The sequence below is a fragment of the Pleurodeles waltl genome, chromosome 11, assembly GCF_031143425.1.
Source record: "Pleurodeles waltl isolate 20211129_DDA chromosome 11, aPleWal1.hap1.20221129, whole genome shotgun sequence".
Taxonomy (NCBI): Eukaryota; Metazoa; Chordata; class Amphibia; order Caudata; family Salamandridae; genus Pleurodeles; species Pleurodeles waltl.
Window position 1 is genome coordinate 956,073,921 of NC_090450.1, and position 144,179 is coordinate 956,218,099.

The following is a 144,179-nucleotide window of genomic DNA, read 5'->3' on the forward strand; positions in this document are numbered from 1 at the left end:
CGATGGGTGTTAAGCCTGTAAACCCAGCGCTGTTCAAGTTCAAAAAGTGGACGTGTACCTTCTGAGGTGCTGGTCTGTAAAACAACCCACCACATATCATCTGGTGTGTGGTTGGACTCAATGTAATGGATGCTAAGTTTAGTTGTGACTCTGCCGCAGCGGATGTTGCTGCGGTGTTCATTTATTCTTGTTTTCACTGCTCGTGTGGTCATACCTACATATCGAAGATTACATGGGCAGGTGATCAAATAGACACAATTGCGAGTATTGCAATTGGTATGTTTCATCAATCGCCAAGTTAGTATAGGTTCGAAATCTAGGGTGTCTGTCCGTTTAGTGAGGGAGCATACATTGCAAGACCCACATGGAAAATGACCCTTGACTGGTGGAAGATCCCATAGGGACCTTTGGCTGGACGAGACCGTATTGAGTCTCGGTCGAGTGTGTACTAACATATCTTTAACGTTGGAGGTCCTCTTAAAAGCAAAAACAGGTTTAGGAATACTCTCGCCTCCACTACAGAGAACAGACCATCTTTTATTGATGATCTTTTTGACTGTATTAGATAGTGGTGTGAAGGTGGAGACACACGTCAATTTGGTTTCTGTGGATCTGGGAGTCAGCTGCAATAGTGAATCTCTGTCACTATATTTGGCTTGTTTGTAGGCCGTCCTTATGACTTTATCAGGATAATGGCGGTCATGTAGTTTAGTCTGAAGGTCAGTAGCTTGGGTATTAAATAGTTTGAGGTCACTACAATTCCGTCGAAGACGTAGGAATTGCCGTACGGTAAATTGTCTCTCAGTGCCTTAGGGTGGTGGCTGTCATATAATAGCAAGCTATTCCGATCTGTCATTTTATGATAAGTTCTTGTCTTCAGTTTACCTCCCTCAATGCTGATCATTAGGTCTAAGAAGGGGATTTCAATGGTAGAGATAGAGGATGTGAAGTTCAGAAAGGGATCAAGACCATTAATCCAGGTCGTGAAAGAGTCAACTTCTGAGGCAGAGCCATGCCAGACAACTAAAATGTCGTCTATATATCGACGCCATAGTTTAATGTTGTCAAAAAAAGGATTTGTCTCTGGCAGAATGTAGCGCTTCTCAAAATCATACATATACATGCATGCTAGACTAGGGGCAAAAGTGCTCCCCATCGAGGTACCGCGAATCTGATGGAAAAGTTTATCCTCGAACTGAAAAAAATTCTTTGTCAAGGCGAGGCTAGCACAGTGCATGATGAAATGAACAGGGGTAGTTGACTCCAATCTGGCTGACAGAAGAGCTGCCTCAACTACCTCCAGTGTAGCTGCCTGTGGGATATTGGTATATAAAGCCTCAACATCAAGTGTGATGAGGGCATGAACATTGACTGTAAGGTTTATAGTTTCAATGAGATTAAGGACATCCTTTGTGTCCCTAAGGTAAGTTAGCGATTGTTGTACAAGAGGTCGTAGAAAATGGTCACAAAATATAGATAGTGGTTCAAGGACAGATCCAATCCCTGATACTATCGGGCGGCCCGGTGGGGGAGATCGGCCTTTGTGAATCTTGGGAAGACAGTAGAAATATGGGGTGCGAGGCTTCTCAGTATCCAAAAATTCTGCTTCTTTTTGTGATATCCATTTGTTGCCGCGGGCCTCTTCTATCATGCCCCGGATCTCAGTTTGTAAATTGGCCGTGGGATCCTGGGTGATCTGTGCATAATAGGTAGAATCACTGAGAAGGCGAAGACATTCCTGTCTATAGTCCTCTGTGTCCATCACAACGATGGCACCTCCCTTATCTGCTGGTTTTATGGTAATGTTAGTATCCACTGATAAGTCGTGGAGGGCCTCGTTCTCGGCTCTTGGAATGTTGTTAAATCTATGCCGTGGTTGCATTTTCGTAATGTCGGAGGTGACCGCTTTTTCAAAGGCCAAAACCTCACAGGGCATAGCGGACGTGGGTGGCATGAAGCTAGAGGGTTTCTTTAGCCCAGAATCCTGGGAAGAGTCGTCAGTAGGTTTATCTTTAAAAAAGAATTGTAGTCGAATCTTCCTAAAGAAGCGAGAGAGTTCGCATTGGAGGCGAAAAGGGTCGTCCTTGGGAGTAGGAACATAACCCAGGCCTCTATTGAGTGCCTTCTTTTCATAAAAAGAAAGAGGCCTTGAGGACAGATTGACCACTAGATCTTGATTGGTGGGGTTTTGCCCTGGCTCCTTGTGACCATCTGTGGTTCCTCCTGAGACCAATGGACTCTCCTGCCTCTTCCTCGCCTTCTGCCTCTGCCTCTGCCCCTGCCGCGGCCTAAAAAAGGCATGTAAGGTGGCATTGGACGGGGTTGATAGAAAGGAAAAGGTTGTTGCCATGCCATTGGGTGGCCAGGATGGTACTGTGGAAAGTTATAATAAGGTTGTGGTCTCTCATCTTCAGTGCTCCATCCATCAGAGGACGAGCTGTGGCTATATTTACGTTGTCTCCTGCCTGAAATGGAGGATTCATCTGATGATATAGATGGTGTATCCATCGTGTAATCCTCCTTGACATAAGGGTAAACCTTCTCTCTATTGAACTTAAGATCACTAAGTTACAGAAAGACATCAATAAGTTCAATAGAGAGAAGGTTTACCCTTATGTCAAGGAGGATTACACGATGGATACACCATCTATATCATCAGATGAATCCTCCATTTCAGGCAGGAGACAACGTAAATATAGCCACAGCTCGTCCTTTGATGGATGGAGCACTGAAGATGAGAGACCACAACCTTATTATAACTTTCCACAGTACCATCCTGGCCACCCAATGGCATGGCAACAACCTTTTCCTTTCTATCAACCCCGTCCAATGCCACCTTACATGCCTTTTTTAGGCCGCGGCAGGGGCAGAGGCAGAGGCAGAAGGCGAGGAAGAGGCAGGAGAGTCCATTGGTCTCAGGAGGAACCACAGATGGTCACAAGGAGCCAGGGCAAAACCCCACCAATCAAGATCTAGTGGTCAATCTGTCCTCAAGGCCTCTTTCTTTTTATGAAAAGAAGGCACTCAATAGAGGCCTGGGTTATGTTCCTACTCCCAAGGACGACCCTTTTCGCCTCAAATGCGAACTCTCTCGCTTCTTTAGGAAGATTCGACTACAATTCTTTTTTAAAGATAAACCTACTGACGACTCTTCCCAGGATTCTGGGCTAAAGAAACCCTCTAGCTTCATGCCACCCACGTCCGCTATGCCCTGTGAGGTTTTGGCCTTTGAAAAAGCGGTCACCTCCGACATTACGAAAATGCAACCACGGCATAGATTTAACAACATTCCAAGAGCCGAGAACGAGGCCCTCCACGACTTATCAGTGGATACTAACATTACCATAAAACCAGCAGATAAGGGAGGTGCCATCGTTGTGATGGACACAGAGGACTATAGACAGGAATGTCTTCGCCTTCTCAGTGATTCTACCTATTATGCACAGATCACCCAGGATCCCACGGCCAATTTACAAACTGAGATCCGGGGCATGATAGAAGAGGCCCGCGGCAACAAATGGATATCACAAAAAGAAGCAGAATTTTTGGATACTGAGAAGCCTCGCACCCCATATTTCTACTGTCTTCCCAAGATTCACAAAGGCCGATCTCCCCCACCGGGCCGCCCGATAGTATCAGGGATTGGATCTGTCCTTGAACAACTATCTATATTTTGTGACCATTTTCTACGACCTCTTGTACAACAATCGCTAACTTACCTTAGGGACACAAAGGATGTCCTTAATCTCATTGAAACTATAAACCTTACAGTCAATGTTCATGCCCTCATCACACTTGATGTTGAGGCTTTATATACCAATATCCCACAGGCAGCTACACTGGAGGTAGTTGAGGCAGCTCTTCTGTCAGCCAGATTGGAGTCAACTACCCCTGTTCATTTCATCATGCACTGTGCTAGCCTCGCCTTGACAAAGAATTTTTTTCAGTTCGAGGATAAACTTTTCCATCAGATTCGCGGTACCTCGATGGGGAGCACTTTTGCCCCTAGTCTAGCATGCATGTATATGTATGATTTTGAGAAGCGCTACATTCTGCCAGAGACAAATCCTTTTTTTGACAACATTAAACTATGGCGTCGATATATAGACGACATTTTAGTTGTCTGGCATGGCTCTGCCTCAGAAGTTGACTCTTTCACGACCTGGATTAATGGTCTTGATCCCTTTCTGAACTTCACATCCTCTATCTCTACCATTGAAATCCCCTTCTTAGACCTAATGATCAGCATTGAGGGAGGTAAACTGAAGACAAGAACTTATCATAAAATGACAGATCGGAATAGCTTGCTATTATATGACAGCCACCACCCTAAGGCACTGAGAGACAATTTACCGTACGGGCAATTCCTACGTCTTCGACGGAATTGTAGTGACCTCAAACTATTTAATACCCAAGCTACTGACCTTCAGACTAAACTACATGACCGCCATTATCCTGATAAAGTCATAAGGACGGCCTACAAACAAGCCAAATATAGTGACAGAGATTCACTATTGCAGCTGACTCCCAGATCCACAGAAACCAAATTGACGTGTGTCTCCACCTTCACACCACTATCTAATACAGTCAAAAAGATCATCAATAAAAGATGGTCTGTTCTCTGTAGTGGAGGCGAGAGTATTCCTAAACCTGTTTTTGCTTTTAAGAGGACCTCCAACGTTAAAGATATGTTAGTACACACTCGACCGAGACTCAATACGGTCTCGTCCAGCCAAAGGTCCCTATGGGATCTTCCACCAGTCAAGGGTCATTTTCCATGTGGGTCTTGCAATGTATGCTCCCTCACTAAACGGACAGACACCCTAGATTTCGAACCTATACTAACTTGGCGATTGATGAAACATACCAATTGCAATACTCGCAATTGTGTCTATTTGATCACCTGCCCATGTAATCTTCGATATGTAGGTATGACCACACGAGCAGTGAAAACAAGAATAAATGAACACCGCAGCAACATCCGCTGCGGCAGAGTCACAACTAAACTTAGCATCCATTACATTGAGTCCAACCACACACCAGATGATATGTGGTGGGTTGTTTTACAGACCAGCACCTCAGAAGGTACACGTCCACTTTTTGAACTTGAACAGCGCTGGGTTTACAGGCTTAACACCCATCGCCAAGGGTTGAATGATGATATTCCCTGGTTCAACCTGTCAATATAAACAATCATCAGCTGATTGATTATCTACTTATAATCTAAAAGATACAGACTATTGTACTCTCTTATGATTACACTTTGGGCTTCAGTGGTAACATCTCCTACGGTAGCTGGTCACTCCCCTTTACACTTTCTATAATTGAATTAAGTGCTCCCCTTGGGAGCGAGTTGGCTAATGAGCAAGTTACTGTATCAGATGGGGGCATTGTGAGTCGTTTATGCTGTCCCTGAGTGGTCTATACACTCATTTCTCTTACAATGCACACTAGCCTAAGATGGCCGCCATGTTATTCCCTCTCTATTGACGTTTTTTGATAGTCCCTTCTTTTATTTTTATCTGTTTCTTGTCCCTATCGCGCCTCGTGCGGAGGGAGAAGTTGCCAAGCAACCTATTGAGTAATTGACGCTTGCGCGCACTTCTCGCGTATTATTTATACCCTTGGAGCACTCGGCTTCCGCCTCATTCGGGAACGGAGCCTGAGGGTAGGTGCTGCGTCTGACACCGAAACGCACACAAGTGAGTACCTGCACGTCCTTATGGATATGTTTGACCATAATGCCATTTTATTGAATTGAGATACCGGTTCCTTTAGGGGAGGTCGAGTGTCTCCTCCACTAGTTACCTGTGTGTTTGTGTCTCTGTCACTAAAGAAAATGACCTGTTCAGAGACTGTTAATCTCGATCTTTTTAACTAATTACCCGGCCTTCTTCGACAACAAAGGAAAGGTATCCATAACCTGTTTAATATTCTAAGCCCCGCACGTGACCATTTCAATACTTATGAGCACTTGCTTACTTGTGACCATTAAACGGACTACATGCACAGACACCGAGAATCCGGTGCTGTTGTCTTTACCGTTGATGTTTTTCCATGAGGGAATGACTGATGTTTCATTGAGCATTTTAATATACAAGGGGGAGAGACCGATTATCTGTTCAAACTCCAATCCCTGCACATGTCTATTTCACTATTTATGAGCACGTGTTTAAATGCCACTATGAATTGAATTACATGTACAGACATCGCGAATCCAGTGCGTTTGTCTCTACCATTGATGTGTTCTATTATGAAATGAATGGTGTTTCATTGCACATATTAGTATGTACTATTTGGTTCTTTTTTGATCTGACTGCATTATTAAGTCTTTCTGACATACATTGTGGTACCGTTGAAGGTGCTTGATTGACTGTTGAGGATCAGACTCCTTGCTGTTTATTTTGTTACTCATTTTGAATGCTCTCCCTGTTACATGTCTTTGTTTTACCTTGACCAGATTGTTTGTGTATTGGGCATCAGGCCTACGTGATCCCATGAAGCCCTTTCTCTAGTGGAGATGGTAAGCCAAACCAATATACTACCAGCATGGGTTGCTACCTCCCACCCCATCACGATGTGTTGCACAGTTTGTCACTATTTTTCCACTGACTTGATTGGATTATTCTTTCATGTTCAATGAAGAGATTATATATTTTTAACCTCTGTTCCTTTTTGTATTTAGGGTGACTGATAGGAAAAAGCCAGTCCTGTTCTATCCTAGTAAGTGACTGACGACGTTTTGACTGTAAACGATAGATTGCAGGAGTCTATATATATTTTTTTTTCTTTTTTTTCACCTGGGTTTCGATTGAAGAAGTCCAATTATTTAATAGGTCCTGAAGAAGCGTCGTAGGATCCTGTTGAGACCATATCAAGACGCGAAACATGTCGACCACATATTAAGGAATTTCGGATAATTACCGACTTCCTGCATTGAATTGTCTTGTGTGAGTGTCTGAGCATTACCTCAATTTTCACTCCCTTGCCATTTTTTTAATCTTGGCCATTTCCCAACATCAAAGAATAAATCACTTAGTGAGGGTCCTGAGCCAATCTTATCCTTTATTCCTGTACTTTCCTTCCCCACGGACCCATACTTGGCTCCGCGGCATCATCGGCAAAAACAAAAGATCTCCGGCAAAGAGCCCCCCCTTTTTAGGGGGGAGCCCGTCAGACATTGCAGCGCCGGTCTGACGAGGAGCTGTCCGATGATGAAGCATGACACCAAGTACGGTGTGTGAGGACTCTTGCTCCTGATGATCAGGACTCCTTTACTTCCTCTCCCTATTCTTTTGGAACAGTGTATCATATTTTATTATCAGGTTCTTTGGAGGATATACACTGGACCATAAATCCTCCCATCCCCTCCTTTTTTTTGAAGAAAAGCCTGATTTGCCTGACGCCATTAGGAGTGCTAATAGCATCGAACACACTGCAATATGTACTAAACGAATGGGAGATTCAGATAAGTTAAACCAAATCGCCCAAATTAATAACAGTGAAAATCTCAGTGAAGACATTTTTTACATAAAAGGTGGGGATACTAACAGGAATGTGCAAAAACAAACGATCAAACCAGGGAAGTGTTTTCGATGTGGGTAAGCAAATCACATGGCCAACAACTTAAACTGTCCTGCACGTAATGTAAGGTGTAGGCAATGCAACAAAAGAGGCAATTTTGCTAAAGTTTGAAAACATTTGGAAACAGAATATGCATTTGGTCAAAACAGATGAAGCAGAAAAATGTAAATTCCTATTCTGTGTAGATGAGAGTGAAGGATAATGTTAGAAATGGGGTCTTTGGTTGACAGTCAGGTTACCCCCTGTTCAAGCAAGGACCCTCACTCTAGTCAGGGTAAAAGAGAATCACCCTCAGCTAACCCCTGCTTACCCCCTTGGTAGCTTGGCAGAGCAGTAGGATTAACTTCAGAGTGCTAGGTGTAAAGTATTTTTACCAACACACACAGTAACTTAATGAAAACACCATAAAATGGCACAACACCAGTTTAGAAAAATAGGAAATATTTATCTAAACAAAACAAGTCAAAAATGACAAAAATCCACAATACACAAGTCAAGTTATCAATTAAAAATCCAAAAAGAGTCTTTAAGTAGTTTCAAACACACACTAACGCTGTCAGCATGAAAAAGTACCTTGGGTGCGTCAAAAATAACCCTGCAAGGGCTTGCGATGCGTTGATTCCACTCACGAGCGGAACCTTGCGTCTTTTCTCCTTTCGCTGGGTCAGGGCGAGTCATTTCTTCTCTCCGTAGGACAGCGATGCGTCGATCCGGTCAGCACTCTCGGGTCCGGGCAGGCCTTGTGTTGTTTTTCCACACTCAGCAGTTCCTGAGTCTGAAATCCAGCCGCACAATGATCCGAAAACCCCGCAGCACGGGTTGTGATCTTCCAGCCTCCGTTGACGATGCTGCGCGACGTTTCTCCTGGGCCGCGCATCGATTCTTCCGTCGCGTTTCCTGCAAACGTCGATTCTCAGCTGCGGAACCGGAGGTGCATCGTTTCGTCAGCCGCAGATCGGAGTTACGTCGATCTTTTCCCCGCACAGCAGTCTGTGCGTGGATTTCCTTGATTTTAGGCTGCCAGCTTCTCCTTTCAGGGTCCCAGGAACTGGATGGGCACCACAGGGCAAAGTAGGAGTCTCTCCAGAGACTCCAGGTGCTGGCAGAGAGAAGTCTTTGCTGTCCCTGAGACTTCAAACAACAGGAGGCAAGCTCTAGATCAAGCCCTTGGAGATTTCTTCTCAAGATGGAAGGCACACAAAGTCCAATCTTTGCCCTCTTACTCTGGCAGAAGCGGCAACTGCAGGATAGCTCCACAAAGCAAAGTCACAGACAGGGCAGCTCTTCTTCCTCAGCTCTTCAGCTCTTCTCCAGGCAGAGGTTCCTCTTGTTTCCAGAAGTGTTTCTCAAGTCTGTGGTTTTGGGTGCCCTTCTTATACCCAATTCCTCCTTTGAAGTAGGCCTACTTCAAAGTAAAGTCTCTTTTGAATATGAAATCCTGCCTTGCCCAGGCCAGGCCCCAGACACTCACCAGGGGGTTGGAGACTGCATTGTGTGGGGCAGGCACAGCCCTTTCAGGTGTGAGTGACCACTCCTCTCCTCCCTCCTAGCACAGATGGCTCATCAGGAAATGGAGACTACACTCCAGCTCCCTTTGTGTCACTGTCTAGTATGAGATGCAACCAGCCCTACTGTCAAACTGACCCAGACAAGGAATCCACAAACAGGCAGGGTCACAGAAATGGTATAAGCAAGAAAATTGCCCACTTTCTAAAAGTGGCATTTTCAAACACACAATCTCAAAATCAACTTTACTAAAAGATGTATTTTTAAATTGTGAGCTCAGAGACCCCAAACTCCACATGTCCATCCGCTCCCAAAGGGAATCTACACTTCAATCAGATTTAAAGGTAGCCCCCATGTTAACCTATGAGAGGGACAGGCCTTGCAACAGTGAAAAATGAATTTAGCAATATTTCATTGTCAGGACATATAAAACACATTACTATATGTCCTACCTTAACCATACACTGCACCCTGCCCTGGGGCTACCTAGGGCCTACCTTAGGGGCGTCTGACATGTAAGACAAGGGAAGGTTTAGGCCAAGTGGGTACACTTGCCAAGTCAAATTTACAGTTAGAACTGCACACACAGACACTGCAGTGGCAGGTCTGAGACATGATTACAGAGCTACTTATGTGGATGGCACAACCAGTGCTGCAGGCCCACTAGTAGCATTTGATGTACATGCCTTGGCCACCTCTAGTGCACTGTACTAGGGACTTACTAAAAAATCAAATATGCCAATCATGGATAAGCCAATTACATACACATTTTGTAAAGGAGCACTTGCACTTTAGCACTGGTTAGCAGTGGTAAAGTACCCAGAGTAACAAAAACAGCAAAATCAGAGTCCAGCACATATCAACGACTTGGGGAACAGAGGCAAAAAGTTAAGGGAGACAACGCCAAGGATCAAAAGTCTAACAGATAAGATTTGAACTATCCCACTTGTGAGATAAGTTTGGATGTTATCATTTTTGAGGTATACACAGATTCCTGCTCTCCTTACACCTTAATAGATTTAGGGATATTTGAAGAGATGTTCAATGGGAAAAGATATGAGCTAGAGGAACCTGACATAGAACCTGAGGGCTACAACAAAGGTCGTATACCTCTGGTAGGCATGTTATGAATGCATATCACATTGAGAGGGAGAAAGGTTTATTTTAGCTAGGAAATGATCTAATCCCCTAGGATGGAAACATCAGAAAGATTTAGGAATCAAACTCAACCCCAATGAAGAGGAACAGATGATGTTAGTAAACAGATCATCCACACAGATGAAAATTTCTGTGGATTTCCCAGATGTGTCAATGCTAGATTTACTCAAAGATTTTATACGGAAAATCAAATTCAATTATGGGGCTGCCCTTGTGGTTCACAAATCTCGTATTGTCCCCTTGATGTTGCAAAAACCCCTAATAAAAGAATTAGATAAACTAGAGTCACAAGGAATCACAGAAAAGATGAAATATTCAGAATGGTTAGCCCCGATAGTGATAGCTGCTAACGATGGAGGCAAGAATATAAGTCTTTTGCGTAGATTTGAGAGACTTTAATGCTTGAATATGGGTAGATAGACATCCCCTACCCAAAATAAATGCAATGTTGAGCCTTACACATGATGCTAACTTGTTTGTTGTTCTTGATCCGTCTTCTGTCCATTATCAATTTGCACTACATCCTGATTCTAAACTACTAACATCCTTCATAACTCGTTTTGGAGCACACAAGTTTTGCGGCATGTCTTTTGGATAGTTTCTGCTGTAGCAGTTTTCCAGAGGATCATGAATAACATTTTATAAAATGTAAGGAATCGCTTATGTTTCCAGGAGGAAATTTTAACTTGCGCAGCTTTTGAGAATGAACACAGCAAAATCATAAGAGAAGTTTTATATATTCATTAACATACAGACCGCGTGATAAAAATGGACAAATGTAAGATTGGAGTTACGTCTGTAGAATAGTTAGCTCACACCAAATCAAGGGAAGGAATAAAACCTCAGTACTATCTGGTTGATGCAGTCAAGCGAACCCCGGCTCCCACAAATAAAGAATAATTTAAGTAATTCCTGGATTTAGCTGAATATATGTCAAAAGTTTTGCTGACCTGTTCGTTCTTTAAGGTCTCTACTTTAAAAAGGGGTTACATTTGAATGAGGTTGAAATTGTTGAGATAACAAAAGCAATCATAAATGCCAAGTTAGGAAATTTCAAGGTCAACTGTAAAACTATTCTCACTACCAACACCAGCAACACAGGCCTAGGTGCCACTTTATCCAAATTTCTATCAAGATGGAGAGCATTGTGGTATTTGCCTCAAGTACACTCCAGGAGACAGAGTGCCATTACTCTACAGTAGAGAATTAAGTGCTGGCTTGTTAATAGGCAACCGGTCATTTTAAATTTTATTTATGGGGTTTACCTTTCACAGTAAGAACAGACCATAAACCCTTGGTGTTCATATTTTCAAATAAAAGAGGGCCTTAGGGTTACAAGCTTATAAAAAAAAGTAAAGTTGAGTATTTTCTGGGAGCGAGGAACCACATAGCTGATTGCTTATCTCGTATGCCTGTGGAGAACAATGTAGTGTAAGAGAATATGTTGGAAGAATTTGTCCTAGTCTTCTCGGTTTTGGCCTTAGCCAAGGAGGAATAAGAGGAATGCATGGGAAAAGATAGCAAAGTCAAAAATATTAGATTGAAGGGGTGGCCCGAGAAGCACAAAGAAATACCTAATTAACTCCATCCATTTTGGCATGTGAGGAATGAGCTTTCCATAATACGAAACTTCATATGCAGATCTGACACAATAGTTCCCCCAGAGGGCATGTTCCAAGATATCATAGATTTAGCCCAAAAAGGTAATTTGGGCAAGAACATGACCAAAAGTAAAATCAGAGCTGAGTACCGGTTTACTGATATGGACGCTATGGTTGAGAGGAAAGTTAGAGATTGCTATGCCTGTAGTGCAAGTGACAAAACTAAAACTATTCGCAAGGCTCCCCGTTCACCTGTTGAACTTCCATCTAAACCATGGGACAAATGAGGGTTAGATATCTTTGGACCTCTCAACTTTTCCAGGCTGGCCAAAAATATCATGTTTGTCTTGGTAGACCATCACTCGCATTAGGTAGTTAGCCTGTAAATAACATCTTATTCTAAGTCTATAAGGATAAAACATGTAAAGAGGATCATGGTCATCATGGAAGATGGATGTACATGGAACATGGACAGAACTGTAAATTGCCTGGGAACTCTTAAATTCACCAAGGAACATGACACTTGTGATGACAAGACCATTACTGGAGAAATCGCTGCCAGAGCTACAAGAAAACATCGTCTTCCACTGTGGCAATCACATTATAGTATGAAATAATTTCTCCATATACTTGTACTGTGTACTGCTGTTCATTTCAGGAGGAAGAAGAAATTGTTGTAATAACATTGTTGTAACAATTTTTTCCTGTTTCATGTAAAGAAGGAGAAATGTTGTAGATAGCATAGCAATGTTTGTTTTCCAATTTCCCCTTCCTTTCCTATCCTGTTCCCCTTTCTTCTCCTTATTCCTTCCCCCCTTCTTTCCATAGGCTAGTAATTGGAACATTCCACCCTAAAGGCTGACATAGATCACTCTAGTCAGGGTAAGGGGAATTCCCAGCTCAGATAACTCCTGCTCACCCCCTTGGTAGCTTGGCACAAGCAGTCAGGCTTATCTCAAAGGCAATGTGTAAAGTATGTGCACTTAACACATAGTAATACAGTGAAAACACTACAAAAGGACACCACACCACACCAGTGACCTGTGGGCCCGGCACGCCGAATCACCTTGCTCACACCGCAGCCTTGGTATCCCAGACACCGCAGCTTTACTCTGACACCGACACCGCAGTTTGCAGACTGGCCTGAGGACAATGCTTGTGCGGTACATGAAGCACTGTCCCATACTGCACTGCCGTTCCGGTCCACCGACGTCAGCGCCATTGACTCCAGCAACGATGATGCCACTGCCTGCACCACGACCTGGAGACACCACACATCGCACCGCCCCACTTCACACTGGTCTCACCGTCACCGAGCCGCTGCCTACACCATGACCTTTGAGCGCCACACGTCGTTTCGTCCTGCTTCGAACCACAGCCCCGATGCCATCAACACAAGTGCTCCTGACTTCATCATCAGCCCAGAGTTAGATCTGCATGGCATGTGACTTCAAGGGCCTGACAACCTCTGCACCGACCTCCAGAACCCACGCCTGCCAATGCCTTCTAACGCTGCACTCCGGATCTCATTGCGAAGATCATAATGCCCTACATTTCCAAGGTACTGTTTGTGGGTCTTCCTGACACTGTAGCCAGCCCGTGACCCCGCGGTAATCAATTGTTGGATTTGTTGTTCACAATGCTGTGATAGCGCCAGAAGGTGCTATCAACTTCAATTAACTGTATTTTTAAGTAATTGTGGCAAAATTCATATCTTTATTACTGTTGGATTTTGTATCATTTTGGTCTTGTTTTACACAGATAAATATTGGCTAGTTTTCTAAAACTGGTGTGGTGTCTTTTTGTAGTGTTTTCACTGTATTACTGTATGTTATGTGCAAATGCTTTACACATTGCTTCTGAGATAAGCCTGACTGCTCGTGCCAAGCTACCAAGGGGGTGAGCAGGGGTTATCTGAGCAGGTATCTCCATTAGCCTGACTAGAGTGAGAGTCCCTACTTGGACAGGGTGCAAACCGACTGCCAACTAGAGACCCCATTTCTAACATTGGTTGTCAGCAGTGAGGATAGGACTTGCATTTGCACTTGACCTACAGTGATTGGTGTACACTACTGCCATATCGCAGACCACTACATACCGCATACAGATTTTTGTTTTTTCTCTTTCACCTATTTTTTATCTTGAGTTCAAGTGAATTCCAACAACGTCATATCTCAGTCAGGAGCATCGTCAGTTGCATCCCAGGATTTGTTTTTTGAGGAGTACAGGTTGGAAACCTATACCACAAAGGAACTGAAGGCAGCTTGTAAAAACCTCAAAGTCCAGATCAGAGGCCGCACCAAAAAGGAGGATCTACAAAAGGCGCTGAGGGCCTGAGTAGCAGCCAGAACTGCCAGTGGGCAGTCTGTGGATCCAACAGGGGAGTCTGTGGACCCATATCCAGGAAAAGATGTGCTGAGGGTGCAGGAGCTGCTAGGTGGGGAGGTACCCCCTGGGTCAAGCAGCAGTGGTGGATCAAAATGCCTTACTCCAGAGGAGCTGGTGTACAGGAGAGAAGCCGGGAAGCATCAGATAGCATTGGAGAGATTAAAAATGGAGGCTCAGATGGAGCAGTGAGCCATGGAGGAAAAGAAGTTGCTTTTGGACCATGAGCTCAAAATAAAAGAGCTGGATGTGAGGAGCAGGTCCAGCCAGGATGGTGGCAGCAATTCCTCAGTGCAGTCAGACAGAATTGTGCACATTTCTTAGAACATAGGGAGGGAGTACAAGAAGGGAGAAGACATACAGAGGTGGTTTCAGGGACACGAGGCATCTATCCATATGAATGGGGTCCCTGAGAAGAATTGGGGTGTGGGTGTATGGAACCATTTCACAGAGGAGGGAAGGGACACCTTGCTAGCTTTGGGTAAGGGGGTACAACCTCACCTATGCTGACATGAAGGAGGCCCTTCTCACTAGGTATGGTCTCACTCCTGACAAGTACAATAATTAGTTTAGGCAGAGTAAGAAAACTGATTCCCAGACCTGGTTGGAATGTGTAGATTCATTTTGTAGAGCACTAGATGGCTGGGTGAAGAGCAGTAACGTGACAGATTTTCAGGGGCTGTACAACTTTATTGTGTGGGAGCACTTGTCTAGTCTGTGTTTTGCAGAGCTCTTCCAGCACTTGACCTATAGTAAGCTTACTGACTCCAGAAAGCTTGCTATGGAGGCAGACCGCTGGGTGAGTATCAGGGTCCATAAGAAGGTGTATGTGGGAGACGCAGCCAAGGGTGGGCAGGGTCCCCAACGGAAAAAGGAGGGGGAGGTAGAGGGAGACACAGACAGGTCCCAGGATAATGGGGGAGAAAAAGGGTCCCATGTCCCTTCTGACAGGAAAGAGGGCCGTTCTGGTGGGCAGTGGCCCAGGGCACCCCATTTTCAACCCCTGTGCTTTGAGTGTCTACAGTTGGAACACATGCAAGGGGACTCTGTCTGTCCTAAGAGAACCCCCACTGGTGTCCCCTCTACCAAGGTGGCCAATGTGGCCTTATGGTGCGGTAGCCCCCAGGGGTAGGTCATAGATCATGCCCTGATATTCTTTAGTTGGGAGGTGGACTCAGAGGGTGAGTTGATGATCCCTGAGGGTGGGAGTCATCACTTCCACCAGGTGACAGTGAATGGGGTCCGAGTCACTGCTCTGAAGGACAGTGGGGCAAGCCACACCATGATAGTTGAAAGGCTTGTCTCCCCAGGGCAGTATGCTGGTCAGGTGTGTAGGGTGACACCAGCCCATGGGCAGGACTTCTTCCGCCCTATGGCCCGGGTATCCCTCCCTAGAGTGGGGTGGGGTGGGGAGGTGCCCCAGAGGTGGGTTATAGTCAGTCCCTAGATGCCCATAGACTGCCTTCTAGGGAATGAGTTGCCCCAGGAGTCAGGGGAACTGGGATGGGTGGCCCCCAGAGGCACCCTCACAGTTCAGTTGTCTGGGGGAACCACTCCAAGGCAGAAAGTACAGGACCCCAGCAAGAGGGACAGGAGGAGGGAGAGCCCACCCCTGTCACCTGCTCAGCCTGAGGGTACAGACCTAAGGTTGAGTGACCAGTCTCAGAACACCACTCCTCAACTGGTGGGAGGAGAAGTGGAAAAAGGGTGCAAGTCACCTGGGGTTACTGACCGGCACTTTTTAAAACCACAGAGGCTAGAGATCCTAGGATGGCCTGGGGCCTGGTTCATGACACTGACAGCTGTCAGTGGCCCATGTTGGTTGTTATCCTTGTGGTCAGAGTTTTCCCTGGGAGGGGAACTGAAGTTCCACCAAGGGGTGGAATGGGCCACATCACACTGTTGGCCCTGGTGGTACTGTCTGCCTACTGGGATGCATCTGTGAGCAAGGTAAGTTTAGGTGCTGTACAGATGGAGTCCTCAAATGAGGAGAAGAGTTCCCCTAAGGTTAGTTCAGTGGGCCCTGAGAGTGTTGACTGTGGGATCAACCTGGGTTCATAGAGGCGTAGAACTGGCAAGAGCCCCTGCAGTAGTGGGCCATTGTCCAGGTTCTGTCGCCCTGAGCAGGAAGTCCAGCAAGGTATTGATTGGCCTATCCTGGCTTTAGGCTGAAAAGGGGTTGTGTTGGAAATGGCCCTTTTTGCAGGGTTATCCCCAAACTTTTTGCCTTCTTCCTCCTAGTTCTTCAGGTCTGTTTTTGCTGGTTTATTGTCTCTGCACACTTTACTACTGCCAATCAGTGCTAAAGTGCAAGTGCTCCCTAGGTAAATTGTACTGTTGATTGGTTTATCCATGATTGGCACATTTGATTTACTGGTAAGTTCCTAGTAAAGTGCACTGGAGGTGCCCAGGGCCTGTCAATCAAATGCTAATAGTGGGCCTACAGCACTGGTTGTGTCAGCCACATTAGTAGCCTGTAAACATGGCTCAGACCTGCCACTGCAGTGTCTGTGTGAGCAGTTTTAAACTGGCAATTCGACCAAATCTTTCCTTTTTGTACATGTCGGGCACCCCTAAGGTAGGCCCTAGGTGGCCCCAGGGGCAGGGTGCAGTGTATTTAAAAGGTAGGACATGTACTGGTATGTTTTACATGTCCGAACAGTGAAATACTGCCAAATTCGGTTTTCACTGTTGCAAGGCCTATCTCTTTCATATGTTAACCTGGGGGTTGCCTTTAAATAACTGTAAGTGCAGATTCCCTTTGAGGGAAGATAGAAGTATGGAGTTTAGGGTCTCTGAACTCACAATTTTAAAATGCATATTTTAGTGAAGTTGGTTTTTAGATTGTGGGGGTCATTCTGACTCCCGCCGGGCGCGGTCACCGTGCGCCCGGCGGGAGCCGCCAAAATACCGTACCGCGGTCGGAAGACCGCGGTGGGTATTTTGAGGTTTCCCCTGGGCTGGCGGGCGGCCTCCAAAAGGCCGCCCGCCAGCCCAGGGGAAAACGTCCTTCTCACGATGAAGCCGGCTCGTAATCGAGCCGGCGGAGTAGGAAGGTGCGACGGGTGCTACTGCACCCGTCGCATATTTCACTGTCTGCTAAGCAGACAGTGAAATACAAGCGGGGCCCTCTTACAGGGGCCCCTGCAGTGCCCATGCCATTGGCATGGGCACTGCAGGGGCCCCCAGGGGCCCCGCGACACCACCTACCGCCATCCTGTTCCTGGCGGGCGAACCGCCAGGAACAGGATGGCGGTAGGGGGTGTCAGAATCCCCTCGGCGGCGCAGCAAGCTGCGCCGCCTTGGAGGATTCCAACGGGCAGCGGAAAACCGGCGGGAGACCGCCGGTTTTCCATTTCTGACCGCGGCCAAAGCGCCGCGGTCAGAATGCCCTGCGGGGCACCGCCAGGCTGTCGGCGGTGCTCCCGCCAACCGCGGGCCTGGCGGTCTAAGACCGCCAGGCTCGTAATGAGGGCCAGTGTGTTTAAAGATGCAGCTGTTAGGAAGTAGGCATTTTCTTGCTTAAACCATTCTGTGACTCCGCCTGTTTGTTAATTTCCCATCTAGGTCAGTTTGACAGTTGGACTGTTGTGAATTCTCTCCAGACAGTGACACAAAGGGGTCTGGGATATAGCCTGCATATCTTGATGGGCCATTTGAGCTAGAAGTGAGGGAAGAGTGGTCGCTTACACTTGAAAGGACTGTGCCTGCCCAATGCAGTCTCCGACCCCCTGGTGTGTATCTGGGGCCTGGCCTGGACAAGGAAGGATCTGGCAAACACTTGAGATTTTGCTTTGAAGTTTGCCAACTTCAAAGGCAGAAAGGGGTAGAAGCAGAAATCCCAAAACACCAGACTTTTAGAATCTTTCTGGAATCAAGAGGAACCTCTGCCAAGGAGAAGAGCTAAAAAGCTGGAGGAGGAGTATTGTCCCTTTGCTGTGCTGCTTTGCTGAACTGGCCTGCTGTTGCTGCTTATGCCTGAAAACAGTGCAAAGGGTGAACTTTGCTGTGGGTCCTGCTTGAATAAATTCTCCGAGGGCCTGGAGTAGACCTTGCGTCCTATTGGAAGTCTCAGGGACACCAAAGACTTCAGTGTCCTCGACTTGCAGCACTGGGAACTGTGTGTTTTGTGCTGTTTAAGAGGAGAAACCACTGCAATGCCACCAATGACGCCGCTGGCCTGTACCATAACCCGTGACACCGCACAGAGTCGCATTGCCCTTCTTCGCACTGCGACCGTGGTCTCATCAACGCCGTCATTGGACGACTTAACCAAGCCACTGCTCGCACTGCTATCTGTGGGTCCCGCACTCCAGCATCGTCTGCTCACACCGCAACCTGGGCATCCCCGATGACACTGCTCCTACTGACACCGGCGCCACTGCCTGCACCGTGGCCTGTGGACACCGCTCGTGAAGAGCATGAAGCACCATCCCCCACCGCAGCCCCGGTCCACTGACGCCAGCACCATGGACTCCAGTGTCGTCATCAGGCATCGCTGCCTGCCCCGTGGTCTGTGAACACTGCTTGTGAGGATCACGAAGCCCCGTCCTGCACCGCTGGCTTGGGCCTACCGATGACAGCGCTTCAGCAATGCCATCAGTGCCTGCACTGTGACTTGTGGACACCGTACGTCACAACGCCCCGCTTCACACCGCAGCCCTGGTCTCACTGACGCCGCTGGACGACCTTCACTGAGCCTCAGCCTGTACCGTGACCTGTGGGTAGTGTACATCGCACCATCCTGCTTCGCACCGCAGCCCGACACCATCCACGCCAGCACTCCCGACGTCATCAGTCTGGAGTTCGATCTGCAACGCGTGTGGACTTCAAGGGCCCCACGACTCCCGCACCGACTCCGGAACCGACACCACGACACCAGCAACGCCACTCTCCGGAGCTCACCGCGAGGATCATGATGCCCTGCAAATCCAAAGTACTTTTTGCAGGCCTTCCCGACACTGTAGCTGGCCTGTGATGCCGCGGCCGGCCTGAATTATTGGTTTTGTTGATCACAACGCTGTGATAGCCCCAGGTGGAGCAATCGACTTCAAGGAACAGTATTTTTCATATAAAACGTACAAAATTCACATCTTTAGCACTGTATGTTGGATTTTTATCGTTTTGGTCTTGTTTTACACAGATTAATATTGCCTATTTTTCTAAAACTGGTGTGAGGTCCTTTTGTAGTATTTTCACTGTATTACTGTGTGTTATGTGCAAGTGCTTTACACATTGCTTCTGAGATAAGCCTGCCTGCTCGTGCCAAGCTACCACGGGGTGAGCAGGGGTTATCTGAGCAGGTATCTCCCTTATCCTGACTAAAGTGAGGGTCCCTACTTGGACACAGTGCAAACCGACTGCCAACTAGAGACCCCATTTCTAACAATCCCCAAGTGGCCAGGCCCTGTAGCACCTCTGTAAGTACCTAGTAAATGGTACCCCTGGTACCTAGGCATGGGTACTAAAGAGGAGCCTGAGAGCTGCACAACTTGTGCCACTCTAAGGGACCCAGCAACAAACTCATGCAGACTGCCATTGAAGACTACGTGACAAGGTGCTCCCTACAAGTGAAAACAGTACATGGTACACACACTGTGTACCATGTCCCCTAGACACTGATTGATTGATTGAATTTGATTGATTGATTGATTGATTGAAGTCAGCCCTACAGCAAGCCTTACAACCCTAAGGTGCATTATATTACAGGTGAGGACATATCTGCATGAGCAGCTACGCCCCTGCTATGTCTTTGTCGATTCTTAATACATTGTAAGTGAACAGGGAAGTCATTTTAAATACATGTGCTGGACGCTGGCCAATACGAGTCCTCCAGCTACATGATGGTTTCACTGAAACTAGGGATGTTTGGTATCGAACATATCATATTAATACACCCTCACTGATGCCAGTGATTAATTTATTAATACATGCACCCAGAGGGCACCTTAGAGGTGCCCACTGTAAAACCTACCAACTGTTAGTGAGCTCACTGACCAGCTCTGGCCAGTCTGCCACCAACAGAGGAGATTATGACCTCCCAGGGTGAGAGCCTCTGCTCTCTAGAGGTCAAAAACAAAGCCTGCTCTGGCTGGGGTGTTAACACACCCCTCCCAACAGGATGTCCGGCGAATTTGCGTTCCAAGGCAGGGCTCTTCAAAGAAGCCTGCCTTTGGTATGCAGAACTGGCTTTCCTCAAAGAAGGATGCCGACTCTCTCTGCTCCAGGGCCCATATGGCACCAGGAGAGGCTGGAAATTAGCTATGCAGGAGGCGTTTTGCCCTTCCAGGCTGGACACACTCCTAGGCCGACTAACCTGAAGTGGACACGACTTAGGAAATTCTATCGTGTGTGGTGGAATTTAGGATCTCTAGACAGGGTGATGCCCACTCCCCACAGGAAGTGGTCATCCAGGGGGTGTAATGACCCCAAGGGTAAGTAACTCATTGGCTACTACCTTTCACTCCCCTTAACGCACCCTAAATTGAGCATTTAGGGAACTCCCTGATACCAGAACCTCAAATCTTCGCTGGACACAAAGGAAGGAGTGGACAAGAAACCTGCTGAACCCGAGAACCAAGGAGAATGACTGGCTTGGCACCAAGCCTGCCTGCTGCACCCATCCCTAAAGGAGCAACTGACCTGTCCTACTGCTGCAGCCTCCAAGAAACTGGGAGAGCTGTCATTACTTGGCAAATCACCAAGAACTCTCTTGAAGTAGAAGAGCTGCTCCCCTGCACCTGCAGGCACCCAAGAAAGAACTGAGAGGACCAGGACCACCGGAAACCCAAAGCCGGACATCACCACTGCACCCGAGCTGCTTACCCTGTGTTGAAGTGGCCCGACATTGTCAGCATGGTTCCCAGGCCCTCCAGAAATTCAGCTCACCTTGAGTCTGCTCACTGTGGACTTCAAAAAGGCATCTGCAGCCTGTTTCTGCAGACACCCCTGCAACAACGAGTGACCAGGAGACAAAGACCCAGCGCCTCTGGACACCTCTACACCTGTTCTTCCCGGACCAAGGTGAAGAGACCCAAGGTTGTCCCCACATCTACCAGCCTTGTGAGACCTGAGCCCACTTGTTGGCTTGGTCAGACTGAAGACCAGCTGTGGAGCCCAAGAGCTGAAGACAATTCCTTGGAGCGGTGCAGATGGTGTCCCACATCGGTTGCCAGGTTACAGATCGTCAGTGGTATAGGAGAACCACCAACAAGCCTTGGCAAATGCAAGAGGAGCAAAAGAAGAGTTGCAAGGCTGAAGAGGACCAGCAAGGTTCACAGGTCTCGACCCTTAGAGGAGAGTCCAGGGTGACCCTCAGCACTTGGGAGAGTCAGCCAAAGCAGTTGCAGCCCTCACAGGCAACCCACTGGCAGCAGACACAGTAAGTCGCAGTGAGGTCCACTCAGCACACCTGGAGAGAAGTCCCACGTCACTGGAGCAGCAGAGAGGAGACTGTTCTTGGCAGGATGAAGTACTGGAGGCCTGAGCTACTCGGAGCCTGAGGATCGCTTGGAGCAGGAGACAACAAGCCTGGGTAGATGCAAGAGTCGGGTGCACAGGGGTACAGTCCTGCAATGACAAGTAAGGGCACACCATCTCCCAAGTTGGACAGCTGCCAGAGAGGACCAAGGGGACCACTTCAGATCACCACCTGTGATGCAGGGGCCATGCGGCACCAGAGGAGAGCAGATCAGCGCAGCCAGACATCGTTGCTGTACCACACAGCTGGACATTGTTGCTGAAGGTTGCTGCAGATGCAGGAGAGTGACTCCTTCACTCCAAGGGAGATTCCTTCTTCCTTGTTGGTGCAGGCTGAAGTCTCGCTGACTCCAGAGGATGCACATCCGGGGAAATGTTGCAGCTACTGAGAGCAGCCGGAGAAACAATGTTGCAAGGTGAGTTCGTCTTGCAAGTTGCAGTGTTGTCAGTTCCTGAAGAGTCCAGTTGCGGTTCCAGTGGCTAGAAGTAGAAGTAAACGATCCAGAGGAGTCCTGGTGGAATCTTGCTCGTCGTATCTGGGGACCCACCTGCAAGGGAATCCCTAAATAGCCCTAAGAGTGGGTTTGGTCACCTAGCACAGTGACCACCTATCAGGAGGGGGCTCTGATGTCACCTGCCTGACCCAGCCACTCAGATGCTCCCAGGGGAGAATCCCGTGGCCACTGGAGGAGCTCTGGGCACCACCTCAGGGATGGTGATGGACAGGAGAGTGGTCATTCCCCTTTCCTTTGTCCAGTTTCGTTCCAGAACAGGGACAGGGGGTCCCTGTGCTGGTGCAAACAGGTTTTTGTTAGGAGGGCACCAAATGTGCCCTTCAAAGCAAACCGGTGGATTGGGGAGGCTAGCCCTCCTAAGCCTTGTAACATCTATTTGCAAGGGGGAGGGTGTTGCCTCTCTCTTCCACAGGAAATCCTTTGTTCTGCCTGCTCCTGCTTGAGCTGGTCAAGTAGCAGGAGGGCATAAACCTGCCTGAGTGGTGGCAGCAGCGCAGACTACCTGGAAAACCCTAGAAGACTGATAGAAGCAATACTTGGGGGTCCTCTAAGTAGTCCCCAGAGTGCATGGAATCATGCAACCAATACTGGCAACACTGGGATGAGTCCTCCTTGGCCTCTCTGGTCCTCGGCAGGTCCACTTTCTATAAACCGCAACATTTGCCTTTGCCAAGGCTTGTTGGTGGAATTCCTGCACCAACATTCAACTGCAATTCTTCTTCCAGTTTGGGACGTCATCTGCATCCCTCAGGAACTCTTCACCAACTCCAGGGCTGGAGTGCTGACCTTCTTTGCATCACCGCCGACCAACTCCTGCATCCACAGCTGGATGGGTAGTAGCTCCTGCTCCTCCTGGACTCTTCTGTGACCTCTGGACTTGGTCCCCTTCTTACACAGGTCTTCCTCTTCAGGAATCCACCACTGGTTTCTTGCAGTCTTGTCTGGGTGTTGCATTTTCTTCATTTTATTCCTTTTTCTGTGGTTTGATGAAAATCAAGTAATTTACTCCTTTCCTCCTGGCCGCTAGGGGGCACTGTGGTACTTACATTTGGTGCTTCCTAGTACCCCCAGCTCCCCTCTACGCATTCCACTTACCTATGTGCCGGTCCTGAGTTTGCATTCCAATTTTTTAGTATATGGTTTGGGCTCCCCCTAGGGTCACTATTGTCTAACTGCATTTGCACTGTTTTCTAATGCTTTCTATGCCTATTTCTGGTAACTAGTGTATATATTTGGTGTGTTACTTACCTCCTATTGGAGGGTTGCCTCTCTAGTACGTTTTGGTATGGTGTCACTAAAATAAAGTACTGTTATTTTTGTAAAACTGAATACTTTCATGTGTGTAAGTGCTGTGTGACTACAATAATATTGCATGGGGGTGGCACTGCAATGAAGGCAACATTCACCCAGCCTCCTCTATCACATTGAGTCACGTCAGTTTCGTCCTCTGGCAACCAGTCAAGCCACTGTTTGTGGCTGAGCTTAACCTTCCCGCAGGCTGCTGAGAAATTATCTTGATGTGGAATGCTCCGTAGATTGTCTGTGGGCTCTGGGTAACTCCAGGAGGGACCAGCCTAGCAATCACTCGGATCTCCTCAGAACCAAGGAGGAGAACAATCATCAACCAGGCATCGGTTTCTACCAACTAAGTGTAGAGCTGGGCTGTCTGACAGGAATGGTTGCTATTAGAGTCCACATGGATCAGATGGAGCACCAACAATGATGGGGGGAGAGGCGAATGCCATTAAAACATTCAGAAAGTGCTCATGAGTAGAAATCTTGTTGCGTGATATCTGGTACAGGGTTGGATTGCAGGGTATATGCAAGGATATTCATGTGTATGTGATTCCAAACCAAGAGCTTCCTTATGGAGCTCCTATTTCAGCAGCCATTTTAAGAGCAAAAAAGGTAGGCATATGCTTTAATTTTAGAGCCATTTTATTTTATATCATGAAATGCAATACAAGCATTGTAAAATAGAGTATAACGGAGCAACTCAGATGTGAAGACCCAAGTTCTACAGTTTAAGGTGCAAAGCAAATATGGATAAAAGAAAATGTTAACTAGCTCTGTTATGGACCAAAGTGTCCTTGGAAAAAGCATAGATTATGACCCGTCACACATAAGAAATGAAATGTCATGCATACATGCATGGAAAATGTGGAAATGTCACGCATAAGGAAAATGAAACCATAACAACTATGCTTGAGTTGATCCGACAGGAGATTTAACTTTAATCCTCCTGTGGTTCTCTCCTTCCAAACTCTTTATGAGACTGGACATTGTATGTAGTCTAATCCAATACAGCGCTCTGTCAGTCTTAGTCCCAGGTCTTTTTCACTCGCCAGATTATTCCAGAAGGACGGGATTTCACAGACCTGCTGACACAGTTACGTAACAGGATTAGACGTGGCCTGGAATGGACACATGCGTAGTGAGTACACATCTATTTTAACCCCTTCCCCGATGCAGACATAATGGTTACGTCCATTGCTGTGGCGCTGAGGCGCCACAGACCTATCCATTACGTCCTGGTACCGGCCCTCAGGGGAAGCGCTAGCGCTCCCCCCGAGGGCAGAGCTGGAAGGGGAATTGCTTCTCCTTTCACCCCTGACCCCCTGCATCCCCTCCCAGTGACGTCTGATGACGTCAGTACGCAATCGCATGCTGACCTCATCAGAGGTCACCTCCCATCACGCTGGAAGCATGCGGAAGAGAAATGCTCAGCATCAAAAGAAAGGAAAGCCTTTTCCTTTCTTTTGATGCCATTCTGAACATTTCTGCAGGATTGAAGAAATGCCCACTAGACACCAGGGATTTTTTTTTATTAATATTTATGTGATAAGGGGAGCGGCCCCTTGGGCAAGGGCCACTCCCCGGGGGCAAATAATAATTAGGCCTTTTCTGCCCCCGGGGGCAGATTGGCCTATATTGATTAGGCCGATCTGCCACCGGGGGGGGCAGAATCCACTAGACACCAGGGCTTGTTTTTTTTCTTTTTTTTTTTTTGTTATATGTCACAAGGGGAGCTACCCCTAAGCCAAAGGTCACTCCCCTGGAGGCAATAATTTTATTAGGCCTATTCTGCCCCTGGGAGGGGGAGGGGGGGCAGAAACCACTTGACACCAGGGTTTTTTTTTTTTTTATACTTACGCATAAGGGGAGCGGCCCCTTGGCCAAGGACCGCTCCCCAGGGGGGCAAAATATTTGTAGGCCTTTTCTGCCCCCCCGGGGGCAGATCGGACTATTATAATTAGGCCGATCGGCCCCCGGGGGGGCAGAAACCTCTAGACACCAGGTATATATATATTTTTGTATTTACTTTATGTTTTTATGTATGGGGAGCGATCCCTTAGGCAAGGGTCACTCCCCTGGGTGGAAAATTGTATTCAGGCCATTTCTGCCCCCATCGGCCTATTTCTATTAGACCGATCTGCCCCCGGGGGGTGGGGCAGAAACTACTTAGGCACCAGGGATAGGTGTGTGTGAATGTGTGTGTTTTGTTTGGGGGGGAAGCCCCTTGGGCAAGGGTTGCTCCCCATGGAGGCACATTACTGTTGGCCTATTTTTGGAAGGCCCATCTGCTCCCAAAGGTGACAGAAAGCCCACCAGAGACCAGGGAAGATTTTTTTTCAAAATAAGAGGGCGGGGTTTGGCCATACCCCCACCCCAAATAAATGGGGCCAAAGTTGTTCTGCCCACCGGTGGGCAGATTAGGCAATTACCCCTGATCCACACCCCGGGGGAGCAGAAGATGCCAGGGAATAAAAAATAAAAAAATAGTGGGGTGGTGGCTACCAACCAGTATGGGCCTGTTTATGCCCCACCCCAACTGAAGGGGGTAACCATCTTTCAGCTCTTCCCCCGCACACTAAAACATCTTATCCCACGGCAAGCAAGAGGGCATTTGATAATTTGGGGTTTTGGTTTTACATTTCAGCCATGACAGCTTGGCTAACTCTCAAAATTGTCCCACTTGGAATGGTGAGGGCTGCACTTTTTGGACTTTGGGATGCTGCTATGTAGAAAAATCCACAAGACCTAGACACATCTGAAAACTAAACATCTGGTTGATGCCAGGGTGGTGGGCTTCACGTGCACCCCGCACCATTTTCTTACCCACAATGCCCTGCAAACCTCCAACTGTGCTGGAAATCACACATTTTTGTGATGGAACCTACCGGAATCTGCAGGAATCCACAAAATTCCTACCACCCAGCACTGTCTCATCTATATCGATATAAATTCTGCTGCACTTGTCAGCCTAAAAATGTTTTTTTTTCAAACTGCCCTTTTCGACCCGCTCGCTTTGGTTCCCCTTCAATTTCGACATGTTGTTGACTCTTCCCTGTCACAGGCACTTGGCCCACCTACACAAGTGAGGTATCATTTTTACCGGGAGACTGAGGGGAACGTTGGGTGGTAGGAAATGATAGAGTTTTGGGGCATTTCCTTTCGCAGGCACTAGGCCTACCCACACAAGTGAGGTACCATTTTTATCGGGAGACTTGGGGGAACGCTGGGTGGAAGGAAATTTGGAGCTCCTGTCAGATTCCAGAACTTTCTGTCACCGAAATGTGAGGAAAAAGGGTTTTTGAGCCAAATTTTGAGGTTTGCAAAGGATTCTGGGTAACAGAACCTGGTAAGAGCCCCACAAGTCACCCCATCTTTGATTCCTCTAGGTGGCTAGTTTTCAAAAATGCGCAGATTTGGTAGGTTTCCCTAGGTGCCGGCTAAGCTAGAGGCCAAAATCCACACCTAGGCACTTTGCAAAAAACAGGTCTGTTTTCTTTGGGAAAATGTGATGTGTCCAAGTTGTGTTTTGGGGCATTTCCTTTTGCGGGAGCTAAGCTTAACCACACAAGTGAGGTACCATTTTTATTGGGAGACTCGGGGGAATGCAGGTTGGAAGGAAATTTGTGGCTTATCTCAGATTCCAGAACTTTCTGTCACCAAAATGTGAGGAAAAGGTTTTTTTGGGGTCAAATTTTAAGGTTTGCAAAGGATTCTGGGTAACAGAACCTGGTGAGAGCCCCACAAGTCACCTATATTGAATTCTCCTAGGTGTCTAGTTTTCAAAAATGCGCAGGTTTGGTAGGTTTCCCTAAGTGCCGGCTGAGCTACAGGCCAAAATCTACAGCTATGCACTTTGCAAAAAACACATCAGATTTCAATGTAAAAATGTGATGTGTCCATGTTGCGTTTCCTGTCGTGAGCATTAGGCCTACCCATGCAAGTATGGAACCATTTTCATCGGGAGACTTGGGGGAACACAGAATAGCAAAACAAGTGTTATTGCCCCTTGTCTTTCCCTTCATTTTGTCCTTCCAAATGTAAGACAGTGTGTAAAAAGGACGTCTATTTGAGAAATGCGGTGTAATTCACAAGCTAGTATGGGCACCCCGGAATTCAGAGATGTGCAAATAACCACTGCTTCTCAACACCTTATCTTGTGCCCATTTTGGAAATACAAAGTTTTTCATGATACCTTATCCTCGCAACCAAAAGAGTCCATTAGACGTAACCGTATATTGCTTTCAAAAATCTGACATCGCAGGAAAAAGTTACAGAGTAAAACATGGAGAAAAATGGCTGTTTTTTTCACCTCAATTTCAATATTTGTTTTATTTCAGCTATTATTTTCTGTAGGAAACCCTTGTAGGATCTACACAAATGACCCCTTGCTGAATTCAGAATTTTGTCTACTTTTCATAAATATTTAGCTTACTGGGATCCAGCACTGGTTTCACACCCATTTCTGTCACTAACTGGAAGGAGGCTGAAAGCACAAAAAAAAAGTAAAAATGGGGTACGTCCCAGTAAAAAGCCAAAATTGTGTTGATAAATGGGGTTTTCTGATTCAAGACTGCCTGTTTCTGAAAGCTGGGTAATGAGTGATTTTAGCACCGCAAACCCTTTGTTGATGCCATTTTCAGGGGGGAAAACCCACAAGCCTTCTTCTGCAGCCCTTTTTTCCATTTTTTTTTTTAAACTACATTTTCGCTGTATTTTGGCAAATTTCTTGGTCTCCTTCAGGGGAACCCACAAAGTCTGGGTACCTCTAAAATCCCTAGGATGTTGGAAAAAAAGGACGCGAATTTGGCCTGGGTAGCTTATGTAGACAAAACGTTATGAGGGCCTAAGCGTGAACGGCCCCAAACAACAAAAAAACAGGACTGGCGCCTGAGGAGGAAAATGCCTGGGAACGAAGGGGTTAAACAGATTTGACAGAACACTTACGCGGCGTGACGACATAACCCCTGCGCCGCCGTCTCGCGTCCTTCTAGAGCGAGGACAGGTCAGAACTCTTGACCATTAACCGTGAGACGCTTAGGAACTGGATGCAGCCATGCCCCGGGGAAGCCGCAGCGTGTCTGCCCGGCCTTCGCACAGGTACGGGAGCAGGGAGTCCCTGGGATTAAGCTGCACTTCCAAGGTTAACTTGTACTTGGCAACGAGAGTGGTGGGGCGGGCGTATAATGACCTTTTATTTTGATGTGGAGGACACATGGCAATATTAGTAGTACGTGGAACAGGTCACTTTATGGAACTATATCTATTAGGGGCTGAGCTTCAATTTCCCAATGTAAGTGAGCAGCGCAGCCATTCCAAAGGTGTTCTTTGCTTTATGTGACCTTTAGTCTTCCTTATAAACTCGGGAGTTAAAAGCCCCAGAATACACGTAAAAAAAAAAATCTCTGCAGATGCTTAATGACATGCACTCAGCAACATGGCGAGTAAATTATAGCTCGATAGTTTGAAAACCCAGCATTTCAGGTTTTATTTTATCCCGAAGTTAGAATGGCACTTTTGCTTTTTAAAGTAAGAGTGTTATGACATCTGAGATTAATGCATTATCAGTGGGAAAACTGGGTACAAATTCATTTTAGAGCGATTTATGTTAGCATGTTGAATCATCCACGCATTTGCACTCCGTATACAGTTTCGTCCATAATACAGCAGAAAAATGTGCATCTTATTTCTCTTTTTGTGTCTCCGGACATGAAAAAGCTGTACTCTTAAGTACCGTTGTGTTTGTTGCTGGTGATGTTCTTTTGGATGAGCACATTAATTTTTGTAGCAATCCATTTTTCTTTTTGTGTCGGGTTGATTTTTTTTTTTTTTTTTTATTTATTTTTTATAATAGGTATGTGTTTGTTAAGTGCTGCTTTTAACCAGCTCATTGAATCAGTTTTCACCTTCCGTAATGGACGAATGGGGTATGGTATGTTATGTGGTAAGACGAGGAAAAAATAAAGTTTGCCCTGGGGTCATTGTAGGTTAGTCGAGTGGAAATTTACTAGCTTATTCTACATAGTCTTCCAAGACTGTCCAGAGGCAGGGGTGGTCTGTTCACAAATTTGTGGAGAGAGGTTGCAACGATCACAGATTAGTTTAGCGTTGTTTGTGTTCAGTAAATAGTTCCTTTGGTACAATGCATGTTTTGGCTATTAATCGTGCGAATTTTGATTTAGCAGACCGGAATTCTGCATGAAAGTTCTGTTCTGCCTGACTCATAGTCTAGCCCTAAATAGGGTCGATAGTTACGATACATAGATCCTATTTTTATGCCTATTCCTCTCCTGGTTTAGGCAGTCCCATTGTATATTAATCTAGTATGGAATAGTAGGAGCTTTAGCAGAGCTGTGATGTTAGGTGCGTCTGAGTCTGTGTGACCGAAAGGTTTCCTGCACCTGTGGCAGATTACCAGTGGAATTCACTGACAATGAAATTCATGAATTCCACGCTTGGAAGTTCATGAATTCCACGCTTGGAAATACTTGTAAATTTCAACTAGCGGGCTTTGGAGCGAACATTGTGGGTTTTACCTGTTCAATTGAAAGTGTGCTGGGACCCTGCTAACCAGGCCCCAGCACCAGTGTTCTTTCCCTTAACTGTACCTTTTTGTTTCCACAATTGGCACAACCCTGGCACTCAGATAAGTCCCTTGTAACTGGTACCCCTGGTACCAAGGCCCCTGATGCCAGGGAAGGTCTCTAAGGGCTGCAGCATGTCTTATGCCACCCTGGGCCCCCCTCACTCAGCACATACACACTGCCTAACAGCTTGTGTGTGTTGGTGGGGCGAAATAGACTAAGTCGACATGGCACTCACCTCAGAGTGCCATGCCAAACTCATACTGCCTGTGGCATAGGTAAGTCCACCCCTCTAGCAGGCCTTATAGCCCTAAGGCAGGGTGCACTATACCACAGGTGAGGGCATATGTGCATGAGCACTATGCCCCTACAGTGTCTAAGCAAAACCTTAGACATTGTAGGTGCAGGGTAGCCATAAGAGTATATAGTCTGGGAGTTTGTCAAACACAAACTCCACAGTTCCATAATGGCTACACTGAAATCTGGGAAGTTTGATATCAAACTTCCCGGCATAATAAATGCACACTGATGCCAGTGTGCAATTTATTGTAACATACACCCAGAGGGCATCTTAGAGATGCCCCCTGAATACCAATCCGACTTCTAGTGTGGGGCTGACCAGTTTCTGCCAGCCTGCCAAAACCAGACGAGTTGCTGGTCACATGGGGAGAGTGCCTTTGTCACTCTGTGGCCAGGAACAAAGCCTGTAATGGATGGAGGTGCTTCTCACCTCCCCCTGCAGGAACTGTAACACCTGGTGGTGAGCCTCAAAGGCTCACCCCCTTTGTTACAGCGCCCCAGGGCATCCCAGCTTGTGGAGGTGCCCGCCCCTCCGGCCACTGCCCCTACTTTTGGCGGCAAGGCTGGAAAAGATAATGAGAAAAAAAAGGAGTCACCCACCAGTCAGGACAGCCCCTAAGGTGCTCTGAGCTGAGGTGACCCCTGCCTTTAGAAATCCTTCATCTTAGTTTTGGAGGGTTCCCCCAATAGGATTAGGGATGTGCCCTCTTCCCCACAGGGAGGAGGCACACAGAGCGTGTTGCCACCCTCCAAGACAGTAGCAATTGGCTACTGCCCTCCCAGACCTAAACACCCCCCTAAATTTAGTATTTAGGGGCACCCCAGAACCCAGGACATCAGATTCCTGCAACCTGAACTACAAAGAAGGACTGCTGACCTACAAGTCTGCAGAGACGACGGACGACGACAACTGCTTTGGCCCCAGCCCTACCGGCCTGTCTCCTGAGGTGAAAACCTGCATCCAACAGGGACCAGCAACCTTTGAAGCCTCAGGGGACTGCCCTGACCCCCAGGATCAAGAAACTCCAGTGAGCAGCAGCTCTGCTCAAAAACAGCAACATCTTTGCAACAAAGAAGCAACTTCCAAAGAACTCACTCTTCCCGCCGGAAGCGTGAGACTTCACACTCTGCACCTGACGCCCCCGGCTCGAGATACAGAGAACAAACACCACAGGGAGGACTCCCTTGCCACTGGGACTCTGTGAGTAGCCAGAGACGACCCCCCTGGACCCCTACAGTGAGCCTGCAGAGAGAATCCAGGGGCTCCCCCTGACTGCGACTGCCTGTTACAAGGGACCCGACGCCTGGACCAAGCACTGCACCCGCAGCCCCTAGGACTAGAAGGAACCGAACTTCAGTGCAGGAGTGACCCCAAGGCAACCCTCTGCCTAGCCCAGGTGGTGGCTGTCCCAAGAAGCCCCCCTGTGCCTGCCTGCACCGCTAGAGTGACCCCCGGGTCCCTCCATTGTTTACCTATCTAAAACCCAACGCTTCTTTGCACACTGCACCCACCTGCCCCTGTGCTGCTGAGGGTGTGTTTTGTGTGCTTACTTGTGTAAACCCCCCCCCCCCCGAGGACGCAGGTACTTACCTGCTGGCAGACTGGAACCAGAGCACCCTTGTTCTCCATAGGTGCCTATTGTGTTTTGGGCACCTCTTTGACCTCGGCACCTGACCGGCCCGGAGCTGCTGGTGTGGTAACGTTTGGGGTTGCCCTGAACCCCCAACGGTGGGCTGCCTATGCCCAGGAGCTGAGACTTATAAGTCTCTTACTTACCTCACAACCTAACCTTTACTTACCTCCCCCAGGAACTGTTGATTTGTGCAGTGTCCACTTTGAAAATAGCTTATTTCCATTTTAACAAACACTGTATATGTTATTGCTCTAATTCAAAGTTCCTAACTTACCTATGTGGAGTACCTTGCATTTTATGTATTTGCTTCAAATCTTGAACCTGTGGTTCTTAAAATAAACTAAGAAAATATATTTTTCTATATAAAAACCTGCTGGCCTGGAGTAAGCCTTTGAGTGTGTGTTATTTATTTATTGCCTGTGTGTGTACAACAAATGGTTAACACTACTCTCTGATAAGCGTACTGCTCGACCACACTACCACAAAATAGAGCATTAGAATTATCTAATTTTGCCACTATCTTACCTCTAAGGGGAACCCTTGGACTCTGTGCACACTATCTCTTACTTTGAAATAGTATATACAGAGCCAACTTCCTACAGGTGGCATCTCCTATACCTACAAGGGCGCAACAGCAAAGCAGGAAAAATAGCACTTGTTTCAAATCATGGAAACCATTGATAAAAATGTTACATATATTTGGTCAATGCCATTTAGAAGTTAACACTTGTAAAGATCAAATATTTAGGTGTACAAAAAGGAAGTCCAGGGGTTCCCCAGAGGCAAACGTAGATAATACTAATGCTCTCTTTTGTGGTAGTGTGGTTGAGCAGTTAGGCTTATCAGAGGGTAGTGCAAAGTAATTGTTGTACACACACACAGACAACAGAAGAAGCACACACTCAATTACTTAACTCCAGACCAGTGTTTTTTTCATATAGCAAAAATATATTTTCTTAATTTATTTCTAGAACCACGTGATTCAAGTTGCAGGTAACTACTTAAGTAGCTTCATATTTCACACACCTATCAATAGCACTTTGTTTGAAATCGATAAGTTTTTATATCGTTTTTGAAATAGTAGTAAATTTATTGTTTAGTTACTTAAATCCATAACAAGGGTAAAAAAGATAAAAGAAGCAGACACTTTTAAAATGCATTGCTAATCATCAAGGGGGTTATGTGCATTCTCCAGTCATTTCAATATGCGCTCCATATGAGCACGTAAGTCACAGGGAGGATAGTGCTATTTTGTTAAATGTGGTTTTTGCATCCACAGTGATAGAAACTTCACTAAGGCACAGTTCAGCTGCAGGTCCCCAGGTGTGAAGCGTGCCATCACTGCTTGACTCTGTGTCTGTATGCCTTTTTCGTTGAATTTTTTCTTTAGTAGTGCTTTTCGTTCCAGTGCAAGACTGTTTCATGAGCAGAGGATATGCAGGAGATCTTCTGTGTCCTCGCCATACCAACAGCAGATAGAATTGGTTAGGTCCCTCAGCCAAGTGGCTGCATTTGAAGCAAGTGGTAATAGACCAAGGTGATACTTTAAGAATTGCTCCTTTTTTCGACTTGAGAAACCCTGGCCTAAGCATGACTGTGGTGCCAGAGACGTCTAGGTGTTCAGTCATCCATGCATGAGACCTCTGTGCTGCTTTGTCCTCAGTAGTGACTGAAGCCTAATTGTTTCCCAACTGCTTTCTTAAAGGCGCTGTGTGGGATTGGGATCCTCCAAAGGTCAGTAAGCCCAGTCTTCTTAAGCAGATCGTCTAAGTGGATTCTGAACGGGGAGGTGTTCTTACGTTTGAGCTCTTGCCACATATAGTAATTGAGTGTCCGGGGTGGCACCACGGGCTTTGCTCCAGAAGTTTATAAATGCACTGCGTTGTGCCATGGATTGGTTCAGTAGGCCAAACTCCAGTCTCAGTTGGGTGGGGGAGGTGAATCTGGGGATGTTGAATATCATCCAGTAGGCTTTGCTCACAGCGTGGTTTAAGATGTCCAGATCCCTGCCTCTTTGTACTTCGCTCCCGTATGTTATTGTATGCAGGCGCTTGGATTTTAGCACTTGTAGGGGGGGTGTATGAAGGCCCATTCAGATACGTTTTTAGTTTTTTTAAGGATAGTTCTATGGCCAGACGTTTTCCCATTAGGCTTTTTCTTTGATGCACAAAGTTTCCTGATTTGTCAATAAGTGCTCCAAGATATTTATACTTGTCTGTTTGAACAAGTCGTGTCTTACCCCAAAACCATGCTCTCATAGGTGCCTTAGATTTTATTGACGGTGTTAGTGTTTTACCAAAGTTCGCTGTCAAGACATTGGTGGCTGAGTATTGTTCAATAGTATTTATTAGCCTCTGAAGGCCTATTTCCATGTGACTGATCCATACAAAGTTGTCAGCGTACATAAGGCACGGTAGTTCCAAGTCCCCGATTTTTGGGGGGTGCGAGTTTGTGAGGGTGAGTAAGCCCACCATGTTTGCTAAATAGAGATTGAACAGTATGGGGGCCAAAACACAATTCTGTTTTCAACCTTTGGTAGTAGTGCTCCGCCTTGATAGATGAGTATCTGTACCCAATGTTATCTGGACCCATGTGTCTGAGTAGAGAACTATCATCAGGTGTAAAAGTGGATGTGGAAGCTCCCAGGTTTCAAGCGTCCTCCACAACAGATTCCTATCCATGTGGTCGAATTCAACTTTGAAGTCAACCAAGCATAAATGGAGCTGGCGTTTAAGTGGTATATCTTTGTCGATTAAGGGGGCAATGGTCATAATGTTCGTGATGGTGCCAGACTGTTTGGAAAATCCTGTTTGGATCATGGGGATTAGTCCTTTTTCAGTAGTCCATGCACGCAGATGGTCTAGTAACAGGCCTGCAAAGTACTTTGCGTCATTGTCAACTAAGGCAATCAGGCGATAGCTATTGGGGAGTGACCTGTCCCCCATTTTAAAAATGGGGGAGATTATGGACCCCTTCCAGGACTGTGGGATCGTTCTGGTCAGACCTATTTCCAGGTAGAGAGGTTCAAAAATCTTTTCCCAGAAGGGGCTTTTATGCTTGAAGACTGCAGGCGGAAGTCTGTTAGGGCCCAGGGCACCCTCTCTCCTGCCCTTGGCTATCTGATATATATATATATTTTTTATTTTTTTTTATTTTATTATAGTAACCAAGTCAATGAGTAGTATAAACATGGTCTCTAAAGAGGGCCTATGTGGGTGAAGAGTTCCTGGCGAAGTTGTGCTTTGTGTGGCCATGCTGAGTGATGTCTGGCTATTAAAATGGATTCCTAGAGGTTGGGCCCAGACAGCTTCTTGAATATGCAATGTAATGTCGCTGTGAAATGGACGTGTAAGGTTACATATTCTATGCCAAAAGCGCGCGCTGTCATTTCTCCTTGCGTCTGGGTGTAGCTTGGCCCACAAGTCTTCACTGCGTTTCCTATTGATTGCCCATTTTAGCTTGTTCAGTGACTGTCTGTGATGCCTTAAGGTTGCCAGAAGAGCTGACTTGTCAGGACTGCCACGGAGACGCCTTATACTGGAGTTAATTTTTCTCTTTTTGTCTCATAGTGTTGCATAGGCTCTCATTAGTCTAATGAGACTACTGGATTTTGAGCAGCAGAATCGCCCGCGGTGTGGGAGACTAAGTCTAACCCACTGCGGGTGACCTCTGTCGCGCCAGTCGTTTTGCTCTGGCTAACTAGCAGTGCCTCATCGCTACCCAAGGAAAACCTGGGTACAAATTCATTTTAGAGCGATTTATGTTAGCATGTTGTATCATCCATGCATTTGGATAGTGAAGACTGGGTAGCCGAGCGCATGACATACTTAACTTCCCAGGGAAGTCGTGGTCACTCAGGTCTCATCCGTTTCTCTTATTTACAATCCAGTCTCATTTTTAAATGACAAACAGAGGCAGTATATTTTTCAATAATAGGTTTAATAGAACAACTGCATCTTAGATAGCAAAGCGTGAGCTGCAATAACCAGGATGACACAACATGACGGTATCAAAATGGTGAATAGAAGAGTGAAGCTTAAAATAACGCTATCATATTGTCACTATGATCGATGGATTATTTCCTAAGTCATAATCTGAGCACAGCATGTTAAGCTCTAATTCTGCCTTTCAGGTTCCCCCAGAAAAACATCAACCCTCATACCTGAGCAAAGGCCTGTAGTCTGCGTTAATATCTGTAGCGAAGCATTCAGCAATCAACATACAGTCCTGGTTCCCTGGCTGGAATCTCCCTCTAACTTGTAAGGGACAAGGAAGTGTTTTAAAATAACACAGCTGATGTTCTGAGAAAATGTCCCTACGTAAGGATGTGTGTTTTCTACGAATGTTGGAGACTAAACTTCTACCACGTTCACCGGCAAGGTACCGTGCTATAACCCTGAAAGAAGCACAGAGTGATCAAGAATGTCTTGTTTGAGAACAGAGTGCTGGCCTAGGCAAAAACAGTTAGATAAACGAAAAATAAAACAAGACCGTAAAAATGGTTATTGTAACAATAATAAAACAAAATTTAATAAAATATATCTAGGTTATAGTGCACAACGGCCTAGTGTGTTAAAATAACGCGCATGGAGCTATAACTAAAATGGCTACACAACAGTAGTGCTGTCCTGTGGGCATGTGCCAAGTGTGTTAAGGCTGAGGGAGGTGCCAGTTGCCTGTCCCTTATTGGCTCCACAAAAGTTCCACTAAGCCTGTTTGTGAGTTGTTGATGTATATTTCCTGTGGGCAATGGTCGCTGTCACTCCTGTTGCCTAGATGGTAGGAGGCTACTTGTTTGAATGGTGGTAGGTTGGTAGGGTGACAAACGTGTAGTCAATTGTAGTAGAAGCTGTAGTGGAAAAGTATGTTGCTGCTGGAGGAGAGTCCTCAATAAATCTACCATTCAGGGCTCTTAGCTGTAACAATTCTAAGCCATTGAGCAAAGACCTGCTGATCTTTGTGGGCAGCCATGTTTATTGACCCCATGTGTAGGAAGGTTCCAAGTGCTGGAAAGGGTATTTGAGGTTTCATCTGTGGAGGATCCTAGTAGATGCAGATCAAAGTGCCTGAGACGATGATATCGGCTGTATCGGCTATACCACTGCTGCTTATATAACTCTCAAGTAGAGCCACTAGATTATTGGCATCACTATATTTTAATTTAGGGTGAAGGTAAGTGTTTACGAGAACTATCTCTTCTGTTGGCACACTTGTCATGGCGGCAGTTGTCACGAGGTTGGTAGAGGAGCAGGTGGAGGGCAAGGGGGTGACTCTGACCGATAGTGCTAAAAAGACGTAAATGGCCAGGCCACCTTGCAGATGACCATACTTCGCCTTCCTGGTTGCTGGGGTGATGAAGCACATATAGCCCTGCAAGTGGAATGGTTCATCCAGCCAAGTTTCCTGCATTAGTATAATGTCGTAGGAAGCTGGCTTTGTATGTACTATATGAACATGAGATATAGTGTGCACAGAGTCCAGGGGTTCCCAAAGAGGCTTAACAGAGGCAATAATAGATAATACTAATGCTCTATTTGTGGTAGTGTGGTCGAGCAGTTAGGCTTATCAGAGGGTAGTGTTAAGCATTTGTTGTACACACACAAGCAATACGTGAAAACACACACTCAATGACTTAACTCCAGGCCAATAGGTTTTTATATAGAAAAATATTTTTTTGTTTATTTTTAGAACCACAAGATTCATTTAGCAGGTAAGTACATTAAACAAAAGGTACTTTGCATAGTAATAGTTAAGACTTTAAGTAGATTCAATATTGTACACAGTTTTCATTAAAATGGCAAAAAGCTATTTTAAAAGTGGATACACTGCAATTTTTAACAGTTCATGGGGAAGTAAGTACAGTACAGTTTCAGAGGTTAGTACCACACTTTACGGGCTCAATCTCTGGGGTACAGGTAGTCCACCGTTGGGGGTGCAAGGCAACCCCAAACACCCACCAACACAGGGCCGGTCAGGTGCAGAGGTCAAACAGGAGCCAAAATACCTTGGGTGCCTACGGAGATGGGGGTACTCCAGTTCCAGTCTGCTGGCAGGTGGGTACCTGTGTTGTTGGAGGGCAGACCAGAGGGGTTTAGAGGAGTACCGGAGGGGCCCCAACTAGGCACACAAACCACACCCTCAGAGCCACGGGGGCAGCCGGGTGCAGTGTGCAAACAGCGCATCGGGTTCCCAATACAACTCTGTGGAGGGACCCACTGACTGGGCAAGGGTGAGGGCCGCCTGATAGTTGTTGCTGCATCAGTGTTCGGTTTCTCATGGGCCTGGGGGCTGAAGGTGCAGTGCTTCTTCCAGGCGTCCGATATATTTGTCCCGGGCAGTCGCGGTCGGTGGGGGGGGCATTCCCGGGATTCCCTCTGCAGGCGTTGTCGTGGGGGTGCAGGGAAGTCAGCTCAGGATATAGACACCATCGGAGTTGCCTGGGGGTCCTCTCTGGGTAGTTTGTTTCTCTGGACATGGGCGTCAGGTGCAGAGTGTTGGGGACTCGCTATTATGGAGTGAGGTGGGAGTTGCTGCCCACGGGAGTGCTTGGTCCTTGGTGATGCAGCAGTCCCCTGGTGGCTTTTCAGGGGTCGCTGGTCCTGCAGAACGCGTTGCTTCTTGGTTGCAGGGTCTTTGAAGGAGGAGACAGGCTGGTAGGGATGGGGCCAAGTTAGTTGTCATCTCCTTTTCTTTTCTGTGGGGTTTTCAGCTCAGCCGTCCTTCTTGTGAGGTCGCCAGGAATCTGAAGAGCTGGGTTCAGGGTCACCCCTAAATACTAGATTTAGGGGTGTGTTAGGGTTAGAGGGCACTATGCCAACGGCTACTGTCCCTGAGGGTGGCTACACCCTCCTGGAGCCCACCCCTCTGGGGAGGGAAACAAATCCCTATTGGTCCTAATCCTCCAAAGCAAGATGGAGGATTTCTCAAGGAGGGGGGGCCCTTCAGCTCTGGTCACCTTAGGGGTGGACCTGGCTGAGGGGGTGACTCCTTGTTTTTCTCATTATCCCTCCGGACTTGCAGCCAAAAAGTGGGGGCTTGTCCGGGGGTAAGCATCTCCACTAGTTGGAGTGCCCTGGGGCAATGTAACACCAGGCTTGAGCCTTTGAGGCCAGGTGTTAAAAGTTCCTGCAGGGGGAGCTGTGAAGCACCTCCACCCAGAACAGGCTGTGTTTCTGACCACAGAGTGCACAAAGCACTTGCCCCCTTTTGGTCAGAAACTTGTCTGGAAGTGGCAGGCTGGCACAGACCGGTCAGCCTTGCACTAGCAGTTGGGCTAACATACAGGGGGCATCTCTAAGATGCCCCACTGTGTGCATTTTTCAATAACTCCCACACTGGCAGTGTGGGTTTATTGTGCTGAGAAGTATGATACCAAACTTTCCAGTATTCAGTGTAGCCATTATGGTGCTGTGGAGTTCGTAATGACAAACTCCCTGACCATATACTCAGTATGGCTACCCTGCACTTACAATGTCTAAGAATTGACTTTAACACTGTAGGGGAATAGTGCATATGCAGCTATGTCTTCACCTGTGGATAGTACACCCTGCCTTAGGGCTGTAAGGCCTGCTAGAGGGGTGACTTAACTATGCCACAGGCAGTGGGTTGTGGGCATGGCACTCTAGGGGAGTGCCATGTTGACTTTCTTTTCTCCCCACCAGCACACACAAGCTGGAAAGCAGTGTGCATGCACTGAGTGAGGAGTCCCTGAGGGTGGCATAATACATCCTGCAGTTCTTAGGGACCTTCCCTGGCTACAGGTCCTTTGGACTGGGGTACCTTTTTCAATGGACTTACCTTTGTGCTAGGGATGTGCCAATTGTGAAAACAAAGGTACAGTTTTAAGGAAAGAACACTGGTGCTGGGGCCTGGTTAGCAGGGTCACAGCACACTTCCAATCAAAGCTGGCATCAATACTAGGCAAAGAGTGGGGGGTGACCATGCCAACAGTGGCATTTTCCTACATATGTCAAAGGTGCTGATGTATTGGATGAAGTCATGGTCCAAAGCTTTAGAAAGGAGGCCATGTACATTCCAAATACGCAGGCAGAGAATCTCCTTTAATGATATAGGGCCCCGCTTTTTATCTGAGGTTTGTCACCCTTGCCTGTTGCAGTTGCTGATTGTGTTTGAGAACCACCTTAAGTCGTTGTATAAAGAGAAATTAGTTGAGGGGAAGAGTTTTTTTTTTTTAATTTTTTTTTTTTGTCCAGGAGTCACCCCTAGCAGTAACAGGGGAGTAACCCCGGGCGCTCCTGAGAATGGAGCATGTTTCCCTATGCTGGGGATCTGGTTCAGAGGCAGGAGCCGATGTTAATAAAAGGGTTGGTTAGCCAGCCTCCCGATGTGTGGTAACACTAATGCCCCAATGTTCGAAAGTTGAACTTTCTCCTAAGATTGTTTGGGCGATTAATCTTGTTTTCCATGTGGCCTTAGTAGCTTCAGAGGCAGTAGCGTTGGTTGGCTGGAGAAATTCTACTACTAGGAGATCAGCTGAATTCGGGCAGCTTGTAGAGGGGATGTGTGAAAGTAGCCGAAGAATATTCCGCCTATTCAAGATATCACCAGATCCCCTGGATTTGTAGTGAGAATGGAAAATTAATGAGTTAGTGGTTGAGGGATCTCGTTGAGTTTTGAATTCCTGCGGCTGATGCAGAGGGTTCCTAGGGAGGAGTCCATTTCCAGATTCCAGCAGTTGTTAGACCGGTTGGTTGTAAAGTTTTGCACTTGTGCTTGGTGTGTGGGATTTGAAGGTGTAATAATTGCTCCCTGGTCCTGTGGCGGAGGGGTCATTAGCTGGTTGGGGGAGGGAGTAGGGGAAGATGCTTGTGTAGGTTGACTGTAACTGCCGGGAGATGGGGCCACAGAGGTGCACTGGGGCTGCTTGTATTGCAGTACAGCGGCATTGCCTGCCCTTTCTGTAGGCCAGGGGTGGACATTTTTGGCTGTGTTCCTCTGCCTGATAGCCATATTTAAAGGTGGGTCCTCAGAGGTTGTTGCTGGAGCAGGTGACCTGTAAGGCGTAGTTTCATTGGATGCCCAGATGTTGGGTATAGTTAATTTGGGGGTCAGCTGCCAAGTCCACTCCAATCCCTGCGGTTCCCTTCTTGCAGCCTTTCCTCTGCTGAATGCGTTTCTGCTTGGCATTGGTTTTCACCATTGCGTTGACATCCACAGGGCTGTCGGTTGGGAGTTGGTTCTTTGAAGGTTCGGGTGCGGTAGCTGTTGAAGTCAGATTGCAGGGGGTTGCTATTCCAGGAGTCGCCTGGTTGGAGCCATTTGTTTTGTCATTGCTTCTTGTTCCCAGGCCGATAGTTGTGGTCTCGGAAGGATCCACGTAGGTTTTTTCCAGGACATGTGTTGAAAGGTCAGATGAAGGGTGCGAGTGTGGGTGATGACTGGAGGCTCCCACTTTTAGAGATGCACAGAGGTTAGAGAGCATGGAAGGTAATGTGGATAGTTTGTCTATTATTGACCCACATGAGCAACTCATGGGAGTGCTCCTGGGGTTTCCTTGTAAGTGCATGAAAAGGAATACAAGGTCACCTAATTTCTCATCAATACCAGCTACGAATCCTGCCAAGGTGTTGAGCAGAGTTAACTAAACGTCCATTTAGTCCGATTGATAGTGTAGTGCTTCCACTAGGAGCTGCATGGTTTTGAGCAGGGAGGCCCAGGTGCTGTCTGTATGTGGGTTGTAACTGTTTGTGACAGGGTCCTGGCCGGTTGGTGATGCAGCGCTTGTATCTGTGCTTGCTCTGAACCTTGTGCAGTCATTAGGAGACGAGTGACTGAAAGGTGGAATGGTTTTGTTGGTCCTTGCTTCTTCATCAGGAGACTGCTGGCTGAGATCTAAGGTGAATCAAGTAGTAGAGGGGGAATATTGGGAGTATGCGATAAGCATATCTTCCCACTCTTGCATGTTTAGGTAGGATAAAATGTATTCATCCGCCCCGTGCTAAGGCCCTCTGTTTCCGTATTTGCTGGGAGAGATGTTTGGGATGTGGGCTAAGATCCTTCATTTATTACAGTTTCCTGGCAAGCAGCATCTGGAGGCAAGGGTGTGGGCAGGACATCTGTGAGCAGCTGGCCCTCATTTTTGATGAAGACAGACTGCGCCGCTTTCAGTCCATGGAGCGCTAGCTTGAATTGGTGGGTCGCACTCTATTGAGGGGAATCCCACCATGGGTTTTACTGTAGCCTGCCTGGGCTCCTCATGCACCTCTGCCCTGATGAATGTCACAGGTTGTCCCTGGGTCGACAAGGTTGTGCTAGTTACGGAAGGCTGAGCAGGGCTTATGCTTGATGTAACCCTCGTTGCAGCAGAGTCATCGTAACTGAGAGCTATCTGCTGTGTTTCTAAGGATTGACGGAATTAATGGTGGCTGTAACCGCTGTGTTTCAATGCTATTTGAGAGAAGGATGGGTCTGCCGTTTTTTTAGAAAGGAGAACTTGGTATAAATTTTTGGTTGGCTGTTAGTGTTGCGAGGCTTTCTATATCGTTCTGGGCTGTTTCTGAGTTCCAGACTATGCCCAGCATGAATACACAATCCAAAAAGGGAGCACCCTGTCTTACATTTCAGCTCGATAGCGCCAAAGCATCGTGATAAATGCAGTCATTAGAATGAATTCGAATAATATTTCAAAAAGTCTTTCACCGTAGGGTGCAGCAAGTGCTGTAATGTTGTAGAAAGTTTTTCACAAAGTTGTTGCGGCGGATGCTATATCTCCAGACACGTGTTTCTGGCTTGCATGAAGTGTGGAGATGGGTTGCACCCCTTCCCCTTCCTGGTCTGGCTCTGGCCAGAAAGCTAATGGCATGTCTTGAATCTCTCCCTCATGTCATCAAACCTAAACTAGCAATGCAGGTTTCCAGTTACTTACATAACCAAGTTAGTGTTATAAAAGTGGCACTCGTCCACTCAGGAGTCACCTTGACATAAACTAGACACTGCCATTTTGGTCCTGACACACAACAAACTGTTATATGCGCCACCATATGTTTCTTGCTACAAGGTCAATTACTTCAGTTTTAGCTCAGTATGTTCGTCCCTTACTGGGTGTGGCTTTTACAATCAAGCAGATTTATTTATATTTTTTAAACTTCCAAAACTAATAATTCAATGTGTGCAGAGAGTAAGATAAATGTAAACATGTTAGTAAAAACCTTCAACCAATGGACCAAGCGATTATTAAACGGTTGACAACTTTAATTCACCCAATACACATAGTTGATTACTGGTGCTCTATGAGCATCAATCTGCAGTTTTCAAATGTGCTGGGCAAATGTTAGACATTTACACGTATCCTTTATTTGCTTCTTTGGAAAAAGTTAAGGACCAACACATCCTGAAAGTTTTTAAGCTGGTCACACTGGCAGACATATAGGCAGGTATTGTGTTAAAATTTCTCACTGTGAAGTCCTTTCCCAGCTTATCAATTTGTGATTATTTACCCATTTAAATGACTGTAGGATAACATCCTTTTTGTCATGGTTAGCGCCCCCCACCCCACCCCCAGTTTTTGCCTGGTACCTGATGTAATTTTGACTGAAGGTGCACTGGATTCCTCCTAACCAGGTCCCCAGTTCGAGATCATTCACCTAAAACTGCACAATTGTTTACCCAGTTGGCAAAACTTTTAGCACCCTCTGTAAGTCCCTAGTAAATGGTATGTAGGGCCAGAGGTACTAAGGAAGGTCCCAGAGGGCTACTGCACCAGTTGTGCCACCCTCCGCACCCTTCATCAAGCCCACACAGTGCTGACTGCGTGTGTTGGTGCATGTAAAATTGAAAACACGACCTGTCGCAGACCCCTGTGTGCCAGGTCCCCTACCACTGCATGTGCCAGGTGTAAGTCACCCCTAAGGCAGGGTGCATCAGAACACACGTGAGGGCATATATGCATCAGTAAATATGCCCCTGCTATGTCTTGGTTGATTCTTAGACATAGTAAGTGAACAGGGAAGCCATATTAAATCCATATGGTGGACACTGGCCACTAAGAGTTTCGAAGCTACACAATGCCTCGTTTCCCATGAGCAGCAGACCTGCTCTTAAACCAACTCTAAAGAAAGGACTCTGCAGCCTCCGGAACTGCAAATACCCGACACCTGAAGTCACCACTGCACTGGCTCAGGTGCCAGCAAAGTCCCCCAGCTGTTCAGAGCCTGAGGTCATCATGGTTTCACCCCTCCTGGACTCCCTGAAGTCACCCGCAGCCTCTGCACGCTTGCCTCCCCTCTCATGCAGCTACTACAGTGAGAGAACTCAACACCTAAAGCAACCACTGCACCTGTCGCTGTGAGCTTGAGTTGAAGTGGACCCCTGGTGTCAACAAAGTCCACCTGAGGTAGAGTCCACTGTGGTGTCACACCAAAGGTGCACCTATGTCCCCGAGCACCCCACTTTTGTGACCTACCTGTTGGTGGTCCCTGACCGCATCCCCCCCCCCACCCCCCCCCCCCCCAAAGGTAAGCAGCCTAAATCCACGGAGAGCAGTCCCCATTGAAATGATCTACGAGGGCTCTGCTGAATACCCTGCAGGTTTCCACTAATCTGATTGCATCTTCCTATTTCTGAACCCACACAGATATAAAGCTAATAGGCTGACCTGAGCGGTGTATCAAATGCTCCACTTCAACCCTCTGAGTGGGAAAATCTGCTCTGGACTCTGGCAGCTCACTTCTGGGACCTATGGCATCATAGTTGCAGTTACAACAGAGACACAGCAATGCATGTCAAATAAACCCAGCCATACCTGTCACTGCCGGGGACTGCAACCATCCAGAGCATACACCTTGTCATAGTAAGGATTTTGGGGTGATTTTCAAGCAGGGAATGCTGCTGTTCCTCTTCGTCCCTAACCCTCCAGTCTACAGTAAGATGGTGACTGCCAACTTCATGCTGGGACCTGACTTGTAAAAAAAAAAAAAAATAGCTCCCAAAAAGGCCTGTGCGCATCTCCATAAGCGCATTGAATGGTCCACCTTTGCCACCCAGCTACTGCTGCCGGCGAGACATCTCCGTTTCTCATGTGGAGGGCTGTATTGAACTGCATAAACTGGCCTCTTGAAAGTTACATTCCTGACTATACAATTAAACACGGGCCTAACTGCAGGCTTACTGAGATCTCTGGGAACTCTGAGAAGTCACTGTGTGGTGCAAACTATCGCGAGGGGGACCGCTGCCACCCGTGAGGCATCTTAGGTGTGTTTTGCATTAATCCTTACATGCCACACTGACTCAGATGTAGGCAGATTGACCCATCAAGCATATTGCAACTGTCACATTAAACGACTCTCATCTACTTGAATTGTGGGGCTTTCCTTTTTGTGACCACTAACCCCTTATGACTACTTGCATTATACAACAAAGCTTTCTATATGCTGCAGAGGAAAGTTTAGGCTAACATGGAATATATGTTTCACCCCATCTGAAGCAGGGATACCAGAAATTGACGTCCCCCAACGCAACCTCTGCTTTAATTAAAGAGGAACTCCTCTCCTCCTTGAGGCATTTTAAGCAGGACATTGCCATGTTTTTTTAATCTTTCAAAGTCAACATCAAATCTGTTATGGCTCCCTTCAAGCTGATAATGACTCAATCGGAACACGCACTCCAGACCTGAACAAGGCAGAACAAAGGATTTCTTTTTTTTCGGGGGGGGGGCTGGGGCAACACCCTTTCCCTTTGGAAATAGGCGTTACTTGGCTTGAGAGGGGTGGACTCCCTAAGCAACTGGCATGCTCTGAAGGGCACATTTGGTGCCCTCTGTGCATCAACCAGTCTACACCAGTTCAGGAACCTCCAGTCCCTGCTCCAGTCCAAAACTGGACAATGGAAAGGGGAGTGACCACCCCCTGTCCATCACCACCCCAGGGGTGGTGCTGAGAGCTCCTCCAGAGGGTCCCTTGGTTCTGCCATCTTGAATCCAAGGTTGGCAGGGACCTCTGGGAGCATCTGAGTGGCCGGGCCAGGCAGGTGATGTCAGAGCCTCCTCCTGATAGGTGGTCACCTGGCTAGGTGACCAATCCTCCTTACAGGGCTATTTAGGGTCTCTTGGGTGGGTCCTCAGATTCGGCTTGCAAGATTCCAGCAGGACTCCACTGCAACTTTACTTTGACTTTTAGCCTCTGGAACAGTGACTGGATCCACCAGGAACTGACAATCTGCATCCATGAAGAAGACTCTTCCTGCAACATTGTTTCCACAGCTCCTTCCAGCTTCTGCAACATTTCCCCAGCTGTGCATCCTCTGGAGCGGCAAGTATTCAGTCTGCGGAAGAAGGAATCTACCTTGGAGTGAAGGAGTCACTCCCCTGCATCCGCAGGCACCTGCTGCAACAACGACCGTCTGCATGGATCTCCTCTTATTTAGAGCTGCATGGATGGTCATGGGTGGTGGTCCAGAGTAGTCCTCTTAGTCCTCTTTACCAGCTGTCCAACTTTGGTGGAGGTAAGCCCTTGCCTTCCCACGCAGGACAGTACCCCCGTGCACTGCGTCTTTTGCAGCTGCCAAGGTTTGTTTGCATCTCCTCCAAGGGATCTACAGGCTATGTGTAACTCTCATTCCTGCAACCCACATCCCTCTGCGTGGTTCTCCTGCGGCTTGGGACCCCTCTCCAGTTGTGCTATGTGGGCTCTTCTGCGACTCCTGTGTGCCTATCCTGTGGGACTCCTGTGGGTGCTGCCTCTGCTCCTGTGGGCTCTCTGTGTCGCCGAGAGTCCCCTTTTCTCTTGACAGGGCATCGGACACTGTGATAAATAGGTGCAATCTGTTGGGTGTTTTGACAATGTTTGTCCTTTACATCTGCAAAGATTCAATTTTAGATGAACATATTATTTCAGTGGGAATGCTGACTTTCTATTTCATGTTGTTCACTTTACTTTAAGTTTAGCTGCGTGGTTGGAATTTTACTCTGTGAACATGGAGGAGGGTGGTGGATGGATAGGTGTAAAATGAGGAGGTGAGGGAGCATTGCATGTTGGGAGGTGAGGGATCGATTAATTTTTATTTTTATTTTTCATTTTTTTCTTTTCTTTCCCCCTTCTGGCCCATGGAGACATGCAGAACACACACACATATTAATTGTACTTTACACCTTCACATGGAATGTAAAGGGGGTACCACCAACTTTGGAAATATATCTTTGACAGACACTTTGATATCCTATCTCTTCAAGAAACACATTTTAAACGAAGCAAAGACCTTAGACTGCATCTCAAATCATACCCCCTAATATATAAATCATCTGCTACCACTAAACATGACTGGATCGCACTCCTCTTCCATACCTCGGTGAAATTCCAGATCAAAGCAAATCAGATAAAGAGGGCAGGTTTCTGATGGTCAAGGGGCTTGGCAAGGTTGTCTCTGTACTTTTGCCATGGTTTACGCCCCAACTCGCTTCAGTCTGAACTCAAACACTCCTTCCTCTCCCTACTAGGGTGGGTTAACTGAGGAAGAGATTGTATTGCTGGGTGATTTTTAATCTGATTTGGGGCCCAAACTTGGACAGTACCCACCCCCACAGGTCACAACCTGGTACATTTACTATCAAATCAGCATATTGCCAACTGGGCTTCTTGGATACCTCAAGGGATCTTAATCCTACCACTTACAACTATACCTTCTTTTCGCACTCCCACAAACCTATTCTAGACCTGGTCACATTTTCATTAGCAAACTCTTATGCCACATTGTTTTAACCACCACTATACATCCCATTACTATCTCAGATCATTCCCTAGTAAAAATAGTGATGTTGGCTTACCCTGAGTTCTACCTTCAGTAGATGTTTTTTTCCTAACATTCTCACACATGACCATCTCTTCCGAAATGAGTTCAGTGAAACGATTAGAGAATACTTCTGACTAAACAAAACCTACAGCACTACTCATTCAGCAACCTGGAACGCCTTCAAGGCAGTAGTCTGAGGCACACGTACATCTCTGATGACTACTCTTACCCAACAAAGGACCAAGGAATGATAGGCGTTAGAAGAGGAACTTTTCCAAGCCGAAAGAGCCCATAAGGATATGCCCACCGTTACCCTTCAGAGGAAGTTACGGCCCTAAGGGGAAAGATCAAAGCCATATACGCCAATAGGGCAGAATTGAACCTCACACCTCAAGACCTCCTATGAGCAAGCTAACAAGATTCACTGTTAGCATGACAATTGAGAGCCAAGCAGGAAAAAGAATACATATGTCTGATTCAAGAAGAATCTGGGTTTGTTTAGTGCTCAGAGGAAGGGAAGGCTTGGGCCTTTTCAAAACTTTTACAGACAGCTACTGATGCTGAAGAACAGGCAGCTTACTTGGATGAAGGTACTCTACCACAAGTTTCCATTGCCCTTTATGAAATCTTAAGCAGCACAACAAGAGGAGAGGCACAAACCACAATAGACTCCATCAACCTATGTAAAGCTCCTGGCCCCAAAGGATTTAATTTCCTTTTCTATAAGGGCTTCAGTTCGGACCTAGTCCAACACTTAACAGAACTATTTAACCATATTGCAGACTCCTATGCAGTGGTCTCCTCAATGGGAGAAGCCCTGATTATTTATTCCAAAGCCCCCTTCCCCCATCTGCGCATCTTATCGGCCGAACGCTCTACTTAATCTCAATGCTAAATTATACTCTAAAATCTTGGTCAGTAGGCAAGAGTACATTATGCCGGAATTGATACACCCAGCTCAATCTGGCTTCATTAAAGGGAGGCAGACCGACGACAACTTATGACGGGAGGTCAACTTGGTTGAGAAAGCTATGGTTTTGGGGAACGTTTTATTGCTATGCTACAGGTCAATTATGTATGTCCCCACTCTAGAGTACTTGTAAATGGGACGGCGTCTGATTATTTTGATCTAACTAGGGAGACGTGATGGGGTGACCACTTTCCCCTTTGCCCTCGGCATCGAATCTCTAGCTGCAAAGATACGGGCTACACCCTCTATCCATGGTCTCCCACTTAGTTTAGTTGAACATAAAATCTTTGTTTGCAGACAATATCCTTTTGTCCCTTTACTTCTCCCCAGTTAACCCTCCCAGCATTAAAGGCTGAACTCCAGCACTGTTGATCCATAACTGGATTCTGTGTTAATCCTCAAATCTTTTATGCTTAATTTAACCATTTCACCAGGGTAAATGGTGGAGTTGCCAGCCACCTCCCCCTTCCACTGGGTGAAAAAAGAAATTAATTATTTTGGGATAAGGATCACTCCCAGAGTAATCAATTTATCTAAGACAAACTACCTTCCCTCTACTACAGTGATTTAAATGGGATTCCTAGAGTTGGGTTCCTTCATATTTAACTTGGTGCGGACCCATTCATGCAGTTAAATTATTTATTTCTTCCAAGGAATCCACCTGGAGGTAGATAGACTTCATATCTCCTACCCGATCACTAATAAAGTTTATCTGGCGGAATCGCAGAGTGTGGCTTTCACATATATTACTGATGCTCCCTAGAGATGCCGGTGGCTTTGCCTTGCCAGATGTTTTATCCACCTACATAGCAGCTCAGCTTTGAGTCATAACTGAATTACTCCTTAAGGAATCTGGCAATTGCTGGCTCCATATGGTATGGTGGTTATAGGCAGGACAATCGGGAGGTGTACTGTGGAAACCTAAAGCATCACTCAAAATGCCTAGTTAAGGGCCCTGTCTGCTACCACGTTAAAAGTTTAGGATAGCGTAACTCGATCAAATGAACTGGCAACCTTTCCATCTCCATACACACCTGTTCACTATAATGTGGCCTTCCAGCTGGCACTACTGCCTAGCCCTTTTGACTCATGGCAGGATTGCTGTTGATTTACTATTTCAGATTAATTTCATGGGTGGGACATATTAACATTTGATAGTTGTTGTCCCCACTTCAACTTACCCTCATCAGAAATTTACCATTACATTTAACTGAAGCACTGGGTTTTACAAACAACTATGAGATTAGCTGTCAGCAAAAAGCTGGTCCCTATAGAGCAATTTGTGTGACGAGCGGGGACAACATGTGGGTGTATCTCCTGCCTTCACTCACTCCTGATATTCCCCACTCGCAACACTACTCCCCGACGCATCTCATTCTGGGAACACACACTCTGGGCATCTATTGAAGCAAGAAATGGCATACACTTTGGACCGATCTCTCCAGATTGAACTGCTCATTGGATCTACGAGAAGCTCATTATAAAGTGCTCTGATTGGTGTCTGTACCTTACAGAACTCTGGAAATTATTCCCAAACATATCAGATCGATGCTGGAGAGGTTGTCGGTTATCGGGCACTCTCAATATACTTGGTTGCACTGCTCATCCATATGACCCTAGTGGCCTGAACCTCTAGCTCAGATAAAAGAAATACTGGTATAACTGATTTCCAGCTGCCCCTCTTTCCCCACCCCACCCCCCCACATCCAGCACCCTAGAATTTGCCTTTCTAGGTCTTGGGTCTTTACACATCGAACACAGGGAGACCACTCTATCCTTTGGCTAGGCTTAGGAGCCGCTAAGATGGACTTGGCCTCGGTTTGGCAGAAACCTGAGGCCCCCATTCATGTCGCAGTGGCACGCTTGCCTCTGGCAGGCCCTCATGATGGAGCACGTGACTGACATTCTGACAGACACCCAGAAGAGTTGTGACTATTTTGGGACCTCTTGTCAAGTTTTTTTTTTTTTTTTTTTTTTTTTTCTTTTTTCACTGAGCCTCCTGCTTTTCTCCTGCCCCACCCACACAAGAGCACTCTACCTCTTCGAAATATAGTGACTCCCCATTCTCCTTCTTGCACCCTATGTAATCCTACCATGTGACTGCACCCTCTGCCCACCAAGCTGGGACCCTTCCCAAAACTACTTTTCTCAAATGATCCACCCATGCATGTTGCAATATTTGTACTTATTTATTTATTTATTTTTTTGTTTAATGTGTTCTTGACTTATACGAAAATGGGCACTTTCTTATTCATACATAATTTACTTGGGGGATGATGTAATGTCAATATTCTGCTTTTTTATGTGACTCGTGAATCAAAATCTGTCCAAGACTTACTTGTTTTGAAACTGATCCTACTGTTAGCCTTCTGATTTTGATGGCTTTATGTGACTGTGACAATGTCATGATTTAATCGGTGTGTTTGAAAATCAATAAAGAAAGTTTGAGTTTGGGAACAAAATACACTATACATTAGTCCCTTTTGTTCTACTTTTAGAGTGTGGCTGATGAGATATACCATCACAAACATGACTGATAGTCCTTCTGTATTGTAAGAGTTATGGGCTGTACTGCCCTTGTAATACTGGACATACACCATGTTTTTGATTTAGTTCCCCACTCTCCAAACTCTAAATAAAGGCCAAAACCCTTTTCACTCTACTATTTGGCTGGCCAAGAATAGTACACTGTAAAGCTGATTGGCTGAAGGCATTACATGTTATAATGATTAGGGGTGGGCATTGAGCTCCGCTTGCAAAGTTTGCAGAGTTTTCCCACTCTGTGCTCGCCTTAGAACAACAAGTTGCAAACAAATCTGGAGCAGAGATTTTTCCTTGTTTGCGTTGGCTACCACGAGCGAGGAAAATCTTACTCCATACCACCTCCTGGTGAGCTTTCTTAACGCGGGCGGTCACGGATGGTCGCTACTGCTTGCGTTGAGAAACCTTCTGTTCGTTTTGAAGAAGCTGCTGCCTCAGTAGAAAATGTACTTAAGTGACAGAAGAAGCAGCGCCCTCTTGCACTGTGGGGTGCCATTCACGTTGACTTTACAGCGTGGGACAAAAACCCGTCGCTAAAAATCAGCATGAACGGCATAATCTGACACACTGTGCCAATTGTGGAACTCTATATATATATATATATATATATATATATATATATATAATGTGTAATCACAAGCTAATTTACCCTGATCCACAGTGGCTTATGTTCAGCGCTAAGTACTACATGTACGGATGTAGTCTTATGTCTGTTGGAATCAAAGTAAACTATATACTTTCACTAGCTATGTTTGCTTGAGCTGTTGTGTTTAATACTAGCAGCATGGTATGTTGTCAGCACTGATGTTGAAAACCATTGCAGTCCTTCCACCTCTTCTGTGGGCTGAAGTGTCCTCTGCAGGACCTAGCAGTAAGACCATAATACTAGTGTTTTGAATTGTGGTGGTTGGTAGTCAGTGCAGTGTTGCCGTATTAGGATCCAGTAACCAGTTGCAAGCACTGTTAAGCTGCATAAGATTTCACCTGGATCGGGGGTTTGGGTTTAGGATGTTTGGTCCCAACTGGGGACAGCTAAGAGGTGTAGTGACCCCATAGTTTGTAGAAGAGGCTGAACTTTGCTTTTTTGGTACAGAGTGTAGTAAGGACTGTCAGAGGCGTTGCAATCAAGAGTTGGAGAGCAGAGACTTAGTTGCTTCCTCCGATCACAGGTCTTTATCTTTCAATTGTACCCATCACAGTGCCCAATAGTGGCAGATAAGCAAAATCTTTGGCCTCTTCCAGGGGCAAATTTCTAGTTTTTTGTAACAATGAACAAAGGGAACACCTTGGGGAGGACTGCCCTCCATTGTGTTTCATTTGTGACTTTTTAGAAGATGTTGGTTGTAAGTATTGTAGCTCTTAATCCAGAAGAACGCTTCTCAATTTATCCTAAAGTTTATTTCATTTTGGTTTATAGACTGATTATTGTTGTTTCTTTTCCAGCCATGCCCCACCCTCTGCCCCCTCTGTTGCCCATCCTCCACCCGCAGCAGTCGCTGCAGCCCCAGCTGCTCCACAGCAGCCAGGGCTGATGGCGCAGATGGCCACCACAGTTGCAGGGGTGGCAGTGGGATCAGCAGTGGGTCATGTCATCGGTGGAGCTCTGACGGGTTCTTTTAGTGGCGGAAGTGGCTCTGAACAAGCCAAGCCAGCAGTAACGGCACAGGTACGTCCCCCTCAGAGTGATTCTAGGGGCTGATGTGTTTTAAAAAAAATACCTTGGAGTACCTGCGCAAGCGACAGTCGGGGCCACTGCAATTATGCAGCAGTGGCACACCAAATTATGTGGCAAGAAAAGGAACTTTTTGTTTTTTATAGTATTACTTATGTAGTTATTACACATGTTTAATACTGTCCAAGCAAAGATTTCACAGCCTTAGTACTAGTTTAAATAAATTCAGAAACGAGCAACTGAAAGATGACAGTTAAAATCTGGAAAGGGCCTTCACTGCACGCGAACACGTTACAATGTTTCTAGTAACTTTTAAGCAATTTGAGCTAGAAGTATGCAACAGATTAGGGATTATGCGGCAAACCCTTAATCATGTTAAAAAAAAAAAAAAAGTGGCCACACAATCGCCTAGTTCTATAGCCAGAACCACTAGAAAAGAATGTGTGTGGCACATATTTAATGACATCTTTAACACCTGCTCAATCAGATTGTTTAACTTGTAAATACAGTTCTGTGCCTTTTATTTTTCCTTGGGTTTATAGGAACCCCAAAAGCAGCAGTCTTACCAGCAGCAATCGCAATATGGGCCATGCCACTATGAGATGAGAGAGTTTCTGAACTGCGCCACCACCCAGAGTGATCTGTCACTGTGCGAGGGTTTCAGCGAGGTGCTGAAACAGTGCAAGAACAGCAACGGTGAGTATCTGAGCCAGTTGTGCACCTGGCTGACTCCAAAGAGGTGGTTGAGAGATTTCAGCCGTACTTTGTAGTGGGTCTGCAAAGGCCATGCCGGTCTGACATTTACTGCACCACTTCTGCATGTGAAAATGCTATCCTTTTCTGGATAACCAAGAATGTGATTGACTGTTTTTGAGGAATGTGGTATGGCACCATTGCTGGTGTTGGTTCATGTTTTATCTGTTTTTGTATGATTACTCCTCCCATTATTGCATTGGCTTTCAAGGGACTTAATGGGTGAAGGTAGATCGATCAGAGGTGACTGGATAGGGTAGGAATATTAGATTAGCGGCTCCTGCCGCCAGGAGGCAAGACTCGAAATACAAGCAGGCTAGCAAGGGTCATGAAGCTGTACTGGAATAGATTTTGTCGCGCTATGGTACATCACCTTACGCCCCACAATTGCACCTGGAGTATGCCTGTGATGTGTGCTCTGCTGGAGATGTACGACTTGGGGCCTTGGCAAGAGTCGGGAATGGACTGCCTTGGTGACTTGTACAGTGATGGAGAACTGTGCTCCTTTCAGTATCTGCAGGATAGCAGTGGCTTGGGAGCTGATCAGTTTATAGCTTATAATGCCTTTGTCCTATCCAGACTACCTGCACAGTGGGGAGAGAGGCCCCCTAACCTGCATCACTGGTTGCATTGTATAGTGACCCATAGTATGGACCACAGAGCAATTATGGTACTATATGTGGCATTGCAGACTGCGGACGCATATCTCGCGTTACTTGGAAAACCCAGATGCAATGCATGTTTGGGGGATGACCTGATGGCTATACAATGGGGAATGGCAGTGCAACAGTTGAGGCAAGTATCCCGTAGCACTCGCCTGAAGTTTATCCAGTTAAACTACTTGGATCACACTTACCTAACATCGCACTGCCTCCACAGGATGTTCCCGGGACGTACCCCACTGTGTCCTAGATTTGGGTACCATGATGTGACTTGGTATAGGAATGACCCCAGCTTAAATGGGTGTGGGTGCCAGTTAGGGTGCACATCTCTGCAATAGTGGATGTCCAGCTACCGCCTGACCCCTACTCTGTCTGCGGGGTGTTACAAATCGCACTAAATACTATCTGAAACTGGCCAACCTAGCTATGATTCTCTTCAAACTGTCATAGAAGGCAGTGCAGCCACCCTCGATTGACTGCTGGCTGCAGACAGTGCTTCGATTGGCAACTGCAGAGGCCGATGTTATAGCAGATAACTTGCACACAAGAGGAGAGGGAGTTGCTGGCGCCATGTGGGGCATGTACATGCTTAAGCTGCAAGACAAAGTAGATGCTATAACATTATCATTGATGTGGGTATGGTTTGCTGCCTCGGATACCTACTCACAATAAAGGTCACACACTCGATCTGGTTTTCTCCAACGTACCACGTCTAGAATTCATATCTTCACTCCCGCTGGCATGGTCAGACCATTATTTGGTAGAGCTAGAACTATCCATTGCACAGCAGAAGTTTTTGAACACGGCTGCCTCTTCATGTAGAAGAAAGTGGCATAAGCTAAAAGCCACCGAGTGGATTAACGCACTAGGAAAAAAGAGGCCAGGACATATAAATATAAACAATATATCAGACTTCACGCAATCCATGAATAAATGGATAGAGGACAGTCTGGACGAAACTATACCCCGCTCCCACACCAAAAATATATTTCGAAAGAAATCGGCACCCTGGTTTAATGATAGCCTCTTGGAGAAGAAGAGGATGCAGGAAACTAGAAAGGAAATGGAGATACACCCAGGATGACTCCGCTAAAAAGGAGTATAAGATTATGATTCGAGAGTACCACTCAGAAATTAGGAAAACACAGGCGGCATACTACGCTGGAAAAATTGAGGCAGCAGCTAATTCTCCTAAAGAGATATTTAATGCCTTAAAAGACCTCATTAACTCCACTGAGGAAGTAGAAAGCAAGGATTTCCCACAGCAATATGTAGAGGATCTGGCAAGCTTCTTTTTAAGTAAAATTCAGAATATTTATGAAACATTTCCCAACTCCCAAAGTAAAGAGCAGGAGTTAGGGCATCAGGAGGGGCAGGAGGGTATCCTCCTAACAAATTTTATGCCCATTAGTCTGGATATAATGGTAAAATCACTGAACTCAACGAAATCAGGATCTCTGTTGGATCCTGCGCCCCCCCAGATCTTAACTATGGGATTACCAGTCTTAGGCCCATTTATTACCAAACTTATTAATACCTCATTAGTTTCTGGTACGGTACCAGACTCATGGAAACAAGCAATTGTGAAACCTCTTCTAAAAAAAAACAATCTAGATTCTAAACTATTGAATAACTATAGACCAATCTCACTGCTACCCCTAATGGCTAAACTTACGGAGAAGCAGGTACATAGCCAGTTGTCTACGTTTTTGGAAGAAGGAAAACTCCTGCATCCCACTCAGATGGGTTTCAGGCCTAAGCATGGAACAGAAACCGCATTGATTGCCATTACGGAGGAAGCAAAGAAAAGGATGTATAACGGAATTGAAACCGCGATCATCCTTCTAGATCTGAGCGCGGCATTCGATACAGTTGATCTAAACATCCTCGCAGCTAGACTGCGGGGATGTGGAATCGCTGGCACGGCACTAGAATGGATCTGCTCATATGTACATGGTAGATCCTTTCAGGTGCTGGATAGATCCTACATCTCTAAGCGCACCTTTAGCACTTGCGGTGTTCCTCAAGGGTCGGCTTTGAGCCCGTTACTTTTCAATGTTTATATGCGACCTTTGGCAGGGATCGTGGAACCATTTGGAGTTAAATTGGTCTCATATGCAGACGATACCCAATTAGTTGTTTCCTTCTCAAAAGAGCGACCAGACCTGGGCACGGCCCTAGGACCATGCCTGAAAGCAGTGGCTACCTGGATGTTGGGAAGTAAAATGAAGCTTAACAACGAAAAAACTGAGGTGCTGTTCTTTGGGAATAATAGTCCCTTAGCTATTTCCAGCCGACTAGACGGAGCCTCTACTCTGCCTCCTCCTAAAAGTCTTATCAAAAGCTTGGGCGTCTGGCTGGATCCCCTATTATCAATGGCTCAACATGCCAATAGAATAGCAGGAACCTCATTTGCCCTGCTCAGGATGCTGAGGAAGGTGCTAACGCTACTACCGTTTCTGGCTAGAAGATTGGTCATTCAGGCGTTGATAGGTTCTCGAATTGACTATGGCAATGCCTTGTTTATAGGAGCACCTAAATTTGTTATCCAAAGACTACAAAGAGTACAGAATGCTGTGGCACGCCTACTCTTAAACATCCCTAAGCAACACTCTATACGAGCAGGAATCGTATCCTTACACTGGCTCCCTGTTGAAGAGAGGATTCAGTTCAAGGCTCTATGCCATATTCACAGGGCCATTTTCAACAAGGGTCCTGAGATGCTTAAAACATTGGCACAGGTCTATATTCCAGCTAGGCCACTCGGATCCTCATCAGCTAACCTGATTATTGTACCGTCGGTGAAGAAAGCAAGATGGGGAGGAAGATCACTGGCATATCAAGGTGCTGTGCTGTGGAATAACCTGCCTTTCAGTATAAGATCTAATTCTCAAGAAACCTCCTTTAGGAAGGACCTGAAGACCTGGTTATTTAAAATCTAAACTCTCCGACTAATACAAATAGTTCATCTTTGCTATGGCATTAGAAGCGCTACGAGGCCTCCGGGCAGATAGGCGCTATATAAGCACGCTTAACATAACATAACATTAGCCCATCATGGGTATGTCACTGATACGCTAACTGTAGGAAGCCTGTATGTGAGACCTTATCATGCCCCTCACACACAGGACGGGACATAACCCTCCACGCACTGTCGTATGACCTATTGAGAATAATCGCGCATTGATAGACCTATATAACTGCTCCTGAACCTGGTATCACCTAGATGGTACCTTCGAAGCTAGGCTACCACCCCCAGCCACGCATTTTCTTTTTAAATATGTTTTTTTAATGTGTATTTGTTGTTCAGGGTTGCAAGAACGGATGTATCTGGCTGGCACTACGTTGGGGATTGTATATATGTAACCCACTTCACTTGCAAGGAATGTTCATCTGAACAAGGAGCATCTGAGCTAGTCCTGTTTTCTCGTCATGACACTTGCTACCTTGCTATATTGTTCTGGATTTTGTCCCTGAGGTCGATAAGTTTGCTTCTATATATAGAGAATCCTAGGTACTGCTGCACCGCTCTAAAAATGCCAATAAAGATATATTAAAAAAAATACTCTTCCCATTATTGCCACTTTATCTAATTCTTTCTGTGTTTTTTTTTTTTTTTTTTTTTTTTTTTTTTTTACTTTTTTTTTTTTTTTTTTTGGACCCAGTTGTAATGTTATATTGCTTCTCTTAGTATTTTCCTGTTTTGGCTGTTAGTGCACTGCTTGTGTGTTAGGATAATTTGACTTTTCGCTGAGCATTTTGGACTAAAGGGACCGTTGTGCAGATCACTCGATTGGTCTTTTCATTGGGTATAGCAAGACTGAGAACATTTCATGGATGGCTTTCACTCAGTGCTTTGGAAACATCCATCGGGGGAGTTGTTACTGGGCAAATGTGTACAAATTATTTCTGTTGCTGGTGCATGCCCAGACTATCATTCTCACATCTTTACATGATGGAATAGTGCTGCTGGTGATGGAAATTTAGTCTAGACTATTTGAAGAAGAGGTACTATTCTTAACTCCTGCTCCAGTCACCTTGCAAGGCTGATAAGGTATGAAGAATGTGTAGTTCATGCAAGTGCTAGGTGTCTATCAAAAAGTTTCAGCTCATTAGTTTGGCGGATATGCTAGCCAGATCAAAATACAGAGCTTCCCATCCCAGAGTGGAAAGGTTACAGGGCTTGGTAAAGAAGGTTTCCCACCAGTGAGAGGTGTACTGACCACTCTGCCATTCCCGCTTTCTGAATCCCACTGGGGATTGTTTACTGTCCAAACATTCTCTTGAACTCTTCCATCACGCCTTCCCCCTTTACCCCATCTCCTCAAATCCACACACTACCTTGTCTCACCACCTTTGGATATTATCTCAGTTCCGTTGTGTTTGTTAAAAGTTAATTATTGCCACCAGGTCATGAAGGTTATTCTTTTTACTTGCAGGGATCACAGCTTTGCTATAAATCGGGTCCGAAGAAGAAGAAGAACCAGATTTAAACTATCTGGAGCGCCGCAAGTGACCACTGGGAACCAGCACCAATACACCCTATGACCACCGTGCAGGACCCTACACTGCCATGCATTTGCGACAGGCTCATGACTGAGGTTTAGCCCAGTGCAGTTGAGGTCGGTCCCTGAACGAGTCTTGATCTGCAACTGTATTCGAACAAGCCGGGACCAGTCATAGCAGCAACAACCAACCACTTTACAAGCCAATTTGGACTGGTTTTTATGCACAAGCCTCTCTCGGCTCTTCCTTTGAAAACAACAAAAGTTAAGAACTGCCATCAGCCATCTTGGAGCGAGTGTTGTGAGACTTGTCACTTGTGTCTGATGTGAAAGAAAGGAAAATGTAATATAGTAAATTTTATTTGAATGCACCTAACTTTCTTCATTGACTTGTGTATGTGTACATTGCTGAACTGTGGGCAAAGGTTTGCTAATTTGAAGGCATACATACGGAGTGTTCCGTTCGGTTTCCCCTTACTGTTAAGATGATTTAAGTGTATCATTTTATTTCGTGTTCTGCTCCAGCAAGTGCACATGGAGAGGAAGACTATTGTTGCACAACAAGTCGCAAAAATTGTTGCGCTACAGGTCTCAAAATATCTGTATGGGAATGTTGAAATATAGTTGGATTATAGTTGTTGTGGTTGGTAATGATGGAGTATAAAGGGTAGTAAACTCAAGTGGGTGAAGTTTGAAAATATTCTTGACCGAAGAGATGGGGGGGGGGGGGATGGAAAAGATTTGGAGAGTAAGAAAGGATGGCATCCACTAATTAGGCGCGATGGGTGAAGGAAAGATATAGTTGTAGTATGAGCATTCATGGGACCTGGTCATAGATTATATGGGGGGTAGATTGATTGTGCTTGTTTGGGTTGTTAGGGTGTACTCTTGGCGCTGGGTTTGATGACCGAGGCTGCCCTTCATGGGGTTTGTGATCTTGCAGTATACTCGGAGTGGGAGTAATGAAGGGATAGTACATACACCTTGGTAGAGAGGTCAAAGCGTACATTTTTTGGGAGTGGAGGGAACCACAATGTGTGGTGGTGTTTATTTGGCTGTAAGGGTTGGTGTATATTTGTGATAGATTAGAACAATGCGTTTTTTTTTTTTTTTTTTTTTTTTTTTTTTATACAAACCCTTTGACTTATGTGGACCCCCAATTAATCTGTACCGCCATCTGAGGACCCCGCTGACTAACTGGGAACCCCTATCCCCCCACTGAGTCATTACTGAAAGCCAGGTACCCCACCTTAAGCAATTTTTTTTATCCCTTGAACCACAAAACAATTCACAAATGACATTTTTAATTCGCACAAATATTACATAAAGAAATTTCAGTTTCATGGTAAGGTAGGATTTAGTTTTTCTTCAAGTAAGCCAATCCATGATCCATATTACTTTCTGTTCAATGCACTTTTCAACGAGTCAATCTGAGAATACCAACTTAATTTTAATCTCCAATTTCAAATTCTTCCACATTTACAGAACGTTTTAAACATTTCAGCTTTTTAATTTGTATGCATTTTCGTAATCTGTTGATATGATTTAATTGTCTAAGCAACCGCGGACACCCCTGAGTAGGCTTCACTGACTCCCAGGGATACTCAGGCCACATGTTAAGAACCGCTGGATTAGATAGAATAAACTCCATTTGGGTTTGTATGTTGCAATTAATTCGGAGGGGGTTGATTGCAGTACATAAAAATACAACATAAGGTACTTTGTCCGCATGGCAAGCAGTTTGTTTTGCAGGGTATTTTAACGTGTATTATTTTAATCTGTCTCTTGGGTTACCTGTGTTGAGACCTCTTGCAGCTCGGATCACACTTGTGGTTGAGTATGATGCAGTTTTCCTTTACTTTTACTATCAGATGTTCTTAATTATTTCCTTTGAGTCACATTTCTAGAAAGTCTTGGTACGTGAGACAGGACACCAGAAATCCTTTTTTCAATCTGCTTCTGTCAGGTTGCACAATTCGTAGCCTTTCTGACTTTGATCTGTACTGGACAGTTTCTGCTTCCAGCATGAGATCCTTAAGTGTCTCTTAGTATTTGTATGGTACTGTTTTTTTTTTTTTTTTTTACCACAGTCTGGTATTTGCGCGTTTCTTATCCCAGCGGGGTATGACATTTACCTTACTTTGTTACACAAGGTGTCTCTCTGTATACCTGGTACTGTTTTTCAAAGAATCATGTTTTTTTTTTTTTTAATAATATGCACAATGGAGCCCTTCTCCAGTGGAACCATATAGATGAGATATCTGGCTTGCAGTTGGTGGTGAAGGGCAATTGAGACTCTTCCATTTATATAGCACCAGGAATCAGACATCCTCCTGGATATTCAGCAGCATCGGGATGCTCTCCAGTTGTTTTCTCCACCTAGGATTTGGGCAGAGTTAGAGATACGCCACTTGCTAGCTGAACTGAAAACCCATGATATTTATCCAATCCTGTGAACTTCTTTGTTGTTACATTTCTAGTGTTCAGCATACATCAGTCCACCAGTACAATGATCTGTTGGTGGCATAGAATGCAAACAATGATTTTATATTTTTGTTGAAGCATTTTTATTGTCAGTTTAAGACATCTGGATGCAGACTTTCTTGGTCCAAGGTATGTATTTTCTAGGGCAGGGACGGTTTTGCTGCAGTGTAGGTGTTTGGTGTGAAGGCGTTTACTGTCTGCCTTCATACTGCTAGTGGAAAGGTTAAAGTACACTTTATGTGTAGCACACTCTTGTGGAGATGCTGATGTTCTCTCTTGGCAGCAGGCTGGTAAGCACTCTTAGGTTGACCTGTTGGAGAGGGAAGAGCTTCTTTTACTATGGGCAATGCTTTTCGGTTTGGTGGGTGAGGCGACTGGCAATTCCTTGGGCGGCCTGGGCTTTCTGTGCACAGGACTCTTCTCTTTGAGCTGAGGGTTGGACAACTTCTGGAGCCGTTCTGTGAAAAAGAAAAGGTTTATTTTAAAAGTAGTTCTTCATTTAACCTTTTAGATATTGGCTGTACATTTATTTTTTCCCTTCTGAAATGCTACTGGATTGAGTCTCCTCAACTGAACGAGTTAAAATCTGAGATGCTTTAGATGTGAGATTTACCTAGGACCACGTTGCAGGCGCTACAAGAGGCATGACTCCCTATGGCTAAATAGCTTTATAATCTTGGTGAGTATATTCCTTGCAGGTCTGCCTTACAAATTGGCCTTATTATGAACATTACCTCTGGTCTAAGGTTGTTCACTAGTGTCCACTCTTGAAACAACCTACTGGAAACAAATAGCAAGGGATCTGTGCTACCACACTTGCGCTAATTAAATTGTGTCTGAGGCTACTAGCAATAAATTAAACTCTGCTTAATTCTGAAGCTCGCAGTAAACCCACTAAGATTTCCATCTGCCCGTGTGTCAGATAATTGCATTCAAGTCTCACTGTTGGCAAGCAGGCTGGTTGCTGGGCCAGAATAGCATCTGAAACAGATTCCCTCATTGCTCCTTCCTACCCTCTTACAACTCCTCAACAACAGCACTGCCAGAACTTTTTAGTGTGCGAGGGACACTGAAAACACACACTGGCAGGTTCCTCATTTCAGAAAGTGGTATAGTTTCAAATAGATTGGAAACACAACTGACAGCTTACTGTGTTTATCCAACTTTCAATACAGTCTTATAATCGGTGCTGGTCAGGAAAGTTTTGCCTCATTACACCCCTTATCCCTTCCACTTATTAGCTCATCCTGAGATCCCCTGCCCGCCCCCTTCTCACCACACCCCAATCACCGATCAGACTGAGGTGAGGATCAGGAGTGTTCCAGTTACTGTAAGGAATCACTACCCTAACCATCTTCTCTACATTGAATGGCACTGTGAGGATTTGGGTGTACTATATGATATGGCTGGTAGCCTTATCATGCAGTATACTCACAAATAGCAACTTTGGTCTAGTCAAGTACATTTACTCAACTTTAAGCTCAACCCTGGGTAGCTGTGGTTGCGCGCAGTAAGGTTTGAGCAAAGGAACAATGTGTAAAGCATTTAACAGCACTACACAATGGAATAAGTCACACAAAACAAACAAGACACCGATTTATAAAGCTAGATTATATTTTTAGAGACCTTAAGCATCAAGATCCACTGGATGGTTCTGGAGATAAAGATTTTAGAAGCAATAAATAACTTTTATATCAAATGCAAACAAGCATTGGCCAACAAAAAGTTTGGAAGCTCTTAGTTTGTAAAAGTTAGTTTGGCTGCTCAGGCCCGAGTTGGGTGACCAAATCTGACAGGACAGATGTCTAGGGGGCCAGAAAGGATACTTTGGACAGTTACCTTGCCACCAGAGTGTTTTTAAAGCAAGATCCAAACTTTACAGGATGGCTGCTGTAGACCTCAATGGCATGGTCCTGATGCTGAGGGATGCAGGCAAAAAGATGCTCAAAGAATGCTTCGGTTGTGGTGCGGTTGATGGTGTTTTTGTGGGTGTTCCTCGGTCCGTGGGTGAAGTGGGGTGAACTTGGCCACAGAGGTTGGGGTCCCTTGAAGTTCTTTATTGCAGTAGCAGGGCATCCAATGCTGGGCTAGTGGTCAGGATGCACAATGATTGAGGCAAATCTATTGGTGGGGGCTAGTGTTCCCTGGGTATGACGAATCTGGTCCGGAATAGCACTCCCGGGTACAGCAGACATGGGTGCAGGGTTTGGCTGCCTCAAATTTGTTCTCCTGGGTGCCCAGCGGTTAGCACTGGCAAAACATCTATGGTGGCTACCAACTTGACAATTGGGGCAACTTCAGCTTTTATGTCCCTGGAATTGGTTCTAAGAGATCAGTTTACTGATCCTTAGTCACTGATGTTGGAAGTTGGGAATCAATTTTTTCAGGAGCCATAAGCACAATCCAAACTTTGCTATCCCCAAAGTGCACCAGGTGCAGTCCTTCCGAGCTTGCAGCCTCTGTGCTGCTGGGCAGGTCTTCTGTTCTCTCTCTAATTCCAGCATGTCTCAAAGGTCTGGGTGCCATATTTATTCCAGGAAAGTGCCCTGAGTGGGAACCACGCAGTCACTAGCGAATGGGCTACTGGGTCCCCTCCTACCTAGTGACAAAGTTTCTGTGATGTGTGGCATCTGGCTATTCCAGAATGCCACATTCTTGTCCCTTTTGGCATGACACTTCCTCGGTTAAGAGCTTGGTAGCCCACCCTAGAGGTGTGGCCAACCAAGGGCTACACGCCCATGGTAAAACCAGTTTGGGGGCAAGTTTACCCTCGCTGTCCCTGTCTCCATGCTGTCTACAGGAACAAAAGGCACCCTGCTCAGAGGTGTTTGGCCAGGTGGCCTATGAATGTTGGCTTCTCTTTGAAGCTCTCCTCTGGACTCTTGGTAGAGGCGGTGATACATCACTGCTTCGGGACTGGTTTTGTTCCTATCCTACGCCTGGGAATCATTCACACACGAGAGAGAGAGAGAGAGGAAAAAAAAAAAAACACTTGCACACGAATTAATGATTGGGACTACCCTGCAGGTTCCAATCTGCCCTTCTTATCAAACCAAAATGAGTTGACAGCTCAAGTGCAATTCAGTCTTTGCTGCAGCTATCAACACAACAAAAGCTAGCTGTGAAAGGAGCCCCCCTCTGTAATTTTAAGGGGGAGGGGTGGTGTGGCGGTGCAGGATTAGGGCTTCTGGTAATTTTCCCACAGACTGATGACAGTGATGGAGAAAGGCCTTGCATGTTTTTGTAGGTATATAAATGGAAATCTTTATTATACTGGTCCCTGAGATTCGATAGGTGGTCACAGTGGCAACAGGCCTGTTAGCTTTATAATGTCCACTGGATCAGGCAATATCTTTGTTTACTATGTAGTATTTACACGCAAGTGCCATAACAATGCAGTAAAAGCACTTATTCGATGGATGTTGCTGCAGGAAGTTTACTACATAGGCCAAGAAACCAAATTTGGGAAGAGACGAGCAGGGATGATTCTGAAGAGTTTAAAGTACATTAGTCTAGAGTAGGAAGAACTGGGAGTGAGGTTGCTATCACTTTGTTGATTCCCAACCATGGGGTGGCTTTGAACTCTGTTCTTTCATCACTTCAGTCTTTTGCCAACTCTGTAGGAAAGTAACTTCTTTCTGACCTAGTTACCTCCACTTTTTGCCTGGTGTCAGTGTGTTTAGACTGTAGTGCAATGGGATCCTGATAATCAGGACCCCAGTGTCTGTGCGCTCTCCTCTAAATTTGGTTGCTGGTAAATTTTTACACCCTCAATTGACATACTGGTGCACCCATGTAAGTTAATAGTATATTGTACTTAGATACCCACGGCATTGGTACACCAGGGGACCCCAATGGGCTGCAGCATGTATTGTGCCACCCATGGGAGCCCATGCAAACTGTGTCTGCAGGCCTCCCATTGCAGCCTGCGTGAAATGATGCACGCACCTTTCGCTTCAGGCACAAGGCTTGTCTTATATCATGAGCACTGCACTTAGAGACTAAGTCACCCCTCTGGTATGCCCTTCAGCCCAAGGGCAGGGTGCATGTCCTTAAGTGTGAGGGTACCCCTGCATGAGCAGGGTACCCCGACAAACCCCTGACCCCATTCCTTGGGCTTTCTAAGTGCAGGAAAGCCATCTTAAGGGATGAGATGGACATCGGTCAACATAAGTGGTCCAGCTATATAATGGCTTCTCTGACACTAGGCATGTTTGGTGTCAAACATGTTGGAATCGTGCAACTACACAGATGATCCCATGTACTTTGGAGGTTCTTTAGAGGATCCACCCTATTCTGCCTGATCAGCCTTACAGACACAACTCAAGGAGATCCACACCAATTCACAAAAATAACAAATATTTTTATATATGTTTTGGTACCAGAATCAATTCATTGAGGTAAGTATGTTTTGCAAGAAAAATATTTACAGTTTTGAAAAGTCGACTGCATTTTTTTGGGAAGCTGCAGTGTTATCCTATGGAGGTAGATGGCAGAACAGGTACAGCACAGCGACTTACGGGACCAATCTCCTGGACTTAAAGTGAGTATTGGGCAAGGATCAGGACCACACCAACAGGTCACACCGGGCAGCAGAGGTGTAGTATGGTGTCAGGTGTCATGTTAGTCAATGGGGATCGGTCCGGTGGAAAAGATGCTGCAGCTGAGGACTGGGATCTTTGCGCCTAATGCCATTGTTTGTCCAATTCTTCCTGAAGTGGATGCATATGTAGTCGGCAGTTTGTGACAAGAGGGATGCAGGAAGAAATCATTCCCATGAATAATTTGTAGATCTGAACAGAAATTGACTTTCTTGTGGACAGTCTGTGAGCTAGTCATCGAATCTTCATTTGCCCGTCTTGGGAGGGAAATATTTTTTTTTTTTTTTTTTTTTTTTTCTCTCTCTCTGTTTCTACCATCCTGTCCATGGTGGGGAACCAATACGTGGCCCTAAGTTTATTGTTGGTGAGGTTTGTTCCCAAATGGCCCTCGTGAGCTAAGCTCACAAGTTTGTTCCACAATTCACCGGAGGTACTATTCTCTCTCCTCTCATCACCATGTCATTGGAAATATGGAGTTCCGACCTCACCTTCCAATACCCTTTCAACACTTCTTCCAAATGTTTAGACCTTTCTGGCCACCCCTTGACTATCTTTTCCTTTAACAATCTCAATGTCTGATCATTCTTTATTCCTGTAACCCATTTATCTTTGGTAAGACCTGCCAAGTCCACAAACAGCACAGGTTAAAGTGTGCCACATCTCTCCTCATCCTCTTCCTTCCTTGGTAATCTCGACAAGCAGTCAGCTATGATATTTTTCTTGCCAGCAACATACTCCACCCCAAAGTTAAAGCCCTCCAAGCCTAGGATCCATTTGGCAATGCGAGGAGTAGGATGGTCTCTCTCTTTCGAGGTGAATATGAAAGTAAGAGGTTTGTGATATGTCCTGACACTGAAGGGTAAGCCCCACAGAAAAAAACTTTAAAGTGATTAATGGCCCAATAACATGCCAGTGCATCTCTTTCTGTTGTGGAGTAGTTAATTTCTGCATCTCTAAGAGATCTGGATGCAAATGCTACGATTCTCTCTTGCCCCTCCACTAACTGGGATAAAGTGGCTCTTAGACCCTTTCCACTGGCATCAGTAATAAGCAACGTTTTCCTTTTTGGGTCAAAGTTCCCTAAATTTGGAGACTTGGCTATAGCCTCCTTCACATTATCAAATGTCTCTTGGCAATCTGGACTCCATTCAAAGGAGATTTCGTTTTTAACAGGGTCCTCATAGGCTCCCTGACATCAGCAAAATTGTGAACAAATTTTGCCACAAATTCTGCTAACCCCAAGAAGGATTTAAGTTCTTCCTTATTAGTGGGTGCTGGAGCTTCTTTCACAGCAACAACTAAATCACATTTGGGTTTTACACCCTCCTTTGTTATTTTATGGCCAAGGTATTCTACTGATTCTACACCTATTTGGCATTTATCCCTCCTGATGGTCATGCCTGCCCATCCAAAGCTTTAAATACTTTGCTCAAGGTGGAATTATGTTCACAATCTGTATTTCCATAAATCAATATATCGTCCTGGAAGCACATTACTTGGTCCATTCCCTTTTAAAATACCTTGCATGATTCGCTGGAACACCGCTGCAGTGGAAGCAAGGTCGAATGGCATTCTGTGATACCTGAAGGCCCCGTGTGGAGTAATGAAGGACGTGAGGGAACAAGACAAGGCTGGAGTTCATCTTGATGGTATGCAGATGATAAGTCTATTACCCTGAAATATTTAGGTGGACCGATCATACTTATCATTTCAGTTATCCTGGGTAGGGGAAACCTATCAACCCATATATTGGCATTCAGATCTCTCCAGTCAACATAGACGTATACCTCTACCACAAGGTTTCTTGGTGGCCACAATGGTGGCCAACCATAAGGAACTTTCTATAGGTTCTATGACCCCTTGTTCCACCAGTCTGTTCAATTCTTGTTTTAACAGTTCCTGCATGAGATGAGGAATGGGTCTGACTTTATGAACCACAGGTATGGCATTTTCCTTTACTTTAATTTTGTGTTGATAGTCCTTTAAGAGCCCTAACCTGTCCTCAAATAACTAATAAACCTTGGTCCTTGTTGTTGGGGTCTGGCTTGATACCTAGCTCTTTTTGATGCCTCCACCCTAACAAATTGGACCCCTTGTTCGTGAAATACCCATTGCCACTAGTGTGGCGATCCTTAGAGATAATATGTCGTTTTAACATTCCCATCAGGGTTATGGGATCACTATTATACCCTCCAGGATTTATGTCTGCTGGTAGTAATTTAAATCCCTTGTTCTGAAAACTGTCTTCAAATACACTGTAATTCATAAAAGTGAACGGTGAACAAGAGTCTGCAAACGCCCTTACACAGATGCCATCTAATTCAATATTACAGGCAGGATATACATATTATCTGGCTAACCTCCACTGTTTCCTTTACTTGTAGTATAAATATATATATATATTTTTTTTAGATCTTGTACTTCTTCAACCTTGTGCATGGCCTTTTTATCATTCCTTTCGTTCTTACACACTCGTGCATAATGACCTCTAGCACCACACTTCCTGCATAAGCAATTACGAACAGGACACATCGGGTTATTGGCTAAGTGTCTACTATTCCCACATCTGAAACACTTACTCTTACCCCCCTAAGTGTTAACTACTGTATTCTTTTTGACAGAAACCTCATGTATCCTCGTGTCTTGCTCCTGGTTCAACCCTCTGTCCTCCTGTTTAGGACATACTTCAACTTCCTTTACTGCCTCAGACTCTGTGGAGTGTCTAAGTTCCTTCATACACTCTGCTGTATACTTTTTGCTATATTCACTGCTTCCTTCAAAGTGGGATTCTGAGTCAGTAACTTTTCCTGCACCCGTGGATTATTGGTGCACCTCACTAATTGATCTCGAATTAAGCAGTCTCCCAGGTCTCCAAAATCACAGGTGTTGGCCAAACCCTGCAGACATGCAAGGTAACTAGACACTTTTTCGTCTCCTCCTTGTGTCCTACAGAAAAAACTTATGTCTCTCTAGGACCACATTGACCTTGTGCCCAAAATGGCTCTCCAGCTTGTTGACAGTTTTTTCATATTCATCTGAACTTTCTCCCTCATCCTCCCCCTCCTCATCAGGATCTGCCAAACTTTCGTAGACTTTTCTCCCATGAATACCCAAATTATGCAATAGTATATGTTGTTTTCTTAACGCAGTGAACTTTTCCCCACCTATTGCTATCAAATATGATTCAAACAATGTTGACCATTCCTTCCAAGGTAAGTTAGGTTCATCTATTTCATTTAAAAATGGGGCAGGTTTAGACATACTTGCTGCTGCCATGGTGAAATATGTGATACAGTGCCCTTAGTCAATGAGATTGTAACTAAGCAATAAAACAACACATGCACTATGTTATACATAACCTGTGGACAACTGTCATAACATAGACATAAGTAAAGCAGTTCATACGCCGGAACCCACCATCATTTGTATCATAGTTACCCACACAACCCTTAACCAGCCCTCCGGAATGTCCGAGTCACAATGAGAAGTGTGTCCAAACAACAATGCACAAACCTACCCAAAATACGGAGTCTTGACACAAACCTATCATTCGGTTATGATGCTAAGAAAGTTACCACAATAAGTTGTTCTTTAGTCTTCCTCCTTAAGTCAGTATTACCTTCGCAAACTTCAATCCCACCTCAGTGCTGTAAAGTGCACAAAAAGGGTTAATTGAGTGCTTCAGCCGTTGACAAACTCTGCCTATTCTCTCCAGCTGATGTGCTGTGACAGAAGAGACTCGTCTCTGGCATGTATCCAAGAGGAGGCTGGGCCAGGAGACGAAACTCTACCTCACCCGGTACTGCAATGGTTCTTTTTTTAACAGGGATTTACGTCAGGAAGCAGCAGCGCTCCAGGTTCCTGACAAGACGCCCAGCAGCGCCCTGTACTTGCTCCTGTGATCGGGCTTCCACAATCGGTTCCATCTAAATAGCGGGTCACACAGGTATGATCCGACAAGCTTACCGAGAACTGCGCCACAACAGCCATAAGGTTCCGTCCCGCTTCATCAGTAACACACCACAGCGGCACCGTTGGTAAAGTGCCTGGAGCGTCCTTCACCTCTCTAGCAGAACGCGCTGGGTTCTCAAATCCAGATGACAGCAGTAAGCTTAAAGACGGTTTAACTTCTTCTCCTTCTGTTTTTCTTTTGTTTCTCCTAAGGGAGTGTTATTTCATATGGGCATCCACACTTCCCATGACACACACGCAAGGAGAAAACACTATCTGTAGGAAGTTGGCTCTGTTTATACTATCTCAAAGTGAGAGATAACGTGCACAGAGTCCAAGGGTTCCCCTTAGAGGTTGATAGTGGCAAAATTAGATAATTCTAATGCTCTATTTTGTGGTAGTGTGGTCGAGCAGTAGGCTTATCAGAGGGTAGTGTTAAGCATTTGTTGTACACACAGATAATAAATGAGGACGACACACTCAGACTTAACTCCAGGCCAATAGTTTTTTTATATTGAAAAATATTTTCTTAATTTATTTTAAGAACCACAAGATTCAAGATTAGAAGAAAATGCATAAAATGCAAGGTACTCCACACAGGAAAGTAAGGAACTTTGAATTAAAGCAGTAGTACACACAGTAGAGGTTAAAATGGTAATAAGCTATTTTAAAAGTGGACACAGTGCAAAAATCAACAGTTCCTGGGGTAGGTAAGTTTGGTTAGTTTTTGCAGGTAAGAAAGCACTTACAAAAGTCAGTCTCTTGGGCATAGGCAGCTCACTGTTGGGGGTTCAAGGCAACCCCAAATTCACCGCACCTGCAACACAGTGCCGGTCAGGTACCGAGGTCAAAGGAGGGCCCAAAACACATAGGCGCCTATGGCGAACAGGGCTGCTCCAGTCTGATGGCAGGTAAGTAAGATGTTGCTGTTGGTGAACAGTGCCGCTGTTCTCAGGAGTTTCTTGGTCCTTCGGTTTCAGGGCAGTCCTCAGAGGTCACTGGTCCCTGTCAGATGTGTCGCTGTGCAGGTTCTTTGAGTCTGGAGACAGGTCGGTAGGGCTGGGGCCAAGTCAGTTGTCGTCTCTGCGGGGCTTTCAGGTCAGCAGTCCTTCTTCTTTGTGTACGTTGCAGGAATCTGATTTCCTGGATTCAGGGTCACCCCTAAATACTGAATTTAGGGGTGTGTTTAGGTCTGGGGCAGTAGCCAATGGCTACTGTCCTGGAGGGTGGCTACAACCTCATTGTGCCTCTTCCCGGAGGGGGGCACATCCCTAATCCTATTGGGGGAATCCTGCAATCTCAAGATGGAGGATTTCTAAAGGCAGGGGTCACCAGAGCTTAGAGCACCTTAGGGGCAGTCCTGACTGATGGGCGCCTCATCCTTGTTTTTCTCATTACCCTCTCCTGCCTTGCTGCCAAAAGGGGGGTGCAGTGGCCGGAGGGGCGGGCATCTCCACTAGCTGGGATGCCCTGGGGTGCTGTAACAAAAGGCATGAGCCTTTGAGGCTCACGGCCAGGTGTTACAGTTCCTGCAGTGGGAGGTGAGAAGCACCTCCACCCAGTGCAGGCTTTGTTTCTGTCCTCCGAGAGCACAGAGGCTCTCACCCCAGGGGGAGCAGAAACTTGTCTCAGTGGCAGGCTGGCACAGATCAGTCAGTCCTGCACTGAAGGATTGGGTAAAATACAGGGGGCATCTTCTAAGATGCCTTCTGTGTGCATTTTGTATAAACACTGGCATCAGTGTGGGTTTATTATTCTGAGACGTTTGATACAAAAGTTCCCAGTATTCAGTGTAGCCATTATGGAGCTGTGGAGTTCGTTTTTGACAAACTCCCATACCATATACTTAATATGGCCACACTGTACTTACAATGTCTAAGAATAGACTTAGACACTGTAGGGGCATATTGCTCATGCAGCTATGCCCTCACCTGTGTTATAGTGCACCCTGCCTTAGGGCTGTAAGGCCTGCTAGAGGAGTGACTTACCTATGCCACAGGCAGTATTTGGTGTGCATGGCATCCTGAGGGGGGATGCCATGTCGACTTTGCCATTTTCTCCCCACCAACACACACAGTCTGCAATTACAGTGTGCTTGTGTTACGTGAGGGGTCCCTAAGGGTGGCACAATACATGCTGCAGCCCTTAGAAACCTGCCCTGGTCACAGGGCCCTTGGTACCACTGGTACCTTTTACAAGGGACGTATGTGTGTGCCAGGGTGAGTAAATTGTGGAAACAATGGTACATTTTTTGTGAAAGAACACTGGTGCTGGGGCCTCGTCAGCATGGTCCCAGCACACTTCTCAGTCAAGTCAGCATCAATATCAGGCAAACAGTGGGAGGTAACTGCAACAGGGAGCCATTTTCCTACACGCCCCTCCAGTGCTCCTCTAAACTCCCCTGGTCTGCCCCCTGACAACACGGGTGCTTACCTGCAAGCAGACTGGAACCGGAGTACCCAGTCTCCATAGGCGCCCACGTTAATTTGGCTCCTGTTTGACCTCTGCATATAACCGTCCCGTGTTGCTGGTTTTTTGGGGTTAGCTTGAACCCCCAACGGTGGGCTACCTATGCCCCGGAGACCAAGTTTGTTACTTACCTCAAAAACTGTACTTTACCTTGCTCCTCCAGGATCTGTTGAAAATTGCACTGTCTACTTTTAAAATAGTTTTTTCCATTTTTAAAGAAAACTGCATGTACTGTCGATTTGATTGAAAGTGATGAGTATACCTATGAAAAGTGCATTTCAATTTATGTACTTGCCTGAAAACTGAATCTTGTGGTTCTAGAAATAAACAATACATATTTTTCTATATAAATTCCTATTGGTCTGGAATTAAGTCATTGAGTGTGTGTTTCTTCTAGTGCTTGTGTGTGTACAAGAAATGCTTAACAGTACCCTCTGATAAGCCTAACTGCTCGACCACACTACCACAAATAGAGCATTAGTATTATCTATTATTCCCTCAGTCAAGCTTCTGGGGAACCCCTGGACTTTGTGCACACTATATCTCATTTTAATATAGTATATACAGAGCCAGCTTCCTACAGCTACTGTCTGTACTGAGTGTCCCAAGGGATTTCACTGTATCTGTGTCAGTCTTGATGAATTGTAGGGCATCATCCACATGTTTGCCAAACAACAATTCACCATCAAATGGTATGTCCAGTATCTTACTCTGGATCACTGGGCGGAACAAAGTGATTTTAATCATCTTGGTCTGTGGAGAACCGCCACATCCGCAAGTTGCTTGAACACAGTAGTTGCCACATTGAACGCACAGTAAATTATCTCTGCAGATTATCCTTTACCCATCCTGGAGAATCTTTCTAGCTTCTTGCTTGGCGTCCTCTGGCAGCAAATCTATGTAAGTGGACATATCTGACCACATCTGGTAGTATAACGGACCAATATAGCAAGTGAGCTTGCCACTCTTACTGTTGTGGCTGCCATGGTGGAGAATCTCTTATTGATATTATTGAGCTGACGCCCATCCCTGTCAGGAGGAGAGGAAGTTGGTGTGGAGGGGTTCTTAGAGCGACATTGCTCTGCTTGCGATACCACGGAGTCTGGGTTTGGCAGCCTAATAAGACAAGTTGAAGAGTCATCGGGAGCTTTGTATTTCTTATCTAATCATGCGATAATTGCTGACACCGTAGCCGGGTTCTTCATGGCTTTAAGACCTTCTTGCCAAATAAAATCTATAATCAGAATAGCGCTCACTGATTTTTTTTGGGCGGTTTCTTCAAAATCATATAGGAAACAGTCTGTTTCTTTGTTAAGCAGTGGAAGTTCAATATTAGCTGCTATCTCCATTAAATTATGGAAGCCGCCAATGTCCTCTGGAAAAGAATGTACTGGTGCTGCCATTATTGGGGATGAGATAGTCGTCCCACGCGTTTGGTTCTGAGGTAGCATCTTGTATTTCTACCTCTTCTCGGTCTTCGTCAGTAGATGGAGCATCGTCAGCGGGGGAGAGCTAAAGTATCTGCAAACTCTGGTAGAGGGGTGGCAGGTGTCTCAGTCACTTGTGATTGTTGTGGCAATGGTTTGCAACAACTGTACAGGTTGTGGTGCTTGCGACATAGGAGTCACAGGAGCAGATAGTGCAAATCTGCGATAAGTCTTGGAGTCTACTTTGTAAATGTATTACCAGTGACATAGGCATTGAAATAGAAGGCTCTTGTTGGTCCTGCACTGACTATTCTTGATGGTATGGTTCTGAGTACGCCCTCTCAGAATAATAAACCTCCTGGTACTGTTCTTCATCATCTTCAAAGTCCTGGCATTTTACTGGGATGGATTACTAGCTACTCCAAAGGTACCTCCATCTTCAGAGTCTTAATCCTCATCTAAGAGGTGCGCAGGCAGATAGGGCAACACTTTACTTGGGGAGGTGAAGTGGAAGAATCATAGATGCAGATGATTTATCCTTTACAGAGATCAAAGACAATGGAGGAAATGTCATCTTTGTAGATGTTTTTTCTCCTGACTTTGATTGTTCTATCGTCGATGTTGTTAACTGTAAAGTTGTCCTCGACAGTAGCATAGTCTATGGTATCAGCGATGGTGTCATTGTCGATGGGGGGGGGGGGGCATCAGTGTTATCATCGTCGACGAACCCCTCATTCTCGATGGTATCATCGTTGACGAGTCCATCGTCGACGGTATTGTTATTGAGTGCAGCACTGACTGCAACTGTGAGTGCGCTGGGGAGAATTGTGTTGTCGACGGAATCTTCATCATCAACGGTAAGTTGAGGAAGGAGGTTGTCTACAGCATCTTCGTCTACTGGCATTTCAGTATCCTGGTTGTGATAATTGTCGTCCATGACAGTGGTGAGACGGAGATTATCATAAGAGACGCTGCTGTAGTAAAGGTCTAATTTGCGGTCATCGTCATTACTGTAGATGCGAACGACAATCGCGTCATCAACTGTGTCTTCATCAATGAGGGTACATCTCAGGAGCTTAGTGGATTTTTCTTGGCTTTTCTTTCTCAGAGGAAGAAGGAAAGTCATCACGCCTCTTTTTGTGCCGGGTAGTGGTATGTTTGGATTTTTTAATGAGCTTTGCAGGTGGTTCTGAGGCAATTTTTTTTTTTTTTTCCATAGTTTTAAGTCTTTTAAGGGAAGATGAAGTCCGTGAAGACTGATCACTATACTCCTCAGATAAGGGGCACTCTTTGGTCTTTAGCTTCTGTAGCCACAGTAAAAATCTACCTTCCTTATCTTTCAGAGTCTTATGATAACAGGTGTGACAGATTTTACAGTCTCTCACCTTATGCTCTGGATGGAGGCAATATATGCACTCTTTATGTAGGGTCATTTGAATGGAGCCCCCTCTTCCCACAGGTGTTACAGGCTCGGAAAAGGCCTTTCTTCTTGGTGAGTTGGGACGTAGTGTCCAGTCACAATCCGCAGTTAGTAGAAGAAATGATGATGTTTGGATATACATTCCTTTGAAAACGCTGAGAGAAACAAGTAATTTGAGCAGAACTCAATGAGATTCCAATTACACTATGCACAGTACAAAATATGAGGGAATCAACCTCTGTTGCTAGTGTTCTAGAGGGTGCTGTCGCCTAACTGGCAAATGTTTGTGGTTCGTTCCTTTTTTTTTTTTTTTTCTTTTTTTTTTAAATACAAAGAACATAGATAGGCTATAAAACATATAGAACAGTTTCACAATAAACTGAGACTCTTCTTACATACATTGCCATTTTCACTTTTGCCATAAAATGAGTTTGTCAAATTGTGGTTGCAAATGACTGTTTTAATAACCTTCACTAATACCTATCTGCTATAGTGGCTGATGCATATTATTTTCTTGACCTAATTAAAACAGAGGCAGCCTCTTCAGTGTGCTGCACTGCAAGAACAGTTCCAGTCTGTAAAGTCTATATCCGCTGGAATGAAGACATTGGCCATGATGATAATTATATTTTTTTTAAGAATCTGAATCCACACCAAACTGAAGCAGCCCTTGGAACCCATCTGATGAGTCTGTCAGTGTTCTTGATAAGATTTGACTTACCTGCCAATTCTGGATGGCGTCTTCCCAGGTTGTCAAGGAGGGACTCATAGCGGGTGGGTTCCTGTCCTTCTCCTCCTGCAAACAAATTTAGATTTTGTAAGTGTGGCAGTAGTTCCAACCTTTCTATCATTTGTATACCATGTTACACAGCAAGGTACGCAACTTGTCCCAAACAGTAGGTCCTGAAACAAGGGTGTTCAGAATAACACATTGGTATCAGCCTGGCTGCTTTTCCCACACCCCAAATCAACACTTTTCTCTTTAAGATAGGAATTTGTGACATAGACGCCTCAGAAGGGGAAGAATGATCCTCTTCTAGCTACGACGTGGCCTACCAAGACTCCGGAGTCAGTATTCTGCCTCGAGCTGCTGCACTACCGTTGTCTGGTCTTAACTCTGTAGATGTGAATCTGCTCATTTGAGCAGTCATGAACCAACCTATAGTGAGGTTTTTTTATTTTTTTTATTTTAGATACTGTATATTGGCATCCGTCAATGCCACATATATATTGTTTTTTGTTGTTGCGGTCTACCACTAGGAACATGGATCTGTGTAATATATATTTTGTGCCAGGCGGGTGGAATTGGAAAGTTGGATTAGAACACCACAGGGTGGCTCAAGTGCTTGGGTTCCAGAGTGGCAGTTGCTGCCTGGTCTCTGTGACTAATGGGCGTGAAAAACGTCCTGAACCTACGTCATGTATGGGCTTCTTTTCAGTGGCGATCAGATGCCACTAGCCCCTCGTCACCTCTTTGTTCCTAACACTGCTGCCCAAGTGATTGCCGATTTTGACTTGCTTTCACCACAGGCATCGTCACCTGTCCATCAATGTGGAGGAAGATGGGGGGGGCTCTGGATTGTAATAAAGGTATCTCATTGAGATGTCTTAAGTGCACTAACCTGATTAACTGTACGTGCGTTTCTGAGAATCAAAGCCTCCGGCATCTATACCACAGGTGTGCTCTACCATCCAACTGAAACTGCTTGTGGGATGAAAAACAAGGCCTATCAACTAATGCAGTTTCACACGTTTAGTGGCCATCTTAATACTTTGGGAAACACTCTAAAATAATCTCCATCACCTTTAAAAATGCCAGAAATTATTGTTTATGTGTGGGTAGGTGTCCCTTCCTGCACATAAACAATCATTTAAAAATGATTATTTGGCACTTTTGTGTGTGCTGCATTCTGCACACACAGATGTGCCATTAGTGATTGTTCATGTGCTGGAAGGGACACCTTCCAGCACATAAACAATCACACACCTCAACCCAGACATCTTTGCACGATGGTGCAAGGATGCCTGCGTTGGCAGCTAGATTTAGCGCCAGTGCAGGGGACAACACAGGGGTCTGCCATAGTCAATTAAATATGGCGCATCCCTGTGCTGTGAAAATGACAGAGCGTGGCGCTGCCAATTGCGGTGCAGCGTCGCACCCATCATTTTCCCATAAATATGGGCCTATATTTCTAATGATGATACCAACGCTGTGCTCCTGTTGCCCTCTTATGCATGTGATGGAGATGGTGTATTTGAAATAACAGGCAACAGTAGGAGGCAGAGGAATCCTTCTTATTGCACTCTTTCAATTTACATAAAGAATGCCCGCATTCTTTTACATTGATCCATGTATAAAACATTTTGCTTATGGAGGGTAAACTGTAGGAGGCTGGCCTGGCTTGTAGTGGGTACCAAAGGTACTTACACCTTGTGCCAGGTCCAGTTATCCCTTATTAGTGTAGACAAGGTGTTTCTAGCAGCTTAGGCTGATAGAAGGTAGCTATGGCAAAGCAGCTTAGGCTGAACTAGGAGACATGCAAAGCTCCTACTATACCACAATACACAGAGTTACTAAAAATAAAGCTATAAGTATCTCAGTGAGTACCCTCAGTAAGAAGGTAAGTAATATACACAAGTTATATGTACACAAACCCAAATCAGGTAAGTAAGAGCAAGAAAAGTAATGCAACCAGTGTAGAATTACAATAGGTTGCAATAGGAGAACATAAGTATAGGGGCAACACAAACCATATACTCCAGAAGTGGAATGCGAACCACGAATGGACCCCAGACCTATGTGAGCCTGTAAAGGGTCGCTGGGACTGTAAGAAAACAGTGTGGGTTAGAAAAATACCCCACCCTGAAAAGTAGGAGTAAAGTACACCTACTACCCCAAAAGAGCACAATAGTCGTGATAGGGGGATTCTGCAGGAAGAACAAACACCAGCAGTGCACTGACAACAGATTTCCGGACCTGAGGACCTGCAAGGCAAGGGGACCAAGTCCAATAGTCGCGACAGTGCCAGGGGGGGCAGGAGCCCAGGAAACCCCGGATGAAAGTGCATAGAAGCTGCCTCTGGTTGGAAGAAGCTTGGAGTTCTGCAAGAAAGAAGAGGACTTGGGACTTCTCCTTTGGAAGACTGATGTCCCACGTCGCGATGAAGCTTGCAGAGGTGTTCCCACGCAGAAAGACCGTAAACAAGCCTTGCTAGCTGCAAGGGTCGCAGTAGAGGTTTTTGGGTGCTGCTGAGGACCAGGAAGGACCAGGATGTCGCCACTTGGAGGAGGAGACAGAGGGGGCGCTCAGCATCTCAGAAAGCCCTCACAGAAGCAGGCAGCACCCGCAGAAGTACCCCAACAGGCACTTGGGAGAAGAGTGAACCGGAGTCCACGCAAAGTTACAAAAGGGAGTCCCACGACGTCGGAGGACAACTCAGAAGGTTGTGCACTGCAGGACGGAGTGCAGGGGACCCAGGCTAGGCTGTGCACAGAGGAAATCCTGGAAGAGTGCACAGGAGCTGGAGCAGCTGCAAATCACGCGGTACACAGCTTTGCAGTCTAGCGTGGGGAGGCAAGGACTTACCTCCACCAAACTTGGACTGAAGAGTCACCAGACTGTGGGAGTCACTTGGACAGAGTTGCTGTGTTCCAGGGACCACGCTCGACGGCATGAGAGGGGACCCAGAGGACCAGTGATGCAGTCTATTGGTGCCTGCGTTAGCAGGGGGAAGATTCTGTCGACCCACGGGAGATTTCTTCAGAGCTTCTGGTGCAGGGTGAAGGCAGGCTACCCCCAGAGCATGCACCACCAGGAAACAGTTGAGAAAGCCGGCAGGATTAGGCGCTACAATGTTGCTGGTAGTCGTCTTGCTACTTTGTTGCGGTTTTGCAGGCGTCCTGGAGCAGTCAGCGGTCGATCCTTGGTAGAAGGTGAAGAGGGAGATGCAGAGGAACTCTGGGGAGCTCTTGCATTCGTTATCTGAAGAAGTCCCCAAAGCAGAGACCCTAAATAGCCAGAAAAGGAGGTTTGGCTACCAAGGAAGGTGGATTGGCTACCAAGAGAGGTAAGAGCCTATCAGAAGACTGGCTTATGCGGAGATGGGCATCATCTGTGCCCATCAAAGCATTTCCAGAGGCTGGGGGAGGCTACTCCTCCCCAGCCCTTGACACCTATTTCCAAAGGGAGAGGGTGTAACACCCTCTCTCAGAGGAAATCCTTTGTTCTGCCTTCCTGGGCCAGGGCTGCCTGGACCCCAGGAGGGCAGAAACCTGTCTGAGGGGTTGGCAGCAGCAGCAGCAGCAGCAGCTGCAGTGGAGACCCCGGGAAGGCAGTTTGGCAGTACCCAGAATCTGTGCTAGAGACCCGGAGGATCATGGAATTGTCCCCCCAACACCAGAATGGTATACATTCCATGATCTTAGACATGTTACATGGCCATGTTCGGAGTTACCATTGTGACGCTGTACATAGGTAGTGACCTATGTATAGTGCACCCGTGTAATGGTGTCCCCGCACTCACAAAGTCCGGGGAATTTGCCCTGAATGATGTGGGGGCACCTTGGCTAGTGCCAGGGTGCCCACACACTAAGTAACTTGGCACCCAACCTTCACCAGGTGAAGGTTAGACATATAGGTGACTTATAAGTTACTTATGTGCAGTGGTAAATGGCTGTGAAATAACGTGGACGTGGCAGGCCTGTGTAAGAATTGTCAGAGCTCCCTATGGGTGGCAAAAGAAATGCTGCAGCCCATAGGAATCTCCTGGAACCCCAATACCCTGGGTACCTCAGTACCATATACAAGGGAATTAGATGGGTGTACCAGTATGCCAATGTGAATTGGTAAATTTAGTCACTAGCCTGTTAGTGACAAATGTGGAAAGCAGAAAGAGCATAACCACGGAGGTTCTGGTCAGCAGAGCCTCAGTGAGACAGTTAGGCATCACACGGGGAACACATACAAGGCACATACATATGAGCACTGGGGCACTGCCTGGCAGGGTCCCAGTGACACATAGACTAAAACAACATACATACAGTGTTATATGGGGGTAACATGCCAGGCAAGATGGTACTTTCCTACAGAAACAAGTAGAAGTGGTTAGAAAAATCGAAGCTAATGTAGAATTTGATAGTATTACTACCACCATATGTAGGAAAATGGCTCCCTGTTGCAGTTACCCCCCACGTTTTTGCCTGATATTGCTGACTTGACTGAGAAGTATGCTGGACCCTGCTAACCAGGCCCCAGCACCAGTGTTCTTTCACTAAAAATGTACCATTGTTTCCACAATTGGCACACCTCTGGCACACAGATAAGTCCCTTGTAAAAGGTACCAGTGGTACCAAGGGCCCTGTGACCAGGGAAGGTCTCTAAGGGCTGCAGCATGTTTTGTGCCACCCTTAGGGTCCCCTCACCTAACACACGCACACTGCCATTGCAGATTGTGTGTGTTGGTGGGGAGAAAAAGGCAAAGTCAACATTGCATCCCCCTCAGGATGCCATGCACACAAAATACTGCCTTTGGCATAGGTAAGTCACCCCTCTAGCAGGCCTTACAGCCCTAAGGCAGGGTGCACTATACCACAGGTGAGGGCATAGCTGCATGAGTAATATGCCCCTACAGTGTCTATGTCTGTTCTTAGACATTGTAAGTACAGTGTGGCCATATTAAGTATATGGTTTGGTAGTTTGTCAAAAACGAACTCCACAGCTCCATAATGGCTACACTGAATACTGGGAAGTTTGGTGTCAAACTTCTCAGAATAATAAACCCACACTGATGCGAGTGTTGGATTTATTAAACAAATGCACACAGAGGGCATCTTAGAGATGCCCCCTGTATTTTACCCAATCCTTCAGTGCAGCACTGACTGGTCTGTGCCAGCCTGCTGCTGAGAGACGAGTTTCTGACCCCCCTGGGGTGAGAGCCTTTGTGCTGTCTGAGGCCAGAAACAAAGCCTGCACTGGGTGGAGATGCTTAACACCTACCCCCTGCAGGAACTGTAACACCTAGCAGTGAGCTTCAAAGGCTCACGCTTCGTGTTACAATGCCCCAGGGCACTCCAGCTAGTGGAGATGACCGCCCCCTGGACACAGCCCCCACTTTTGGCGGCAAGTCCAGGGGAGATAATGAGGAAAACAAGGAGTCACCCACCATTCAGGACTGCCTCTAAGGTATCCTGAGCTGAGGTGACCCCTGCCTTAAGAAATCCTCCATCTTGATTTTGGAGGATTCCCCCAATAGGAATAGGGATGTGCCCCCCGCCCCTCAGGGAGGAGGCACAAGGAGGGTGTAGCCACCCCGAAGGACAGTAGCCATTTGCTACTGCCCTCCCAGACCTAAACACATCCCTAAATTCAGTATTTAGGAGCACCCCAGATCCCAGAAAAACAGATTCCTGCAACCTGAAGAAACAAGAAGGACTGCTGACCTACAAGCCTGCAGAGAAGGAGGAAGACGACAACTGCTTTGGCCCCAGCCCTACTGGTATGTCTCCAACTTCGAAAACCTGCAACCAGCGACGCATCTGACAGGGACCAGCGACCTCTGAAGCCTCAGAGGACTGCCCTGGACTAAAAGACCAAGAAACTTCAGTGAACAGCGGCGCTGTTCAAAACCAGCTACTTCTTTGCAACTTCCAAAGACTGCACATTTCCTGCCGGAAGCGTGAGATTTCTCACTCTGCACCCGACGCCCCCGGCTCTAGATTCAGAGAACCAACACCTCAGGGAGGACTTCCCAGCAACTGTGAGCCCGTGAGTAACAAGAGACTACCCCCCTGGGCCCCCACAGCGACTCCTGCAGAGAGAATCCAGAGGATCCCCCTGACCGCGACTGCCTGTAACAAGGGACCCGATGCCTGGAACCAGCACTGTACCCGCAGCCCCCAGGACCTGAAGCAACCGAACCTCAGCGCAGGAGTGACCCCCAGGCGACCCTCTGCCTAGCCCAGGTGGTGGCTGTCCTGAGAAGCCTCACCCCCGTGCCTGCCTGCACCGCTAGATTGACCCCCGGGTCCCTCCATTGTTTCCTATCTAAAACCTGACACCTGCTTTGCACACTGCACCCGGCTGCCCCTGTGCCGCTGAGGGTGTGTTTTGTGTGCCTACTTGTGTTTGTTCCAGTGTTCTACAAAACCCCCCTGGTCTGCCCCCCGAGGACGCAGGTACTTACCTGCTGGCAGACTGGAACCGGAGCACACCTGTCCTCCATAAGCACCTATGTGTTTTGGGCACCTTTTTGACCTCTGCACCTGACCGGCCCTGAGCTGCTGGTGTGGTAACTTTGGGGTTGCCTTGAACCCCCAATGGTGGGCTGCCTATGCCCCTGAACTGAGACTTGTAAGTGTTTTACTTACCTCCTAATCTAACCTTTACTTACCTCCCCCAGGAACTGTTGATTTTTGCAGTGTCCACTTTGAAAATAGCTTATTGCCATTTTTACAAAGACTGTATATGATATTGCTCTTATTCAAAGTTCCTAAAGTATCTAAGTGAAGTACCTTGCATTCAAAGTGTTTAATGTAAATCTTGAACCTGTGGTTCTTAAAATAAACTAAGAAAATATATTTTTCAACATAAAAACCTATTGGCCTGGAGTAAGTCTTTGAGTGTGTGTTCCTCATTTATTGCCTGTGTGTGTACAACAAATGCTTAACACTACCCTCTGATAGGCCTGCTGCACGACCACACTACCACAAAATAGAGCATTATAATTATCTAATTTTGCCACTATCATACCTCTAGAGGGAACCCTTGGACTCTGTGCACACTTTCTTACTTTGAAATAGTATATACAGAGCCAACTTCCTACACCATACAAGCATAAGTGGTCCCCCTTCTTCATAGTGCCCAGCTACAAAATAGCAGCACGCTGCTCCCCGGTGGAATTCAGGGAACTCCTGACAAACTACTGGTTGTTCTTTGGACCTTGAGCCCTACATCTCTAAATCCATAAGGTGAACCCCTAAAGTCGATTGTACTTACCTTTATGCATAGTTGCGTTTCTCTCCATAGGACTGCATTGTTCGTAAAGGCGCACAGGTTTGAACTCTTTACTTACCTGTAACTTTTAAAAACGAAAACAGAACTTATTGTCTTGCGAAGTTCTTGGTTTCAAAATATATATAAAATGAAGTGTAATTTTTCTAAATTGGTCTCAAATTTATTTTTCTATTAAAAAACCTATTGGCCTGGAGTTAAGTCATTGAGTGTGTGTGTCTCATTTATTGCCTCTGTGAGTACAACAAATCCTTAGCACTACTCTCTGCTAAGCCTAACTGCTTGCCCACACTACCACAAAAATAGAGAGTTAGTATTATCCACTGTTGCTTCTGTCAACCAATTGGGGATTCACTGGACTCTCTGGATGATGTACTCTTTTTTTGCGCCCCATATAGAGAGCCGGGTTCCTACTGCAGCTGATTCTGTTTTTCAGAACCAATGTTTAACACTATTTGCTTTTAATTGTTGAGAAATGGTGACTTACGTATGATCTTGACAAGGACATAACGGCCTCTTTCATGAAGGTAGTTGCTAGCGTATTCTGGGGAGTGTTCCATCTCACTCAAGTTTGCCAGAATTCCGTTTTCATCCAACAGGTCGATAGAAGCTGGATTAAGAGAGAGGTGTGGAGACAGTGGATGGTGGTACGTGAAATATATGTTCATGACTGACGTAAGGCTGACAGAAATGTTAGTGAGTGCTATGAACTGACCACCTCCTCCCACAGTTCTTCAGTGCTTTTTCACTAAAGGTAAGTGTCCACTTAAAATGTAACACTTTCCATCTCTCTAGCTAGATCTCTCCTACTTCGGTCTTATCTAATAATATTTCCTTTAAACTGTGCATTCTTTGCAACCTTTCCCACGTATGTGGAGGTCCTTTCTAGCTGCCCAAGTTTTAAATCCTCCCCTTTAAACCCTGCAATTGCTCACTCCTCCTTAAATTCAACCCTCCAGTGACCACTCTAAACCTGGATCCTTATCCTATTTCCTTATTCTCCTTTTCTACACCGGTACTTACCATCCGACCTACACTTGCTCTTCTCCTTCAGGCACTTGGAGAGATTGATGATTTTGCAATTCAGGTTCAGTAGCACCTGTTCATTGGCTGTGGGAGAGACCAGAATTGTAAGGCGTAGATATATACATTTTATAGAGATTTTCTGCAGTAGTAAGATGCATCATAGCATTCTAGCCCTTCATACACAACTCATGGAAACATAAAATACACTTATTCTGACATCCAGTCTCTCTGCGTGAACCTCGCTTTTTTGGGGCATGAAAGTGATCAAGAAGCAATTGGCAACTGAGGACACAATCATTGTCTTGATCATTCATATCCCAGCCAAGGGGAGAGAACCATTTCTACAAAAAATGAAGAACACCGCATTATTGAGTGCATTTTGGAATACACTAAGAACATCTGATGGGAAGTAATCCTGGAGCACACTGGCTGAGGGATAAATGGATAATAGCATGAACCATCTGGAGGGGTAGGCTGAGTCTCTATATCAACACACCAAATATCATTTTGATTTTTTGTTTTGTTCCGATCAAGCCCATTATGGTCTTGTTTATGTACCTTACAATGTAGACACTCAGCTTGCTCCCACAAACCAGGAGAGGTACCCTCCACTACACAAAAGGTACAGAGTAAATGTATATATAAACACACCAAATTCCCTTTTGGGCACCTATTTATGCAGTTATCCTGCTCAGAGAATAGGGAATGCACCACGCTATCAGTTCAGACCCTATATAGCCATATGAAAAAACACAAGTAAATAAAACCCTTGACCGCCAACTTGCATGTTTAAAATTATCTCTCATTTATAACATACAACTATTTTTGTTACTACCTCCACTGTTATATAACTATAGTAATCATATTTATAAACACAATCATACGTTCATAAAAACACATCACAATTTCAAGAAAATCCTTAAAAACCTATAATTTCTTTCTCAAATTGTAAAACAGTGTTAAAACTTTCTGTCATTAAGAAAATATTTTTGTTGACGCAGCGTTTCAGTGATATTTCGGATGGTTCACCCACCTTCTTCAGGACACAATACATTTACAACATGAAAAATGGCTTAAATATTAGTTCTGGCACCTTGCTCCACCTCCCATGCCTGGAGATTAAATCAATACGTTCTTCCGTCTGTTTGCTGGGTCAAGAACTTTCTTTCTACAAATTGGGGATTTCTCAATACTGCATGCCTCCCTATTCTTCTACACTTCCATAGTCCTAAAATGCGGGGATATTCTGTCATCTCTTCCCACCTTTCGTTTAACCTTTAGAACCTTATCTCGCTCTCACAATTACATACTGGTTTTCACCCATTTGTTCTGATGACAACCCTTTCCTCACTTCTCGTTTTTTAGTCCGCCGAGGGTCAGGATTATCCTATGTTTTTGCTTTCAATAAGTTGTTTCACATCTAGAGTAGTCAGTTCAAACTGGGCCCAACGCCTGTCTCTTCGATCAAAGGTACATAAACAAGAGCATAATGGGCTTGATCAGATAAGGGCTCCTTGAAATGCTAGATCTGTGTTACTTATCCAAAATAGTCATGAATCTTGGTGCAGCTGAGAAGTGAGGACACATAAGTGGTTGAGAGCAATCAAAAGGCTTTAGGAGTTACTGGAAAATCCTACTGCAGAAAGAAGAAGACTATGAGAATTTGGAAAGTATCTGTGTTTTTTTTTTTATCACTAAACGACTAGGGAGTTAGTCTTAAGACATACCAGGAATGCTGCAGTGGTGCATGTTGTATTCTAAGCAAATGATACATGTTGCTTCAAAGGTAGAATGATCATGATGCGTTCTGAAGAGGAATGCTATTGTAAGAAAATGAGAACTGGTAAAGGTGGCACTGTCGGGGTCCTGATACTTCGCAGCTTATCAAGAATAAATATACTTTTGAACTCTTCTAGAGTGGCTTCTTCTGGTGACAAGATTACCCAGCAGGACCCATTCCACTATTGTAAATGTTACAATGGTCATATCAGATATGATGGACAATAATTATACTTCTCTACTTAGAGGAAGGTTATTGACGGGTGGAGGAGCACACTTGAACAATCACTGCTATCACTCTTTGGCATTGGCGCAAGAGTAATCAGAATCTCCTTCATCTGTGGTTACTATAAACATTAATACTGGTGTTTACAATTAATGGCCACTGGGAAAGTTACCCTAGTTTATTTTTCTCACACTTAGAAGGGAGCACTTTGTTCTCATCATCTGCATGATATTGACAGTCAAACAGGAAGTATTTTTTAACCACAGGAAGGAAAGGACTCGAGTATGAACTTTTCATAGCGATAAAAACAGGTTAATTACTGAAGACGTTACTATCATCACAAATATATAGATAATTTGGGAGTAACAAAACATCACGGTGGAACTTGGAGTCAACAGTCCCTACATGGTTTGTGTTCATTTATTGTTTTTCCATGGAATCCATTAAAGCACCGCTAATGTTTCTACACCATCCTGGACAGACAGCCATGTTCCTGGAAGATTGGAAGGATGCCTTTTAGACCTTTTAGACATATCTAGAAGCAATTGGGGAATGGTTTTGTCTAACCCCGCTAAAACAAATTGCACTTCTAAAACATAATTTAGGAACAGACGAAAGGACATTTCTAAGGAATTTACCAATTTCTTATGCATTTAGTGGGGATGATATGAGAGAGCTATTAAGGCACTTGATAAACATCATAGCAAGAAATTAAATATAGTTATAGAGTGGCATACATTATTTTCTTGAAATCAACTACCAGGAGAACACATTGAACAATATGTTGGCTGTTTACATGTATTAGCTGCGATGTGTAGATTTAGAAATTTGCAGTATGGAAAAGTGAGGGATCAGCTAATTAATCACACAACCTCAAAATTCAGAAAAAATCATTGAGTGTAAATGAACACACACTACAAAAAGCAAATGTAATTGCAAAGAAATGGAACACACATCATCTTAGTTAAAGGTTTTGAATCCCAATAAGAAAAAACTTTATCTTAAGTAGACCGTTGTCAGTCAAACTCTCAACAAGTAAATGTAGTTACTAATAACAAAATTTCACTGAGGGAAATAAAAGGTTCACAGAGCTGAAGAAAAAAACAAAACCTTGTATTTTAGGTCTGGGAGTTTTAAACATGTAGTGACATAGAATTAGTGCCCTGCTTTGAAAGCTACGTGTTACCATTGTAAAAGGTCAGGGCATTTTTTGTGGGTGTGTAGGCTAATTTGGATGAGGAAAGGAAGAAACCTAGTAGTGGTAAAAACTGTAGCACAAATGATTGAAGATTTTTCAGAAGATGATGCGGTATTAGTAGTGAGTGAACCTGAGTTGCCAAATTACAGTTCAAGTCATACTTCTCTGAAGGGGCGGATTATTATTATACATATAGACACATCTTTTGATACTCCTAAATGCAGGGTCAACATAGCAGAAGTCTGTGAAGACCTGTGGGCAGAGTCTTGTCCACTTTATACTTTGATTGATAAAAATAATAATCTTTGTCGGGAATAGATTTGAAGAATGCCAACTTGAATGTAGTGACATATTGTGGAACCAAACTATTGATTTTGGTCTGGTTTGATTCTTCTATAACTTTCAAAAAGAAAACAGCCATTGGAAAGGTAAATTAAGTAGAAAAGGGTATAATACTTTCGGGCTGAAAGGAAGAAATGAGTTTAGTGATTACATTAAACCTTAATCATCCTGAACAAGTCGTAGTCATGCGTATGGCAGAAAGAGATGTGCAAAATTGAAATTCCTCAGGTATTTCAAGAGAAGCAAGGCAAATTAAAGGAATTCACACATACCATCATTCTCAAGCAGAGTGCCATATCCAAGGATCACAAAGTGATATGAGTTCCTTTGTCCATGAAAGAGGAATTAAGAGTTAAACTACAGAAACTGTGTGTTTAGGGGGTCATTGTAAATTTGCTGTGCCAGATGTTGAGTTCTTAAGCCATGTCATAGAAGCTGTTAGAATTAAATCAAAATTGAAGCTGTTATTTTGCATTGGGCCCAGGGAATAAGGGGCAGTTTAAATCATTTCTTGGTCTGGCAGACAATTATACAAGAACTGTAAATCATTTTCTAGTATAACCAAAACAATTAGACTACCTTTATAGAAAGGAGAGAAGTATGTGTGGTGTAAGGAGTTTGAGAAAAGTTTTGCTTATATCATAGAAAGTATTGCTAGAGCTCCAATATTGAAGTTTTACAATCTGAAGTGTAAAACTGTTTTGGTGATGGATGCAAATGTATATCGGCTGTATACGGTATTATTACAACTGCATCAAGGAAAGGAGAAAGTCATAGAAGCATTCACATATACACAACTAGAATATTGAGGGGGGCTGAAGTCAGTTTGTGATTTAGAAGTAGGCAATGTCATGTTTGTGGGGGGGTAATCAATATTTCATAACCTACTCGCGGGGAACAAGATTTGAATTAAGGAGTGACACCACAAGCCACTAGTGGATGTACTTACAACGAGAGTTGGAGGGAAAGTTACTCCTCCCGTAGGGAGGTGGATATTTAGGCTTCAAGACTATTTCTTTGAGATGAAAAACATGCCAGGAACAAGGAATGTCAAAGCAGATTGTCTTTCACGGTTACCATTAATATAAGTAGATAGTGGTGACATGGAGGAGTGGATGATGGCTAGTGTGGAATATCATCGAGAGGAACAATTAGTGCGGATGAATAGCGAGCGATTTTGGAGGCAGAGAAGGGATTGTAGAGATTGAAAATGAATTAGCAGGAGGATGGGAAAGGGAATGGGCAAGTAGTGAATTACTTAAATGTAAAATGATCTGCCAGAAGGCTATATAAGGACTTGAGAGATTGGTAGTGCCAGGGTCTATTTGTGGAAGATTTATGGGATTGTTGCATAAATGGCACGGAGGAATGTCAGCCATGAAACAAAAAGCACACATGTATTTTGGTGGCCAATTATGTAAGGAATACTGATCATTGTGAAACTAGTGTCAAGGCCTGTATAGTTAGAGAGTCTCCCATAGTGCTGATTGAGTATCCTCATAATCCATGGAAGAAGCTTGGTATGGACATCTGTGGTCCTTTTAAATGTTGACACTGTAATTTTCAGAACAGTCCTGGGGGAGAAAAGTGTTAGTGCAGTTTTGAGCTAAGTACTCAACTTACAGTTCCAGTCTCTGGAGGTTAGGATGTCCACTGGTCGGGGTTCAGGATGACTTCAAAGTTGCACCACCTGCAACACGGGGCCGTCCGGGTGCAGAGGTCAAAGCTGATGATGGATTTAGAATGGGATATTAAGGAGACTGGGAGCACTCGGAAACAGATCAGCTGGCAGTTAAGTACTCGTGACTTCGGAGGGCAAACCTGGGGGGTTTAGGTGAGCACTGGGGGAAGGCTACAGGTCACAGGGCACAGGGGCGGCCAGATACGGGGTGCAAACACAGCGGCGGGGTCCAAATGCTTTTCAGTAGCGGGACCCCAGGGGTCACAAAGATGCTGTAGGCTGGGTCCAAGGGGTGGTTCTGGGAAACCACAGGCTGGACAAGGAGGAGGGCTTGCCTGCTGAACATTGCTGGATCAGTGGTTGAATTCCCCAAGGCCAGGGTGCTGCGGGTGAAGGGGTACCTTGAGGCGTCGGGAATCTTCGTCCGGTTCTCTCGCAGTCGGGGGGTCCTCCGGATTTAGGCTGCGGTCAGGAGGATCCTCCGGATTTAGGCTGCAAGCGTTGTCGTGTTGGCCAGGAGCGGTCAACCCAGGGTGGACACACAATTAGAATTGCCTGGAGACCTGCTCTGGACCGATGGGCCACCTGGACACAGGCTGTGGGCATTGGGTGCAGAGTGGGCAGGACTCACGGATCCGGGGAGGTTCTGGAGTCCTTCTTGTAGTTTCTTGTGGACAGGGCCACTGTCCTCATGAGTTCTTGGTACTCTGGTGGGCAGGCAGTCGTCTGAGGGTTTGGAGAGGTCGCTGGTCCTGCGCGATCCATCGCTTTTTTGTAGCAGGGCTTCAGAAGCTGCAGACAGGCCGGTATGGCTGGGGACAAGTCAGTTGGTGTCTGGAGTCTTCTCTGCTGGGGTCGGCTTAGCAGTCCTTCATGCTTCTTTTTTTCTTGAGGTCACCAGGAATCTGGTGAGCTAGGTTTAGGGGTGCCTCTAAATATTAGATTTAGGGGTGTTTTAGGGGTCAGAAGGCAGTAGCCAATGGCTTCTGTCCCTGAGGGTGGCTACACCCTTCCTGTGTCCAGTCCCCTTGGGGAGGGGAGGCACAAACTTAACCCTATTGCTCCTTGTCCTCCAAACCAAGATGATAGATTCTGCAGGGAGGGGATCACCTCAGCTCTGGACACCTTAGGGGTGGACCTAGCTGGGGGGGGGGAGGCTCACTCCTCCCAGTTTTCCCTCATTTTCCAACGACTTGCTGCCAGAAGTGGCGCTTTGTCCGAGGGGCAGGCAACTACACTAGCTGGAGTGTCCTGGGGCACTGTAACCCGAAGCTTGAGCCTTTGAGGCTCACTGCCAGGTGTTACAGTTCCTGTAGGGGGAAGTGTGAAGCACCTCCACCCAGGACAGGCTTTGTTTCTGACCACAGAGTGCACAAAGGCACTCACCCCATGTCGTCAGAGACTTGTCTGAAAGTGGCAGGCTGGCACAGACCAGTCAGCCCTACACTAGCAGTTTGGCTAACATACAGGGGGCATCTCTAAAATGCCCTCTGTGTGCATTTTTCAATAAATCCCACACTGACACCATTGTGGGTTTATTCTGCTGAGAAGTTTGATACCAAACTTCCCAGTACTCTGTGAAGCCATTTCGGAGCTCTGGAGTTCGTAAAGACAAACTCCCAGACCATATGCTCAATGTGGCTACACTGCATTTACAATGTCTAAGAATGGACTTAGACACTGTAGGGGCATCTTGCTCATGCAGCTATGCCCTCCCCTGTGGTATGATGCACCCTGACTTAAAGATGCAAGGCCTGCTAGAGGAGTGACTTAACTATGCCACAGGCAGTGGTTTGTGGGCATGGCACCCCGATATGGGTGCCATGTCGACTTTGTCTTTTTCTCCCCACCAGCACACACAAGCTGCAGGGCAGTGTACATGTGCTTAGTGAGGGGTCCCCTAGGGTGGCATAATACATGCTGCAGCCCTTATGGACCTTCCCTGGCCTCAGGGCCCTTGGTACCATGGGTACCTTTTGCAAGGGACTTAACTGTGTGCCAACTGTGAAAACAAAGGTACAGTTTTTGGGAAAGAACACTGGTGCTGGGGCCTGGTTAGCAGGATCCTAGCACACTTTCAATCAAAGTTGGCATCAACACTAGGCAAAAAGTGGGGGGGTAACCATGCCAACATTGGCACTTTCCTATAGCTGCGTCCCAAATGTTCCTCATGGGCTGGCTTGGTTATCTTTTCCCTCGTGGCTTGGGGAAGCACAATTTTATTTCCCCTACAGATACATTTTCCATTTTCACTTAATCCCATCCTCGTCACCAGTGTGATAATAAGTCCAAAGCACTTTGTAGTTCCTCAGTACGTTTAATAATACACCATTAGCTTTTCAATCAAAGAACCTCTCACAGAATCTCAATGTGTCTTAAACTGAGAGGAACATTGTAGGAAGTTGGCTCTGTATATACTATTTCAAAGTAAGAAATAGTGTGCACAGAGTTCAAGGGTTCCCCTTAGAGGTAAGATAGTGGCAAAAAGAGATAATTCTAATGCTCTATTTTGTGATAGTGTGGTCGAGCAGTAGGCTTATCAGAGGGTAGTGTTAAGCATTTGTTGTACACACACAGGCAATAACTGAGGAACACACACTCAAAGATTTACTCCAAGCAAATAGGTTTTTATATAGTTTATTTTAAGAACCACAGGTTCAAGATTTACAAGTAATACTTCAAATGAAAGGTATTTCACTCAGGTATTCTAGGAGCTTTGAATAATCACAATATCATGTAGAGTTTTGACAAAAATGTCAATAAGCTATTTTAAAAGTGGACACTGTGCAAAAATCACAGTTCCTGAGGGAGGTAAGTAAATGTTAAGTTCATAGGTAAGTAAAACACTTACAGGGTTCAAAGTTGGGTCCAAGGTAGCCCACCGTTCGGGGTTCAAGGCAACCCCAAAGTTACCACACCAGCAGCTCAGGGCCGGTCAGGTGCAGAGGTCAAAGAGGTGCCCAAAACACACAGGCTTCAATGGAGAACAGGGGTGCCCCGGTTCCAGTCTGGCAGCCGGTAAGTACCCGCGTCCTCGAGGCAGACCAAGGGGGTTTTGTAGGGCACTGGGGGAGGACACAAGCAGGCACAGAAGGTACACCCTCAGCGGCACAGGGGCGGCCTGGTTCAGAGTGCAAACAGGCGTTGGGTTTTGTATTGAAAGCAATAGGGCGACCCGGGGGTCTCTTCAATGATGCAGGCAGGCACAGGGGGGGGCTCCTCGGGGTAGCCACCACCTGGGCTAGGCAGAGGGTCGCCTGGGGGGTCACTCCTGCACTGGAGGTCGGTTCCTTCAGGTCCTGGGGTCTGTGGGTGCAGTGTTGGTTCCAGTTGTCGGGTCCCTTGTTACAGGCAGTCGTGGTCAGGGGGAGCCTCTGGATTTCCTCTGCAGGCGTCGCTGTGGGGGCTCAGGGGGGTTATCTCTGGCTACTCACGGGCTCGCAGTCGCTGGGGAGTCCTCTCTGTAGTGTTGGTTTTCCGCAGGTCGAGCCAGGGGCGTCGGGTGTAGAGTGGAAAGTCTCACGCTTCCGGCGGGAAACGTGAAGTCCTTAGAGTTGTTTCTTTGTTGCAAGAAAGCTGCAGATTGTTGAACAGGGCCGCTGTTCACAGGAGTTTCTTGGCCCTTGGTTGCAGGGCAGTCATCTGAGGCTTCAGAGGTCGCTGGTCCCTATTGGATGCGTCGCTGTTGCATTGTTCTTTGAAGTTGGGAGACAGGGCAGTAGGACTAGAGCCAAAGCAGTTGTCGTCTCCGTCTTCACTGCAGGGCTTCAGGTCAGCAGTCCTTCTTCTTGTTAGGGTTGCAGGAATCTAGGGCCAGATGTAGCAAAGTGTTTGCGCCTCGCAAACGGCGAAAATCGCCGTTTGCGAGGCGCAAAAGCCACTTTGCCATTCAGAAATGCATTTTGCGAGTCCGCTCCGACTCGCAAAATGCATTTCCGACTCGCAAATAGGAAGGGGTGTTCCCTTCCTATTTGCGACTCGCAGTGGGATGCAATTCCATTTGCGACCGCGTACGCGGTCGCAAATGAACTCGCAGTTACCATCCACTTCAAGTGGATGGTAACCCACTCGCAAATTGGAAGGGGTCCCCACGGGACCCCTTCCAGTTTGTGACTGGACCCCAAATTATTTTTTCAGGGCAGGGAGTGGTCCAAGGGACCACTCCCTGCCCTGAAAAAAAACCGAAACTAAAGGTTTCGGTTTTTTTGAAGTGCAGCTCGTTTTCCTGTTAGGAAAACGGGCTACACTTAAAAAAAAAAAAACTGCTTTATTGAAAAGCAGGTTGCGAACATGGAGGTCTGCTGACAACAGCAGGCCTCCATGTTAGCGAGTGCCTATACTCGCAATGGGGCCGCAATTTGCGACCCACCTCATGAATATTCATGAGGTGGGTCATTGCGACCTCATTGCGAGTCGCAGTCGGTGTCTGAGACACCGTACTGCATAGCAATTTGCGACTTGCAAATTGCGAGTCGCAGGGACTCGCAATTTGCAAGTCGCAAATTGCCGACTTGTTACATCTGGCCCCTAGTTTCCTAGGTTCTGGAGGCCCCTAAATACTGAATTTAGGGGTGTGTTTAGGTCTGGGAGGGCAGTAGCCAATGGATACTGTCCCTGAGGGTGGCTACACCCTCTTTGTGCCTCCTCCCTGATGGGAGGGGGGACATCCCTTATCCTATTGGGGGAATCCTCCATCCACAAGAGGGAGGATTTCTAAAAGTAAGAGTCACCTCAGCTCAGGACACCTTAGGGGCTGTCCTGACTGGTGGGTAACTCCGTCTTGTTTTTCTAATTATCTCCTCCAGCCTTGCCGCCAAAAGTGGGGGCAGTGGCCGGAGGGGCGGGCATCTCCACTAGCTGGGATGCCCTGTGGTGCTATAACAAAGGGGGTGAGCCTTTGAGGCTCACCTCCAGGTGTTACAGTTCCTGTAGGGGGAGGTGAGAAGCACCTCCACCCAGTACAGGCTTTGTTCCTGGCCACAGGGTGACAAAGGCACTCTCCCCATGTGGCCAGCAACATGTCTGGTGTGTGGCAGGCTGGCAAAAACTAGTCAGCCTACACTGGAAGTCGGGTATGTTTTCAGGGGGCATCTCTAAGATGCCCCCTGGGTGTATTTTACAATAAATTGCACACTGGCATCAGTGTGCATTTATTGTCCAGAGGAGTTTGATACCAAACTTCCCAGTTTTCAATGTAGCCATTATGGAACTGTGGAGTTCGTGTTTGACAGACTCCCAGACCATATACTCTTATGGCTACCCTGCACTTACAATGTCTAAGGTTTTGCTTAGACACTGTAGGGGCATAGTGCTCATGCACTTATGCCCTCACCTGTGGTATAACACACCCTGCCTTAGAGCTGTAAGGCCTGCTAGAGGGGTGACTTACCTATGCCACAGGCAGTGTGAGGTTGGCATGGCACTCTGAGGGGAGTGCCATGTCGACTTAGTCATTTTCTCCCCATCAGCACACACAAGCTGTGAAGCAGTGTGCATGTGCTGAGTGAGGGGTCCCTAGAGTGACATAAGACATGCTACAGCCCTTAGAAACCTTCCCTGGACTCAGGGCCCTTGGTACCAGGGGTACCAGTTACAAGGGACTTACCTGAGTGCCAGGGTTGTGCCAATTGTGGAGACAAAGGTACAGTTTAGGGAAAGAACACTGGTGCTGGGGCCTGGTTAGCAGGGTCCCAGCACACTTTCAAATAATAACTTAGCATCAGCAAAGGAAAAAAGTACGGAGGGTAACCATGCCAAGGAGGCATTTCCTTACACACATTCCATTAGAATGGGAAGGGGAGGGGGAAAAGAAAATGGATGAGGGACAGTAGTAAGATAATATACACACTCCTTCGACCTATAGATCAAGTAATTACAACACGTACTACTGTCTTTGCCTTGAGCACTGAAGAAGCCACTCCAGAAGGGTTGAAACGTGTTTGTATATATATATATATATATATATATAAATATATATATACTTCCTAAGCTGCAAAGTATCAGGACCCTAACAGGGCCAAATCTACCAGCTCCCCTTTCTTTTCATAAGATAGCGTTCTTCTTCAGAGCTCATCATGAACATTCTACCTTTAAAGCAACATTTTGTTTGCATAGAAAAGTACACATCTTGCCCCCTACTACATTAGTAAACAATACATACATTTTGTTGTCTACATGCTTAAACTGGTGTACGTTTATACACCTAATACCACTAGTAACATAAGTGCAATATAGGATAAAAAAACACATCATTTAACATAGTCATCCAACCATGTGGGATGCATTGTTTTCTGTCAGAATATGGTCTCCTGGTTTCTCCATTTGAAGTTGTAACCTCAGCACTTGGAGGTTTGGTATCGGTACTGCACTCATCTTTTCTGGATTCTGTCATGGTTTGACAACTGACCAATCTCCTTACATTCAATTTTTCACAACCTTACAGTGTTTCCTAGTACCATGCTAATTCTTCTGACATTGCGAAACTTGGATTCACCTTTTCTTACAGTTGAACCCAACTTCGCACACAGCAAGTCTCCTTCTTTAAACTGATGAGTAACTCTCTTCAGCTTAGTTTTGTGTCTCTGACCATACATTGCTTGCTTGCTTAGCTCTCACTCAGGGGGCGTGTCCAAGATGGCGACGTGAGAAGTCGCTCGGCTGAGAGCTCTGCTCGTAGCCCTCTACAAATATCCTGAAAACACTGAATTCCCGGTCCCCCAGACACAGCCGGGCGGTGGCGGTGACGTCGTGGATTCCGCCGCTGCTTGGGACTGCGAGCGGTATCGCGCGTCGGCTCACGGAGGCCGGAACTGGGAGGGCCTTCGCCATACCCGGCTGGGGCCTGGCGTTGCCCGGCCGCGGGGGCCGAGGCCGGCGCACCTGTGAGCATAAGACGTCGGCGCCGGAGGGGCGCAGCGGATGCCTGGCTCCTGCCTCGGGCTGGCGCTGCCGCTATCCCGGAGGCACTGAAGTGAGCGGAGCCGCCTATGTTCTGCGAGCACTGCACCGAACGACCCAGCGCCGCTTCCCGGAGGAATGACAAAACACGTCTGAAACCAGAGGTACAGGGGAACCCCAAAGAAGACCGGAAGGGGCGAGGAGGGCAAAACGGGAGACGGTGCTCTTTGTCGCTTCTACTGCCGAAATCATTGCAGTGGAGCATCGTCCGTGGATCTCAGAACGGACTATGATTTTGGGTAATGCACAGTGATTGCGTGGTGACTGCGAGGTGTTAGCGAGAGACGTTGACTCCTTGACTTACTTTTGAGAACTGCCTACTAACTTCGCCCGGTGGCACGAAGGCACAGTAGAACTCTGCGGGTGGTTTGTCACATTGGGCGGAACCGGGTCCTCGAGGGCGCGAGGCGTGACGCACCCGTCCCCGGGAGGCATATCGGAGGAATGTGACGACCCGCGAGCGGGGGCCCGATCCAGGGACACCGGGGAGCAGCAACTGGTCCTGATCCAGCGGGGGGGGCCTTTTCGGCACTCCCCGCTGAGAGCGATTGACGGTCTTGGATGAACCTCCCACCAGAAATCACTAGTGCAAAATTTAAAGCTTAAGTGAGTCCATATATCCAGAGCAAATACAACCAATTTCTCTCCAACTCTGCACTTCGAATGTTAAAGCGCACAATACACTGAACTGTGCAAATATCTGAACCCCCCATCACGAACCAGCTCAGCGACACCATGATGGAGTTATTCCAGCTCCAGCGGGGCGAGCGACTAGGGATCCCTAGCGAGCCCCATACTGCGAGGCTCTCCGTGATCACTCAAGTAAAGGTTAAACCACAAGCGACGGTACAGACTCAGAGAACTCACAGGTGCTTACTCGTCATTCTGCATCTGAACTGTGGTTCATATAAAACATTAATCCAAATACAAATTTCAACTCACAATCAACGTACAACGCGCCCCAATTTGTCGCAAACATGGTGAAACCGAAGCCTCCAAAGAATCAGCTGGAACCTAGACCCTCAACCCCGCTACTAAAGACCGATGCAGCACTAAGTTTGAATGCACTAAGCAAAGTACCCGAAACACTGGCCGCCCACTCTACACAAATCGAGAAAGTACTGCAAGCTGTACTGGACACCAGAACTTCACTAGAAAACAAAATAGATACAGTGGTGGCAGAAGTCAACATCCTCCGCATGGAACATCGGAAACTGGCAGACAGGGTCACCATAGCCGAAACAACCCTTTAAACTACACAACCAGATATCGAAGAAATGAAACTCCGTCTCCAACACCAGGAATCCGAGATACAGCGACTACACAAACGCGCTGACGAAGCAGAAGGCCGCTCTCGCCGCAACAACGTGAGATTCCTAGGTTTCCCTGAGAAGATTGAGCTGCCCAACGCGGAATCATTTCTAGAAAGTTGGCTTAAAGAAACTTTATTAACACAAGACACTTCACCATTTCTAGTGGTAGAGCGCGCACATCGAGTGCCGGGAGGCCCTCCATGCCCAGGTGCCCCACTGCGCCCGTTGATTGCAAGATTTTTTAATTACCGGGGCAGAGACCAGGTGCTGAGAGGCTTCCGCACGACTGGCCCAATGGATATTGAAAACGCCAAAATTACAGCATACCTAGACTATACAGCTGATGTTCAACGTAAGCGTGCCACTTACCACTCAGCAAAACAAATACTGCGAGGAAAAAACTACTCATATTCCCTAATGTACCCGGCAAGACTACGCGTGGTAGACGGAGACAGATCTCATATATTCCCAACCTCAGAAGACGCATGGACTTGGATTCACGCGAAGGGACTTGCAGACCCAACAACAGAACCTCGAGAACAAAAAGAGTGGTTATCCAATCAACCACGCCGTAATAAAAGACAAAAACCAAGAGCTGAATCATCCCCAACCAAATCACAAGCAGCAGTCGAACAAGCCCGGGTCTTAAAAACTGTAAACATATTCTCGCGCATACGACCTAATCAACACATCAATGATTCGGACTCTGACTCGGCAAGCAGGCACCGTGGTCCGCTATCATCGCCGCTGACCTCTGGCCCAGCATTTACTCCACGCTCAGCAGACAACTTTTAAGATGACACATGTAAACTACAATCGTACAAACCCAAGCTTTTGCACTAAGCCAAAGACACAGCAAGAGTAATACAGTCCCAATTTCCTCAAGAATTAAAGATGGATCGTCGGACCCACCCACGTTCTCCTGGGGTGTGCAGACGACAGTCACACCTAGTAACACCAGGCAACAACACGGGCAAGACACTCTAAAGAGCTCCACACAGAAACTATACCGGGAATCGATAATATTCTAAAGGGCCAAAACGCAGGAGCTATCTTTCGGACTACTCACCAACACCCCCCTGAACCCAATGGGTTGCCGTATGGACCTAAAAGAAACCAAAGTTCGCCGTAGCACCAGTTGTGCCTGGCAGTTCACAATTAGATTAATAACTGTAAGTTGTATTCTTTTTTCTTCTTTCCCCTTTTCTCTAATATGCTCAACACTCAAATGCGCGTGCAGAAGGCAGGGGGCTCGAGGCGAGGCAGATAAGATCCCAAGGTGGCCCAGGAACACTTCTAGGGCGGATAACACGCCACACACCGACTCACGAAAAATATGACGACATATAACATAATAACCTGGAATGTCAGGGGCCTAGCTAATATAACTAAAAGACGAAGAATACACGCCTACCTTAAACAACATAAAATACACATCGCCATACTGCAAGAGCCACATGTAACAGCACACGAACTGTGCGAAATCGGCAAAAACTGGCTGGGCACAGTATATGGAACTAAAACATCAACATATGTGAAGGGCGTCTTGACCTGGATTGCCCCCGGGGTCCCTTACACAACACAAGAAACCCATATGGATAATAACGGTAGATACGTCTGCCTGGTTGGAGAACTAGACGGGAAACAGCTAACAATAACAGGGATATACGCACCAAACACTGGACAAGGAGAGTTTCTTTGTATAACAACTACACAAATCCCATACGACCTGCACATACCAACTATCTGAGGGGGAGACTTCAATAGCGTGATAGATGTGACAATGGACCGATCCCATCCCCCATTAAAAGGTGCCCAAAGCAGGAATGTGTCTTGAGTACTGGGGCAATGGATACAAGAGAGGGAACTACAAGACGTATGGCGTAGTATACACCCCACAGATACAGAATATTCCTTCTACTCTCCGGTACACCAACTTCATACGAGAATAGACCTGCTACTATGCTCAACCAGGTTATCACATAAGATACACAGCGCATCCTACATGGCCAGAACCTTATTGGATCATAATCCGCTAATCGCAACACTTAAATGGGGCGCACAACTTACGCGCATCTTCACATGGCGCCTACAACCTACCCTACTACGTGATCCCCCCTTCCGAGATAAACTAGCGAAAGAAATAAAATCCTACTTCACAATTAACACAAAGACGACGACACGAGCGACGGAATGGGACGGACACAAGATAGTTATAATGGGTATCTGTATGTCAATGACAGGTGGGGTTCGTCGTATGTTAACAGCAGTGCTACACAATATAGAAGGAGTAATACGTGATAAGGAACGTGATTTGGCTAATGGCAAATGCAACACCATCGAATTAACCAATCTCCAAAAGCAATGGAACGCAACAGAATTTCGCCTACGCAAATTTGACTACAGACACTATACAGCACGACTGTACGCTGAGGGTGACCGCTCTAGCAGAATGCTAGCATGGCTAGCAAAAGGCACACAGAGAACATCTCCTACAAATGCCATTAGACTAGACACGGGTATGATAATAAATACTTAACTAGACGGGAAACAGCTAACAATAACAGGGATATACGCACCAAACACTGGACAAGGAGAGTTTCTTTGTATAACAACTACACAAATCCCATACGACCTGCACATACCAACTATCTGGGGGGGAGACTTCAATAGTGTGATAGATGTGACAATGGACCGATCCCATCCCCCATTAAAAGGTGCCCAAAGCAGGAATGTGTCTCGAGTACTGGGGCAATGGATACAAGAGAGGGAACTACAAGACGTATGGCGTAGTATACACCCCACAGATACAGAATATTCCTTCTACTCTCCGGTACACCAACTTCATACGAGAATAGACCTGCTACTATGCTCAACCAGGTTATCACATAAGATACACAGCGCATCCTACATGGCCAGAACCTTATCGGATCATAATCCGCTAATCGCAACACTTATATGGGGCGCACAACTTACACGCATCTTCACATGGTGCCTACAACCTACCCTACTACGTGATCCCCCCTTCCGAGATAAACTAGCGAAAGAAATAAAATCCTACTTCACAATTAACACAAAGACGACGACACGAGCGACGGAATGGGACGGACACAAGATAGTTATAATGGGTATCTGTATGTCAATGACAGGTGGGGTTCGTCGTATGTTAATAGCAGTGCTACACAATATAGAAGGAGTAATACGTGATAAGGAACGTGATTTGGCTAATGGCAAATGCAACACCATCGAATTAACCAATCTCCAAAAGCAATGGAACGCAACAGAATTTCGCCTACGCAAATTCGACTACAGACACTATACAGCGCGACTGTACGCTGAGGGTGACCGCTCTACCAGAATGCTAGCATGGCTAGCAAAAGGCACACAGAGAACATCTCCTACAAATGCCATTAGACTAGACACGGGTATGATAATAAATACGCAACTAGAGATTAATGACGCCTTCAAACAGTATTATAGCACATTATACAGGGCTGAACCTCCCCGACACCCATTACAGTTATCAGAGTTCTTCAACAGCACCCCATTAAAACAGCTAAATGCAGCACAAACAACAGACCTAGATAAACCCATAGAAAAGGAGGAGATCCAACAGGCAATACAGCAACTTGCCCATAATAAAACCCTGGGGACAGATGGGCTACCCATCGAATACTATCAGACCTTTACCCCACAAATAATCTCATCATACCAAACAATGCTACAAGAAACATATGACATAGGACGGCTTCCAGAATCACAACGTGAAGCGACAATAGTCGCCCTACATAAAAAAGGCCGTGACCCCCTGGACGTCTGCTCCTTTCGACCCCTGTCACTACTAAACACAGACTATAAAATACTAGGTAAAGTATTAGCTAACCGACTCCTACCATTGCTGACCACTCTGATACACCCAGACCAATCCGGCTTGATACCTGGGCGTAACACTTTTATTAATATTAGGAACCTACTACGAATAATGGCCGAGACTCCTGAAGCAGATCACTCCTATGCGGCAGTGTCACTGGACATTGAGAAGGCCTTTGATACACTGGGATGGCCCTTCTTGATGGCAACCTTACAAAAAATGGGATTCGGTGCTGGCTTCATGCACTGGATGTATATAATATACACCAGTCCCAAAGCAAGGGTCAAAACCGGGGCCATCATATCGGAGAAATTTGACATAAATAGAGGCACACTCCAGGGATGCCCATTGTCGCCACTCCTGTTTGCATTAGCAATAAAACCGCTAGCAGTAAAACTACGAGGGGAGGCAGCGAGATGGGGCATACCAGATGGAAAAGACTTCCGCATCGTCTCCTTGTACGCAGACGACGCATTAATATATTTACGCAATAACACTGATTCACTACCACATATACTACAACTGCTTAATCAGTACGGGTCCTTGTCTGGCCTACGAGTTAACTGTGCTAAATCATGTATATTCCCTATGCAACCACTACCAGAACCACAAGTCAGCATCATAGCTGACAAAGACTTAAAATGGGAACACACGACCTTTAAATACCTGGGTGTCCAAATATACCACAGAGCCTCCGATCTGAAAGAGGCCAACTTAGACAGAGCGATCAGATCAATAAAAGGGACCATGCCCTTCTGGTGCTCCCTGCCCCTCTCACCTATGGGCAGAGTGGCATTGATCAAAATGATCGTGCTCCCCCGATTGCTTTACTACTTTGCTGCACTGCCACTCATACTCCCTAAAGGATTCTTTTCACAATTAACCAAGTTACTAACTGAGTTGATATGGGCCAAAGGACGCAGAAGAGTAGCTATGACCAAGATTTGCTTACCAACAGAAAAAGGCGGCATGAGCGTACCACAGTTCGAACTCTACTATGCAGCAGCACAGTTGCACTGGATTATGATTTGGCTACAAGATCCCTCAAACCCGGAGGCCCGTAAAGTAAGGTCACATCTGAGATGCACCGACATACTGGGCTGGCTTGTAGGACGTGAATCCCCTTCTCCCCATAATAATGTCCTGATAACAATGGCTGATCGGATATGGAATCGATATGTAACACGAGGCGTCCATACACCATTATACTCACCCAAGATCCCGTTATTAGCCATACCAGGGATAGATAAATTACAAGGTAGACTAGGCCTCATCCCATGGGTCACCAAGGGCGTACAACTGGTCAGCGACTTATTCGCAGATGAGCATTTCATCTCTTACCTGGAATTAGCAGAAACACATTTGTTAGGACCTGGCGGATTCATTATACACGGAGCACTTAAACACCTAATAGCACAACATGGGGCTGCGGAGACTCAGAGCCACCAACTTCACCCACTCTCCATGAATTATTAACAGGCACCGGCACATTAACAAGCATCTCCTGGATATACCATACGCTACAATCCTCTCCAGAAGAAACACAAACACAAGCTAAGTCCAGATGGGACAGGTCCCTACAAATATCCCTTACACCAGAAGACTGGACCATGGCCCTTTCAACAACACGTGAAATATCACGCAATGCCCGCTTCTGATACACCCAGCTTAACTACTTACACCAGACATACTTAACCCCGACCCGCATAAAACCTATGTTTCCACATGCAACATCCGAATGCCCAAGGTGCGGAACCTTGGATGTGGACTTTCACTACAGGACCTGGAGCTGCCCACCGCTACTTCGCGTGTGGCACGTAGTTACACAACAGTTAGTCACATTGCTGGGCCTGCCCCTAAATCCCACACCTGAATCATGTATATTAGGAATACGTCACAGGCGCAATAAAGAAAAACAAAAACATAGATGTGCAGACTTAGCGTTTATTATACTTAAGCAACTCATCGCAACACAATGGAAGTCCCCTGGGGTGCCGGGGACATGTAAATGGACTGCAGAATTGATACACTGGACCAAAGCAGAGCTACAAGTACTATATACACTTCGCAACCTTGGAATCGTGGTCAAACACGCAGACACATGGGACACCTTCCTTGACCAGATACAAGAAAAGGATGACACCCGACCACCTTAGCTTGACAACATAATACTCGCAGAAAAGCTATAATCATACGACGCCCCACCTGAGAGATTCCCCACTTTTTATATCTCACCCCCCTGGCGATTAATACATGCCCCCCTACCCCCCCCCCCCCACTGCCGACACCCTCGCGCGCATACTCACGCCTTTAACCATTGAAGGGGAAAAAAAAAGGGCATCCACAAGTTCTAATTGAGCATCTTCCTCCCTGTTACTACATTCCCTTTCCGACACCCCTCTCAAGCCCCATTTCTCCAGTTCCCTCTCCCTCTATAACAATCTTTTATTCTTTCTTTACTGTACTATGATGTGCAACGTGTATTATAAACATCCCCGAATATATAAGTATTAAACTAAACAGCTAAAGTATTGTACCTTACAAGTGATGTAACTTGCAAAATAGAATGACAACATAATGTGTACGTTGTGAATAATTGAAAACCTTAATAAACAGATTTTAAAAAAAAAAGAAAAGCTCTCACTCAGTCAAGTACTGTCTCAGCATCATATACCTTCTTCATTTCTTTCTTCAGCCACCAAGGTCATGCAACAGTTGCAGGTTTTCGTCCACCCAAAAAGCATAGAATGTGATTCATCTATAGTAGAGTCTGGATGTGTTTAGAAGACTAGGTGATTTATGCCCATAAAGTAAGTAATTAAAATCCTTGGTAAAAATGTCTTCAAAGTGCTAGTAAGCAGAGCTGCTGGATACACTGCTTTAACACACTTTATGCATCAGAGCGGCTCTGAATTAGTATTTTCTGCCAAATTGGTGATGTTCAGCTGGCGGACTTGAAGGCAGTACCTTGTTTAAGCCCATCTCTGGGTTTAGACAGGTGCCGACTGTTTCAGGGAAGGTTCCTATAGGGGCAGATTTCTATTTTGTTGTGGTGGATGATGATCTTTGTAAGTGGCTGGATGTAACACCTGTTCATGAATTTCAATGAGCGAGTGAAGCAAGTGAGCTAAACTAGGAAAGGAGGTTTCAGTGTGGGGGGGGGGGAGGGTCCACCGAAGAAAATTTGGAGAAAGTAGGGTCAAGTAGTGGATTTAAGAGCACATTTTTCACACAATTCACAGAAATTTTCTACAAGAACACAGGCATTCCGAACTGTTGTCCTCTGGGCCATAAAATGCTTTCCTCCTCAGCCATGTCAAAAACACACACACACTCACACATTTGTCGAGTTCACATCTGATTGTTCAGGCACCACCAAGGTCTTAGGCGTGCACCTAAGTATTCAGAAAAACGCCCAAGTATTTAGGCACACACTGGAGTATAAGTCGCACATCAAGTTATTGAGGCAAACGGTTGATGTTAGGCACATATCTAGTTATTCAGGCATACACATATGAGTAGTCACACATCTAGGCATCATGCACATGTCCACATGTCATGCACAAATCCAGCTTTCATGTACACATGTAGGTGTCAATCCCAGATATCTCACATAAACTAGATGTTCAGGCACACATGCATTTGTCATGTGCATGCAAGTATTACAGCAACCTACAAAATCACATATGCATATACTTTATGAAATATATGATACACCTAATGCTACATATAGACCCGATCCAGCAAAAAAGCAATGGAGAAACAGGTAAAAATACAGAGAGAGATTAATTCACAAAGGTCTGCTAAAAAAATATGCTGCACAAGCACAATTTGTGTTTGTGTGTGTAACCTTACACCTTTTTGTCAAATCATGTTTATTTCTTGTAACTCATGAAGAATGCATGTGTTTTGCAAGTTACAAGTGTACATGTATGTTACTCCAAATGTTGAGGACTCCGTTCTTGCAACAATGTCATTCACCAGTTTCAAAATGTGCAAGGTTAAATATTGTTGAGATTGTATTGATTTATGCTCAGTTCTAAAGCAAAGGGTTGTGTGGTACATCGATTTTTTACAAACCCTATGACTCCAGTGATGTCACATTCATGGCAGCACCCCACTCTAAAAATGATTTCAGCACCACTGGCACATGCCATTTGCGAAATGTAATTCACGCATGAGCACATGCTAGTACACATCTATTCAACTATCCTGTCTCTAGGTGTGGGCAGAGCTCGCGGAGTTGCACTCCTTAGAATTCCGCGGAGTTACCAGCAAACTCAGTGCAATTCTGCGAAGTTCAGCTTGCGGGCAGAGTACAGTGAGGCCCATCCGGCGAGTAGTGCTTGGCAATATTATTACACATGGTTCCATTGAATTATCAAGAGGACTCGGTTTTCCACCTTCTTAAAAAGAGCATTATGAGTTCCACACGAGGTGAGCACTCATTTCATTAACCCCCACCTGCCTCTTCTAAATGCATCACAGTTGAAGAAAGCAGAACTGTCTGAGGCTAGGAAAGAGATGCCTTAATTAATGCGCCGTACTCACCCTGACAGCTCACCACTTTGTTTGGACACTGCATTTACAAGTGCTGCTGTTACGATCTGAAGTGGACGGTCATAAGGCGATTAATAGCGCCATTAAAAATACCTAAACAAACACTGATCATGTCGTTCAGGAAGGGTTTAGCGAACTATAACACTGCCCAGTGCAGGAAAAACCTTGCACAGTATCTGCACCACGCTGTCAAGGAGCCCGCTGCTGTCAAGGGCAGCAGAACCACTTGTCACAGAGCCCCATCCTGCAAGCCTTTTTTCTCCCGAACCCCATGCCCGAGACACGCTGCCTCCTGGAGCATGTGCAGGAAACTAAGAATGCTGGATTTAAATGTAAAAGAAGGAAGGAAGAAAAACTGAGGACACTTCACAATGATTTGTTTTCCCTATCGTACATTTCAAGCCAAACTTTCTCAGTCACATGCACAAGCAACCTTTGGCCAAACTGTAAAAAAAATACTAGTCAATCGATTTAAGGCAATGATTCTCAAAGTCACCCCGCTTTGTCGTGCTAATGCATATAAGTGCACATTCACGTTGGCGCTTACACTCGGCGCATGAGTCCCGGCAGTTTACCTCGAGGTGCTGCCCCTGGCTAGATCCCTTTCACTCCTGCATTTGCTCAGATGGAGACCACGGCGAAGTTTATCCCATCCACCAAGCTGCAGCTACAGTCTTTGCCAGATTTCCCAACCGAGCGCCATACTTAGGATTCAAGAATCCAGCGCTGTGAAGGAAGCACTCATCAAAGGATACTCCGCTGTGCTGTGAGGTGCTCAATTACACACGCTGCATAGAAACTGCGAGGAATGCGGCACTGGGCTGCTTGCAGTACGGAGGGTGTGCCATGGTTTTAGAAGTACTGTCGACGAAGATTCTTTGGCTTTCTCACCGTTGCACCCACCCTCCGCAACTCACCTCCAAATTTCACTGTTAAAAACATTGTGTCTCCTTGTGGGGCGAGCCTTGTTCTCGAGCGGGGCCTGGGCGAGTTTCAGCCTTCGAGGGTTCCCTGTGCTCTTCGGCGGTGCGCGGCCCAAATCTCCCCTGCCTCCCATCAGCAGCATGCCCGAGGGCAGTCGCAAGCACCCGTTTCCACACCAACAACCAGAAGCCTGCTCTTGTTCTGTCCCGACCAGTTTTACCTCCACAGAGACCAGGAGCTGACAAAGCCGGCTCAGAAAGGGCTGTAATTAGGCCCCGGGAGACAGGGGAGGGCGCTGCCCGACCCGGCCTGTGTTTAACAAGCTCATTTCCCGGCAACGGAGAACCGCTTGAGAAGAATGCGCGGGGACAGAAACAAGGGGCAGCCATTTACTGTGGCAGCCTTGGAGTGGTAAGGGGGGGCACAGTCTAAGGCTGTTTGGAAAACGTCTGCAGGTCTGGTGTTGGCATGTGCTTCTTCCTTCCGGGACAGTTTGGGAGAGAGATGGGAGGGACTTTCAACGGATGGAGAGGGGTATGCACAGCTATTTATTTTATAGAACTGAGACTAAATCCAGCAGGACCTCATAGCGCTGTACCGGAGAAGGGTGTGTAAACATCAGGCAGGAGTAAACCATGCGTTGAGTGGTCATCAGGTTTACAGTACAGTGTTTGCTAGAGATATACAGAGGATTACAGTACAAAGAGCTTGCAAGGTAGGTAATGGCGCACGGAACTGGTGGGTATATAGAAAATATTACAAGGTACCAGAGAAAGAAGAAAAGGGGCATGAACAGCATAAGGGATGTAGATTTTACATTGAAGCGATTTAAATGTGTAGAGGGTTATAACTCGGATTGCTAACAATCAGAGTGCAATTATAAATTCATAAGAATGCATATGCAAGTAAAAAGCAGGGGTTTGTATCTGGCACCGTTGGTCAAATAAGTAGAGGACTAATGTGATTTATTTATATTGAGCGCTTGTTAATCAATTTAGTCGTCTTGGCGCTAAGACACCAGTGCAATAAAAGCAGAACACCTGTTACAAAAACAGCAAGTAAAAGGAGATAAGTGATGTTGCAGAAAAAGTGCATTTGTAAGGTTTTTCTAAAAGCAAGGTCTAGGAAAGTGCCCCTTTTGGCATGGTTAAACCCACCCTCCCCCCAGCCCCTCCAAGGAGCCGGTGCATTTGTAAAACAATCTGCAGAGGCAGGTTGTGGGAAACTGGCCCTTGTTGCAGTTACCCCCTCACATTTTGCCTGATATGGATGCTGACTTGACTGAAAGTGTGCTGGGATCCTGCTAACCAAGCCCCAGCTCCAGTGTTCTTTCCCTAAACTCTACCATTGTTTCCACAATTAGCACACAGCTAAGTCCATTGTAAAAGGTACAAGTGGTACTAAGGGTTCTGTGACCAGGGAGGGTCTCTAAGGGCTGCAGCATGTACTGTGCCACTGTAGGAAGCTAAGCTGACTCTAAATATACTATATCAAAGTGAAATATAGTGTGCACAGAGTACAGGGGTTCCCCAGAGGCTTATCAGAGGCTAAAGTAGATAATACTAATGCTCTCTTTTGTGGTAGTGTGGTCGAACAGTTAGGCTTATCAGAGGGTAGTGCAAAGCATTTGTTGTACACACACACAGACAATAGCAGCAGCACACACTCAATGACTTAAGTAGACCCGACATCTTGTTTGTGCCCTCCACCCGGCAGCCCCAGCACTGCTGAGGGTGTATGTTTGGTGCCTCCTTGTGGCCCCGCAGTGCTCCTCTAAGCCCCCTAAGTCTGCGCTCCGAAGACTCGGGGCCTTACCTGCCTGCAGATCTGAAACAGAGTGCCTCCAGTCTCCATAGGAGCCAATGGTAATTTTGCCTACAGTTCGATCACTGCACCCAGCTGGCCCCGTGTTGCTGATAGTGGGTGATTGGGGTTAACTTGAACCCCAAACTGTGACTTCCTAACCCCTGGAGACTGGAACTGTAAGTGTTGTACTTACCTGTAAAACGATCTAACTTTTCTTCCGCCCAGGAACTGTTTCTGAAAATTGCAGTGTCAACTTTTAAAACAGATTATTGCCAATATTTCAAAAACTGTATAACTTATCAATTTCAAACAAAGTACTGTTGATAAATGTGGGAAATACGAATCTGTTGAAGTACTTACCTGCAACTTGAATCTTCAGGTCCAAGAAATAAATTAAGAAAATATATTTTTGGTATGTAAAAACGATTGGTCTGGAGTTAAGTCATTGAGTGTGTGCTTCTTCTATTGTCTGTGTGTGTACTGCCTGGCAGCTTGTGTGTCTGGTGGGGAGAAAAAGACAATGTCGACATGGCTCCCCTCTCAGGGTGCCATGGCCACAAACCACTGCCTGTGGCATAGGTAAGTCACTCATCTAGCAGGCCTTACAGCCCCAAGGCAGGGTGCTAGCTGCCTGAGCAATATGCCCCTGCAGTGTCAAAGTCCATTCCTAGACATTGTAAATGCAGTGTAGTCCGGGAGTTTGTCTTTAGGAACTCCACAGCACCATAATGGCTTCACTGAATACTGTGAAGTTTGGTATCAAATGTATCAGCACAATAAACCCACACTGATGCCAGTGTGGGATTTATTAAAAAGTGCACACAAAGAGCATCTTAGAGATGCCCCCTGTATGTTAGCCCAACTGCTAGTGTAGGACTGACCGGTCTGTGCCAGCCTGCCACTTTCAGATGAGTTTCTGACCCCATGGAGTGAGTGCCTTTGTGCACTCTGTGAGCAGAAACAAAGCCTGTCCTGGGTGGAGGTGCTTCACACATACTCCTGTAGGAACTGTAACAACTGGTGGTGAGCCTCAAAGGCTCAATCCTCGGGTTACAGTGCCACAGGGCACTCCAGCTAGTGGAGATGCCTGTCCCCCAGGCAAAGCCCCACTTTTGGTGGCAAGTCTGGTAGGAAAATTAAGAAAAACAGGGAGGAGTGACCACCCCAGCCAGGACCACCCCTAACGTGCCCGGAGCTGAGATGACCCCCCCCCCCCCCCCCCCCCACTCCGTGCAGAATCCTAGATCTTGTTTTGGAGGACAGGGACCAATAAGGATAGGAATGTGCCCCCCTCCCCAAAGGGAGTGGGTATAAGGAGGGTGTAGCCACCCTCAGGGACAGTGGCCATTGGCTACTGCCCTCTGACCCCTAACATGCCCCTAAATCTAGGATTTAAGGGGCTCCCTGAACCCAGCTCACCAGATTCCTGGTGACCTACAAGAAGAAGAAGGACTGCTAAGCCGAAACCCCATCAGAGAAAACTGCTTTGGCCCCAGCCATATAGGCCTGTCTTCTGCTTCAGAGAAACTGCAAGCCAACAGTGACACATCCAGCGGGGCCAGCAGCCCCTGTCCAAACACAGCGGACTGCCCTGCACCTAGAAGGACCAAGAACTCACAAAGACGGCGGCACTTTCTACAAAAGAAGAACAGAAGACTTTGCTTCTAAGGACTTCCATCTTACTCCAAATGCATGAGTCCTAACCACTCTGGACCCAATGCCCACTGCCCGTGTCCAGGTGGTCCAACTATCCAGAGAGGATCCCCAGGCAATTCCGACCGAGTGTCCACCCTAGGCTGACCTCTCCACCCCTCTACAATGACGCCTGCAGAGGGAATGCTGAGGGCCCCCGTCCATGACTGCCTGGACGACGATACCCGACGCCTGGAGCAGCACTGCACCCGCAGCCCCCAGACTCGAGAGAAACCGACCACCAGTGCAGCATTGACCAGCAGACAGCCCTCCTCCTTATCCAGTTGGTGGCTTGCCCGAGGAGCCTCCCTGTGCCTTGCCTTCAGCACCTAAGTGACCCTGGGGTCCCCTCATAGAGTTTCATTGAAAACCTGACGCCCTGTTTGCACCCTGCACCTGGCTGACCCTGTGCTTCTGAGGGTGTGGGATAGGTGCCTACTTGGGGCCCCGCCAGTGCTCCTCTAAATGCCCCTGGTCTGCCCTCCGACAATGCGGATACTTACTTGCAAGCAGACCAGAACTGGAATACCCCCTGTCTTCATAGGGGCCCACGTAATTTTTGCTCCTGTTTGACTTCTGCACCTAACCAGACCCGTGTTGCTGGTGCTAGGTGTTTAGGGTTATCTTGAACCCCCAACGGCGGGCTATCTATGCCCCGGAAGCTAAATCTGTAAGTTTGCTACTTACCTCAAAAACTGTACTTTATTCACCCCCCCCCCCCAGAAATTTTGAAAATTGCACTGTCTACTTTTAAATTAGTTTTATGCCATTTTAAAGAAAACTGTATGTACTGTCGATTTGATTCAAAATCCTAAACTTACCCATGCAAAGTACCTTTCATTTAATGTACTTACCTGCAAACTGAATCTCGTGGTTCTAGAAGTAAATTAACAAAATATATTTTTCTATATAAAATCCTATTGGTCTGGAGTTAAGTCATTGAGTGTGTGTTTCTTCTATTGTGTGTGTGTACAACAAATGCTTAACACTACCCTCTGATAAGCCTAACTGCTCGACCACACTACCACAAATAGAGCATTAGTATTATCTGTTATTGCCTCTGTCAAGCCTCCGGGGAACCCCTGGACTCTGTGCACACGATATCTCACTTTGATATAGCATAGACAGACCCAGCTTCCTACAGATATAGTATATACAGAGTCAGCTTCCTACAGCTATTTTATAATTTGACAGTTCATACCTAATACCTGAGTTGATGCTGTGTTGTGGGGAAGAGTTTGTGTTTTCTACTTGTCACTCTGCCTGCTTCTCTCTGTTTCAGGTTCCAAGGCTCAGCTTGTGGTGACTCAGAGTCCTTCAGCATCAGTGCCCTCTGGAGGGACCGCCACAGTTTCCTGCAGCATTAGCACCAGAACCATCAGAGATGGGCACTACCCACTATGGGTACAACAAAGATATAAAAGAATTCCTGAGTTGCTAATATACCACACCAGTAAGGGAACTGATGGTACTGCAGCCCGTTTTTTTGGTTCCAGATCTGGTAACACAATGTCTTTGACGATCACTGAAACTCAAGCAGGGGACGATGCAAATTCCTACTGTAGTGTGTGGACTGGAAGCTCGTCTCACAGTGACATATGTATATGGGGAAGTGAGACAAAAATCTACACTCAGATAGAAACCCTCCATTGACTTAAGAATACTTGACCCTTGCAGTCTTTACTCAACAATGTGTTCTTTAAGTAGGAGTACAATATATACATAAGTTACACGTTTTTAATTTGGTGAAAGTACTGCATACTTAATTTTCACAATTTGATGCAGTAGTGATAGGGAAAAGTAAGTCAGATGTATGTGGTGTTGGGACGTGAGCGGATTTCCCAAAATCTGTCACCCTTGTAGAAGTAAGACTGATGTAAAAGTACTTTTGCCGAGCTCAGCTGGATATACATGTGTAAATAAGATAAATCTGAGCTTTAAAATTCCAGGTGGATATGATCACTTTCCTGGAGATGGTTAAGAAAAGCACAGAAAAGAGGACAGGACCAGGTCATTGAGAGTGGCACTCGAAGGGTCCAGACCTACAGAATGTAGAAATAGTTCATCAAGGCACTGGCATGTGAAAAGTCATTGCTTACATCTTGGGTCGGTGAAAGACGTGGAGCAGGTGACCTGCAATCAATTGGACTTGGTTTTGTAAGAGGTAAACTAAAACCCATTACTTTGGGAGGTTATAATGCACCAAACACTTACCAATACTAATTATCGATTAATAGCTTTACTAAATATTCAAAACAACTTCTGACATTTTGCATTGACTGGACAAAGGAAAATAACTTGGGGCCACATGTACGTAGGTTTCATTTTACATGTTCCTAATAGCAAATCTTTGCAATTCGCTGTGAGGAAATTGCAAACACCTATGTACTAATGTGTGCTTGACATATTTAACGATTCCTAATGGGGTCACAATTGACCTACCTCAATAATATTCATGAGGTAGGTTGCAATTGGCGACCGTTTGGGAACTGCAGAAAGCAGAGGGATGGTGGCCTGCTGGGGACAGCAGACCACCATGCTTTTAAATAAAGCAACATTTTTTGTGTGTTTTTTCTTTAAATGCAGCCCATTTTCCCTAAAGGAAAACGGGATGCATTTCAAAGAGATAAATGACAAGTTTCAGTTTTATTATTCAAGAGTAGGCAGCAGGTTCATGGGACCACTGCTTGCCCTTAGAAAACATTTTCACGTGCACTCAAAAAGGGGAAGGGGTCCCTTGGGGACCTCTTCCCATTTGAGAATGGGTTACCACCAAATTGAATTTAGTGGTAAAAAGCAACTGTTTTGCAACCACGTTTTGGTCGCAAAACTTCATACGTTCCACTGTGTGTCACTATTAAGAAGGGATGCTCTTAACACATCCCTTCCTAATACCCAATCGCTAACCTGTTTAGTGATTCATTAATACTTTACCAAATCAATCGTAAAGTTGGTTTTGGAACATTGAAAAATATTTTTTTCTGGTCTGAAATGGCCAGATTCTGTGAATCGGCTGTTTCTAAGCTGAAAAGAGCTTTGTACAATGGGCCCTTAATCCCGGTTGATCAAACAAGATTTAAACAAGGATGTTTTACCACTGATAATATCCTTGTTATAACAACTTTAGCCAGAAAAGCAACAAACACTAAAGGAAATAACATAAATTGTGGTTTAAATTACATAGCCTGGTGAGAGGTGCTTGAACAAAATATTGAGTTTTTAATATTGTAATAAAAGAATATCCTGTAAAAAAATTGTTTGTGCAAAAATATCATGCCTCAGAATATGATTGTCAAAGATATAGTTTTTCTGTATAGTAGAATTTTAAGTAATACAGATTTAAACACATATTATTCACTTAAATATAGTTGTACAGATATTGTTGTTGTGTAATATAAAATTACTTTGAATTAATATACAGTTATTAGAACATTATTAGTAATTTAAAACTCTTCCCACGCTATTCCCAAACACAAACCAACAACCTACAGCTACAAAATAAAAATGTATCAATTTGTTTTTTTTTTTAATTAAATGCATAAAAGGATTGCTAAACACTAAATTATCTAAATATATATACAATTAAATATTTAATTTTCAACACAATATTTATTTAAATGAATTATCATTTAAATTACTTCTCATCTTATTCCCTATCAACCCAAACATGGTACTACATTATAATTTACTAAGCCAGTTAATAAAAATATAGCAATTTTAAATTACAAAGTAGTTTACAAAAAATAATAACAATTATACTAACAACAATAATACCTAAAATATAATAAATTGTTTATTAGTATGTCAATTGATTATTAATTTTTTTAATTAATGATAAAACAATATTATGTAATGCTTGGCCATCCGTCGTCAGGGTGGCAAAGTATTTTACTCCATAACCGTGGCTGAGGTCCTCACTTCCAAATTTAGAAATGTCTGTGAGGTCTATGAATACTTAATGAAGTGACAGGAACTGCCATGAAAGCAGTTTCTATCAATGCATTATAATTTTGCGCAAACTTACATTTTAAAATTTTTCAAAAACAAAAACTCCAAAGCGGAATTTGGTTTTTGGGAAAAAAAACAACTCTCTACCCCACCCCTCCTCCAAAGGGTCTTACATCCCATGACAATATGAGCCTTTTGCAGTTTTTACCCTCCTTGCTGCCAGAGTTTTTGTGGCGTTGGCGGGAAGTGAAAACAGACCTAAATGTTTGTCCATCTAACTTAGATGGCTGGACATATAGGTCAACCTCGAATTGGCGCTTACTCTTTTGGGCTGTAAGAGGTGTTTAACCACGTGTCGTTGGAATAGTCTTCACTGTTGTTCACCACAGGTCTGCCAACTTTTAAATAAGGTGGACGGACCATTATGTTGGCGAGATGAGTATTCTGTCACTGCTGCAAAAGAGTACCCTGTTCTCCAACATAGATATCAAACCCTTAGTCTGTGGGTGTAGAGAAAATTGTCACTGTTGGCATAACTTTCATCAATCATAGCTATATATGATTGGTCAAAGGCCAATGTCAACAATTGAATCATCAAGGCTTTCTTGAGCATTGGAGATGAGGTAGATGAAAGGGTACCAGAGACAGGTAATTTATCAGAGGTGGGACCAAATGACGCCCAGTTTTACGCTGAGTTAAGATAAGCTTTGTTCAATGAGATGTGTCCAGTGTGCAGTTTCAGATCACTATAACTGAGACCAACTGCAGCACTTTTTTTCAGCAGGGCATTGAGCCAAGATCTTAACATCGAAAAGGTGCACAACAATGCAAGGTTGACGGTCTTCTGCATGTGTGTGTCTTGAGAGATGGTCTCCACACTTGAATCAACAGGCTGTGACCCAGCAGGGGGAGGACTCAAACAGCTGAGGGGCGTCAGGCACCACTTGCACTGAAACCTGGAAAAGACAGCACTGCTCCTCATGTTACCCACTGAAACCATCTTAGTCAGGGAGATGTGACTTTGTGGCACAATTTTCAGCTGCTAAATAAAGCGACTGAGCTGCAGTCCAGGCATTTCCTTAGCTGAGCACGCTGCATGACCCTCGGCGTCCGGGTCTTCATCATTTATCTGCCAACACTGAGAGTGCAACCCAGCAGTCAAGCCCCTTATTAGGTCGATATTACGTTCACTATAAAGAGAGAGTATTTACTTTTACATTATGTTCATGGCAGAGCTATTGTAGGATATCAGTTGTCGAGTCCTATGAAGCCAGAGCCAAAATAGGAAGAGGTCTAAACTTGCACTTCACAGAGTGCGCTTAACTTTCATTCACAGCAAGATTTCATCTCAGCCAATGGGATTTCAGGGGTATGAATTATTTAAAGCCCCGCCTGTTTTCCTTCCCCGTGCCTCATGTGTAGCTGCAGGATAAAAGGCAGAGACAAGGGAGGTCGGAGGCAGGGCTCCTGAGACATGCCTGGTTCTTCCCTTTCTACTCTTTCAGATGGTCTCCAAAATTACCTCCTCTAGGTCGAATCTCGCCCTTTTAAGGTTCCTCCTTCAAGATCACTCATCCTCAGGGTTACCCTCAAAGACAAACTTAAACATCCCATGAAATAATAACACAAAATATCATCTAATCTGTAGGAAGTTGGCTCTGTATATACTATCTGAAAGTGAGAGATAGTGTGCACAGAGTCCAAGGGTTCCCCTTAGAGGTTGATAGTGGCAAAATTAGATAATACTTGTAGGAAGTTGGCTCTGTATATACTATTTCAAAGTAAGAAATAGTGTGCACAGAGTCCAAGGGTTCCCCTTAGAGGTAAGATAGTGGCAAAAAGAGATAATTCTAATGCTCTATTTTGTGGTAGTGTTGTTGAGCAGTAGGCTTATTGTACACACACAGGCAATAAATGAGGAATACACACTCAAAGACTTACTCCAGGCCAATAGGTTTTTATATTGAAAAATATCTTTTCTTAGTTTATTTAAAGAACCACAGGTTCAAGATTTACAAGTAATACTTCAAATGAAAGGTATTTCACTGAGGTACTCTAGGAACTTTGAATGAACACAATATCATGTACAGTCTTTGTAAAAATGGCAATAAGCTATTTTAAAAGTGGACACAGTGCAGAAATCAACAGTTCCCGTGGGAGGTAAGTAAAGGTTAGTTTTGCAGGTAAGTAAAACACTTACAAGTCTCAAAGTTGGGTCCAAGGTAGCCCACCGTTGGGGATTCAAGGCAACCCCAAAGTTACCATACCAGCAGATCAGGGCCGGTCAGGTGCAGAGATCAAAGAGGTGCCCAAAACACATAGGCTTCAATGGAGAACAGGGGTGCCCCGGTTTTAGTCTGCCAGCAGGTAAGTACTCGCTTCCTCAGGGGGCAGACCAGGGGGGTTTTGTAGAGCACCGGGGGAGACACAAGAAGGCACAGAAAGAACACCCTCAGCGGCACAGGGGCGGCCGGGTGCAGTGTGCAAACAGGCGTCGGGTTTTAGATAGAAAGTAATGGAGGGGCCCGGGGGTCACTTCAACGATGCAGGCAGGCACAGGGGGCTCCTCGGGGTAGCCACCACCTGGGCTAGGCAGAGGATCGCCTGGAGGTCCTGCACTGGAGTTCGGTTCCTTCAGGTCCTGGGGGCTGCGGGTGCAGTGTTGGTTCCAGGCGTCGGGTCCCTTTATACAGGCAGTCGCGGTCAGGGGGAGCCTCTGGATTTCCTCTGCAGGCGTCGCTGTGGAAGCTCAAGGGGGTCATCTCTGGTTACTCACGGGCTCGCAGTCGCCGGGGAGTCCTCCCTGTAGTGTTGGTTTTCCGCAGGTCGAGCCGGGGGCGTCGGGTGCAGAGTGGAAAGTCTCACGCTACCGGCAGGAAATTTGAAGTCTTTCAAGTTGTTTCTTTGTTGCAAGAAACTTGCAGGTTGTTGAACAGGGCTGCTGTTCAAGGGAGTTTCTTGGTCCTTGGTTGCAGAGCAGTCCTCTGAGGCTTCAGAGGTCGCTGGTCCCTGTTGGATGCTTCGCTGTTGCAGTTTTCTTCGAAGTTGGGAGACAGGCAGGTAGGGCTCGGGCCAAAGCAGTTGTCGTCTCCGTCTTCACTGCAGGGCTTCAGGTCAGCAGTCCTTCTTCTTGTTAAGTTTGCAGGAATCTGATTTCCTAGGTTCTGGGGAGCCCCTAAATACTGAATTTAGGGGTGTGTTTAGGTCTGGGAGGGCAGTAGCCAATGGCTACTGTCCTGGAGGGTGGCTACACCCTCTTTGTGCCTCCTCCCTGTGGGGAGGGGGGCACATCCCTAATTCTATTGGGGGAGTCCTCCACTCACAAGATGGAGGATTTCTAAAAGTAAGGGTCACCTCAGCTCAGGACACCTTAGGGGCTGTCCTGACTGGTGGGTGACTCCTCATTGTTTTTCTAATTAACTCCTTCAGCCTTGCCACCAAAAGTGGGGGCAGTGGCCGGAGGGGCAGGCATCTCCACTAGCTGGGATGCCCTGTGCGCTGTAACAAAAGGGGTGAGCCTTTGAGGCTCACCGCCAGGTGTTACAGTTCCTGCAGGGGGGGGTGAGAAGCACCTCCACCCAGTACAGGCTTTGTTCCTGGCCACAGAGTGACAAAGGCACTCTCCCCATGTGGCCAGCAACATGTCTGGTGTGTGGCAGGCTGGCAGAAACTAGTCAGCCTACACTGGAAGTCAGGCATGTTTTCAGGGGGCATCTCTAAGATTTTACAATAAATTGCACACTGGCATCAGTGTGCATTTATTGTGCTGAGAAGTTTGATACCAAACTTCCCAGTTTTCAGTTTAGCCATTATGGAACTGTGTAGTTCGTGTTTGACAAACTCCCAGACCATATGCTCTTATGACTACCCTGCACTTACAATGTCTAAGGTTTTGCTTAGACACTGTCTGCCTTAGGGCTGCAAGGCCTGCTAGAGGGGTAACTTACCTATGCCACAGGTAGTGTGAGGTTGGCATGGCACTCTGAGGGGAGTGCCATGTCGACTTAGTCATTTTCTCTCCACCAGCACACACAAGCTGTGAGGCAGTGTGCATGTGCTGAGTGAGGGATCCCTAGGGTGGCATAAGACATGCTGCAGCCCTTAAGAGACCTTCCCTGGCATCAGGGAGCTTGGTACCAGGGGTACCAGTGACAAGGGACTTATCTGAGTGCCAGGGTTGTGACAACTGTGGAGACAAAGGTACAGTTTAGGGAAAGAACACTGGTGCTGGGGCCTGGTTAGCTGGGTCCCAGCACACTTTCAAGTAATAACGTAGCATCAGCAAAGGCAAAAAGTCAGGGGGTAACCATGCCAAGGAGGCATTTCCTTACAATACTAATGCTCTATTTTGTGGTAGTGTGGTCGAGCAGTAGGCTTATCAGAAGGTAGTGTTAAACATTTGTTGTACATACACAGGCAATAAATGAGAACACACACTCAAGGACTTAACTCCAGGCCAACAGGTTTTTATATAGAAAAATATTATTTTCTTAATTTATTTTAGAACCACAAGATTCAAAATTTAGGTAAGTATATACATTGTAAAGTACTTCACATAGGTAAGTATAGAACTTTGATTTAAAACAGTAGTACACACAGTTTTAGTTAAAATGGCAATGAGCTATTTTAAAAGTGGACACATCAAAAATCAACAGTTCCTGGGGGAGGTATATATTGGTTAGTTTCTCAGGTAAGTAAAGCACTTACAAGTTCAGTCTTCTGGGCATAGGCAGCCCACTGTTGGGGGTTCAAGGCAACCCCAAACCCTCAGCACCAGCAACACAGGGCCGGTCAGGTGCAGAGGTCAAAGGAGGGCCCAAATAACTTAGGCACCTATGGAGAATAGGGGTGTTCCGGTTCCAGTCTGCTAGCAGTTAAGTACCTGCGTCCTCAGGGAGCAGACCAGGAGGGTTTTGTGGAGCACTGGGGGGACATACACAAGCACACAAAACACTCCCTCAGCTGCACAGGGGCGGCCGGGTGTAGTGTGCAAAGTAGGTGTTGGGTTTGTCGTAGAAAACAATGGAGGGACCCGGGGGTCACTCTGGCGATGCAGGCAGGGCACAGGGGTGCTTCTCAGGCCAGCCACCGAGTGGGCTAGGATAAGGGGCCACCTACTGGTCACTCTTGCACTGGTAGATGGTTCCTCTCGGTCCTGGGGGCTGCAGGTGCAGTGCTTGGTCCAGGTGTCGGGTTCCTTTGTTACCAGGCAGTCGCGGTCAGGGGGAGCCTCTGGATCCTCTCTGCAGGCGTCGCTGTGGGGGTGCATGGAGGTCGACTCAGGGTGTCCATGTTGTTGGAGTCGCCTAGGACTCCTCTCTGCATTCTTGGTTGTCCTGAACTTGAGCCGGGGGCGTCGGGTGCAGAGTGTGAAGAGTCACACTTCTGGCGGGAAGTTAGAGTCTCTTTAAAGTTGCTTTCTTTGTTGTTGTTTCTGGACAGAGCCGCTGTCCTCAGGAGGTTCTTGGTCCTTTAGGTGCAGGTCAGTCTTCTGAGTCCTCAGAGGTCGCTGGTCCTGCTGGATCTGTCGCTGTGCAGGTTCCTTGAGTCTAAATACAGGCTGGTAGGGCTGGGGCCAAGTCAGTTGTCGTCTCCGTCGTCTCTGCGGGGCTTTCAGTTCAACGGTCCATCTTCTTTCTTCAGGTTGCAGGAATTGGATTTCCTGGGTTCATGGTCGTCCCTAAATACTCAATTTAGGGGTGTGTTTAGGTCTGGGGGGGGCAGTAGCCAATGGCTGCTGTCTTGGAGGGTGGCTACACCCTCTTTGTGACACCTCCCTGAGGGGAGGGGGGCACATCCCTATTTATTTCCCACTTATGAAAATGATAGTGCTCCCTCGATTTTTGTTTCTATTTCAGAACATCCCTATGTCATTACTGAAAACATATTTTGTGGCTTTGAGAAGGTTACTTATCAAACTAGCATGGGTGGGTAAACAGCCGCAAGTCAGGTGGCACATCCTCACGCTCCCATATGAGCTGGGTGGCCTAGGTGCCCCAGACCTGGAGACCTACCATACTGTCGCATATGCTGAAGCCGCTCATACCTGGGTCCGATGTCCAGTGACATGCCATTTTTGCAAATAGGGCGCAAGCTTGCATCCCCGTTACTGTTGCAGAGTAGGATATTCCATACTCCAGATAGATGTTGTAGCGAGCTGGCATCCCTGAATTCTGTTGCACGTGCTTGGCAAGGCTTACTACATAGGCAGGGGTTAGCTCTACTATACTCTCCACATGTGCCCTTGGGGTGGTGTGCTTGGTTTGAGTTGTGGCGGGATAAGAGTTTAATACAGGCCATGGGCACCCTAGATATCACCACTATGGGGATTTGTTTGAGGACGGTGTTATGAGACCATGGGAAATGATACAGGAACGGATTGCGGGGCTGGCCACACTGCTCCAATATCATTATAGGGTGAGACATGCTATGGCAGCTCACTTAGGGAAGATATGCGGGATCCTCCAGATATGCTAGCCTTATCCATGGTGCTGGTGAATGACCAACCCCGGAGACTGGTATCATGTTTATGTGCACACATACTGAAGACGCGTCTCAATGACTTGAACAAAGCACTAATTGAATGGCAAAGAGATTTGGCGGTGCAGCTCACTGAAGATCAGTGGCGTTTTTGTTGTTCGTTGACTCGTACTGTCTCCTTGAATGGTCGGCATCTTCTGATCTATTTTAAATATCTCAAAAGAGTATACTACACACCTCTTGGACTTTATAGATATGGCTTGCACACTAATGTGGCCTGTCCCAGGTGTAGTGAAGACCACGCAGACTTTTTCCATATGTCCTGGGTCGGGGTGCAGCGCTTCTGGGGGTTCGGTTTTCAGGGACCTGGAGGCAATATGTGGACAGTGACTTAGTTGTGAACCGATTTTGGCGCTTCTGGGGTGGGATAGAGATATACCAAAATCAATTAGACGTCTGGTGGCTATTGGCCTGCTGCTAGCCAAGCATCAAATTGCCAGGCGTTGGGACCGTGGCCCAGTGCCGACAACTGAAGACTGCCACAGAGATATGGTGTATTGTAATACACAAACAGATGTTTATTGCGAACTACTTCCACCAACTAACAAACCAGAGAAATACTGGGACATCTACAAACAATAGGGCGCGTGTAGTGGCACTTGAGGGGAGAGTGACATTGGTTTGGATGTGGATATTACCAGTAATATGGAAGCCTCCTGCTGGAACTGTCTAGATGATGCTGGGATGGTCTGTATAATTTTCAATTGTACTGTGATTGGATGCAAATTGTTCTTTTTTCTTTTGCCTTTACTGTATGTGAAAGTGTTTAAAAGCATAAGTAAAATAATTTTTTAAAAAAGAAACTGGTAGCCGCTGAGCAACACAGTAACACCTACTTGGTCATCAGTACCAAGTGACAGATGCCCATAACAACACTGTTAGCCACCTCATGGCTGTTGTGAATCTGAACTGGGGGGTTTTACTGGTCCAAAGAAAGTTGTGGTGTCCACTGACTCACCTGTAGAGTGTCTATTAGGAAATTATTTGGAGACTTCATCTTGGGCTGAAGTGGAGTTGGAGGCCCATGCAGCAATCTTTGCTCTTACTAGGGCTCAGGCCAAGAAGCAAAGAGGACAGGGAAACTTGGAACCTGGAACAATGGACCAAGTGCTTCCAAAAACTAGGGGTAGAAAGGGCAAACCCTTGTCCACTATCCCTCCCTCTCCAGATGAGTCCCCTTTTGATGTGGAGGAGTCTTCCCCCTGTGCAGAACCTACACCAGAGGAGGTTGAAGCTGACACAGCTGAGCTTTTGGGTGCAGGGGGGCCTGCCAGGGAGGAACTGAGTGTGGCACAGTAGACCTGTCCCACTCTAGAGGGTCCCAGAGAGCAAGCTGTCGAACAGCAGAATGGGGATGTCAATGACAGCCACAGAGTTTACTGGGAGAATAATCTCCTCTATACTGAATCAAGGGACCCTAAACCTGGTGCCACCAGGAGACTGGTCATCCCCTCCAATATAGGGAATTCCTCCTAACTCTAGCTCATGACATCCCCTTGGCTGGGCATTTGGGCCAAAGTTAAACATGGGACAGACTTGTTCTCCATTTTCACTGGCCTCATATGTCAGAAGACACAAAGGAGTTTTGTCGCTCCTGTGTCACCTGCCAAGCCAGTGGCAAAACTAGTGGCACCCCAAAGGCCCCCTTAATCCAACTGCCAGTGGTGGGATGCCCTTTGAGAGGGTAGGGTTTGACATTGTTCACCACCTTGACTCTCCAACAACTTCTGCCAATAGATTCATCCTTGTGGTAGTGGACCATGCAACAAGGTATCCAGAAGCTATCCCCTTACAGACCACTACAGCACCTGCAGTGGCAAAGGCCCTCTTGGGAATATTTTCCAGGGTGGGTTTTCCTAAGGAAGTTGTATCAGACAGAGGTAGTAACTTCATGTCTGCATACCTCAAAGCAATATGGAAGGAGTGTGGTGTACCTTACAAGTTCACCACCCGTTATCATCCACAAACAAATGGATTGGTTGAGAGGTTTAATAAAACTGTCAAATGCATGGTCATTGGACTCTCTGAGAAACTCAGAAGGAGATGAGATGTCCTCTTGCCATGCCTCTTTTTCACCTACAGGGAGGTACCCCAAAAAGGAGTGGGCTACAACCCCTTTGAGCTCCTCTTTGGTCATCCTGTTAGGGGTCCCCTTGCTCTTGTGAAAGAGGGTTGGGAGCAACCTTTAAAGCCCCCTAAACAAGACATTGTGGACTATGTACTTGGCCTAAGACCTAGTATGGCTGAGTACATGAAAAAGGCCACTAAAAACCTTCAGGCCAGTCAAGATCTCCAAAAGCAATGGCCTGACCAGAAGGCTGTCCTGACAGAGTACCAACCAGGACAGAAGGTGTGGGTATTGGAGTCTGTGGCCACAAGAACACTCCAGGACAAATGGAGTGGACCCCATCTCATTGTGGAGAAGAAAGGTGAGGGCACCCATCTTGTAGACCTGGACACTGCCAGAAGCCCCCTTAGGGTACTTCATGTCAGTTGCCATAAACCTTTCTATGACAGGGCTGACTTAACCCTGCTCATGGCCACAGATGAGGGGCAGGAAGAAGAGAGTGACCCTCTCCATGACCTCTTCTCCAACACTGAAGCTGATGGCGTAGTGGAGGGAGTGGTGCATGCAGACTGCCTCACTGCTGAGCAGAAAGAGGACTGCAAAAATCTCCTATGGCAGTTTTCTGACCTCTTCTCTCTCATACCTGGTACAACTACCTGGTGTGAACATTCAATTGATACTGGAGACAGTTTACCTGTCAAAAGTAAAATGTACAGGCAGCCTGACCATGTCAGAGATTGCATTAAAACTAAGGTATAGAAAATGTTGGATCTGGGAGTTATTGAGCCCTCTGATAGCCCCTAGGCCAGCCCAGTGATGCTTGTCCCCAAACCGCATAGCAAAGAAGGAAAGAGAGAAATTTGGTTTTGTGTTGACTATAGGGATCTTAATACTGTAACCAAAACTGATGCTCACCCTATACCCAGGGCAGATGAGCTAATAGATACACTGGCTTCTGCTAAGTATCTAAGCACCTTTGATTTGACTGCAGGGTATTGGCAGATGAAGTTATCAGAGGATGCTAAAGCAAAAACTGCATTTTCAACCAAAGGAGGGTATTATCAATTCACTGCCATTTGGTTTGAAAAAATGCACCTGCCACTTTCCAGAGGCTGGTGAATACAGTCCTCCAATGTTTGGAAGCTTTTATTGCAGCATTGCTGTATTTAGCTCCACCTAGGATGACCACCTGGTCCACCTATGGAAAGTTCTGGAGGCCCTGCAAAACGCAGGCCTAACTATCAAGGCTTCAAAGTGCCAGAAAGGGAATGGTAAAGTGGTTTATCTGGGCCATCTGGTAGGTGGAGAACAGATTGAACCACTACAGGGGAAGATCTGGACCATTATGAACTGGGCTCCCCCTACTACACAGACCCAGGTCAGAGCCTTCTTAGGTCTCTTTGGGTATTACAGGAGGTTCATTAAGAACTGTGGCTCCATTGTTGGCCCTCTTAATTACCTCACTTCAAAGAAAATGCCTAAAAAGGTATTGTGGACAGCTAGCTGTCAGAAAGCTTTTGAGGAGCTTGAGCAGGCCATGTGCACTGCACCTGTCTTAAAAAGTCCAAACTACTCCAAAATATTCATTGTCCAAACAGATGCTTCTGAACTAGGGGAAGGGGCAGTACTGTCACAACTTAACTCAGAGGGCCAGAATCAACCTGCTGCTTTTATCAGCAGGAGGTTGACCCCTAGAGAAAAGCGTAGAGAGAGAGGCATTTGCTGTGGTCTGGGCCTTGAAGAAGCTGAGACCCTAGTTGTTTGGGACTCACTTCATTGTTCAACCAGACCACAAACCCCTATTATGGCTTAAACAAATGAAAGGTGAAAACCCTAAATTGTTGAAGTGGTCCATTTCCCTACAGGGTATGTACTTTACAGTGGAACATAGACCTGGGAGTACCCACTCCAATGCAAATGGACTCTCCAGATATTTCCACTTAGACAATGAAGACTCATCTGGGCAAGGTTAGCCTAATTGTCCCTCGTTTTGGGTGGGAGGGGTTGTGTAGTAAAGTACCATCTTTCTTGGCATGTTACCCCCATTTTTACCTGTATGTCAGTATGGTTTTGCCTGTCTTACTGGGATCCTGCTGGGCAGGCCAGGCCCCCAGTGCTCATAGTTTGTGGCCTAATATAAGTGTTGTGAATAGTACTTAACTTTGTCACTGAGGCTCTGCTATTCAGAACCTCAGTGCTTATGCTCTCTCTGCTTTTAAATTTGTCACTATAGGCTAGTGACTTTATTTACCAATTTCAATTGGCACACTGGACCCCCCTTATAAGTCCGTAGTATATGGTACCTAGGTACCCAGGGCATTGGGGTTCTAGGAGATCCTTATGGGCTGCAGCATTCCTTTTGCCACCCATAAGGAGCTCAGGCAAACCCATTCACAGGACTGCCACTGCAGCCTGCGTGAAATAGTGCACACGCTATTTCACAGCCCTTTTCACTGCACTTAAGTAACTTATAGGTCACCTATATGTCTAACCTTCATTTACTGAAGGCTAGGTGCAAAGTTACTAAGTGTGATGGCACCCTTGCACTCGCAAAGGTGCCCCCACGCAGTCCAGGGCCAATTCCCCGGACTTTGTGAGTGTGGGGACGCCATTACACACGTGCACTACATATAGATCAATACCTATATGTAGCTTCACAATGATAACCCCGAATATGGCCACGTAAGGTGTCTAAGATCATGGAATTGTCCCCCCATTCCAAATCTGGTATTGGGGAGCCATTTCTATTCATCCTGGGGGCTCCACCATGGACTCACCGTACTGCCAACCCAGCTCTCTGAGACTTGCACTGCAGTTACAGCTGCTGCCACCTCATAGACAGGGTTCTGCCCTCCTGGGGTCTGAGCAGCTGGACAAAGGAAAGGGGAGTGACCACTCCACTGTCCATCACCACCCCAGGGGTGGCGCCCAGAGATCCTCCAGTGTGTCCCAGACTTCAGCCATATGTTTTCCAATATGTGGGGACACTCTGGAGGCCTCTGAGTGGCCAGTGCCAGCAGGTGACGTTAGAGATCCCTCCTGATAGGTCCATACTAGATAAGGTAGTCAATTGCCCTCTCAGGACTATTTAGGGTCTCTCCTTTGGGTTTCTCTTCACATTCTGCTTGCAAGTTTCCATCAGGAATCCTCTGCAACTATTCTTCATCCTCTGACAGAGCACCTCTGGTGATGCAAAGTCCGCCACCAGCCAAATAGTTGCCAAGGCGTAGCAGCCAATTCCGTAGCTATCAGCTCCCATGCTTACAACATCTGCTCACTACAGATAATTGTTTATTCCAATAAAAATTATCCAAAACACAAAACAATCTTGATATCTTGTACACTACTATGACAATATAAAATGATAAAACTGAAAGCTAAAAACCGAATGAACAACTCATTCACATAGTAATTAGCATTCTTTTGGCTGTTACAGCCGGAATCATGCAACAATAATATTTCAGACAGTATTTAAACTTCATACTAGATGTAGGAAAGTAGCCTCTTTCTAGCTTGGTTACCCCCACTTTTGACCTGTTTGGCAGTGTGTTTGACTGTGTTCTCTGGGATCCTGCTAACCAGGACCCCAGTGACTGTGCTCTCTCCTCTAAATTGTGTTGCTGGTAACTTTTTATCCCAACAATTGGCATACTGGTGTCCCCCTGTAAGTCCTTACTATATGGTACCTAGGTACCCAGGGAATTAAGGTTCCAGGGGATCCCCATGCGCTGCAGCAGTTATTCTGCCACTCATAGGGAGCCCACGCAAAGGGTTCTGCAGGCCTGCCATTGCAGTCTGTGTGAACTGGGTGCACGCACCCGGTTTCACTACAAGTCAATGCACCAAGTCACTGTAAGTCACCCACATGGAAGGCCCTATCAGCCCACAGGGCAAGGTGCAGATACCTGTGTCTGTGTGTGTGGGCACCCCTGCACTAGCAGAAGTGCCCCCATGAACTCCAGCCCCATTTTACTGGACTTTGTGAGATCGGGGTGCCATTTTATATATGTACTGGACATAGGTCACTTCCTATGCCCAGCTACATAATGGTAACTCCGCACCTGGGCATGTTTGGTATCAAACATGTCGGAATCATACCCCAATACTGTTGCAAGTATTGGAAGTATTATTCCATGCACTATGGGGGATCCTTTGAGGACCCCCAGCATTGCTACCACCAGTCTTACAGGGTTTTCTGCGCAGCCCAACTGCTGCCACCCCTCAGACAGGTTTCTGCCCTCCTGCTGCTTGATCTGATCAAGCCCAGGAAGACAGAACAAAGGATTTCCTTTGTGAGAGGGAGGTAACACCCTCTCCCTTTGGAAATAGGTGTGACTGCCTTGAGAGGGGTAGGCTCCCCAAGCCACTGGCTTTGCTTTGAAGAGCACACTTGGACCCTCCATGCGTAAACCAGTCCACACCAGTTCAGGGACCCTCAGTCCCTGCTCTGTCGTGAAACTGGACAATGGAAAGGGGAGTGACCACTCCCCTGTCCATCACCACCCCAGGGGTGGTGTTCAGAGCTCCTCCAGAGGGTCCCTGGGTTCTGCCATCTTGATTTCAAGGTTGGCAGGGAACTCTGGGAGCATCTGAGTGGCCAGGCCGGGCATGGGACATCAGAGGCACCCTCCGATAGGTAGTTACTTGGTTAGGTGACCAACCCCCCTATTTGGGCTATATACGGTCTTCCTCTGGGGTGGGTCCTCAGATTTGGCTTGCAAGACTCCAGCAGGACCCCTCTGCAACCTCTGCTTCGAATTCTGGCCTCAGGAACTACAACTGAACTCAGGGAAACCTACAAGCTGCAGATCCATGAGGAAGGCTCTTCTGCAGCATTGCATCTGGAACGCCTGCCAGCTTTGCAACATTTCCCCAGCTGTGCATCTGAAGAATACTGCGACTCTTCATGCCTTCAGCCTGGGGTGAAGGCATCACTCCCCTGTAACTGCAGATACTTGGCTGCATCGACGACCGGCTGCATAGATCTCCCCTCCTCCTGAGTGGCGTGGATCCTGCATCACAGGTGGTGATCCGGATAGTGTCCCTTGGTCCTCTCTACCAGCTGTCGCACTTTGGTGGGGGGTAAGTCCTTATCACTCAGCACAAGACTGTACCCCTGTGCACCGTGTCCTTTACAGTTGCCAAGGCTTGTTTGCTTCACCTCCAAGGGTGACATGTAGCTCCAGCCCCCAGCACTCCTTCCGGCAACTCCTGGGCCTCTGTGTGGTCCTCCTGCAACATAGGAGCAACTTCTGTGGTGCTGCGTGGGCTGCTTCAGCTACTGATGTGTCTCTGTCCTGTGGGACACCTGTGGGTGCTGCCTCTGCTCCTGTGGGCCTTCTGCGACACAGAGGGTCCACTGTGACTCCCCCTCCTTGGTATAGTCCTCCTGGACCTTGCTGGTCCCCGGCAGTACCTCTTTTTCTCCAACTACGAATTTGCCTTGGCCAAGGCTTGGTGGAAATCCTTCAATGACACCCATCTGCAATCCAGCTCCTGGCATGGGACACCTTTTGCACACATCAGGAACTATTCTCCAGCTTCTGGGCTGCAATGCTGACCTGTCTTCCTTCTTCGTCGACTATCTCCAAAAGGGTGGGTAGCATCTCCTACTCCTCCTGGACTCCACAGACACTTCTGGACTTGGTCTGCTCTCTCCATAGGTCTCCATCTTCAGTTTTCCACTGCTGGGTCCTTGCAGGCTGTTCTGGGTGTCTTATTTTTTTTTCTTTTCATCCTTTGGGGTGGTTTGGGGGAAATCCAGTGTTTTACTCCTGCATTCATGGTCGCTGGGGGGGTACTGTATTACTTACATGTGTGGTTTCTTAGTACTACCAGCTCCCCTCAACACGATTTACTTACCTAGGTGGGGGCCTGTGTTCGCATTCCACTTTCTTAGTATATGGTTTGGGCTCCCCCTAGGGCTAATATTGCATATTGCTATTTTACACTGTTTTCTAACCTTTTTATGCCTCTTACTCTTTATTAGGGTATATATATATATACATGTATTTACTTACCTCCTATTGGAGGGTTGTCTCTCTAGTATTTTCTGATACTGTGTTCCATAAAATAAAGTACCTTTATTTTTGTACAACCAAGTGCTCTCTTTTTTGTGTGTAAGGACTGTGTGACTGTAGTGGTATTGCATTAGCTTTGCATGTCTCCTAGATAGGCCTTGGCTGCTCATCCACAGCTACCTCTAGAGAGCCTGTCTTCTACTCACTGCCTACACTTCAGTGAGAGGGGATACCTGGACCTGGTACAAGGTGTAAGTACCATAGGTACCCACAACACACGAGGCCAGCTTCCTAAACTAGAAATATGCAGAAAGAGCATCTCTTTTGGGATCTTCCTGAGTAATGCAGACACAACGGATAAACTTTACTACTGCAAACATAGCAGCCTTCTTTTCTGTCATCATTAAAAAGCGATGGCCCTCTGAAACATGCCTTGTTAATAATCCTGCTAGTTTGTCCCAGCCGCCTCTTTCTAACTTGATTACACAGAAGACAAAACAATCTCTTTAGGGCAGGTACAAAAATCAGGAGACTCGCAGGTTTCCTTCCATGTCACAGTGAGATTCCTAAAAGAGATAACTTTCCCTAAAGTAGACATGCAAAGCCCTCCTCTGTGGGGGAAAGAATACATTGTTTGCCGATGTGCCAAAGTTTCTATTGCACCCAAGCTGTCCCATAAATATAGAGCTGTAGGAAGTTGGCTCTGTTTGTACTATTTCAAAGTAAGAAATAGCATGCACAGAGTCCAAGGGTTCCCCTTAGAGGTAAGATATTGGCAAAAAGAGATCATTCTAATGCTCTATTTTGTGGTAGTGTGGTCGAGCAGTAGGCTTACCAGAGGGTAGTGTTAAGCATTTGTTGTACACACACAGGCAATAAATGAGGAACACACACTCAAAGTCAATTCCAGGCCAATAGGTTTTTGTATAGAAAAATATATTTTCTTAGTTTATTTTAAGAACCACAGGTTCAAAATTTACAATCAATACTTCAACTGAAAGGTATTTCACTTAGGTATCTTAGGAACTTTGAATCAGCAAAATAGCATGTACAGTTTTCACAAAATGGCAATAAGCTCTTTTAAAACTAGACAGTGCAATTTTCAACAGTTCCTGGGGGAGGTAAGTATTTGTTAGTTTTGCAGGTAAGTAAATCACCTACAGGGTTCAAAGTTTGGTCCAAGGTAGCCCACCGTTGGGGGTTCAGGGCAACCACACCAGCAGCTCAGGGCGGTCAGGTGCAGAGGTCAAAGTGGTGCCCAAAACACATAGGCTTCAATGGAGAAGGGGGTGCCCCAGTTCCAGTCTGCCAGCAGGTAAGTACCCGTGACTTTGGAGGGCAGACCAGGGGGGTTTTGTAGGGTGGGGACACAAGTCAGCACAAAAAGTACACCCTCAGCGGCACGGGGCGGCCGGGTACAGAGTGCAAACAGGCGTCGGGTTTGCAATGGAGTTCAATGGGAGACCCGGGGGTCTCTTCAGCGAAGCAGGCAGGCCAGGGGGGGGGGGCTCCTGGGGGTCACTTCTGCACTGGAGGTGAGATACTTCATGTCCTGGGGGCTGCGGGTGCAGTGTCTTTACCAGGCGTCGGGGTCTTAGAAGCAGGCAGTCGCGGTCAGGGGGAGCCTCTGGATTCCCTCTGCAGGCTTCGCTGGGTGGGCTCAGGGGGGGTCAACTCTGGCTACTCATAGGGTCGCAGTCGCCGGGGAGTCATCCCTGTAGTGTTGTTTCTCCGCAGGTCGAGCCGGGGGCGTTGGGTGTAGAGTGCAAACTCTCACGCTTCCGGCGGGAAACGTGGAGTCTTTTTAAAGTTGTTTCTTTGTTGCAAAGTTGTTTCTTCTTTGGAGCAGAGCTGCTGTCCTCAGGAGTTCTTGGTCCTTTTAGATGCAGGATAGTCCTCTGAGGCTTCAGAGGTCGCTGGACCCTGGGGAACGCGTCGCTGTTGCAGTTTTTCTTGAAGTGGGGAGACAGGCCGGTAGGGCTGGAGCCAAAGCAGTTGGTGACTCCGTCTTCTCTGCAGGGCTTTCAGGTCAGCAGTCCTTCTTTGTCTTCAGGTTGCAGGAATCTATCTTGCTAGGTTCTGGGAGCCCCTAAATACTCAATTTAGGGGTGTGTTTAGGTCTGGGAGGTTAGTAGCCAATGGCTACTAGCCCTGAGGGTGGCTACACCCTCTTTGTGCCTCCTCCCTGAGGGGAGGGGGGCACATCCCTAATCCTATTGGGGGAATCCTCCATCTGCAAGATGGAGGATTTCTAACAGTTAGAGGGGGTCATTACAACCCTGGCAGACGGTGGAAAAGGTGCGGCAATACCGCAAACAGGACGGCGGACAAAAGAATTGAATTATGAGCCTGGCGGAAACCGCCAACAAAGACAGCCACTTTAACACACCGCCCGCCACGGCAGTACAGACAAGCAGCGCGGCGGTTACCGCCAACAGACAGGCGGGAGACAATGTACCGCCCACACTATTACAACAGGCCAATCTGCCACCTTTTCCGGGGAGGATTCACCGTGGATAAAAACACGGCGGAAACAGCTTTTGCTATGGGAAAACGCTCACCTCAACACATCCCACGAGGAACGACGACTCCATGGACCCGGAACTCCAAATACTACCTGCCCTTGTCTTTCTGCTCGCTTACGACCATCAGCAACGTAGGCGCAGAAGATACCGGTGAGTACTGCATCTACGACACGGGGGAGGGGGGAGGCAAAAGTCAGGGGGACACCAAACACCCCCACCCTCGCATATTATAACATACACCCAATGCATTCACAAAAATCACAGTAACAACCCACAATCCCCCCAGAAGAATGCAAAGACAATGTGAATTTCGGTCAAACATTGTAATGTGCCAATATACATGTCATACAAAAATATACAGATATATATCTCTAAATCACTCATAATTATATATACAATACAAGAAGTAGTGCAGATATGTACACAACAATGTCCGTGCACCAACAGTCCAAAAATGCATGGGCGAGGCCCACAATAGACACCTGACCAAAATCCGAGAGAACACTGCCGGGGCATCAGATAGAAATACTACAGGCACCTCAGGGGGAAGGGAAGGGGGGCCCCTCAGCCGGGTGACTGCAAAGCCACATCCACAACGGGCTTCCATGCCCATTGATGTATCCTGGGGAGTGCAAAGCCACAGTCTCTCAAGTCTCTACAGTGGGTGGGTTGCCCACTGTGCCATCCTGGGGAGTGCAAAGCCACAGTCTCTCAAGTCTCTACAGTGGGTGGGTTGCCCACTGTGCCATCCTGGGGAGTGCAAAGCCACAGTCTCACAAGTCTCTACAGTGGGTGGTTTGCCCACTGTGCCATCCTGGGGAGTGCAAAGCCACAGTCTCACAAGTCTCTACAGTGGGTGGGTTGCCCACTGTGCCATCCTGAGGAGTGCAAAGCCACAGTCTCACAAGTCTCTACAGTGGGTGGTTTGCCCACTGTGCCATCCTGGGGAGTGCAAAGCCACAGTTTCTCAAGTAGATGCAGGTCTCCACTGGTTCTGGAGGGGGACTGGTGCCCAGACTGGATGAGTCTCTCCGTGAAAGTTCCTGTCCTGTCACTGTCCCAGCTGCACATGGGATAAGGATGCCTGATGTGGAGGTACATTCATTCCTACACGGTTCATGCCCTGTTCAGTGGTGCTTTGCCATGGCGGTCTTTGCCCTGTTCAGCGGTGCTTTGCCATGGCGGTTCAGGACTGTTCAGTGGTGCTTTGACATGGCGGTCTCTGCCCTGTTCAGCGGTGCTTTGCCATGGCGGTCTTTGCCCTGTTCAGCGGTGCTTTGCCATGGCGGTTCAGGACTGTTCAGTGGTGCTTTGACATGGTAGTCTCTGGCCTGTTCAGCGGTGCTTTGCCAGGGCGGTCTTTGCCCTGTTCAGCGGTGCTTTGCCATGGCGGTTCAGGACTGTTCAGTGGTGCTTTGACATGGCGGTCTCTGCCCTGTTGAGCAGTGCTTTGACATGGCGGTCTTTGCCCTGTTCAGCGGTGCTTTGACATGGCGGTCTTTGCCCTGTTCAGCGGTGCTTTGACATGGTGGTTCAGGACTGTTCAGCGGTGCTTTGCCATGGCGGTTCAGGACTGTTCAGCGGTGCTTTGCCATGGCGGTTCAGGACTGTTCAGCGGTGCTTTGACATGGCGGTCTCTGCCCTGTTCAGCGGTGCTTTGACATGGCGGTCTTTGCCCTGTTCAGCGGTGCTTTGACATGGCGGTCTTCGCCCTGTTCAGCGGTTCAGGACTGTTCAGCGGTGCTTTGCCATGGCGGTTCTGATACTGGACATTGGTGTGTGGCATGATGATCTCCATACTGGACATTGGTGTGTGGCATGACGATCTCCACACTGGACACATCTCCACACTGGACATCGGTGTGTGGCATGATGATCTCCATACTGGACATTGGTGTGTGGCATGACGTTCCATCATTGGCCAGCGGGGCTGTGGCATCCTGTCCCCTCCTGGGCTGTGACTCCGGCGGTGGTCTCTGGACCAGTAACGATACTTGGGCCCTCCTGGACTGTGACTCCGGCGGTGGTCTCCTGACCAGTGACGATACTCGGGCCCTCCTGGGCTGTGACTCTGGCGGTGGCCTCCTGACCAGTGAAGATACTTGGGCCTTCCTGGGCTGTGACTCTGGCGGTGGCGGTGGTCTCCTGACCAGTGACGATACTTGGGCCCTCCAGGGCACTGACTCCAGCGGTGGTCTCCTGACCAGTGACGATACTTGGGCCCTCCTGGGCTGTGACTCTGGCGGTGGTCTCCTGACCAGTGACGATACTTGGGCCCTCCTGGGCTGTGACTCTGGCGGTGGCGGTGGTCTCCTGACCAGTGACGATACTTGGGCCCTCCTGGGCTGTGACTCCGGCGGTGGTCTCCTGACCAGTGACGATACTCGGGCCCTCCTGGGCTGTGACTCTGGCGGTGGTCTCCTGACCAGTGACGATACTTGGGCCCTCCTGAGCACTGACTCCGGCGGTGGTCTCTGGACCAGTGACGACGGTGCTGGCGGTTGTGTCTGGACCGCCGGAAATGATGGCGCACTTCTCTGCCGTGACACTCACAACAGGCTGGGGAGACTTCCTCTGGACCTTCCCCACCTTCTTTGGAGTTACAGCTGACTCACCAATCGCCTTGGATCCCATTTCACTTGTTGTCCCACCAGGAGTCTTGACACGGTCCCGTCGTCCACTCCCCAATTTCAGAGCCTTTACAGGGGGTGGGCTGCCAGTGCCTTGGCTCCGGGTCCTACTGCCTGCTTCGGTGGACGGTGCACTCCAAAAACCTGGAACACGCATCACTGGTACTGGAGGCTTTTTGGCTGAGGCGCTACGACGGGACTGATGAATTGGAGGGGAGGGGTGGGGGCAAAAAGGTCAATTTGACATAGGGACAGTTTCTGACGGACACTGGGATGGGTAGCTGGAGGGGCTCTGGGAGTGGAGGAAGAGGAGGTGGTTGTAGGAGGTGTCACTTTAGGTGTTTTGGGTGCAGGTGCAGGTACTGGAGGCTGTTGTGAGGTGGATGGATGTTGGGTGAGTGATTGCCGGCGTTTGTGTACTTTGGGAGGGGGCGTCACAGACACACTGGGAGAGGACACAGGGGATGTGTAAATGGCAGTGGAGGTGGTGAGTGCAGGTGAGCGGCTTGTGGTGCTGGGTGTCCTGGTGCGAGTCCTAATGCCTGTAGATGTGGTGCATGCAGGTGTGTGTGTAGACGAGACTGGGAGGGAGGAGGGAGAAGAGGAGGAGGGGGACACAGTGGAGACAGTGGATGTTGCTGTGTCTGTATGTGGGTGAGGCTTGCGTGAGTGCCTGTGGTGTGTGTGGTGCCTATGTTTGCTTGAGCTACTTGTGTGTGTTGACTAGTGTGCATGCTGGTCTGTAGGTGTGCTTGGGATGGGCTGGGGTACAGGGGATTGGGTCTGGGTGGAGGAAGTTGGAGGGGGGAGGCTGGACACAGGGACAATGGCTGCCATCAGAGCTGAGGCCAGAGATTGCAGGGTTCGCTGAAGGGCAGCCTGACCAGAATGAATGCCCTCCAGGAATGCATTACCGTGTTGCAACTCTCGTTCTACACCCTGGATGGCATTCACAATGGTAGACTTCCCAACAGTGAGTGACCTGAGGAGGTCAATGGCCTCCTCACTGAGGGCAGCAGGGGTGACAGGGGCAGGCTCTGAGGTGCCTGGGGCGAAGGTGATGCCCACCCTCCTGGGTGAGCGGGCACGGGGCAAATGCTGAGGGGCTGCTGGGAGGGCGGTGCTGGTAGGAGAAGTGGCGGCTGTACCTGTAGAAGTGGGGCGCACAGATGGTGCCGCCACCACTGGGGAGCTCCCATCGGCAGACGAGTCCGTGTCGCTGGTTGGTGATCCGGTGGCCGACGTGAAGCTCCCCTCGCCCTCCGTCCCACTGGTGCATTCAGAGTCTGTGGTGTGGCCCTCCATGGCCATGTGGGATGCAGCTTCCTCGTGCTCTGGTGCCACTGTACCTCCGCCTGATATTGCTGATGTACAAAAGGACAGGGAGAGCAGGAAAAGGGGGGGGGAAGACAGAACAAAGAGAGTTTTAGTGCATAGCATACCGCTACAGTTGGCGGACAAGACAGACGCAGCAGCCCCATGCATTATGCCGTGCTCCTGGCCTCTGCACATGCAATTTCAGGGATATGGCCTACATGGCAATGGTGGAAATCTGCACACATGGATGCCACAGGGGCAACTATACCTCAACTTGGCACTCTTCTGAGGTGGGGTAGAGTGCCACATGGCACACATTACGGAGGGGCTTTGCCTACCTAACTCGCCCTGGCCTAGGGACACACACAGCCCACCTCCCCCACCCAGACACCTCCACTGCACGCAAAGTCCGCAGAATGAGGTTGTACTCACCCCCTTGTGTCTGCTGTGATGTCCTTAAGCGCCCATCCAACTCCGGGTAGGCCACTGCCAGGATCCGGAACATCAGGGGGGTCATGGTGCGACGGGCACCCCTCCCACGTTGGGAGGCCATCCCCAGCTGAGCCTCCGCCGTCTTCTTGCTGCAGCGGCGAATGTCCTCCCATCTCTTACGACAGTGGGTGCCCAATCTCTGGTGGGCCCCCAGGGTCCGGACCTCCTTGGCGATGGCACGCCAAATGTCCCTCTTCTGGTGGGCGCTGACCTACATGACATGCACAAGGAAAGAGGAACAGTCATTACCAACTGCACCGTCGTTGTGAGTGGCCCCCTCCCTACTCTGGCCATGTGGGCCTTCTATTCCCATGCTTTACTGTAGTATCAACTCTGCCCCCTTCCCTCTTCCACCCAGCCATGTCCACCCCGTCCTAGCCCATACAACGTGCTCCCTGTGTACTAACCTGTTAGTCTGGAGGACCGTAGAGTAGCATGTACTGGGGGAGGACCCCATCCACAAGTTTCTCCAACTCCTGTGCAGTGAAGGCAGGGGCCCTTTCCCCAGACGCAGCAGCCATCGTCGCTTCCAGACCGAGGTCACAGCAGCACTAGCAGTGTAGGTCCTATCCTGTCGAAGCTCAGGTATCTAGTGATTGAACAGATAGAAAATGTCAGTGACGTCCGCGGCGGTGACGTGCATGGCGGTGCGCATCATCACCGCCGGCGCACCTGTTCATTGGCTCCTGGGACTCATAGGGTCCAATGTTAACCAATGCAGCATTGCGCTGCGGTCTACGACCGCCTACCGCAACGGTGTGCAACGCCAGCGCTGTTACCCCACAATCCCATTGTCCCAGTTTAGAGGTCAGGCAGCCGCTATTTCAGGGGCCCACATGGCTTCATTTACTACTGCGTCACACATACCGAGGCCTACACTCAACACACATCCAGGAAGGGTTTATTGTCGGGTGTAGTCTTGTGTGTGACTGTGGGTACATACCTGGAGGAATAGTGACTGTTTATTCACTGTTGTCCTTCTTAGGCACCATCAGCTGGGACATATGAGAAGATGGCGGAATCCTCCGGTGTACCGATCGCTGGTGGACCTGTTGACAATGGAAGAGAGACATTTAATCGTCACCTACAGGTTTGACCGTGCCACTATCCATGAACTATGTACCCAGTTGGAGCCAGACCTGATGTCACCAATCCGCCATCCGACTGGAATCCCCCCTGACGTGCAGGTGCCGTCAGTGCTCCATTTCCTTGCAAGTGGGTCTTTTCAGACAACTGTGGCCATGGCATCAGGGATGTCCCAGCCTATGTTTTCCAACGTCTTGTCCAGAGTGTTGGCTGTCCTGCTGAAACACATCAGGAGATACATCATTTTCCCTGAGGTGGAGGATTTGCCTACAGTGAAAGGTGACTTCTATGCCCTTGGACATATCCCCAACGTCATAGGTGCCATTGATGGGACCCATGTAGCTCTAGTCCCCCCCGCAGGAGTGAACAGGTGTACAGGAACAGAAAGAGTTATCATTCGATGAATGTCCAGATGGTCTGTTTGGCAGACCAGTACATCTCGCAGGTAAATGCTATGTTCCCTGGCTCTGTGCATGATGCCTACATCCTGCTCAATAGCAGCATCCCTGATATGATGGGTCAACTCCAGAGGCACCGTGTATGGCTATTGGGGGACTCTGGTTACCCCAACCTTTCCTGGCTACTGACCCCAGTGAGGAATCCCAGGACCAGGGCAGAGGAACGCTACAATGAGGCCCATGGGCGGACTAGGAGGGTGTTTGAACGCACCTTCGGCCTCCTGAAGGCCAGGTTCAGGTGCTTCCATATGACAGGTGGGTCCCTATTCTACTCACCGAAGAAGGTGTGCAACATCATCATCGCCTGCTCCATGCTCCATAATTTGGCATTGCGACGCCAGGTGCCTTTTCTACAGGAGGATGACCCAGATGACGGTGTTGTAGCAGCTGTGGAGCCTGTGGACAGTGATGAGGATGAAGCTGAGGAAGAAGAAAACGACAACAGGGAGTCAGTCATACAGCAATATTTCCAGTGAAACACAGGTGAGTACATTTTCAGGTTTAACATTATATTAACTTTCACACGTCTACCTCTATCCTCTACCAACATTTCACTCACTATTTGTTAACTGAGTTGTCCCCTTCCATTTCAGTTTCACAAAAGTGGTAACCTACGTGTCAACAGCTTGCATGCTTGAAGGGCTTGTGATGTGTGACATTGGTATGTTAGCCTTCCAATGGGTAACCCATTATGACACTGTCATTGATAATACAAAATTACAAAGCATAGACTGACTCCATTTTATTTAGTGTTTCAAGGGTGTTTATTTAAGTGCTAAAAAATGAAGGGGGGTTGTGAAATGGGGATGGGTGATGGTGGAGGAATGTCCATGGCAGAGTCCAGTCTATTAGTCTCACAGGTACATTGTACATCTGGCCATTGGAAGTGGAGCTGGGGCAGTTCCGATTTGGACAGTTTAACAAAGTGGGACAGTGGGGGGACAATGAGGGTGGTCTTATTTCCTGGCGGGGGTCTTGCCATCTTGTTCTGTCCTGTTCCTGGATCTCAGGGACCGCTTGCGTGGTGGTTGTCCATCTGCAGGGGGTGGGGTGCTGGTGTGGTGGTCCTGTGGCGGGGCGTCCTGTCCACTAGCGCCAGCGGAGGTGGTGGGCAGTTCGTCGTCCTGACTAGTGTCAGGGGCCCCTTGGAGTGCCACGGTGTCCCTCAAGGTCTTTTGAATGTCCGTCAGCACCCCTACGATGGTGCCCAGGGCGGAGCCGATGGTCCTGAGCTCCTCCCTGAACCCCAAATACTGCTCCTCCTGCAGACGCAGGGTCTCCTGCAACTTGTCCAGGACCGTCGCCATCGTCTCCTGGGAGTGGTGGTATGCTCCCATGATGGAGGATAGGACCTCGTGGAGAGTTGGTTCCCTTGGCCTGTCCTCCCTCTGTCGCACAGCAGCCCTCCCAGTTCCCCTGTGTTCCTGTGCCTCCGTCCCCGGGACCGTGTGCCCACCACCACTGCCCCCAGGTCCCTGTTGTTGTTGGAGTGTTGGGTTACCCTGGGTGCCCTGTAGTGGTGGACACACCGCTGATTGACCTGTCCTGGGTAGGGAGGTTTGGGCCCGCTGGGTGGGTGCAGTGCTGGTGTTACCAGAGGGTGGAAGCTCGGTGTTGGGCTGTGGCTGGGCAAGGGGAACCGACTGTCCTGAGGCCCACGATGGTCCGGGCTGGTCATCAAGATCCAGTAGGGCAGAGCTGCTGTTGTCACTGTGGGCCTCTTCTGGGGGTGGAGTGGTGTTGTCTGGACCCTCTGGTGTGGTGACGTTCCTTCGGGTTCCTGCGGGGGTATAAGTACATGATTATTGCATGTGTGTGTGTAATGGTGTGCAATGGTTGGGTGTGCGTGAACTCCAGTGCAGGCATTCCTGTGTGTGGGGTTGTGTGCTGATGGTTGGGGGGTGTTCTGGGTATGTGCAGTGGGCATGCTTTAGTGATGGGTGTCCATGCTTAGTTGTGTCATGCAGGTCTTGGGGTTGGGATGTGTAGTTGGTGTTATGGGTACATTAGTGAGGAGTTTGGGTGATAGGGGAGGGTGTGAGGGTGGGGGTGTGTGATAGCATGCAGGTAGGGTGGGGGATATGATAGTGAAGATTTGACTTACCAGTGTCCGTTCCTCCAACGACTCCTCCGAGGCCCCCAGGATGCAAGATGGACAAGACTTGCTCCTCCCCTGTTGTTAGTTAAGGGGGAGGAGGTGGGGGTCCGCCGCCAGTCCGTTGTACCGCGATGTGGTGCCTGAAGACCGTGGAATGCACCTTCCCCCGTAGGTTGTTCCACCTCTTCTTGATGTCCTCCCTATTTCTTGGGTGCTGTCCCACTGCGTTGACCCTGTTCACTATTCTTTGCCATAGCTCCATCTTCCTGGCTATGGATGTGTGTTGTACCTGTGAGCCAAATAGCTGTGGCTCTACCCGTAGAATTTCCTCCACCATGACCTGAGCTCCTCCTCGGAGAAGCGGGGGTGTCTTTGGCGTGACATGGGGTGTTGTGTGTGATGTGTGGGGTGGTGTATGTGTTGATGAGTGTGGTGAGTGTAGTTGTAGGTGGTGTTTTGTGCATGGATGTTGTGTGGGTGATGGTGTTGTGTGCCTCTGTGTGATGGGGTTGTCTATTCTGTGCTCTCTCTCTTGCCTTCTCTCTGAATTTTTTGTTGTAGGGGTTTGTGGGTGATGTGGGTGTGTGTTTTATATTGTATTGGATGTGTGGGAGTGGTGTGTGTATGTGTATCAGGTGTGTGTATTTGTAATTGTCCAATGTGGCGGTGTTTTGGAGCTGTGTGTGTATTTTGAGAGCGGTGGTATGTACCGCCAATGGAATACCGCAGTTGAAAGACCGCCGCGTGGATTCGTAGGTCGTAATGGTATGGGCGTGTTTCTGTTGGCGTGGAGGATTTGTTTCCGCATGTTTATTGCTGACCTTTGGTGTGGCGGGATTGTGTGGGTGTCTGAATTTCGGCAGATTCCGAGATGTGTGTCACAATAGCTGTGGCGGTCTACCACCGCCGGGGCAGTGTATTGGCGGTCTTCTGCACGGCGGTAAGCACTTATACCGCCAATGTTGTAATGACCCCCAGAGTCACCTCAGCTCAGGACACCTTAGAGGCTATCCTGACTGGCAGTGACTCCTCCTTGTTTTTCTCATTATCTCCTCCGGCCTTGCCGCCAAAAGTGGGGCCGTGGCCGGAGGGGGCGGGCATCTCCACTAGCTGGAGTGCCCTGGGGTGCTGTAACAAAAGGGGTGAGCCTTTGAGGCTCACCGCCAGGTGTTACAGTTCCTGCAGGGGGAGGTGAGAAGCACCTCCACCCAGTACAGGCTTTAATACTAGCCACAGAGTGACAAAGGCACTCTCCCCATGTGGCCAGCAACATGTCTGGTGTGTGGCAGGATGGTAAAACTAGTCAGCAAACACTGGAAGCTGGGTATGTTTTCAGGGGGCATCCCTAAGATGCCCTCTGGGGTGTATTTCACAATAAAATGTACACTGGCATCAGTGTGCATTTATTGTGCTGAGAAGTTTGATACCAAACTTCCCAGTTTTCAGTGTAGCCATTATGGTGCTGTGGAGTTCGTGTTTGACAGACTCCCAGACCATATACTCTTATGGCTACCCTGCACTTACAATGTCTAAGGTTTTGCTTAGATACTGTAGGGGCATAGTGCTCATGCACCTATGCCCTCACCTATGGTATAGTGCACCCTGCCTTAGGGCTGTAAGGCCTGCTAGAGGGGTGACTTATCTATGCCATAGGCAGTGTGAGATTGGCATGGCACCCTGAGGGGAGTGCCATGTCGACTTAGTCATTTTCTCCCCACCAGCACACACAAGCTGGCAATCAGTGTGTCTGTGCTGAGTGAGGGGTCCCAAGAGTGGCATAAGACATTCTGGAGCCCTTAGAGACCTTCCCTGGCATCAGGGCCCTTGGTACCAGGGGTACCAGTTACAAGGGACTTACCTGGGTGTCAGGGTGTGCCAATTGTGAAAACAAAGGTACAGTTTTAGGGAAAGAACACTGGTGCTGGGGCCTGGTTAGCAGGCTTCAGCAAACTTTCAAATCATAACTTGGCATCAGCAAAGGCAAAAAGTCAGGGGTTAACCATGCCAAGGAGGCATTTCCTTACAAGAGCGCTATCCTCAAATCATTATATGCCAGATTTTGGGAATGCCAAGGTGAATAACATAGCCTTGTTCGTGTGCAGGGTCCAGGATAACTGGTCAATGGGTCTCTAACAGCATCTGTACACAGAGAGCCACTGGACCGGTGCAGAGTCAGGCCAGGACACAGTATCATTCTGTTCTTTGTAAGCCGAGCTCTCTGTATGAGGAAAGATGTAAAGCGCAAGACAAAGAAGCGGCTGCAGGTATTTGTGCCCAGTGGATGTAGAGCCCCATCTTTCCATTGACCCATGTTTGTGTCCCAGTGCAGCGTTTTACATATTTATAACAGCAAAATACGCCAAACCTCTTAGCAAATAATGTTCTATCCAGCACAGCAGGGAGGAAGGCCCTTCTGAGAGTTAGAAGTCAACCCAGTCTTGTTCTTCAAGGCAGAGAAACGGATCCCCATGTAGTCAAAACTGGTAACTTTACTTTTCTATCCCCGAGCTGCATATCTCTCCTCATGCTTTGATTTTTCTGCACCACTTTTACTGTGCATTTTTGCAAGTTTTACTGCAGCAGATTTTCTTTACAAAAATGCTTCCAAACCAAGAAAGAGTTTAAAAGCAATTATTTGTGGCGACACAGATCACACCACGCATAAGAGGGGAGTCGAATGTTTCCCCAGCCTGGGGCCAACTACATTGGGAGCCTTCAGATTAGCATTCAGGTTGCTAAGATTGTACATTACTGGAGCCAGGGAGCAGCCATGTCTCTGTTCTTTTGTGGTCATAATTTCATGTTAGGATCCGGTAGGAGTAGACCCTTAACATCGCAGATATATTGGTATGCATTCATTTACTCATCCAGTGGTGTAAATAAGGCCTCTGCAGCCCCGTGGTGCAGGGCGCAGAGGGGCCTTTCAGGACAGTACACTGCCCTAAAATCACCTGCGTGAGTCCGGAGGAGTACGGAGGGGGCTCTATCAAGTTTTGTTTCTCCACTGTACTCATCTCCAGCGAGCTGCAGCAGTGCTGGAACAATATTCAGGGTGGGGGTTGTAGGAAGCTGGCCAGGTGTGTGGTGGGCACCTATGGTGTTATCACCTTATACCAGGTCCGGGTATCCCCTATTAGTGAAGTGTAGGCAATGTCTAGGAAGCCAGGGCTCTCTAGAGGTGGCAGCGGATGAGCAGCCAAGATTTATCTACGAGACAAGGATAGCTTATGCAATAGCACTGTAGTCACACAGCACAATCACACATGAAAGAACCACACAGTGTTACAAAAATAAAGGTACTTTATTAGGGTAACACAAATACGAGAACACTAATAGGCACTCCTCCAACTGGAGGTAAGTAAACACACTATTATAAACACATTAGCAATCGACAAAGAGCATTAAAAACCAATGAGAATTGGCAAAAGTAATAGGAAATAGTGAGGGTCCGAGAGGAGGGCCAAACCATATCCTAAGAAAGTGTAATGCAAGATACAGTCCCCTACCCAAGAATGTGGAATTGGTAGACGGAAGCTGAAGGAACTAGGAACCCCAAGATGTGAGTACCACAGTGACCCCAAGCAACTAGGAGAGCAGAGGTAAGTAACTAGGGGCATATTTATACTCTGTTTGCACCGAATGTGCGCAAAAGATTTTGACGCACATTCGGCGCAAACCTTGCCCCATATTTAAACTATGATGCCCCATCCCACGGATGTAAAAAAACCTCAGTGTGTGTCATTTTTTGGATGCGGGAAACCGCCTTGCGTTAATGACATGCAAGGGAGGTGTTCCCGTCCAAAAAATGAATTTAAGGCCCGTGCACCTTATTTATACTCCTGCGTCATTTTGAGGCACAGGAGGGGGCGGGCCTTAAAAAACGGCGCACAGCCTGATATGCGCTGTTTTTTAACGCCTGGGTGAGGACATGCGTTAAGGGATCTGTGGGCTCACTTCCATGGTCTCAGACCATGGAAGCAGTCCAGAGGTGCCCTTCCCTGCCCCCACAGTCACCCCCTGGTACCCTCGCCCACCCCAGGAGGACACCCATGGATGGGGGGGACCCATCCCAGGTAAGTACAGGTAATATGAGGTAAGTATTATTTTTTTATTTTTTCAAGTGTCATGGGGGTCCTAATTTGGGCCCCCCTACATGCCACTGTGCCCAATGGCCATGCCCATGGAACAGAAGTTCCCTGGCCATGGCCAGTGGGCAAGGGGCATGACTCCTGTCTTTGCTAGAACTGGAGTCATTTCAATGGGGGTTGTGCAGCAAAAAATGTTGCAAGTCCGGTTTGAGACATGATTTGACTCAAACCTGACTTGCACCATTTTTTGACGCACAACCCCCATTTTCCCCTACACTGGCGTTGCCTGGC

At 46.8% G+C, this 144,179-nt stretch overlaps 2 protein-coding genes across 5 annotated transcripts; one reads left to right on the forward strand and one right to left on the reverse strand.

Moving 5' to 3' along the window:
• Positions 1 to 28,466: 28,466 nt before the first annotated feature.
• Positions 28,467 to 59,254, forward strand: CHCHD10 (coiled-coil-helix-coiled-coil-helix domain containing 10). The gene is made up of 4 exons (XM_069215189.1): positions 28,467 to 28,621; positions 52,735 to 52,957; positions 53,506 to 53,659; positions 58,818 to 59,254. Exons 1-4 carry the CDS (start codon positions 28,578 to 28,580, stop codon positions 58,835 to 58,837), a joined length of 441 nt encoding a protein of 146 aa, XP_069071290.1. The 5' UTR covers positions 28,467 to 28,577; the 3' UTR covers positions 58,838 to 59,254.
• Positions 59,255 to 60,314: 1,060 nt separating this feature from the next.
• C11H22orf15 (chromosome 11 C22orf15 homolog) lies at positions 60,315 to 107,361 on the reverse strand. Of its 4 annotated transcripts, none has more exons than XM_069215187.1 (6): positions 106,772 to 107,358; positions 102,850 to 102,977; positions 84,267 to 84,353; positions 83,731 to 83,853; positions 75,957 to 76,031; positions 60,315 to 61,825 (listed from the first exon to the last, which is right to left on the reverse strand). In XM_069215187.1, the coding sequence occupies exons 2-6, from the start codon at positions 102,968 to 102,970 to the stop codon at positions 61,668 to 61,670; spliced, it is 564 nt and encodes a 187-aa protein (XP_069071288.1). In that variant the 5' UTR covers positions 102,971 to 102,977; positions 106,772 to 107,358; the 3' UTR covers positions 60,315 to 61,667. The 4 variants fall into 4 exon arrangements, with proteins under 4 accessions (XP_069071288.1, XP_069071285.1, XP_069071289.1 ...); XM_069215184.1 differs by having other exon boundaries at positions 107,114 to 107,352; XM_069215188.1 differs by lacking the exon at positions 83,731 to 83,853 and having other exon boundaries at positions 107,114 to 107,361.
• Between the last annotated feature and the right edge of the window lie 36,818 nt (positions 107,362 to 144,179).

Bases quoted from the DNA above. Each gene is read 5' to 3' on its own strand.
- CHCHD10 (XM_069215189.1), top strand. From the start codon at position 28,578: ATGCCCCGGGGAAGCCGCAGCGTGTCTGCCCGGCCTTCGCACAG. The intron at 28,622-52,734 runs GTACGGGAGCAG...TTTCTTTTCCAG, and splicing joins TCTGCCCGGCCTTCGCACAG to CCATGCCCCACCCTCTGCCC. The intron at 53,660-58,817 runs GTGAGTATCTGA...TTTTACTTGCAG, and splicing joins ACAGTGCAAGAACAGCAACG to GGATCACAGCTTTGCTATAA.
- C11H22orf15 (XM_069215187.1), bottom strand. From the start codon at position 102,970: ATGAAATGCTCATCTGCGAATAAGTCGCTGACCAGTTGTACGCCCTTG. The intron at 84,354-102,849 runs GTGAGTATAATG...TCTCTCCCACAG, and splicing joins GGCTAATAACGGGATCTTGG to CCAATGAACAGGTGCTACTG. The intron at 83,854-84,266 runs GTAAGTACCGGT...CTCTTAATCCAG, and splicing joins GAGCAAGTGTAGGTCGGATG to CTTCTATCGACCTGTTGGAT.